At 39.2% G+C, this 108,675-nt stretch overlaps 2 protein-coding genes across 5 annotated transcripts; one reads left to right on the top strand and one right to left on the bottom strand.

Moving 5' to 3' along the window:
- Positions 1-1,040: 1,040 nt before the first annotated feature.
- Positions 1,041-9,678, top strand: PPIC (peptidylprolyl isomerase C). Its single transcript, XM_055698627.1, has 5 exons — positions 1,041-1,224; positions 5,135-5,248; positions 5,733-5,826; positions 7,526-7,710; positions 9,093-9,678. Exons 1-5 carry the CDS (start codon positions 1,057-1,059, stop codon positions 9,219-9,221), a joined length of 690 nt encoding a protein of 229 aa, XP_055554602.1. The 5' UTR covers positions 1,041-1,056; the 3' UTR covers positions 9,222-9,678.
- A 1,581-nt stretch (positions 9,679-11,259) lies between these two features.
- On the bottom strand, positions 11,260-103,146 carry SNX24 (sorting nexin 24). 4 transcript variants are annotated; one of them, XM_055698629.1, is made up of 8 exons: positions 102,985-103,114; positions 99,891-100,111; positions 58,118-58,201; positions 50,823-50,927; positions 19,344-19,438; positions 17,830-17,862; positions 16,892-16,956; positions 11,260-12,276 (listed from the first exon to the last, which is right to left on the bottom strand). In XM_055698629.1, exons 2-8 carry the CDS (start codon positions 99,948-99,950, stop codon positions 12,206-12,208), a joined length of 513 nt encoding a protein of 170 aa, XP_055554604.1. In that variant the 5' UTR covers positions 99,951-100,111; positions 102,985-103,114; the 3' UTR covers positions 11,260-12,205. The 4 variants fall into 4 exon arrangements, with proteins under 4 accessions (XP_055554604.1, XP_055554603.1, XP_055554605.1 ...); XM_055698628.1 differs by lacking the exon at positions 99,891-100,111 and having other exon boundaries at positions 102,985-103,144; XM_055698630.1 differs by lacking the exons at positions 58,118-58,201; positions 99,891-100,111 and having other exon boundaries at positions 102,985-103,146.
- Positions 103,147-108,675: the final 5,529 nt, after the last annotated feature.

The following is a 108,675-nucleotide window of genomic DNA, read 5'->3' on the forward strand; positions in this document are numbered from 1 at the left end:
TTGCAACAAACACCAAAGTCTCAGTGTAGGTGCTGCTATACATACCCAGAACCACAGGGCTGCTGTGTTTAATCCTGAGTGTTTACATAAACTACTGTCAGCATCCTGCTTGCAGTGTATCAGTATCTGCTAATTATTCCTCTTTCATATGCTGGCACTTGGGAATTCAGGAATCTCACTGTGTGTTAGAATTTGCAAATTTTCTATGCACTTTAGCAGCACCACCATTTGGGACAGGTCCTGAATGCAAATGTTGAGCACAGAAGGTAATAGGTCAGTGTCAAAGGTAAAGCAATTAGCTAGACTGGGATCTCTCCTCCCTGTCTTGGTAGGCAATGGCTGGGGAAAGACATCTGTGTTTGATGAATCAGTTTGATGCAGCTCCTTATCATTCAGAGCCCAGGGTGCTGACATGGGTGCCAAGCAATGCACCTGTACAGCTTACACAAAGGAAACTAGAATTATTGCAAGTGCCTTATAGCCTCGTGTTTCTAGCCAGCACATTAAATATGCCAAAGCTGAAAGACCAACAATCCACTTTCAGAACCCCCTGAACATCTACTGTTTCGGCTACTTCATTCACTTGTGGGATCTTCAAGGAACTCTGCCATGCACACGGACCGGGCTGAAGTCCTAAGCAGGCATACCGAGCCCCTCACAGGCAAGTCTAGCCCTTGTCTGGCGAGGCTGCGCCACTGGGGGGGCCACGCTGCTCCCCGCCCGCGCCCCTCCAAGAGGAACGGGCACCATGACCGCCGCCCCCCACCCCCCGGCATTTGTAACCACCCCAAACGTAGCCAGACGCCTAGGGCTCACCCTGGCAGCCCCCCGTACCCAAGAAGTCGAAAACCCGCTCGGAAGCAAGCCGCGGGGGCTGCAGGCAGGCGGCTGTCACCGCTCCCCTCAGCGCCCCGGCAGCGCGCCCGGTGCCCGCGCTCCCCACGGCCTCCGCGCGCCTCGGCCCTCCCATCCACCCGCCGAAGTTAAGCAGGGGCAGCGCCGGCCGCAGCTCGGATGGGTGACTCCGCCGCGGTCCCCCCGCAGCCCCCCCGCCACATGGCGCGGGAGGAGCCGCCCGGCGGCGGGCGCAGGCGCCGCAGCGCTCGCCTCAGCGCCATGGCCCGCGGCGCGCCGGCAGCGGTACTCGGAGCTGTTGCTTGCCTTTGCTTCCTGGCCCCGGCGGCTGAGGGCTTCAAGAAGAGGGGACCCAGCGTGACAGCAAAGGTGACACTCGCCCGCGGCCGTGGCAGCTGCCCCGGCCGGGAGAAGCCCGCCCGGCCGCCGGCCTGAGGCGAGTCGGGATCGGTCGGTCGTGAGGGGGCCGCGGCGTCTCCCCTGCGGGCTCCCGAAGGGGGTGTTCTTCCCGCCAGCTCCGCGCCCCGTTCTCCAGTCGGTGGCTGCCGAGGGGGTGGAGGCCGCTTGGCCGCGTTTTACCGCGGTTTTACCGCCTGAAGCTGTTCCGTCGCCGGCTTGCGCCTTCCCCGGGCCGCATTCCGGGCAGAAAGGCGGCCCCTCGGCGGCCGGGTTTGGGGAAGGCTCGGACAAATGTCTTAACTCGCCCCTTTTGTAACAGGGTTGGTTTTTTTTGTTGTTTTTGTTGTTGTTCCGTTTTGTTTGGGGTTTTTAACCCTGTGGGCATGCCCGCTCTCCGTAGGTGCTGGCACACCTCAGACTTCCAGCTGGCTAAGCCTGCCTCAGGCTGACAGGAACGGTAACCCCGCAGCCTCGCACTGCGCCCGGGGCCTGCGCCCGGCCCTGGCCACCGGCGGTGCGGAGCGGCGTGGCTTGTGACCACGCTGGGGCTCGCTTCTGCGGTATCTTTCCCCCCCTCCGATTTCTGCTGAAACTCCTGTGTTATGAGTTGTCATTTGGTTGTCCCCTTGTTTCCTGCTCCCTTGGCATTCCCAGCCATGACCAGAGGGTTAAATCCTGACGCTCACCGTGCGGTGCTTCACAGCGTGGTGTGCTTGGTGTTTCAGGCCTCCTTCACCGGCAGGACAGGGTTTGTGCCGAGGGGCATCCCATAATGACAGATGACGCTGCCGAAGAGACAAGATTTCAGGACCGTGCTGCCGTGCGAGGGGCATGGGGATGAACCCGGTGATCGCAGCCTGCCAGCATCTCTTTTCAAAAAGTTTTTGCTGGTGCAGGAGGCGGGATGCCTAGTCTGGCTTTGGATCATGTTGGGATTAGATTTTTTGCCCTCACATACCTTTCCACCTATGCTCAGGAGTGAGTGCAGTGTTCCTGGTGATAGATCCCTCCACTCATGAAAACGGGAAGGGAAGGGCAGGGGCAGAGCTGCTTCCTTGGTTTCTGAACTTCGTTGCCACCATTGTCTAAAACTGTCTACAGTTTCATTGCCATGGACTTCTAGTCCATGGTTTTTTGTTGGTTTTTTTTGGGGGTGGGGTAGGGCGTACATCTCGTATGCTTTGGTCTCCAGATGATCTTCTGGCAGTATATTCCAGTTTAATCATAAATTGCATAAAGTACTTTGCTGCTTCAGACCTTCTGCCTGGATTTCATTTTAAGCCCTTTTCTGATTCATATGTTGTGGGACATAGAAAATTGCACTGCCAATTTTCCTTGTCCAAGCCAGTTATAATTTTACACAGCTCATCAAATCACACCAGTTTTCTCTCTTCCAGCTTTCATAGTTTTATGTAGTCTTTCTTCATATAAAAGGTATTCCAGATCTTTGAGCATCTGTGGTGCCCTTTTCTCTACCTTTTATGGGTTGGTTTTATCATTCTGTGATAGAGAAGCCAGAATTACATGCACTCCTGAATGCACGGTACAGATGTATACCATGGCATAATTATGCCCATCTCTTGGCCTTACCAATTTTTAATTATTTCTAAAATTAATTTTCCTTCTCTGACCTTCACCATCCCAGAGCCAAATTTTTCATCAAACTGCTCAGGGTGAACTCAGATGTCTTTTCTGAGTGGTAGCTGGTTTAGGACCCCTTGTTGTGGCTGTATAGTCCACATGCAGCATTTTGCATTTATCTAGAGTTCATTTCTCATTATATTACCTGGTCTCTAGGAATCATAAGATTGTTCTTTCACAGCAACTTTTTTTTTTTTCTGAATTATTGCCTACTCTTAGCTGGCTTTTCATTTTGATATACACCGTCTTGTGTAAATTATGTATGAATATGTTAATGAGAACCAGCCACTCTTACTGGTGCCCTCTTTTTCATTTCAGTCTTGAAGTACTTACTGTGAGTTGTAAATAAGATTAAATATTTATATAAATATTAATAAGACTGAATATTTACAATATTTATTTTATTTAAGAGTTTTTGGTGAGGAATCTGGCCAGATGTTTTTTGAGATTTGAGACTGCTGTGTTGACTAGCTCACTGGTGTCTGCATGCTTTTTGACTTTCCAGAGAACTTTAGCAAATATGCTTAAGAGAACACGGCTTCTCTTTGCAAAAATGGCATCTAGGGCTACCAGATATTTGTGTATTTGATTTCCTGGCCAGAAATATGCACAGACATGATATGTGGTGCATAATTAAGAAGTGCAGAGCTTTCCAAAAATCACCAAGGTGTAGCACAGGTATGTGGAGTGCTAACAGGAAGCCAGGAACTTAGTGTTTGTTCACAAACACAGAATAAGCCGAAGCAATGCTTTTTGGAAGGGCTGGGTTTACTGCTTAGGCAAGCGGCTCTGCCATGAATGAAGCCTTCTGGTTGGGTTAGGTTTACAATATATGATGGACTTGTCTCCATGTGCTCTGTGAAAGTGTGTGATGTTACTGCTCTCTGAGGTTATTGTTTGGTGGCCTCGGTTGTGTTATTTGTATGTGGTTATGTATTTCAGGCAGTCCTGCTAGGACAACATTTCCAGGCAAAATAAGGTGTGTTTAGAAAACACAGGCAGGCAATACACCTTATGTAGATAACTCTGGCGGAAAAATTCAGAGGTATGTTTATAAAAATGTTAAGAAGTTAGTGAAAGTGTGCTGTTAATACTTTGGGAGCCACACATCTAAGAAGCATGTTTGGTGCCAAGTGCCAAGGAAATGAACGAGGTGTATCAAAAGGAATTTTATTTTCTTTATAGAGCTTTTATAGCATTAGCCAAAAGTTCAACAGCCAAAACCACATGGAAGATCAAGAAATGGTAGAAAATGTTTAGTAGGAGAGCGTGAAAGAGGCATTCACATTGGAGAGATTGTGGTCATTTATTATTATTGGACTAATTTCTTAGCACTGCAGACAAGTAATACTTGGTTGAGTGCCACAAGGAACAGCAAATACCACATCATAGGAGTACACGTTGCTGTTTCCTAGAAGTTGTAATAGTCTTTATGTAACCTTTTCAGAACTTCAAAATGCCTCATTTCCTGACAGCTGTTCCTATTTTCAGTAATTGTTGGAACATTTTTGCACGTTCGAATATGCATTCATATATTCTGAACTATATTAAAATGCTTTATAACTCATTTGCCTTTTTGAAGTTCCTTTTTAGCACCATCTACATTGAAGGTTTTAGGCAATCAGCTGAATAATGTAGCCTGATAATTTTTCTATCAGGTTTGAATTCATATTTAGGAAAGTGACTCCTTGCTTGAGCCATAGGATTTTCTTCCCACTGTTTGTCACTTTAATGAAATTTAGGCTTTCATCTACACTTAATCACATACATACTAATGCCTAGAACAGTGAAGATTGTGAGTGGATAGCAAACTATCACTTGTGAGAAATGTCAGTACTATTTATTATTCCTTGTTACTACTCACCATATTGGAATACCATCACTGTTCTTCCTTACTTTCATATTTCATCTTTTCAGTACAGCTTTAAAGACATGTATGTCTAGGAAAAATCTTCCTGAACACTAGCTTCAAACTTGTGATATAGCAGTCTCACTGACACCTTAAAAGCAGTAAGAATCAAAATGTGTTGTCACCAGTTTTCTGCATAATCTGATTTTGGTCGTTCTGAAAGGTTTTTTTCTTAAACAGCACACTTGGGAGTTGAAGGATACCATTAATATAGACCAGCCAGAAGCAGTTTCTTAACACCTTACACTTTCCAAAAGCTTACCAAAAGCTTGGCCTTCTTTTTGTGCTCATGTTTGTATCACTTTTGTTCTCTTCAAAAAAAATGTTCAGGTGTTCTTTGACGTGAAGATTGGAGACAAAGATGTTGGCAGAATTGTAATTGGATTGTTTGGAAAAGTTGTCCCAAAGACTGTGGAGAACTTCATTGCACTGGCAACAGGAGAAGTACGTTTGTGGTTTTCTTCCACTGTCTACTCAAGTTTGGATTGGGAAGTAAATACTTGTTTAATGCTGTTTCAGTTGTGGACTATCAATCTTAATTCAGTGGAGCCTGTGCAAGACTGCTGTCCCCAAGGCTGTGCAATGGTGTGTGTCTTCTCATGTCCCTGGGGCTTGATTCATAAGATGCAATTATGAGATGTTGGGTATCACTGCCTCAGTGTGTCCCTGACATGCAGATTTAGCATGCAGAGGCACTGTGGTCAGATACCAGTCAAATAAATGCTGACTTTGATCACCTGAGTAATACCTGGCTTGTGTCAGTGCAGGCCAGATGCATTCACTTGCATCTCAGTTTGTTTCTTGCTAGTATTTGTCTCTGGTGGTCGTATATTCTGGGAAATCTAGCCATTCACCATATGCGTATTTCCATATGACTTGTGTAGAACTGAATGTTTTATTCATTCAAAGAATTATTTCATTTTCTTAGAGAGGATATGGATATGCAGGAAGTAAATTTCATCGTGTGATCAAAGACTTCATGATTCAAGGAGGAGACTTTACAGCTGGAGATGGATCAGGAGGTAACATGCTTAGTATCTTCCAGGTTCCCTTCCCTTTCTTCGATTGCCTGCTGAAAAGATGGGCAAAACAGCATATTCCCTTATTCTTTCGGTTGACATAAATGAAAAAAAAGCACATTTGTTTTAGAGCATCTAATACTTTTCCAAGCATCTTGGAACATAAGCTGCAGTTACTTGGATTACCTGATTATAAGCAAGTGTAGAGCTTCCTTTGTCCTTGATTTGTACACATAGCTCTTTTCTGTCTGTGACTTGTCCCCATCCAAGAAGCATAGCTTTGCATGATGGGCTGGAGCCATGTGACCAGCTGAGCTGCTCCTACAACATACTGTCTCCAAAAAAAAGGATGTCTGCCCATCCCCTGCTCTGGCTTTGTGACAGTGCTCCTTCCTTGAGGCACTCATTGATTGCATGTATATGTAAATCAGTTCAAGCTATCCAGCAGAAAGTGAATCTGTGATGAAACAGTGAAAGCATGTAGAGAGAAGAAGGTAGGGAAGGAGTTGGCTGTCCTCTCTGTTCTCAGCTCAGCCAGTTCCGTGGAACCTTCTGAAATGTGCTATGGGAAGGAGTTTCAGAACACGGGTAGAGACATTAGAAAATGAGTGGCATGCCCTCTTGCATTTTTTCTTTTACTAGATTTAAACCCATAAACTTAATGGTGGCGTGAGTTCTAGCTGTGTATATCAGTTCTCCCTCCTCGGCCTCCAGAAGACCGGTTCAGTCCAGTAAGGAGGGCAGTCCCAGTGCAGCATCTCTTGCATTGCATGTGTTCTGGTTTCTGATTTCTTCTTCCTTTACACACATATTCTTCTTGTGCTAGCATGGGATCTGTCTGCAAACAATGTTAGTGATTTCCCTGCTGGGACAGAATGGAAAACACACATTCCTTTTCCTTGCAGCAAACAATGAGGAAGGCTAAAATACCAAAGATGCAGTTAGCAACTGAAAGGTAGGCAGTGTTGGTTTGCCTGCTAATAGTGTTTATTGTTATATAATTTATATATATATATATATATAAGTTATATAATATCTGGTGGTGTTTGGAGCAGTGTCCCCATTGTGCTAGGCACTGTACAAAGCAAGAATGAGAGAGACAGCCTTCTCAGTTCAAAGTGATGGTGGTTTAAACGTGACTCAAATGTTTTCTCTTCTGAATGATTTTATAATCAAAATCCTTGTGTAATGATTGTACAAATCCACATGAAGTCTTTTAGGCTAACTTCCATTTGGTCTTCATGTATTTCTAGACGTGTCTAAAGCAATTTCTTATTAGGAGGAAAAACTAAACGTAGAGACTAAAATTGTCACAGAACATGGCAACATTATTTGTAGTGGCCATAATTACGTAATTTAGATCTGTTAAACAGGGTGAAGTATACTATTGTTCAGTGGTATATGTCAGCAGGATCTTTGGAGGTGCTCAGCTTGCTTGTTAAATTCAAAGGATAAAGCATGATCAGCTTTAAATACTCTCTTTATATGTGGTGTTTTAGCTTACCTTTTTTCTTTACACATAAAGTGGTTTTAGTTATGGAATCACTGACGATGGAACAGTGATGTTGCTGTGCTTAGTCAGTGAATCTTCAAGTCCTGAATTTATACTTAATTTTTCCCATTTTTGAACAAAAAAGGTTTGGGTTTTTAAAATTTATTTATTTTTATTGTTTAAAGTTTTCTTTCTTATTGTGTGTCATAGGAAGAAGCATCTATGGAGAAAGGTTTCCAGATGAGAACTTCAAGCTCAGACACTATGGAATTGGATGGGTTAGCATGGCTAATTCTGGCCCAGACACCAACGGATCCCAGTTCTTCATCAGCGTGACAAAGCCGTCCTGGTTAGATGGAAAACATGTAGTATTTGGCAAAGTCCTTGATGGAATGGTAAGCTGAAAGTGGTGGCAAGATTAACCCAAGAAGATCTGGACAAATTCTGCTACTTTGTATCTGCTAGCATAACATACACCATTGTGTTTCAAAACCATTGAGTGCATCTAATATGTACATGGTAAAAAAAAATTGTGAAGAGCCCGGAGCTGGACAATTTACAACTGAAATAGCAAATGGAGACTGCAGAAATGGAAACTTAAATCATGCCTTTGGCTTTCACAGCTCTTGTTTCAGACCACTAACTGCTGAAATCAACACTGACACATTTGCAGATTACAAACGGAATAAGTTCAGGTCCCCCTTTCACTAACACTGTTAGCCATGAAATAATTGTGTTTCTACAAGCTAAAATCTAATTTTGTAGAATGTGCTAGTTACAGATAACACTTCCACTGCTAGGGTTTTTAGAAGCAGTGAATGTAAAGCGTACAGAAGCATGTACTCAGATCTGTTTAAAAAGAAAGCCTAGTTAATTCCCTCAAACTATACTGAGCTGCCAAACTGATCAAAGGGCAAATAGAATTTAAGTTTAAAAATGGTACTTCCAACCAATTATACTTTTAGTAGTCTGTTGTTTTTTTAAATTACTCCATTTAATCTGTGTTTTGAAATGAATGGGGAAAACATGAATTGCTGCACTTGCCAGTTCTGTGAGAAGTCTGAAAACCTTATCAGAATACTTGCCCTCCACGCCCACGTTCATATTGAATTGCATTCTCATGAGCTACAGTAGTAGCTGAAAATTTTTGAGGAGAGACTTGGACTAAGTTTTAGTTTTGTTAGATTAATGAACAAATACCCAAAGCCAGGTAGTCAATATTCTTAACTGAATTTTGTCCTTTAAAAATACTACTTTGATTAGTTGTGTAGTTGAGTCTGGTTGAGTCTGATAGCCTACCTGTATATATCTGACTGGAGGGCATGGTACCACGAAGTCTGTGTGTGTGTGTGTGTGTGTGTGCGTGCGCATGTTATCCTAAAGGTAGAAGTGGTCATCAGATTTCTTGAAGCACAGTTATGCTGTACAATTAGAAAAATAATTAATTCTCATCCGTTATGATCTCTCGATTCACTTTCTGCTCAAAGGCTACAGAGAGATGCCGCTGAAATGATATTCAGTTGCCCTTTGCAATATTTTTGTTGTCTGGAAGTTTTTGTAGAATGGCAAAGAGCCTTCCATGTGCTTCTGTCAACTGTGTGCAGATGTCAGAGACACAGCTGTTAATGTGGAAGGCAAGGGTGGGAACTGAACATGGTAGAGGTCTTTGTTCAGATGTTGCTTATTAAATAGTAATGGTAGGAGCATGTAGTTGGTTACTTCGTACCAGTTTCCTTGGCTAAACTGAACTTTTTTTTTTTTTTTTCTTTATTAACAGTCTGTGGTGCACTCGATAGAACTCCAGCAGACAGATGAACATGACCGGCCCCTTCAAGACTGCGTGATTGTGAACAGTGGCAAAATAGTGGTAAAAGAACCATTTGTAGTTGAAGTGGGTGACTGGTGAGACCAAGTGTCAGAATGGAAAGTAAATAAAACTTCATCAGTCTTCTTTAAGGCCTGTTTTTGACCAATCTCAATTGAGTTTTTTGACTCAGAAAAATGTCTATTGAGTTTTCTTCTCAAAAGAAATGAGGCTATATTTAGACAATACTTATTTGCCAGATACATGAAAGATACAACCATTTCTGTAACAACTTGATGGACCTGTCAGTCCTTGAAATTCAGGACATATCCCACTAGATCTTGCAGAAGAAGTTTTTAATGAAAAACTTTACAAGTACTTCTGCTTTTTCAGGGTTTGAAATAGTCACTTTTGTTCTCTTCGGAAATTTGTTTCTTCCTTTTCAACTGAAAATACTATTTTCTGTAACAGTATAAGCATTTTTTAAAATGGAAAAAAAATTAAAATACAGAAGTGTTTTGAGTAAATAAACTGATTTCAAATAAATACTTAATTATGAGCTTTTTTATGTCCTCCCTCCCTCCCCAGCCTTTCTTCTCACCTTAGCTAATTTTGCAAAATATGCAGCGGCTGCTGCTTTCCAGGAAATAAGGTTGTAATGTTAGAGCAGGATGGTAAATTTCTGTAATCTTAACATGGCAGTTGAAGTCCCTGCTGTCCTTCAAAAAAACTCATAGTATTTGGATACAATCCTGTAATCAAGAAAGAACAGCTCTGTCTCTTGTTAAGTAAGATTGTCGGTTAGAAAGTGATTAACATAGAAGAGTCCGTGTTTTACAGCGCAGTGAGTTTTATAACACCTAGCTAATGTTATTTATGATAAAGCTTAAATGTTTTTTCTTGCAGTTTTGCTCTATGTCAGAGATGTAACTTTAGGTTCATTGGTTTTGTAATGTTGCTTAAATAACTCTAAAGCTGACAACTGGTAGCTTTTAAACAAGATCAGCATGAAGTATTACTTGGAGACAGCTGTGTTTGTTAGGTTCTTTAACAAGTTACATAGCACTCCATGGGAAAGAGGTGGATTTTTTTCTTGAGTTTCCAGCGTTTTAGAACTCAAGATAGAAGAGCCAGCGCTGAGATCTGATGAAGGATTCATCCACCTGCACAAGCAGGCAGCACACCACTTACCTTTGTGATGACTAGTTTCCTGAAGGGTATCTTGGAGCCCCTGTGAGGTATCCAGATGCTAAATGCACAGGGGAAGAGAAAGCACTACAGCAGAGAGCTCGCAGGTCCTACTGGCACCCCCCTTGCAAGGAAACAGGAGAGCACTGTGGGTGGGATTGGCCTCGGGTCACCCCGACAAGATGTTTGTAGTTACAGGGGTGCTTCTGCTGGTTCACCATCCACAGCCCTGGGGCCTCTCATGAGGGTAAAAACTGACACTTTTTTTTCAGAGACCTGTGAAAGGATTACTGTCCTCTTTATAACAGAGCTAGAGAACTTGTCGAGGGCCTCTAAATTTGCCTAGTCCTAGGCAATCAGACTTCCATTTTACCTCTGTTCATTTTCCTTTCTACTGACTGCTTAAAGTAAAATTCTGAAAAGCAGCGCTGGGAAGCAGTGTTAGGAAGTAAGAGCAAGAATGCCTCACACTCCCTTGCCCAAATAGCTTTCTGCTAGTAGCTGAAAGCTTTTCCTGGGGGTTGATCCTGCAGACAGCATAGAGAGTTCTGGTACCTGAGTGAGTGCGCAGTCACAGGCCTACCTTTTATCCAAGTCTCAGCTCTTCACTGAGCTGAGCAGCTTTGAAACTGAATTAGTACTAGTCAGCAGGAGGCAACCCTTGTGTTTCCAGGACGAGACTTCTGCTCGTCAACAGCTTTGCTGTTGCTGCTTTTGTGCAACACTCCCTTCCTCTGCTGAGCCCAATGACTTACTGTTCAATTACATTTATTTTTTTCCCCAGCCTAGGATGTTCAGATAGCATGATGCTGAGAGTTTTGAATGAGCAGATTCCCAGGTATTTTCTCGTGCTTCACATGGAGGTATCTGTGAGACCCACTTCTGATGACACAAACTCAGAGAAATGTCTTGTCTGAATAGAAATGCACAAAAAATACACCGAAGCAGTACATTCATGTTCTAGTAATTTACTTCATAATGTCCAGTAGCACATATGCAAATTTCCAGTTAAATCTTAACAAATACATAAGTGTGTATATATTTGTATCAGCTTTAGTTTTATCATTTTACTACTTAATTGTATTCTTGCTTTAGCTTACGACAGAGCTGTATGGTCTGTGACTTACAAAATGTTAAGATGTGGAATACAGCCTGCAAGTTAATGTGAAGAGTAAACATACACACAGATTTGATGTCATAACTGAAGGGAGATGCACAGATGCTATGTAGAATCTCCTGGTAAATAAAAACATTTAAACTGAAATCTAGAAAATTTCCTGAGAGAGTGCTATGTGTTTCAGAATATGGAAGCATGTTTTACAACCATACACCTGCACTGGCTCTTTTCCAACCTGACATTAAGAAGCAGATTCAAAGTTAAGAAAAATGAATAAAATACTTGAAGTTGCTTCAGTTTCTTCTTGCCTTTAATTTTTTTTTTTTTTTGGCAATTTCTCACACACTCTCTTCAGTGCCAGCACTTTTAATCCATCCAATGTCAGCAATGGGCAATGTGCTGGGAAAAATTCTGGTGCAAAAAGGTTTAGTGTAATTTAAGATAGAAATTATAGAAATAATCAGTAAAGCTTTCCATTATTCTCAAAGGTTAGTGTAATTCAGTGTATGACTTTCAGCTTTTAGTGTTAAATAGTTAGAGCATGTCAATATACAGAAGTTATAAGTAACTTCAATGCTGTTGTTTCTGTGTCTTCTTTTATTAAAGGCAGCAATTGTAGTGACATGGATTTTATTTACAAAGACAAAATGCTTGAACTTAAAACCGAGGTTATGCCTCTTGCTTCTGAGCATCATTTTCACATCACAGAATTTTATTCCTGTTAATTCAATTACACATGACTCGGAGGCTTGCTTCAGCTTCTTCTAGCCACGCATCACTTCTACCTGGGCAGTAAATGAGGATAAAATATTCCATGTAGAATGCCTTCTATAACTACGTTTGGAAAGTCATCTGAAAAAAAAGGAAAAAACCTTGCTTTTGTATCTATGTCACTACAACATACACATTTTTGTGAAACTTAACCAGGTTGGGCCTCGTATAATTTGGGTTACTGCATCATGCAACTGTTACCCGTCTTGGGGATGTGTTATTAGTAATGCTGTTTCAGCACTGAAGCCACTTTAGAGTAGCACTGGGCATTGCATGAATGCGCTGCCAGATTTGTAGCTTATTGATTTAAAGGGATGTTCTAATACTTAATGCTGCTAGGCTCCAGCTCTTTATCTGAATCTTTTCTCACAAGGAAGATGGATTACACTGGCAATTCAATTTCTAACAAAATCTCAATATACTTGAAGAAATTCCAAGATTGCTACTGGGAATACTTCAAAGCTGTTTTTCCATTGTGGTTTACAGCAATGTTTAGAGTGAGAAGACTTGAGGATGCCTGTACAATCAGAGACAACTGTTTGAGGCAGGAAAATTTCAGGCTGTCTAATCAGCATAAAATGTCACATGTTACAGAAAGTCATCCTAAAGTATCTGAAGGAGAAAAACCCCACTATATTTTTACTACAGATGTAGAGGGAACAGGCACTTACTTTTTATGTTAAATTTGGCATGAAAGAATTACCTGATAGAATACAGTAATAGATGCATGCAGAGGAATGGCAGGATGTACCTTACTGAAGTGAAAGTATTTCTCAAATGCATGAATTCCTTCATTTTTACCGAAGGGTTTACTTAAATCACTGAACACATCTTAATGATCTTAAAATTGCTAGTACACTAGGAAACGGATTTGCGTAGAAGAACAGACTATTTCTGATACAGAACTTACCACATGAATCAAATCTTTCCTTCACCTGTCAGCCCACAGGATATTAAAAAAGTGGAGATGCAACTTTTTAAAAAATCATTAGATGCTTGACAAACTAGCTTACCTAATACGGGTGGGAATTAGGTTTTGCCCCCAGTTCTTTTGCTAAAATAATTTTGGAGGTAAAAAAAATGAACAAAAAGTAGATTTGGACTTGGTAAGAAAAAACCCCATCCTTATTAGCTTAAAGGTATTATCTCGTAGGAATTAATAAGGTGATTCCATTGTATTAAAGATGTCATGAATGTATTTTAGGATGTTTTAACAAACTGCAACCTCCACCATAACAATTCATGCATAATTCTTCCCAACTTCTCATAGTAAGTCATAATTATTAATTACTTGTTAATCTTTTGAATCCAATAATGATTCCTCAAGTCCTGCAAGCTCAGCTATCCCAAATAACCCTGGTAGAATAACCGTATGGTATTGTCATTAATGTTATTAAAATACACTTGTAAAAGCAATCTGATGGTTTTTTAATCTGAAGCTAAATTAAATGCTGCAGTTCCAGAAACCAGTTTTTACTGGTTCATCTATAACATACAGTATATATAGGAAAATGAGTATTGATTAAAAAAATGGTATAACTTTACAGCATCAGATTTACTGTAAGGCTTTCTTGCTTAAAAAAGTCAAACAATTTAAGTTACATGTATAAATATACCAAAGCACAGTCTTGCAGATCCGTGATACTTATATGTTTTAAAGAATTGTCAGAATAATTTTCCAGCAAGTGACAGTACATCTGGGGAATCTTTCAATTTGTGGCATTTTAGAGTTTTCCTTCATTTTTCTTCAAAATAGTATGTAATTTTTTTTCCCACCCCCTCAAAAAGAACTGGCCACCTTACACAAAAAGCGATGTGCTCATGCAGTCAGGCTGTGTTATATACATCATGAAAAAGCGAGTCTGAAAATCAATGAGGTATGTAACTGTGAATCTTATTTTTGGAAAGTTGTCTTGCAGCTCAGCAATGCTTGAAGTCCCATCATTAGAATAATGTCAAGACTATCTTTTATAAAGACAAGTAACAGTGAAATGAAGGGGGGAAAATACTGTTCTTCAAAGTATTATGTTCCAGAAACATCTACTTATTTCATTAAAATCCCACAGACACACGATTTCCCATTTTATGTTAACACAGGCGTTCCTGTATCCAGGAAAGGCTACCTCCACGGCTGAGCCAAACGGCTATCACAGTTCACCTTCTTCAAAGAATGTGTACAATGAATAGTTATTTGCTAATGGACACTTCTGGTCAGTTTGAACAACATTGGCTGCCTTTTATAAAGGGATCAGAGTCTATCAAAGTAATTTATCTGAGAGAGAATTTTTGAAAGCTCATCTATACTTTGTGCTGTAAACGGAAAACAAAGAATTAAAAGCAATGGTAGCTCTGTAAAAACTTTGTTTCTAACTAGACCCGAGTCAACTAGTAGAGCCTCCAGACTTGTGACTTGGTTTTCTTCTTTTTTAAACTATAACTCACATTCTAATTTGTGTTTTAATTCATTAAGTTGAAGAATAACTTATAAACAAATTTGATCGTTTTGGGTCTTCACATACAAAGAATATCCACCTGCCGTATGAAATTCTTACTGTTGTGTGTCAAATCCAGAAAATGACTTTGCAAAAGCATGAAAAGTCCTTTGTTTCAGATGTCATTAATGAGGCCTACTTAATATTTAAATGTCATGTATTAGAAAGGACCTTTATTTTAATCCAAGTAAAGCACTACTGAAAAGAGTAGTTACAAAATCCGTTATAAAGTTCCTAATGATTTCAAGAAAAGGAAGCTCAGCATTACTCATAGTACACATGAGGGAAGGAAGGTAAATACCATCACAGAACTGGAAAATCTTGAACAGAAGTCTTGGAGCAAAACCTTATATGTGGGCTGGAAACATTAAGCACTGTCTTCATTTTTGTTTTTTTTTACATGTACAAAAAAAACCATGTACATTTTTGAGGATAACTGTACATGGAATCCATTTTCTCTCTTAGGAATGGTATGGAATTAAATGATGTTCATAATTTACAACCTGCTCTTGAGGAATCCAAGTTTGCAGTTAAGAGGAGTATTAAACAGTAAGATTAAGACATGCAGTGTGGGTCACTAAATATTAGTATAGGCAGCATCTGAACCAACTGTTAGACAGAGGTAACTCTGCAGGTCCTTCTGCATTAGTTGTCACTTGGGTCAGGAGTGACCTTGTGAAGTGACCATCTGCCCCCTTACTGCGCTTCGGTTCATCGATTTTCTGATTTGCTCTCTAGCCTCAAATGGGCATTCAGTCCCAGTGACCTGACTAGAGCTAAATCAAAGTGAAAACTACACAACCCTGTAAGGTGTCTTCTAACATGGACTTCAGTCACACAGGACCTCTTCACTCACTGTTTCACTCTAGAACTACAAATTTAAGTTCAGTAAGACTCCATAGGGTCAATACTGCTGGGGCAGACTAGAGCAGACGCTGCCTGCAAGACAGGCTATTTACTCTCTCAAAACACATGAGACTAGTCCCTATGGTTTTAAAAAACAGGTTGAAAAAACAACAGAATCACAGAGTGGTTGCAGCTGGAAGAGACGACCTGCTCAAGCAGGGACACCTACAGCCCATTGCCCAGGACCACGTCCAGATGGCTTCTGAGTATCTCCAAGGATGGAGACTCCACCACCATTCTGGGCAACCTGTGCCAGTGCTCGGTCACCCTCACAGTGGAAAAGTGTTTCCTGATGTTCCTGATGTTCTTGTCCTGCCACTGGGCACCATGGAAAAAAAGCTGGACCTGTCTTCTTTACACCTTCCCTTCAGGTATTTATATACATCCTGAGAAAATCTCAAGGAAGTATACTGCATTGGCTAAGAAACTGCAAGCAAACAAGTGTTCTTTCCTAAATTTAATCTTAAAAATGTCATGATTTTCAAGACAGCTCAAAAACTTGACTGCTGATTTCAACACAGTATTTTTTAAAACCAAACAAAATGTCACACTGAAAATACAATCTTAATTTGCAGCTCTGGGAGAAAATTCCGTAACATTCAAACAAGTAAAATGACAAAACCAGGAGGAACACACTATTAAAAATGGTATTTTTTTTCCCTGCACGCATTTAATTTAAGACAGAGGGTAAGTTCTCTGAATTAATAATGCAAAGAAGTTTTTGTAAAGAAGAAAGGGTTTGTAACAAGGCATTTCAAACAGTCTCTTGAACAATGTATTACAAGATGAAGGCTAATGTAAATGTCCTGTGAAACACATAAATTATACTTAAAGTATACATTCTTCCTCGCCCCCCCCCAAGAGCTCTAGAGGTTATAAATGATTAAGAAATAGTAATAATCCAAATGGAAATGCAAATATGCTTGCAGCAGATCAACTGGTGTTTAGGGGAAAAGCACTTACAAAGGACTGGGCTTCTGAGTTCAAATCCTTCAGGCAGAACAGCCCAAGGGATCAACAACAAGAAAAGCAAAGCGATGTTCTTCATCTTTTGATTTGAGTTCTTAGTAGGTTTGTCTGAGAGAACAACTGGGGGGGGGAGAAAATTCCACGCTTTTATAAATCACCCACCCACTTAGTGTTTTAATAGTTTCTTACACAATCACTATTGTTTTATTGGCAGGTTATTAGATTTTGGGCCAGTGTCATTTGACTAGGCAGGTATTAATAATAATGTGGTTTATGTGGTGCAGGGTCAGATCAGTAAAGCGCTGTTAACAGATGACAGGTTTGATTACCGTTGGCTTTAGGCAAGACATATGGATCCCTCAGGAACAGCAGCACAGGCTGGTGGGACAGTTTGCTGGAAAGGTCAAGAACAGGGATGTCAGTATCAAGGGACAGCAAACAGAATATTCTACAAACTAGCGCTGATAAAGTGAGGCGGTTGAGCTGTGCAGGAGCTATGCTGGTGCGTTTCTGCATACCAGTGCTGCCCAGAAAGGGCCTGCAAAGCCTGCCCCTCCTCGGCCCCACAGCGAAACCGCTAATGTTTAGCTGGAGGTGAAGGGGCTGCATCCAGGAGTGCCAGCTTGCAGCTAGCTTGGAGAGCTCCTGGCCCTGCTCAGCTCCCTGGTACTTGGTACCATGCGGGCTACAAGATCACCTACAACCAGGCTTGCCTCCATAGTCTATGGGCTCTTCAGGCCACCACGTTCTTCCAGACCCCAAAGTGGCTGCTGTACACCTCACCCACAGAGAGAAGGTTCTTGGAAGTCCCTCAGATGGCTGTCTCCCACCCTGGTCATGCTACAGACATGCCTCCCTGGCCAGCACCAGCTCTTTCCGCTCTGCTCTGTACACTCACCTGCCAAGTGGTGCAACCAGATACATACAAAGCTCTATTAAACGCATAGGGGAAACCCCAAACCTCCAATTCCTTCTGCTAAATCTTCTTGTTATGAAGGTAAAGCATCCCCAGAAATATTTCAGAGCTAGGAGTATTAGGGTTTTGTAAAATATTTCTCAATACAAGCATAAGGATCCTCAATTCACACTATAAATGGATGGATCTAGTACAGTGGATGAAACTAGCCATAATATTTAACAAACACATCGAATTTTAATGCTAAACTACTGCTATTTTGTTAACTGCAAGGAACAAATACAGTAAACACCAATAGTTTCAAGTAGTTTATAAATCTGGTGTCCTAGAATGAGTAGGAATCAAGCTCACCTTGATTCTTCAGATTCTGTTTCATCAAAAGAGCTGCAAGTAAAGTGAGAGGAAACTTTGGTTACAACCACGTTAACTCTACAATTTAGAAAAAAACCCAACACCCAAATCCTTGACGAACCATCAAAAGCAGAAATGTTTTTGTGGTCAGTAGCTGCATAATGCAGTTTGATGAAATGAATGTGGGAGACTGAATCATTTTACAACCACCACTACTTGGAAATGACAGCATCTACTTTACTGTAACAGATTGACAAGCCCATCTATCTATCTATCTATCTGTCTATCTATCTATCTGTCTGTCTGTCTATCTATCTATCTATCTATCTATCTGTCTATCTATCTACCTATCTACCTATCTATCTATCTATCTGTCTATCTATCTATCTATCTATCTGTCTGTCTGTCTATCCATCTATCTATCTGTCTGTCTATCTGTCTATCTATCTATCTATCTGTCTGTCTGTCTGTCTATCTATCTATCTATCTATCTGTCTGTCTGTCTGTCTATCTGTCTATCTATCTGTCTGTCTGTCTATCTGTCTATCTATCTATCTATCTATCTATCTGTCTGTCTGTCTGTCTGTCTGTCTGTCTGTCTGTCTGTCTATCTGTCTATCTATCTATCTATGAAGTGTTGGGGTACAGTCCCACTGAGGGTATTGGCTGATATCAGTTAACTACAAGTGAAAACTACAAGTCTGTTGGCTTCTGAACCATTCTGGAGACTGCTCTGGGCCACAGACATCTCCGTGTAAGACAGCCTCAAAGTTATCTCCACTTTTTTCAGTTTGCCTTCTCTCCACTGCAGATCCACACAGCCTCCGCCAAAGTGGAAAAGGGCCATGTAGGTTTCTGGGGAGCAGCTCCTGGTAACGTGTCAACTACACCAGCTTGCATAGCAAAAAATTGTTCTCCCTACAAAGCTTACAGCTGCACATGGTTAACAGAGCTTCCAGTTACACTGTTTTGGGTATTTCTGTAGTCATTACACTCATCATACTAAGATTTCCTTCTCCGACCTTGATCAAGAACCTTTCCCAGGAGAAAGGCAATGGTGCTGTTGGGGTGGATGTCATCAGAAAGGTGGAAGACTCCGTTTTCAAACACACAGAGGGAAACCATAAAATTATCACAAAATGAACTGCTATTGTGTGCAGATACTATGACTGTAAAACACAAGCAAAGGCTTTCTATGCAACTTCAGTGTTTGTAAATATCTTACATTTTAGTAGCTACTTCAAGATCTGCAACAAAATCCTATTTTTCTCATCTAAACTCTCCTTTGCTTTCCAAGAATATAACATTAAACCTCACTTCTACCATTGAATAGGCTGGATTTATTTTACCACCTTTTGGGGATATATAAACATACTTAACATGAACCTAATACCCATTTATTTTACAATGTTAGAGTTGGCAGCAAGGCCATTTTAAGTCAACAGAATTGCATCAGCACTGAGTGGATATCGGCCTTTTGCCGTCCACATATTTTTCAGTAAATGAGAGCTTACCCACAGCTTTCTGCTTTTGGCAAGGTAGGTACATGGCGAACATTCAGGAAATCAAGAAATATTTTAGGGAGCTCTTCATTTTCTAAAATAACTGTCTGTAGAAAAAAGAAAGGCACAGTAGTAATCCAAGATTTTTTAATATTTCAGGTATCGCACTTTTATTCAAGCTACCAAAACATTTCCCACTTGCAACACTTCTCAATTCTTCTCCATTTTTTTTTACACCTATTTTGGAGTGCTTCATTTCAATAGAAAACCACAGATCTTAATGAATCACATATAATTACATTCAGCTTGTGCTACTACATTCTTTTTCACCTGCCATCACTGATGCCAAGCTAGATGTGTCTCAAGCAGAGATGTCAGATTCTGGAACTAAGTTACTGACACACTCATTTGTGAACAAAATTCTGTTTATTTAAAATATAAAATAAAGGAGATACAGCTCAGTTCTTTCACATTCGCCTCACAGAAGACTCCTGTCTGGCACATCAGTGGAAGAAGGAAGTCTCCACTTTGTGCAATTTTATTAATGCATGCCTTGGTAAACGCTAACAAGAAAAACTCTTTAACTGGCTCGACAGACCAGGTTATAATATACTGCTTATATCTGTGCTGTGACTCCTAATGACAAAGCTCTGACTCAAAGAGCTGCTGGGTAGACTGGCCATATCCTCCCACGGCAGTGACGTTATGGCCAGACTCCATCCTCCTTTGTTCTTCCACTGATGAGACAATTTACAATTTTCAGTTAATTAATTACAAGTACATTTAAAAATATGTAGCAAATAAATGAGATGCGTAGGTGCACATTTATCATGAAAGAATGACTTTTAAAGGAAACAACAGGTCTCTGACAGTTTCATAGAAGCAGGCCAAGAATAATTGCTGATCTTTAATTTCCATGAGGCAAACAAAACAGTTCATAAATTCAACCAATGTCTCACCTGAAAGATTAATCCCCTATTTATTTACTGTTCATACTGCCATGCATTCTGATAACACATGTGCTTCACATGCAAATGAAAGCCACAAGCTCTTCCCTAACAAGCTTTCCTTCATAAAGTCCTGATCCGGTGTGAATGTATGCGTGGAAGGAACTTCGCCAGATTTATAAATAAAACAACTTGTACAAGTAAAGCTATCCACATGCATCCTGTTCATTTTCACACTTCATGTTAGAAGAAACAAACCTAGAGAAGAAACAAGACTGGTGATGGGAAGAAACATTACTCTGCTTACATTCAGGAGGCAATGCTCCTGCATGTGTATTCTTCTACATTACAGTATTACTAGGGAAATGCAAGGGTATGTAAAGGATAACAGGATCACAAAAAAATTAGGAAATTAGGTTGGAAGAGACATCGAGAGGTCATGTAGGTTTTACAGCAAATGGGTTTGGTTATTTGTGTAATGAAAACCCCGTTAGTGTAAAATCTGATATGCATAGACTTACAACAGAGAAACACATTTGAAAACAAAGATATTTAAGAACTGGTTATTTTTTTACTTTACATTTGCAATTCAGAGTCTACATTACTTCAGGCCATCACTAACAAGTTTGAAAAAAAGAACAGGGAAAAATACAGCTTTTGAACTTTTCTGTTCCAGATTTTAATGGATGTAACAAACGGTGAGGTCTGAACTGTTGGCAAGTGTTAAGCCTTTCAGTTCACCTCTATATGAAGATGCTGCATTAAAAAAATACCACTTCATTTGCATTCTGCAAAATCAGCACTCTACTGTTGCAAAATTTATCCTGTTCTGCATTCAGGTTATACACAGAAGGAGGGGTTGAGGTGGACGCATATTCAAAGGGTGTGTGAATTGCATAACAATGAGTATGATTCGCTCAAATAACACCATCTTACTAATTATATGCAATGAAGAACCACAAAAAGTTGTATAGAGATGTTTAAGGGCATCCAGTGCTTACATGCAATCTCATACTACACCTCCTGACAGCTTTTTCCAAAAGTTGAGCTGCCTGCTGAGGCTGCTGAACAGAACAGTGATTGTCACACGGAAGAAGACAAGGATACATCACTGTATGACAGGAAAACTGGACAGCTCTTACAAACCTATTTGGTTTTACTTCCACTTACTCCAGATTAATATCTCCTTCTTTTAGTTTTTTTTCACAACATGCATCAAGTCAACCCAAGCCCTGCTAACCCTGTCCAGACCAAATATATTTCACAAAAAGATGTAAGTAAACAGCATCTGTTTTAGTGTGTTAATCCATATAGTTTGTTAACTGTCAATAACTCTGCTTTGGTGATCAATAAACTTGAAAACGTAGGATTTGCAGAGAAGCAAATGCAATTTTGCACTGCACTGTATTTTTGATGATGCCTCTGTTGATTAGGAATTTTGTAATTTCCAGAATGTTATGAAGGGAGGAATGACTGCATTGAACGAAGTAGGATCTTTCAACTAATATAATGTGATGTGACATGCATTTTAAGGAATTTAAAAATAAATGAAGGTACAAGTTAATTATACTATGGGGACAAATTATATTCTGGCTTGACTTCATTGGCTTCAACACAAAAAAAGGCCAGCAAATAATCAAGCCTTTTGATATACACAGTAGAAACCAAAGGAAAAGAGAAAAAAACTTGGGAACAACAGCAACAAAAAACCCCAGCCCAGCTACACTGGATTAGGTGTGTTTGTCTAGCTGCATTTCCCACCTCTGATGGTGGCCCAAAGTGGATGTCCAGAGAAAAATTGTAAGCATTCTCAGCTTTCTATTTAAGTTGTTTAAAAAAATACTTTTAAATCAGAAATAAATGTTACCTTAATTGGCTTAATTTACCTAGAAGAACCCATAACACAACAGATTTTTGACTTCCGACTGAAAACTTACAAGAAATATGTATCTTGCAAACTTGATCTTTAAATAATAGCTGAGCAGAAAAGGAGCCAGCAGGTACAGTCTCTAAATCACTATCTATAATTTGTGATGTAACATGCTCAACTGTAGCCTTTGTTCAAGTGAATATATTACATTGGCTTGTAAACGTGACTACTACCTTGTTTGCTCTGCAACACAAACTTAGATATACATTTTCAAAGAAATAAAACCTCACAATAGGTTTGTTAGTAATGTGAATTTCAAATATATCTGAATTCTACCAAGATCACAGCATTGGGTTTCAAATACGGGCCTCAGCACGCTGAGTAGACTAACTCAAGAAAAAAAACAGCATGTGTATTTCCTTCCTAAAATAAGTAAAAAAACCCAAAACTAAAACACCTAATACAACCTCTGGCAAGTGATTTGGGAAGCGACGTTTTTCAACTCATTGATTGCAGCTGAACTAAGTGTATAAGTGCCATATTTTCTTAGAAAATCGTAAAGGGTGTTTATCTGTTACTGTCACATTTTAATGAACTACTCCATGCCTCAGGAAAAAAAAAAAAAAACCACACAAAACCCCAAAACAAAACACAAGGGAAAGCCTGGTGTTTACATCAGCAGAAATGTCTTTTTTATTGAAAGGGCACAATTATTATTATGTAACACAAATCACAAAAATCCCAATTTTTCTACCTTATCAGTTTCATAAGATCATGTTCCCTAAGGATGTCATTGATTAGTTGCACATGTTCTTTCAGTGACATCTGAAATACTTAATTGTCAGCTATCTTTTCTCCTTCAGCAAGTAAAATATAGTCACAAAATTGCAAAGGGACTTGTTCTTCCTTAACCTTAGCTAGATGCCATCATGCAGTGGAAAACAGTGCTAAAATATCACAGGATAATGCTCTCCAACAAGGGAGACATATAAACAGCATAATGATTTCCCATGAGTTTCCTTTTTAGAAAATTGTCATGTTGGCCAGGTTAAATAGTGACATACCTTCACAGAGGACACTGCGAAATCGAACACTGGCATTCTAGTTAGGTCCAAACCTACTCATCAGCCAATTATAACAGTAACTGAACACCTTGCTGAAAACCTGAACAAGACTACTTTGCTAACCTTAGGAGATCATGCCACAGGAATGCATCATTTTCACAGATTGTTATTATTATTGTTGTTTTTAATGAAAAAACATTTTAAAATCAATTTCTTACAATCATCTATCATACTTGCTCAAGGTTGCTGGAAGAACTGTTGGAGGGTCAGAAATGAGAGAAGGGAGCTGCGTTACAAGGTTTTTAAGAGTCCTTACAGACTTTTCCATTCAATCGGGTTTAGTTTGAAATGCTATACTGTTAGGGTGAAAAAGTTCATGACAGTTTTTCCTCTCTTCACAGGGAAAGATGCTTCACAATACCTAATTCCGTGGTGCAGCTAAAATGGGGGAGAAGAAAATCAATACATTCCAGCTACAGTAAGTAGGCTGGAGTGTCAGTCTCCACTGGGACCAAAACCCACATCTTTTAGAACGCTTTAGAGTCTATATTCTTCTATTAACCTGCTTTCCCTGAACTGCTTTACACAGTCCCATGAAATGATAAAAAGGTTACCAAAAGAACACATTAACTAAAAGACAAGTAGACGAAGGAACCAGACTTCTAAAAGCAAGTACTTTTTTTAAAGTAATAGCAGATACAATAATGTTTTATATTACCCATTGTGAAGAACTATGAAGAAACTCCCTTTTTCAGTGAGAATGTCACTATACGTTATCAACAAGAATTACTTCTAAATAAGCTGCCACTTAAGCTGTCACTGAAGGACTCTCCACTCTTCATTACCACCAGAAACTGATGGGCAGTTTGGTAAGAACAGGAGGAGGTTCTCAAACATGGTTAGAACTCTGTGTAAAGATACAAGAAGCATGCAAACACACATACAACGACACAGAAGTGGTGCTCCATATGAAGTACCAGTTACCTAACTGTCCTAGGCTGCATATCAGAGGGAAGGCAACAGTAAGAGTGCCATCTGCACAGCGGAGCTTCAAAGGGCACAAGTTACTGACTGTAGGCATTATATGCCAAAATACTTCCAACAAAGATCTGTAAGTTACTATTTGAAAGTTAATATAAAGTCACAAAAGTAAAAAAAAACCCACAAAACCAAACAGAAGCACAGGGGGGAACTACACCTCTGAACCTCAAGACTGGAGAATAGTAGAAAAATTCTTGCATCAACTTTCAGATCAATTTGTTATACTTCCAGTGAATTTAAAACTCATCAGGTATCTCCTGAGTGACAAATCCACCTGTCACAGCATTCTCAAGCTACACAGAGGATAAATGAACTAATGGAAGGGAAGCCCAATAGGTTAAACAACTGCAGGACCATCACTGAAAAAAAATACATGCAGAAATTAATGGCAGTGTCTATGACCTATTAACATTTTTACTCAAGCCTTACCTAACCTAACTTTAAAGCACTTTACTCATTTTGATTAAAATACTACCAAGTAAGTTTTAAGGTAGTGAGTACTTTAGTTAGAAAGCTAGTTAATTACACATTTACAGTCCCAACTAATATTCAACTACCAAGTGCAGAGAAGATTGGCTTGAGGTTAAGTGTACCACTATAACTCATTCAGTGTGAAAAATACAATTATTGACTTCTTTTCGGAAAACTGGTAACATAATATAGTGGGAGTAAACAGCTGATCTCTCTGCAACAAAATAGAAGACTAGCCCTTGAAAGATTAGAAACAAAGTGCAACAGACTACAGTTCCTTTGAAAAACAAAAATGAAAGAAAGCAGTCAATATAATTTCCTGAGACACTGCTCAAAGGACTGGAGGTTAAGACAAAGCTGGATGAGAAATGGAGAAATCAACAGAGCAAAAGGAAAAGAAGCAGAAGGGCAGGATGAGATAATGATATTTTAAAAAGTTAGTAGGAACAAGAAAGGCTTTTAAAAATAACAGGAAAAAGTAGTACAAAGAGTAAGCAGATCCTTTATTGACAAAGACAGACACCAAAATAAGCGTTGATTTTAAAATGGCTGAAGTGTTTTTTAAAAGTCAATGGACCACTAAGACAATTGACAATTAACAAGTAATTAAGACCATGTCAATAATGCTGCTGATAACAAACAGATGCAGGAATACCTTAGACAATAATATATATATCTCAACCAGTAGTTCCAGAAAATACACATTCTAGGATGGTAAAGAAATTAGGTAGTTACGCTTGAAAAGTCTTCTCAAGAGTACAGGGGAAGAAGATTCGGAAAAAAGCAACCACATTTACAATCCACAATAAAACAATAGGTAAAACAGAAGAGATTTAAACTTGCAGTACTGTTTTCTGAAAGCTTTAAGGAACTCAATACAAATATGCTGCAATGATACCCCCTTCCCCCCACAACCCCCACAATGTTCAGGCTGCAAACTTTGACACCTGGCAAGTTTGGAAACCTGTAGGTTGTTGGTTTCTCGCATACTCAGATGCTGCCCTCCTATGCTGATCCTTGTGCAATGAGGAGGAGGTTGGATGTGGAAAAAGAAGCAAACCCCTGCAATGGTATCTGATCGGGTATTTAAAGACAATCATAAATACATACTCTAATCCAGGGGTCCTCAAACTACGGCCTGTGGGCTGGATACGGTCCCCCAGGGTCCTCAATCCGGCCCCCGGTATTTACAGACCCCCCCGCCGGGGGTTGGGTGGGAAACCAAGCAGCCGCAGATGGCTGCCTGCCGCTGCATCCGCGCCGGCCCCCTGGTTAAACAGTTTGAGGACCCCTGCTCTAAGGCAAATAAAGCTGGTACTGAAAATGTCAGTTCTAGATTGTCCAAAGTTGCAAGTGTTTCTTCAGTTCTAAGAATGTTCCTCTAAATATTGGCGTTTAGTGCATGTTCCTGTCTTCTTAGTATGTGATAACCCTTTGTTAGAGTCATAGAATCTTTTAGGTTGGAAAAGACCTTTAAGATCATTGAGACTAACTGTTACCCTAACACTGCTGAGTCCACCACTAAACCATGTCCCTAAGTGCCACGTTTACGTGTCTTATCAATACCTTCAGGGACAGTGACTCAACCACTTCCCTGGGCAGCCTGTTCCAATGCTTGACAACCCTTCCAGTGAAGAAATTTTCCTAATAACCAGCCTATACCTCCCCTGGTGCACTTTGAGGCCATTCCCTCTTGTCCTACTGCTTGTTAATTGGGAGAAGAGGCCAACAACGCACCTTGCTACAGCCTCTTTCAGGGAGCGATAAGGTCACCCCTCGGCCACCTTCTCTCCAGTCCCCCAGTCCCCTCAGCCGCTCCCCACAAGACCTGTGCCCCAGCCCCTTCCCCAGCCCCGCTGCCCGTCTCTGGACACGCTGCAGCCCCTCTACGTCCCCCTTGCAGAGAGGGGCCCAGACCTGAACACAGGGTTCGAGGGGCGGCCTCAGCAGTGCCCAGTGCAGGGGGACGGTCACTGGCCTGGTCCTGCTGGCCACACTGCTGGGGACACCAGCCAGGGTGCTGCAGGCCGCCTGGGCCCCCTGGGCACACTGCTGGCTCCTGCCCAGCCGGCCGTCACCCAGCACCCCCAGGCCCTTTCCCACCAGGCCCTTTCCAGCCGCTCTGCCCCAGCCTGTAGCGCTGCGTGGGGCTGGTGTGACCCAAGGGCAGGACCCGGCACTGAGCCCTGCTGAACCTCACACAACTGGCCTGGGCCCATCGCTCCAGCCTGCCCAGGTCCCCCTGCAGAGCCTCCTGCCCTCAGGCAGGTCAGCACTCCCCCGCACCTTGGTGTCATCTGCACACTCACTGAGGGTGCACTTGATCCCCTCATCCAGATCTTTAGTAAAGACATTAAACAGAACAGGTCCCAGCACCGAGTCCTGGGGAACACCACTTGTGATCAGCTGCAACTGGTTTTGACTCCATTCCCCACCACTCTTCGGGCTCAGCCACCCAGCCAATGTTTTACCCAGCAAAGAGTACGCCCATCCAAGCCATGGGCCGCCATCATCAAGCATCAGCAGTCAACACTGCTAGATTTAAATTCTGAACCCTCAGCATATACTTTTGGATTTCCTTTTACTGAATCCTCATCAAAGGATGTCTCTAATTGAGGTCATAAAATAAACATTAAAAAAAATCGCTTGTTACAATAACAGGCCAGCAAGATCACACAGTATTCCTGCACAGGGTATAATAAGGGAACTCACTGATGAATTTTCTGAATTAACATCAGTATATACCATACTGTTAATGGCTGCTTTAGAACCAGAGGAGTGAAAAAATGAGAAACACAATTTTAAAAATAAAATAAAATAAAAAAGAGCACCATGAGCGAACTGGGGATTTATAGACTAGTATACCTGTACCAGGGAAGTTAGTAACAAGTATAATAAGGAGCAGAAGTAGTGGGCACATGGATAAATCCATCTGGATGGAAAAGAACCAGAAGGCTGCTGTTAAGGGAGACCTTGTTTCATAAGTTACCACAAGCCCTGAAAGGATCAACAAGCACAGATAAATGTGGCCCTGTTGATAAAGCCTACTTTCATTTCCAAAAGGCTTTTGACAAAGACCCCTGCCACAAGCTTTAAGGCAAACTCTGAAGCCATGATCATTGCAAAGATGAGTAAGTAGTACAAGTTCTGAAAGAGATGTTAGGAGAACACAGCTCAGAGTGATGCATATTGGAAGAAAATAAACAATGATGGGCTTTAGACTGACCATCAGTGATCAGAGGAGTGAGATGCTGAGGGTTATAATATATCCCTCAAAAGACAAGCTCACTATCCAGCAGTAATTAAATAAAAAAAATCAGAAGTTTATTAGAAACTATTAGAAAAGGAATCAAGAAACCATTAGAAATTATTATATTATTACTATAAAAAAGGAAGGGCTTTAGACAGAAGGAGGGACTTCATGAAACAGGTAGTTGAACCACGGGCCACAGGACATTGCAGATGCTGAAAATTTATATTTGTTTAAGGAGAGACTGAATAGATTGATGGAAGAGGAATTCATTGAACTGAAAATGCATGGAAATGGAAAGTGTATTTAAGGAGGAATTATCAAAGCGTATTCTGTGTTCTCCCTCATGTACCTGCTTTTGAGCACTATCAGAGGCAGGCTATTCTCCCAGAGGAACTAATCTGCTCCAACTATTATTTTATGCTATGCCAGCTGAGTTACAGGGTTAATTGTACTAGTCTGCAGTAGCAGATGGCTCTCCCAGAGAAGAAAGATGGAACATGGCTAGGAGATGGCCAGCTCCCACTCTCCTCCCTCAGTTTCACTCATCCTTCATGCCAGGTGGTTGGAGGAGGCCGTTCCCACCTGTCAGTTCTCACCAGCAAAACCCCACAGTGAAATCTGTCAGCTTTTGTGCACCCACAGTCCCTCTTCCTCTCCCAGCATAAGTGAGGGTGTAGATGTGCTGAAGGGACATGGGAGCTCTGTTCTGCTTTGTGGATCCTATGTGAAGGACTGCCAGGGACAGATGACCAAGCTGGCGGCTGACCCAGTGACCCATCTGCAGGCAGTGAAGACAAAGGGGTGACACAGGGATGATAATCCAACACTTCTTTCTTGCTGTCAACTCTGAGAAGTTTTCTTTTAGCAATATGCACATTATTTAAAGATTTGCTAAAGTCAAATAATATTAGGAAAGAACAATGATAAACCAGAAACAAGTTAATGGAACACAAGAAATATTTTAAGAAAACTTAAAAAATTTCTTGGAACGAAATATAGTTTGGCTTGTTTTACCTGTATTGAATACAAATTATCTGAGAGAAAATATATTTCTGAATTTAAAATAGAAGTGAAATGACTAACTTCAATTGACTACAAGTTTTATCTTAGACAGGCTGTGAGATATATTGAAGTAATTCACACTTCATTAAAAATGCTCCTTGACAGAGAATACAGTTTTGGCTGCAGAGTTTGTATTGCATGTTTACTTTCTAGGCATACTAAAATACATAAAAAGTATTTTTTCTACTGTTATTATGTTTCATTTCAAACAGCAGTTTGAAAAAACCTGTCATTTATTTCTGCACAGAATATGTTTACTATTTTTTCCTGCAGTGCTGTATTTTCTATTGTATTTACCTTGCTTGTAAATAGTCTTTTATAAGGAGGAAAACTATAAGCAAGCCTGAAGAAAAGGTAGAGGCTAAAGAACTAAAGCTGTACTCCAGAGCTAGATGCAACAGAGTATTACCTCAGCAGTCAGAGAAACAGAGGAGTAGCTCTGCAGCATGACAAACTCTCTTGATCCCCCAAACCTCCCACTCTCTGGATAATGTCACAGACTATTCTGTTCAGACATGGATGTTGGACTGGATGTTGGATTTTTTGGTCAGAAAATGTGGTTTTGGTCAAATAATACAGCTTTAAGAGAACTGAAAAAGCTAAGAAAACCACTGAAACACTTAAGAATAGCCTTGAAATATCATTTCCACTTCCTTCTTGCTTCAGAAGAAATGTCTACAGCTCTCCCTCATTTTCCTGGTTTTGCTGGGAACAAGAAAAGAGTCAGGTGGTTGATGAAGACTGAGGAAGTTTGCTACGGAAACAAGTCTCACTATCCACAAGAATGACTATTACATGCAAATATCATATAAAAAAATCTAGAAATAATCTGAGGATGACTTCCTCATCTGCATTGTTTCCACAAGGTACTGCAACAAAAATGCTATTCAACTCTACAATAACTTCTCATTTTGTCTCCCTGATACTATCTTGTCAGAGGTTTTGGGTCAGAGTAAACTCTTGAGAAATGACTTGACATTCCCTTTGAAACTAATTAGGCTAAGCAGCAGGTACCCAATCCAAAGTCAACAAGAGAATGTAGAAAGCACAGGGAATTCACTGCACCTGGGGTTAATGAACTCATTGTGTCATTTTTGCAGAGGTAAAGAAAGGGTAACATAGCTGACCAAATATATTTAGATTTACATGGTGGAGGTTTTTTGGGGTTTTTTTTTTTTAGTTTTGAGTGTCGGTAGTCCTTTCAGCACAAAATGTGGCGTTGAATCCTTACCAGACTCTAGGCTATTATGTTGGAAGAGTAACTGCAAGTAAATCACTAAGCTTAATTCTAAAAACTCTGAAGCTTGTATTAAATTTTAATCAGCTTAGTAAGAAAATACATGTTGCATTTACAAGACATCTACCTACCTTTAGCAGCAAAAGCAAGGTAAAAATCTGGTTTGGTTTTTTTTCTGAATTAGTAGTTACTAACAATTTACTCTGATATCCTAATTCTGTAGTTAATGGGGCGGTTGCTTAGACAAGGGCAAGGAAGCACAAAGTAAGTTTTGACCACTAACGTGCTCAGAAATGAGAGGTACAGAGGGGCTGAAGGAAACTGGAGTCAGTCCTAACAGTATAAATAGATACCACAGGAATTGAACAATAACAATGTATTTGTTTTAATTTGTGAAAGCAACTGGTTTTCTCGTAGAATAACTGTAACAGAGAAAACTCTGTTTAAAAACATGTACTTTTCCAGGTCCCATTAAATTAACATCTGTTTGTAATAATTCTTATGTTTTAAACATTTCCCTAGCCCCACAGGAGAGCAAGACCCAATCACCTTAGAACAATGTGGTAAATGCTGTGCTGACAGCATTAGCCACTGATTCAAAAGCATCTGTTTTCTGAAAAAATCACTAAGGTTTGTTCTCTTTGAAAAATGTTCCTAAGAAATTTCTACCCTGGACTGAAACCAACAGGTTAAAGCCAGAGAGTCAGATTGTCTCTTCTTGCCTGCTTATGCTACAGAAGCAGCATAATAAATGGTCGAGATGTAGTGACAACTAACCATGTGGATATTAAAAAAGCTTAGACAGCATTTCATAAATTACACAAGCAAGTTGGAATCAATGTCAGAGAACTGAAGTTTGAACAGATGAGGTAGGACATTTTTTAACAGATGCTAATATGCACGTTTAAATTAAATTCTTGATAAATAACTACCCACCAACTATACTGTGAGAATATTTTGTCAGGGGTCATAATTCATGGATTATTTTCATTTAAAAGGAAGACAATATAAATGACATGGAAAATACCAGGGCAGTCATAACAGAATGAATTATTTTATTTTTTCAAACATCAGAGCAGGAAGACACTCAAGATGGTTCAAAAATCAACAGTAAGCACTTCCAGCAGTAAAAGTCACTGCAGAACAGTCAAGCGGGCAAGGAACACTTCAATATGTGTTGTCAAAATATTTAACTGGTCCAGTTTTGTTTTCAAGAGGCTTTTTTTGTTCGCTTTCATACTACCACACTTGTGAATCTTGACATACGGGTTATTTCTATGTTAAAACAGATTGATTTGAGGACCGCACCCCACTTCTCAGTACCACCTACCATACTACTCTTCCAGAAATATGACTTTAAATTATCTAAAATGTTTTGCCTTAGAGCAACCATTTCTATGCTCTATTTACTGAAATCCTCTTCTTATATCTACATTTCATAAAAATATGTCAAACAATTAAAGATCTTGTTCATGCCAAAATTCTGCACTAAATACCCTTTCAAATAAACTTCCAGAGAAACTTCTCTTTGTCTGTTGTCCCTCCTTGCCATTATAGGAAAGATCCAACAACACAAAACCAGTGAAATGAACTATTTGTAGAATCAAATCCAGCATATTGCAGTATGATTTTTTTCTTGCTAAGGCATAAGCAGCCTTTAAACAAGTAGGAAAAATCATGTATAAATAAAAAATACAGCAGCTAAGGAGTGTGGTGTACAGTCTGTGATGCTAAATTCTGGATGCTCTTAAGTACCTACTTGCTCACAGATACAATCTGCAGTGGAGATTAATGTTACCAGAAATGCTAGAACTAGACAAAGTAACTCCCGTTCTCTGCAAGCATGCAAACCATGCTTTTTGTTTGCATAGAGCTGCTAATAGAAGTTGCAAGGTTTTCCCTGCTTCTTCTTGTGAAAAAAACCGACCTCAAAACAATCCCCAAACCCCCTGTCCTTCCTTTTTCACTCCCACCACCCTGGCAGAAAACCTCACCTCTCTTTCAGAGAAATGAGCATGCCTTGTTACATGCTGCTCTGTAACTATAGGAGCAAATCAATAGCAGCTGAATGCCATCTGCTTCGGGCAGCAGAACAGCACCAAAAGTGTGAGCAATGCATCTTCCCTTATTGAAAGGTTATTTTATGCAAGTAAACAATTCATCGTCTTCTTGCACGCTTGATGCTCATTTACCACTTTTGATCAATAAAATATGCAAAACAACAAAAAAATTGAATCCTAAGAGTAGTTCTGATGCCAGTGTGATAGTTAATCAATATCAGGTCTCTGTTCAGTAAGGCAGGCAGTAGGGTAACTCCTTTATTGTATGAACCCAGGAAAAAGTGTGGAAATGTGTCTTGTTGCCTCTGAAATGCAGTAAGAGAGTAAGAAACACAACTTTCATCCTGCAAATTAAAAAAAGGGAGAACAAACCAGGAAGCCCTATTTTAACTGTAATTTTCCTCCCTCGCTAACTCACTCATATAAGAGTACTTCTGTCAGCTTGCCGGACCATTTGTTGCAAAGATCTGCTATTATGCTGTTGATAGAGCTATACTATCATTAACACAGATATTTGGTTAAATTGTAGCTGTTACAAGACACACTTTGGACAGCAACCCACTCTGTTCCCTTCTGAAGCTGCTCTACCTTATTAAGTCTTGGTTTTCAATGTATTTATGTTTCAGGTGAACTCAGTTTTTCTGTTAAAAACAAACTGCTATGGGAATTTCTTTTGCACAGTGTTTCTTTTAGTCAGACCACAAACTGCCTTATTACATTAAGCCTCCTGACAATTGATTCAAGTAGAATACTTCTCTCCCAACAAAGAAAACGACATCATTTTTATAGATATTGCAGAACAAGATCTCCAATTTAAACAGTTTCCTAAAATAACACAAAATACTTGAAATAACATTTGCTGCTTACAGAGCTCTACTTTAGTGAGCCATATATCCTAATATAAAAAAAATATAATTCAACTACCGTTTCATTTGAAGCGGTATTTTGCAGATTATATCACAAAGATACAGCCACAAATTTAGTTGCAGATGGTATGTTCTGATCTGCATTTAATACTGCATCTTCTTCATTGTTCATATTCATTCTATTTGTACATAGAAACACAATTATTCAGGTTTGTGGCCTTTACTCACTTTTGGTTATTTGAACTGAATAAAAGCTTGGTATGCTTCTGTAAAAGAGCACCTTTGGCAGGGCTTCCATTTAAGAGAACTGCGAAGTACAAGACTTAAAAAACCCAAACAACAACTGGTTTTCCTCTATATTTGCAATGCAAAGACACTTCCCGGTGTACTGGTCCCGGACTTCCAGAAAAGATTTATTAAAGTGACGGCAAGCAATACTGAATAAAAAATAATTTCACGATCAGATTAGAACTAAGCACTAACTTGCAGTCAAGCAGCAGCACTTTACACAGGAGAGACAGAAAATCTCTTGTTCGTTGTTCAATTCTCATAATTCTTACAAAAACAAGACAACTGGAAGAACATATCCATAAATCAACTTGCACAGAATTTTTAAGGTAATTACTGGTAATTAACAAAGCACATATTTGCACATATGAAAAAAATCCTTTTTACCAACCATTGAAACTTATTAAATGTAAGAAAGGTTTCAATTTTGGGTTTATTTAAATCTGTGACTTAGAGGCAGATTTGTAAGCAACAGTTCAAATTTTTTCTTTTATAACCTTGCAAGACCCCAAACATTTGTATTTCTAGCAGGCAGCTACCCCTTCTACATAACGAAGCTTGGATCAAGCTCCTTCTGCATGCCTCCTTCAAAAATGCTCATGAGTTTATGTGAACTCCAATATACGGTTTGATCAACATTTATAGAAGCCAAAACAATTTTGATCAAACTAATAATAAAGAACATAGCAGTGAAAGTGCAGTAGCTTTGAGTCAATGACCCAACTAGCAGCAAGGGTATAATTTAAAGTCAGAAATTTCCAGTGCATGCACCGTTAGCCACAGTGAACCTGTTACTGCTCTAAAGGGAATTGTTTGCCTCTTATTAGATTTTCTACAGCACAGCCATAAGTGATAAATGTACTGCTGTACTCACTGTCAAGTTAATCAATGCTGCCAAAGTTTTGTTGACCTAACAGTAATCCATAAAGTGAGCGGCATTTTCTCTATCCCTATGACATCTTGGTCCTCAGTGGGGATACAAATCTTACAACAGCTTCTTAAAAAAAATGAAAAAACAAAGCAAAGGGGGGCGGGGGAGGAGACATTTTCAAAATTCTGTCTTTAAATTAGCAAACTGTGAGAATTCCTTGCCTCTCTGACAAATTGCTTAAAAAAGAAAGCTACCCAATGTTTGATGGTTTGATGGTTAAAATACTAGCAAATGGATAACTTCACAGAGGATAAAGCCTTGCCTACTAAAAAGAAGGTAGAAACCAGTTTCAGGAGTCTTCCAAGGAAAAATAGCTGTGAACACAATTTACTTGTGACTATAGATTAGTGTACTGGTTCAAACTGAGCACGGTGCAGCGATTTTGAAGACAGTAATGTGAAAACAGTAATAAAAAATCACCACCGATAGAACTTGTCTACTGCTGTGTCTGGCTGTGATTCACCAGCCATGAGAGGCATCACCACTGAAAAGAAGAAAAAGTCAGGAAACAATCCCTGGTAGAACAAGCTGCTCTACAAACAAACTGCTGGCATGCTCTCACAAGCAATTATAGACATATGAAATATGAATTGCCATTGATTTTTCTTCTAGAGGTCACTCTGTTCCATGTTTTACGCACTCTAGGCATTTATTTGGGTGGCAAACTGACAAGTTTTTACAGAATTAACAGAGCAATGTAATCCTTGCTCAATCGCAGGTACTCCATTATGGTTCTGTTCCTTGACACTTGTCCCTCCCAAAACTCACTAGCGCGAGAGTCCTTGATAAAGGTGAGGAACAATGCAATTACTTGTGAAAAGAGACCATCCTAACTTGGTCAGCAAATGCTTATTTACTTCTGTGCTGATGGCAGACACACAGCGTCAGTTGTAGGACTGCATTTATCAAAGCATAGCAATTCTGCAGATAATGTTTTGATTTGGCTAAACCTCTCCACATTCTTGTTATTGAAAGATGGATGACTTCTCTGGAAAGGAGAAACAAGATTGCAAGTTATTATCCTAACAGAAGTAACATAGCTATCTGTTTAAAATTATCATAACATTAAAATAGTGCAAGAATGCCAAGCTGCTCTCTATAAATCTCATGGTTTTGATGTTATCTTCACACTTAGCAATTGCCTGATGTTCCTTAGTCAGCAACCAGAGAACTTAATTCTGGCCAGTAAAGTCCACAAATGAGGTTGAAACTGAGAATCATGAATTCATAAATCATACATTCTGGTATTTTTAGACAGCAATCTTCTTTACTTTGATGATTCATTTTTTGCACAAGTATTTGGTCTCTGTGTTTCCCAGGCAAGAAGAATTTGCAGAAAGGCTGTGTTGCACCCTTCCTTCTTAGTGGTTATTATATCCCTGAAGGCTCTGGTTTACCCTACAAGTAAGCCCTGGCATCTGAAACTAAGGCTGAATTGTTGTTTTAAATCACATTTCTTAGTGCCTTAATGAAAGGACAGAACAGTACTATAATACTGTGGTATAGAGAGCTTAATCAGACTCTAAGACTCCAGGATAAGCAAATGAAAGAGAGTATGCCATCGGTGCAAGTATGTCAGGGGAACTGGTGCCCTGAAATCAAAGCAGATGTGTACACAGTATAATGGTTCAGAAAGGATTTGTAGTAGAACTGAAGTCTAAAAAATAACTTGCATTCTCTGTTGACACAGAGATGACCTTCAACACATGCTCATCAGAAGACAATATTATGACTGATACGTAGATTGAAGAAACCTGTCAAGGAGACAAAATGAAATCTCAGGGGAAAAAACACCAAAATGAGAAAAGGTGGGAAGATGGGTAGTGACGTATGAAGTTGAAAGAATCTGCTATATATACAAAAATGGTAACATGGTGGTTGAGATAAAATATAGATACAAAAATGGCAACATGTTGGTTGTAACTGGTAAATATAAAACACTGAAAAAAGTTTGGATGTCTCCATCCAAACATTAACAAGCACAGCTTCTCCACCTGTTCCGTATCTCATCACCAATCAACGGTCCAGTGGTGGACTTCCCTCTGACTTCCTTGGTGAACATCACCACTTTGTAAAACTGAGCAAAAATAACTGACCAAACTAGAGCAATTCAGATTTTTTTTTTTCCCCCCCCCACATTCCAGGTTTTTTTTGAGCTGCCAAGCCTGGCTGCTAGACCTCTTCACTGAGATGCTGTCTGTACTTTTACGTTAATAAGACTGTTCCTGAATATCAGCATTGGACCAGTTATCAACAGTTTCCTGTACCATTAGAGCACCACTTCATCACATCACCCACTAACTTTTATTTCCAATACTATAAAAAGACCCCGATATCCTATGGTAACTCACTCTTGCAGTACATGCCCTCATCATTCCAGCATTTAAAGTTGGATAACTAATTAAGGTTGCATGATTAAACTTGCCTGAACTTGACTAATTATAAAAAAAATCTACCTGTAAAGCAGGTAAGCACTATTGCATGGCATATAAGCACAAAGTCATTACAAAAAAGCAAACTGCTTCCTAATCCTGAGGTTATACAGCTCCTGCTGTTCAAAACTGTTAGCATGTATCACTGTGTGACCTTGACTGAGTCCAACTACTCAGAGAAACATCCGATGGGGTAATGCACAGACAGCTACTGAAATGCTGGTGGCTGCAAGACTGTTGATTGTGAATCCTGTACATGGTCTTTGTTCCTGCATAATCTCCTGCTCCTTTACAAGTGCTTTTGAAATGTTACACTAAGAAACTTTCCCACTGAACTAGGTGTGAAAGCTGGATCCCATGCTGAAAAGTGCACTTGGAGATCTGGACGCTCTGACATACGGAGAAACTGGGAGAAGTTTCACTCATCTAGCTTCCTTATGATTTCTTGGGGACATTCTCAACATTTTTCAGAAGTCAACATTACAGGAAAGCTGCTCGGAAAACCAGTTACTCAGAATACAACTGTGATCTCCTAGTAACTTGCCAGCAAGGACATAAATAAAAATGTACCCTGTGTTACGTCTGTTGCAGCATGTCTGTTATCATCAGTTCATGAGCTGATATACACCATACTATCACAGCTATGAATGCTCTATTTCCCTACTGAAGATGATATTCTGGAAAAAAAAAATAAGATGCTCAAAAAATGGACGATGAACTCCCCCAGTCAGATACACATAGCTGGAATGACATTTTCTCAGAAGGTTTTATTGGGAAAGTTATCACTGACCTTTTCATTTTCCTAGAATAGACATACCCAGTGGGTTGCAACAGCATAAGAAATAAGATTTTTATCCAACCATTTAAACCCCGTAATTCTACAAAAGCAAGACTCCAGCCACCTTGCTGCTGTAAAGGCCAGGGATGCACCACGCAAACTGCTGTCCTAAGAGAGCAGTTTTAAAAGCTGTGGCAGCTGGTGTATTTGTACTGTCAGTTTACGCGAATAATGCCAACACACACAGCAGCAATGCAACTTACCCAGCCAAGGTAGTTCTGTAAAAACTGACTTGGAAATTAGTCTGGTTAGCGTGTAACACACTATGTGGATCCTCTCCTGCCTTCCTCTTGATGGAGCACATTACTCCAAAGCTTTATATGCACCACAAATATCAGCAACCGAACCAACATGTAATATTTTCTTTGAACAAACTAACACTCCAAGCCCATATATTTATTTCAATATCTAAAGTAACAGAGAGGTTTTCTCCTTATGATGATGCACCGTCAAAAAGCAAAAGGCTGGCACTTCAGTGGAGCATCCAGGTGGTTTTCCTACGCTTTGTCATTAAGGGAAATATCCAGAGTAACCATGTGCAGAATGATGCTTACACCATATGAGTCAATACCATTTGGCATGCACAGACAGCTGGAAAAAAGGAACACCAATCAAAAATGTCTAGATACGTATCATCAGTGACACCCACCTGTATTAAAGAGGAATCAAAACCCACTGTGCTCCACTTAAGTCTCTACCAAACAGAGGGGTTACTGGCTATGAACATAGGCAAATTACACTTAGAGATTACTGCGTCTACTAGAAAGCAACACACACACATCGTAGTATAAACAGGGCTTTCTTGAACTTCACATTCAATTGGAGTAAATCTGGTGACTGGCTGTGAATTGTAGGATCTGTGATCTTCCCATGGTTGTTATTTCCTGCAGCACATTGAAGGAGAAATGTAGGTAGCAAAGGTGTCAAATACAGTTTGACATTCCCATAACAGAGGTCTTGAAAAGAAATGGCTTTTAGTGCATTTGTTGCGAAGAGAAACAAACAAGACTAATTTCTGCATCACAAATAAAAATTTCCTTTGCGCTTAGTGGTTACTCTCAACTCTATTTTGTTGCATCAGGGCTTCATATTGCTTTATGTAAAATTTGCATTCATTGATAAGATTGGTTTACTCTGACTGTTATACTGAGCTTTGAACTAATTGCTCTCAATTAATCTGTTCCACTCTTTGATAGCTTATTTATCAGATTGGGAAAGATAGATTTAATGGTGTTTGCTGGAAACAAGTTCTTTAATTGGAAATACCAGAGTGTTTAGCTCACTTCGTGCTCTAGCAATTAAGGACAATTTGGAAAAGCGTTTTTCCCCCTACTATTGTCTCCTTGATTAGATATCCAAAGAAGCAGACAAAACAAATGACAATACCACCTAGCAATATTGGTTCAAATAAAAGCCCAGCAGCCAAATTACTTACTATGAGAAATGTGAACCATCCCCATCAATTCCAATGCTGTGTTACATTCATTTTGCTGTATCTTTGCCTCCCAAGTAGGTAAATGGCAAAATTTCTTTCAAAATGCATAGCTCTATGCCTGCCTCTATACAATTATCCCTTTCCACAAATAAGCCAAATCAACAGAAGAAATTATTTTTCTTGATTAAGCTCCCACATTTCTCTTGGGATGAAACAAAACAAACAATTAATCTTTCCTTATTTGTTCTCAGAAGAACCTGCATCCCTTAAACGTACGATAACCAAGGTACCTGTGGCAGGCAGTCGGCAGCAATTAGGCTTGTGTTGAAAATGAATGGACCAGAGTCAGAATGCCTAATCTGCTGAGAGTTTCTACAGGAGGGCAAGGTTAGACCAGGAAAATTCCCTTGCTGTGGAAATACTGTTAAAAATTACCACTTGACTTCAGCATAATTAACAAGGTTTGGGAATTTATATGAACTGAGTAATTGAAAAGAATTAGCAAGAGATATATACATTAATCTTCACCAGTTACAATGTGCCTAATGAAATTAAAGGTTCTACTTCTACTTCACGCTTTGTTTCTGCAAACTTTTTTCACCTACAGAGGAAAAAGTATATTAGATAAAGACAATGATAGTTATGAGAAATTAAAAAGAAGAAACTGCATCACAAAACTTATTTTTTATACCAATAGTTCTTGAAGATTTTCTTATATATAATTCATAGTATTTACCATAAGCAACTCTATGATTTTTTTTAATTCTAATGTCTGTGTTTTTAAAGTCAATGGGAAAAATCGGTATCAGAATTCTAAATTCAGGCATCATTCAGTAATGTATATTTGTAAATGTACCTGCACTTAAATTCAAGTTTGTCTCAGTCAAGACATTCTACTATCAACAGTTTCAGTAAAATGACCTCTTTTACACTTAACTAAATCTGTATTATATTTGGACTACAGAGACAATAAGCAGGTGAAAAGAAAAATAAGCGCAAGCAATGCTGACGTGTGCAGCGACTGTTAGCAGAAGATAACAAGCATTTGTTATTCTCCTAGTCTACCCATGAGCACAGGACCTTCTCCCCTTAGTTCACTCTGAAATCCTTCAATATATCTTTCAGAAAGGAGACATACAAGATTGCATAAAAGCCAAGAAAAGGGAACACACACAAGGGAATTATATCTAATGCAGGAGGTTCCAATTTACCAAAGGAGAAGACTCACCAACCACCTTCGCCCAATCTCTCTGAGGAAGACTAGTTGTCTCCTCCTCTGCTCACCTCTCTCAGCTACTGATGGACTAGCTCTTCTTGCTTAAGCAGCCTTCCTCCAAAGGATTTTTCTGTTCCTGTGCTCTGTCCTTGCAACATATCTAAAGCAGAAGCTCAAGAATTACTGCTTATTTAGTTCAGTATTTTTCCTGTAAACCCCTATGATTAGTTCCACAGTGGTTTGGTTTTTTTGGTTAGTGGTTTTTTTTTTTTTCTTGGGTGTGTGGGTGTTGTGGGTTTTTTTTTGTGTGTGTGGTTTTTTTGTTTTTTTTACCTTTGGAATGGTCTACCTTAGATGATACAAACAATGCTAGATAGAAACATTACAGTTGTTACGGCATACTTCAAAGTGAAGAATTGTTAGGTTAAGTTTAACAATCAAACCTTAATTCAGCTTCCTTATGTGTAAGGATTTATTTAAAGTCGCTCACATATGTAGTATGACCCCATGCTACTTTTTCCTCCCAGAATCAGTTCCTCATCCAAAGCCAGAATGGATGGCATTCAGTTATTCAGCATATATTTGGTATTTCATTTTCTTCCTCTCACCTCCAAATGTGGCTTATGTCTTATGTGCAAATTCAAATCCTGCTATAAAGACAGAATTATTCCCTTCTTAACAAACTTTTTTTCACCAGCCCTCATGTGCAGTTTATAAATGCATAAAGAATATTAATGACTGGTTTTCAGTCATGCAAAAAGTGTAGACAAAAGAGTACTCTCAATGTGCATAAAGGCAATGACTTGGCAGGCCTAGGTCAAAACTACGTGCTAATTTAGTGCTGTACACTACTGGACAACCATAACAGAACATAGTGCACTACACATGCATTAATAAAATACCCTTTCACTAGAAAATTTTTCCCTTCAATAGCAATTCATTAAGTAACTTTACAGATTGATTTTGAAGATAAAGCCGTTAAGACTTAACTACTTAACTTGCCTTGAATATCCAATTTAAAAAAGCAGTAGTCATTTGTACACCAAAAAATAAGAACGTAAAACAACACAGAGTAGGAATTGAAAAAGTGTTTGACTGCTGTACATTGATTAAAAAGATGGAGGAAACTGAGTCTTTATACCATACTTAAGTCATGATAATAAAGATTCTTCACAGGAATTACAGCTCCCTCCTTCCTGCCTTTACTATAATAGACAAAAATTGTTTGGGCTTTCCCCCTGCCCCGTCAAAGAAACTCAAGCAAATCTATTCAATATTTATTAAGGAAAATTTAATGCCTAAACATCAAATGTGGAGTTGCTTCAGGATAAGGAAGGTCACCATTTTTTCCTTCATCATGGCTAAATGAAACAGGTATCTCACACTTTGTATTGCTCTAGAAGGAGCTATGTCTATTAGAGCAATTGGCTGTCAGCAGACTACAGTGACTACAGCAGCGTGCCAACACTCAGGTTTTAATACCCCTAGTTCTGCTTTACCAGGCTGTGACATCTTAGGCAAAGACATTAATTTCTTTCTCCCTCTTAAAATATCTTACAGTTATTCTGAGCATATGCAGGTCATGACAGAGACCATTGCTCACTGTATAGAAACGCACAATTAGTACAGTATGATGTTCATCTTAACTTGGGTGAAAGTATGTGATACAGTAGAGTTATGATATGCAGTACAATGAAAAACGAACAAGCGCTTAGACATGGTTTCTAAACCTGTCGTGACTTCTAACATAAATTCTGCTTTTAACTGAGTAAAATTTACTTTGATCAGCACTAACATACAAGAGTGAAACAAGACAGAAGTTCATGCAGCACAATTCTATACAGCAAAATCAAACAGATTATTGAAGATAAAGGAAAAAATATGAATCATAAGCCACAATGCAGCATCACTTGAAAAGCAAAAAATGTAATTCCTAAAATATAAACCAGGTAATTTTCCTAAGCATCCTTGAAAAATGCTTGGGATATTTCTGCAGGAAACACCTCTTGCAAACCAACACTCTTAATAAATGGCTCTCCTTTAAATTATCTACAGTATTATTTTGCTTTCCTGTTTTCTCTTGCCTTCCTCCTCCTCTTAACAAATATGCAATCCTGCATGTGTCAAGCACACTTCTTTAAAATCCACAGCCATCTAAAATCAGCTATGTATCTGTACCACCAAAGAAACATGTATGCACAACAGAATCTTAAAAAAGCTGGTCACAGCAATGATGGATTTAAGTTATTAACTGATCAAAAAAAGATGGATGGTGGTCTGCTTTTCTTAATCTACATCATCATCTAGATCTATTTAAAGATATGTGGTACACTAACAAACTTAGTTAAGGTTTCGATAAAATCAGTAGAATAATCTGCCCTGTTACATTGAGACTGTATTGATCAATAAAATCACTTGTACTAGGAAAGTACTGTTAAGTACTGACAATCCCAGCCATTAATATTATTTAACACTCTGCTCACAATCTTTAATGAGGACAAAGAACATTTTGTCTTTTCATACTTATCATACCATTGCTTTTAGAACTCCCTACAGGTGCAGTTCAACCTTGATTACTGCAGACTAAAGGGAGTTAAGAGAAGGAAGACACTGAATAATTTTGGATAATGGATAGAATTTTCAATGTGATTAATAGATGTGGGTGATTAAACAGACTTTCCAGCAAAACATCAGTTAAATCTTATTTCACCGAATCCAACTTTTACTTGCAACTTTCTAATGCTAGACTCATTCTTCTCAATGTATTCGCCTGCATTTAAAACAAAACTGGTTTCCAGAAACAGTAATCAGGAAGATAAGCATCTGTTCTGGACTTGATTATTTTTTTTTTCCTGCAAATAAGCCAATTTGGTCTTAAATTAGTTAGAAATAGATCCAAACAGCAAATGTGTACATAGGACAAAGGGAAGGACTGCCACTGCAGAAATCTTTGTGGTGGTTAATGAATGACGCAAAGAAGTCAAAGTGATTTCTATCCAACTCCTGCTCTCAGAAGCCTAGTGGGAAAACCCCTACAGGTCAGGCATGCACAGAATAAGGTGGAGAAGAACAAATATAGGCTCACATTTTATACAAAAGTTTTATAGCTTAAATCTTGTTCCTCTGAGTTTGGCTTTTAAATACATAGCCAATTACCTCCCATGTGTAAAGCATTTGGTCTTAAAAGGCATTAGCCTTTACAAGCGGCTCTGCACAGTGGCATCTGACCTGCGCACCTCTTCATTATACCAGTATGATTCAACCATGTCTTCTCAGCCATATGATTCAATCTTTTTTCTTTTAAGGGTAGAGTTTGTGATACATAGAGGGGTCAGTTAATGAAAACACATTAGTATTTAATCAAATCTAATAACAAGCTGAAACACAAGTATGTGTTTAATTGCTTTAAGGGCCATGTAAGAAAGGTCATAATGGTTCAGACCAAAAGTCCATTTAGCACTGTAGCCTATCTCCAAAACCGGATATAAATGGATACCAAGGAAGAGTATAAATGAGCATGACTAACATACAAAACATTTTCCTTCAATACTGTAGCAGCCTTGAAAGTTATTTCCAGCTTGAGGACCTCCTATGCTCGATATACACTGCTCCTCCATGAACCTTTCCAATCTTCTCTTGAACCACTTTAACATTTTACATTCACAACACCCTTTGGCGAAAACACACAGGTATACAGGAATGCTTGATACAGAATGCATTTCTGAGAATATAAAAGAAGAACAATTGTAATGAATATTAACCATGACAGAATGGATAAATGTGATGAATGTGAACCACAAAGAAATAAAATTTGAATAGCTGAACAATCATTGAATAGTTCTAAGATCATTTTGCCACTACATTTCCAGAACTAAATAGTAACTGACTTGAATTTTTTTCTATTGGGCAAAAGCAAGTGAATGTCTTATAAAAGTACATACCAGACACAGAGGTGTCAGTATTTCTAAACAGCTCCAACAGCACTGGTTCAAAAACGTCTACCTCTACAGACATTACATTTTTTTCTTCTTTAATATTGATAATGTAGTGTCAAGAACTGTTAAGATTTAGAAAGCACTAACAGGTTGCTTCTGATCCTAGAGAACTGTCGGCTTCAACCAACCCACAAACCAAGATCTCCCTGTCTTTATATGAAATCTTACCTTTCATTCTGCCTAGCAGAGCTCAGGCTGACTTTTATGTACTACCATGGGACATTTTTTCCTCCACAAAGGGAAGAGAAAACAGTGAAAAATCCGGCACATCATCAAGGATTTGTTTTCCCCACTTTTTGATCCTACTCCAGCCAAGACAGCTCTGAGGCAGTATTTCAGCTACAGTTACAGAGGCGACATATTCGGCATCGAAAGGTAAAGCTCTAGCCAATGCACAATGTGGGGTACTTGCAGACTGGCATCAGGAGTCTAGAAGTTTTTTCTTAGAACAGAGACCCCTCCAGCCTTCTTGAGGATGGACAAGGCATAAATGGCTGAGTTTGCATTCCTGCTTGTTAGAATAGCAGGAGACCAACAGAAATGGAATCAGTTAAGCAGTGAAGAACTAATGAAACTTCCCACTAGGTGATGGAAAACTCTTTTTCTTCACCATTAGATAAAAAAATCTGAGAAATCAAATCATCTCAGTCCCCAGAATGATAGCAAAAAGGTGCTATGAGTGACAAAGAAAGCAGAAGATTCTTATCCTCTGTTGAAATATAAAATGCTGTCTTGGCTCTGAAATGCTCTGCAACAGAGTTTCCAAATCAACAAAAAGATCCTTTCGGTACTATAATTTTTTAAATTGAATCTAAAACTTCTATAAAGCAACAGCACACAAATAGATGAACTTAAAAGAAGACAGTTCAAAAGCTTTAGAATACAGTTTGGTTGGATAACTAAAACCAGAGGGCTTTTTTCAGGGGCTAGGAAAGGTGATTTAAACCTTCCACCCAGATTTATTAGTTTGTTCATACCTACTGTCCAGTCAGAAAAGGCTATTTATTTATTTAGTTAGTTAAACATTACCACAAGGAATCTACTATCAACACTTATTGAAGTAATTAAAGAAAATCATCATGGCCCATGAAGAAAGAAAGACACCTTGGGCCAAATTTTCTGTAAGATAAGTTTTCCTTTTGCAGCTACAAACTGCAGAAATAGTTCATTTGTCTTCATTTTTTTGTAGTTGCTCTTGAACTGCTCCCCAGAAAAGAGAAAAACATTGCAATATAATCATGGGTGATTTTCTCCTTTATATTTCTGACAAACTTACTCATAAAGCAACTCTACATTATTCATCACTTCATCCACTGTTTTCCGAACTCCACCCTGCTGGAAATGAAGACAGCTAAGGAGTATAAGATTGGATTCTACTTTCTTAAGAGCAAAATCATAATAGATATGGTTTTATTTGTCTTTTTCAGGAAGGATTGGTAGTTAAAGTATTTTAAAAGAGAACTGCATTTTGAAGAATACTGAAATATAGGTCAAAGTGCTTCTCGGATCTCCAGATTATTTCCTTAAATGGAAAACAAACCTCTAGTCCAGTTTCATAAACTCCATAACTCATTTTGAAGATTTGGATTCCTGAAACTACTGGAATGTTGAAGTTCATCAAGTCTTCAAGTCTCGCAGCCAAGCAGCACTTCAACCAATCTTATCTCCAGGAATCAGGACTGTTCTCTTTGTAAAAAGTTCAAGAGTAAATAAAAGGCAAGTATGTTTTCTTGACCTCAGCCAAGAGGGAAATATTAGCTCTACATACTAACTCTGGTTAGAGACATATGTACATACAGGCCCTACACGCATACACAACAGTTCTGAAGGTTTACAGCCCTCTGTTTTATATTAGAGTCTTGCCAGTCACAAGAAGAACTTCTTCAGGTCACTCAGGCCACAAGAAATCATAAAAAAAATGGGTCTCCTCCAAAATCTCTCTCCACCACCAAATCATTTCAGGGGAGACTAGAGGCAGCTACACAGTCTCATGTTGAGGTTTGTGTGCCACTTCACAGTGAATTCTGTTAACGATGCCTGTTATCTTGTTGGACTGATGATATCAGCAAATGATGAGATTTCTTCTGCCCAAGGGGGTTAGAAAATATCTATTCCATTGAACTTTAAAAGGCAGACCTGTCAAAGGGCAAGTCCCTGGGGCAGAGAGACTGGATGGCAATAACATCCAGTGTCAGCTTACTGGGACAAGGATATGACCTAACTCCAAATCAGTAGAGAGCAGGTGGCTAGATCAAATTCTTCCCCATTACGAATTCACTGGAAATAAGCTACATAAAAACTGCTCCTCCAAGAGTACATCATACAAAATCTATTTGTAACAAATACTGATCAGGTTGACAACAAGTTGCAGTTGGTTCAATAACCAATTAGATAAGGTCCCTCAGTGCTGCCCTTAGGAATCCCAACAATGTCTTCAATGTCCAAAATAAAACACCAACTACCTGTCCAGTTGGTCCATCCACAAGATGACTTACTGAACTCATACACAACAATAATTGTGCAAGAGGGAGCATTTCAAGTGATCTATATCTCCTTTAAATACACTTCCAAAGCAGACAATATTTCTGTATTGCTTTGTGATAAACGGTTAGTCCAAGATTATACAGTGGATTAAAAAAAACAACCAAACTGCCATGACCCAGAAGCTACAATGCTAATTAACAGTCTGTCCTATCATCTTCCACCCTTACCTTCACCTTTTGGTACTTTCAAGCAAACGTATTTCTCCCGGCTCACAAACACACTATCATGAGTCAGACTTTCAATGAAGGTCCAGTTGGCAGCTCTTCTCAAATTAGAGGCTCCCTATACAACTAGCTACCTCCAATCTGTATCTTCATCTTTTCTCAACACCAAACTTTTCATGAAACATATCAAGAGAAGATATTTTGTAACTGTAATCAAATAGCTAAGTCCAAATCTTGCTGCAATCTAATACTACTGTCAGAGAGCTTTTTGTCAGCAATAGTGTAATCCAATGATTTATTTTACAAATTCTAAATCAAAACCACCTGGATTCTTATCTCTGCTGTATTACAAGCTACAAGCTCAGACCAGACACACAAATAAGTAACTGTTAAGTCAGAATTTATATCACACACTAACTGATTTATGGTAACTCTTAGTTGATAGCTACCACAAGGTAATTAGAGCTGGTTTAGTCCTCTTCTGCTGTCCGTAACAGGCATTTTCTTCTTTAGCAAAGACTAAACCAGCTCAACTGAAGTCCTGTGTGCTGTAGGATAAGATCATGCGCAGAGACAGCTACCATGGATCAGCAGAGGAGCAATAGCTTATTGCTTCATACTAATTTGCTTGACTGTTTGAGGTCACCCTCTGTCATTCGCTTATCTTTACATCTGTTTCCTCATTAATAAATTAAACATAATCCTTCTTTCCTCTTGTCAGTCAGTTGATTGTTCTCAGTATTCACAAAGGCTCTGTATTATTAGTATACATGCAGTTAAATTAGTCTGCATACTAGTGCTTACTAGTCAATTATTCCATGGTATTAAACACAAAAGTTCTAAATTCTAGTCAAACTTGTAAAATATGAAAGTCACTTAATAACAGTATAGATAAATCATTCATTCAGTAAATTGGTGTACTATAAAAAAAAAAAATCCCCACTCAAGCTTTCAAAAACACGAGAAAAATAAGCCATTTGATGAATATTAGCTGACAGTGAATATGAATAAATTTAAGAAAATGACTATTTGTACCTCGCAATTTACTAATACTTGGTTTATTTGTAAGTTTGCTATTCTTCAGAAAGATATAATGAAATGTTTCTGAGCTCCTGTCTATTCACTCCAAGAAACAAACAAACTGTGCTGAAATGATTTAAGAGGGCATTTCATCATGAAAAGGTCACAAAGTAGTAACAAGGCACTGGCAACTGCAGCACGTTCCAGCTCAGACAGGGGAATTTCTTGCTTTCTTTACTACTTGATACAGACTGATTCCACTATTCTAATTTCATATAAATATTTTTATCTGCATTTAACTATAGTTAACTAGTTAATTAAAAATACGTTAAGAACTCGCTATGATTAGACCATGTCAGATACAGGTTTGTATTTGACTGCTATCTGCATGGCATCTTACTTCTTGCCTGTATAGGTTTTCAAGGTGTGAAGTACAGTAAGAAGAAATGAATAACCTTAAAACAAATTATTTGAATGTAACATCTCTGTAAATGCTTAGTCTCTACATGAGATTCTGGCTGGTTTCGAAAAAACAGTTAATGACTACCACAACTCCGTAACAGTTTACCGGCTGCACAAATGACCGATTACTAATACCACCACTGACTAGTGATGGTAGTTGCCAAACTACTCTTACAGATTAACTGCCATTAGTATCAGCTGAAAATATGTTTGCAATATTTTATATATACGGTGTTGCATTAAAAACTGATCATGTCTTCTGAAATTGTATCACATTCCTACAGTGCATATTGGAAAATGCCTGGCACTATTAAAAACCTTCTGATAACTGAGGTGTCTTAATATGAACTTTTAGTTGTCTAAAAATAGGGTCTCATTATTTTAAAAGTTACAATTTCACTGATGATTAGTTCTATTTTCTGTTAGCAGAAACAGACACTAATGACTGTGATAAGAATATTAATGACTTTTGTTCTTGTTTTAATTTAGTATGCACATTAGTAAGGATATAACTTAGAGGCTTGTCATGTTTTAATCAGATGATGTCCAGCAGCCCCTTCCAACATAAACCACTGCATGTTCCTATGATAGCCCATGGCGACAGAAGGGAGGAAAAGTTAATTAAATGTACAACACTGTACAAGAACAAGAGCTGACAAGCTCTTCCAGTAGGGGGAGATGTTCTTTTAAAGTTTATCAGCAATTAAAAAGGGCTAACCATTTTACCCCTGTATCTTTTTAACAAAATCAACCTCATATAAGAAATCAGTAAATATGCCTTAGTAGAAATATTGCCCAAAAGACAGTTGTATGAAAGTCAGGAGAAAAAAAAATTGACAGTAAATGGCTGTAAGAGAAAAACATACTGGAAAATGGAGCAAGCTGTGCTAACAGCTATCAGAACCAAAAAGGCCCTACTCCTTTTCAAAACTGAAGTCTCTCCAACAGCAATGTATTCTCACTCACGCAAAAAATCTAATTTTTAGATGCCAAAGATGCTATAAATATCACAGAGCAAGAAGGAAAAAAGGATTAAATTTTTAAATTTAACAATACTAACGAAATATTTTAAAATAAAAAACCAAAAAGAAACTACGTTGCCTGAAACACTCCCTATGTCTCAGAACAAAATCTGAGCTGTGTTTTATGCATTTCCAAATTAGTTTTTAAAAGTTTAACATCAGAATTAATACTGTCTCATGTCACACTGTAATTCCATTCTCTTCCTTAAGCATTTTTCTTTTTCAAACCTTCCTGAGAATCACAGAGGTTCCTGAGTGGTGCAGGTTACCATCTGTTTTCTATGAATGCAGCTCATTGTCCTTTATGTTGCAGTTCAACATTTTTCCCATTGTGCCACTACAACTGTGGATGATGACACAGATCAAATCTCTGAAATTTTTACTATTTTTAATACTCTGATCAGAAAATAAACAGAATACTCTCACTCTTTCCTTCATCCCAAAACAGTTATGTTTTGACTCAGATCATTTCTATGATCCTCTTCAATAAAACAGCACTTGCTTTAGTACAGCTGAAGGTGCAGTGAACGGGGAACATGTCCAGAGGAACACCAATCTGGCTTTGTCACCAGAGAAATTGCTGTGAAACTATACCACAGGGCATTTTTAAAGCAATCATGATGAGAGTAGAAATTCTGTTTATTAAAAAAGGCTGAGATTTATCACTGGTATATTTAGATGTCTATATGTCTGAGTCATTCCTGAAGACTCCTTTTACAGTCTGTAGCAAGAGCAGCACACAAATAGGTAGAATCTGGGACTTTAAATGCAATTTTGCAAACCAACTGAGATGTATATGGGATGACAGGTGCCTATTTCAACTGGATGAACAATTCAGATATAGGCATGTACAGTAGAGGGATATGAATTTGATGAGCTGATTCTTCCCTGGTCTGTCTAAATGGAGGTGAGTTAAATAAAGTCTCATTGTATCTCTTCTGCAACACTTTTGGTAGGTATGTTTAGAACAACTTTGAAAGAATAGCATGTTCCTGATTTTAAGCACAGGAAAATGAGGTACTAGTAGGTTCATCAGAGTCAGTCAGCAGCTTTTGCAAGAATCTTGAAAAAAATGCATAACAGTCTGGATTTCTAGCTGCTAATCTCGTTAAGTGAACAGAAATCATCACTGCTGGGAAGTATCCAGCTCACACCCCACCTCTAAAATTGCTTGTCAGTAAAACAGCCCACTTCATACCTTCAAATGTGGTGGGTACTACCACTCTGAAAATGGATGCTGCTTTTACTTTCACAATGCTGAGTGTAGACTCACCTGCAAGTACAACTCCAAGCCTTGCCGTCGCTGCTCCAGCACCTTGGGGACCCAGTTTCTCACATGCTTTGAAGGGATCTCTGGAGTCCTTATGAACTTCTTCAGCTGCAAACAAAAAAGACATGAAGTATAACAGCAACCTTTTAAAGTAAACATGTTTATGTTAGAGATGAGGCAGTACAGGTGAAATAACCACACATGGTTATTTCAAGGACAACAGCATGGCAATGAAGTTACCATCAGCTCATTGAAGTAACAGCAGACATCACATCTACGGGTTGCAGTTGAAAATCTCCACATCTGGCTGCCCTGGACAGTGAAAAGGAACCCTACTAACACTCTCTTGTGACTAACAGCCTTAAAACAAAATGGCAGCAACTACATGAGGGTACCTGAAATGCATTCCCTGTTAGTCAACTTGGAATGATACCTGACAATGTCAATGTGATGCACACAGGTATTACCTTGCTAAGTGCAGTGACAAAACAGTGCAACGATTTCTACCTCTAGATTTAGCCAACTATGAACAGGTGGGAGAAGTACAGGGAGGAGAGATAACCAGTTCTCTGGAGAGCTGGCAATCAAGGGAGCAAAATATTCACGCTCTCAAATTGCTCCAACAGACCAACAGTTGTGTGCAATATCTCATACAGAGAAATAGCAAGATTGCCACTGAATGTATTTCCAAGAGAGCTCCATAACAATTCCTCTAAAGATCCCCACAGGAAAGCATTTACAGATATATACAGAAATGTGTATATGCATACACGAGTGCATACAGACACAAATGTGCATTCTGAACACACTAAGAATCCTCTTGCTGGAGCAATGTATTTTTTCAAAAACAAAAAATATTAATATTTCCTCAAAACTACAGAGCAAAAATAACTGCAGTAGGCTCCATTGCATTTTAATAGAAGGTGACACTAGACATTCTTTCTGTTGGATATTGCCTCTGAGTAAATCTGAGGCAAAGAAGGCAAGGAAGGAAACTCAAAATTGACTTTGACATGCATACCCATGGGAGACCAAGAATTTACATGTCATCTTTGAGCTTGCTGAGATGTCACTATAGGAAAAAGCAGTGTCAACATATCAGCGTCTCTACAATCACAAGTAACAAAGCTGCAGCAAGAAAATCTCAATTGCTGTAGAAACATTTTGCAACTTCCTTACTTCTTAACAGTGCTAAATTACAAATAAATGTGAAGTGCAATGAACAACCCATCAAAACAAACCCCAAACCCATTTATTTTTACTGATTGTTCTTAAAGCCATAGTATAAAACCCCATCTTCCCCTCTAAATTGGTTGAGAATGTTGGAGAAGCTATGGTCACAGCTGTTGTGAACTATGACAGCATCCACAGATGAGTAACAAATGAGGAGAATGCTCCAGGTGAGGGCAGACAAATCTGAAACTATACAAGCATCCACCAAGGCCTAGCTCCTTACAAGATAAACACTCTGTGGCTGTTACCTCAGATGATGATTAACAATCCTTCCGTGCTCTGTGGCCCTGTTACATAAAGCATCCCAAAAAATATTGCTTAAACATGCAAGCACAGGTACTTTGTGTAGGTATAAAGCACATGCTATACAGATGTACAAAGAATAAATGATAAGCCCATTTTCTTATGCTTATAACAATCCACTTATATATTGCAAAAAAATAAAATATTACAATGTCAAAGAATATGATTAGCTATACTGCTTCAGATCTGTCCCTATACAAGAAATATTTGTCTGAGGACAATTACTGTCCGTAATACCTTCCTGTCCATAACTCTGACCTTATGCTGATTAGAATTACTATAGTCTTTGTTTCCTGCAAGACTACAAGTTGGCTCAAATTATCAAGAATTATCTGTCCAAATGTGAATTCAATACGATTTAGAGTGTACACTAATTATTCTAAAATTATAAATAACTTAGAAAACAAGATGTATAGAACTTAAGATTTTTGCAGATTTCACAGCAGTAGTTGTAATGCTGTCATAGTCTAGCATTCCAGTGCTTAAAAAGAACTACCAATATTTAAAAATGTAAAGGAAAAAAGTATAAAACAAACAGGGAGTGTGTACCAATAAATGGTTGTATATTTAACTACATTATACACATAGAATGTAATTCTTTCTAACAAACTGTCCATGTGAGAGTAATAAAACTTTTGTTCAGACTCGAACACAATACTGTAATGTGGACGGTGCGGAGCCTGAAAGAACTGGTTTGTCACTCATAGCCAGGGCAAAGTATGATGGCCTATGTAAACTATTTCAAAAAAGCCAACAGCAGTGGGTGGTTTCTGTCAAGGGAATAATTTGTATCCCTGGTGTAGCATGGCAGTCTTGAAAAGATATTAAACCTTTTCCACTACAGCCAGATTGCAGAGGAAGTGGGGCTCTACTTTTTTACACAGCTGGAATGTAGGAACGATTGAACCCATGAAGGAGACAAATCCAGCCCTGTTCTTGGAAATGGCTTTGTTTAAAAAACAAAACAAAACAAAATATCAAAATTAATCAAAACATTAATTGGCATTCTGATGAATGAATAATGTTTTCTATGAGCAGGGGAGTCCTCCTTCCTGCATACAACAGCAGTGGAGCATGCCCTCATCTAGAGAAGGGCAACCCCTCCCCTCCCTTCAGCCTCTATTCCCATTTACTACCACGGTTGTTCTCTGTAGAAGCTTTCTTTCTCCTGCTCACTACAGACTTTTCCAGCACTAAGGGCACCTTGAATATGCAGTAAGTCTAAAGGTACCTTTCCAATTGCTATGTAGTCACAGCAATTTAGAGTGAAACTTACATTTTAAATTAAAGGGGAAGAAAGGAACAAAAAATTAAATACCCTATTGGCATGCTGAAAGCAAACCGGTATCTGGACCCGAGTATAAATAGTGTCATGGGTTGTGAACAAATTGCTCACAAAGAACAACTGAGATGCAAGTTCAAAATACTCTTCTCCAGTAAAAAATGTTCAAATATACACCCTACTTTTCAAAGAGCACTGAGATTTTGTGCTCTAACACAAAACAGAGGAGAAGAAAGGCTGAAACAGCACACTTCATTACCAGAGAATGACTCCTCCAGGATTTCTCTAACACTGAAAGCACTAAGAAAGGTTTAGAGCATGAGATGTTCAACGATGTTTACTGAAATTTTACTACAATTCCAAAAAGTAAGATTTTAAAAAAGATATTGTTGCCAAAATATGCTGGGTGCTCTACATCTGTATAGCTAACAAGTAAGAAGCAGTCACTGTCAAGTTTGCAGAGTAATAAAAGCAGACAGCAAGCAGATGGAAGGTAAGATGAAACAAACTGAAGAGTGGTGCAAAGTATCTGTTTAGAATACCTGCTATGTCTGGAGAGAGAGAAAAGGACCATCAGTTTTTCTGGTGTTCTAAGGAGAAATCTCTGCAAAGCAAATTACTGTAGAGGAAGCAGCACACAAGGAGACAATCTCAGAGTGAGACTGCAGTCATTCATGACTTCTGTGTGGAGTAATTGTGCAACCCACAAATTACAGTGAAGACAACCACAAAAGGAAGAAGAAAGTGGAGGCATTCAATGCCTTTTTTGCTCAGCCTTTAATAATACTGAAAGACCTTGGGCTGCCTGGTCACCCAAGTTGGAGGACCATGAGCATGGGAACAGTGACTTTCCATTTGTGGACACTAAAATTGTAAGGGACTAGCTGTATCAGGAAATCCATGGGGCCTGATGCGATTCACTCCAGTAGTACTGAAGGAGCTAGCAGATGTCATGGCAGGATCCCTCTTGATCATCTATCAAAGGCCTTGGGAGTCTGGGGAGGTCCCCGCTGACTGGAAGCTAGCCAGTGTTACTCAAATGTACAAGAAGAGCATGACAGAAGACTCCAGGAACTACGGACAAGATTATACTGGGTACTATTGAAAGGCATTTAAAGAATAATGCAGTCATCAGACACAGGGAACATGGAACAAAGGGAAAGTCCTAGTTAAGTAATTTGATACCCTTCTACGATAGGGTCATTTGCCTAGTGGATGAAGGGAAGGTGGTAGATGTATTTTTTCTGGATCTTAGTAAGGCTTTTGATACTGTCCCTCACAGTATCCTTCTAGACAAGCTGTCCAAACACGGGACGGGCAGGTTCACCGTGCACTGGGTGAAGAACTGGCTGAAGGGCAGAGCTCAAAGGGCTGTAGTGAATGGGGCTACATCTGGCTGGTAACTGGTCAACAGTGGTGCTCCTCAGGGCTCAGTTCTAGGGACAGTTCTGTTCAATATTTTTATTAATGATCTAGAACTAGGAGTTGAATGCACCATTAGCAAGTCTACTGATAATATGAAGCTGGCCAATGCTGCTGACTCTCTTGAGGGACAAGAGGCCTTGCTGAGGGATCTAGATAGATTGGAGTATTGGGCAATGATTAATGGGATGAAATTTAACAAGTCCAAATGCCAGATTCTGCACCTAGGACAGAGTAATGCTGGGCACAAGTATAAACTGGGAGAGGAGTGGCTGGAGAGCAGTGCTGCAGAAACAGATCTGGGGGTGCTGGTGGGCAGCAGGCCCTACGTGAGTCAGCAGTGAGCCCTGGCAGCCAGGTGGGCAACCCACACCCTGGGGTACATCAAACACAGCATAGCCAGCCAGTCAAAAGAGGCAATTACACCGCTGTGCTGGTTTTGGCTGGGATAGAATTAATCGTCTTCAAAGTAGCTAGTATGGGGCTACGTTTTGGATTTGTGCTGGAAACAATGTTGGTAATTCAGGGATGTTTTAGTTACTGCTGAGCAGTGCTTGCACAGAGCTAAGGCCTTTTCTGCTTCTCACACCACCCCACCAAAGTGGGCTGCAGGGGCACAAGAAATTGGGAGAGGACACAGCTGGGGCAGTTGAGGGAACAAGAAGGAAAGGGGAGATGTTTGGTGTTACCTCATTTGTCTTCCCAAGTAACCATTAAGCATGATGGAACTCTGCTTTCCTGGAGATGGCTGAACACCGGCCTGCCCAAGGGAAGCGAAGGAGTTTTTTGGAATCTGCTTTTTTGCTTTGCTTGCACGTGCGTTTTTTACTCATTAAACTGTCTTTATCTCAACCCATGAGTCTTCTTGCTTTTACCCTTCCAGTTCTCTCCCCCATCCTACAGGGAGGTAGTGACCAAGTGGCTGTGTGGAGCTTAGTTGCTGGCTGGGGTTAAACCACAACACCCACTGTATTCAGTGCCGGTGCAGCCTTACCTTGAGTGTTGTGTGCAGTTCTGGGCACCACAATTTAAGAAGAATGGGATGGTACTCCAGTATGTCCAGAGGAAGACAACAGAGCTCATGGAAGGGCTGGAAGACATGTCCTATGAGGAGCAGCTAAGGACTCTGGGCTTGTTTAGTTTGGAGAAAAGGAGGCTGAAGGACAATGTCATTGCCCTCTACAGCTCCCTGCAGAGGGGCAAGGAGGTGCTGATCTCTTCTCCCTGGTATCCAGTGATAGGATGCGCAGGAACGGCTCAAAGCTTCACCAGGGGAAGTTTAGAGTGGACATTAGGAAGCATTTCTTTACCAAGAGGATGGTCAAACACTAGAACAGGCTTCCTAGAGAGGCAGTCAATGCCCCAGGGCTGCTAGCATTTAAGAGGCATTTGGACGATGCCCTTAACAACATGCTTTAACTTTTGATCAGCTCTAAATTGGTCAGGCAGTTGGACTAGAGGACCCATTGTAGATCCCTTGCAAATGAAAATATTCTATTCTATTTCAACTACAGGAGATGCTCTACTTGGGTAGGGTGAGTTTTAAACATATAAAGCTTGATTTTTCCTCTCTTAATGTTTCCTAACTTATTTAGTTGTTTAATCTCTACTCACCTGGTTTACTTTCAATTGCAGGATTATTCTCTTACATAAAATAAAGCACATACGTGTTCCAAAGCTTGGTGGTGGATGAGTGAGCTGTACTACTGATTCAGACACTGTTGCTCATGTGGTATCATATTGAATGTGGACACAAGAGGGAAAATATCTGAGACATAACTGAATTAAAACAATACACAAGGAAATGAGTATTAAAAAGCAGTAGCTGATACCACAACTGAGGCAAGAGGCAAAAAGGCAAGAAATATTAGCACATCTTAACTATGGTGCGGTAAAGCAAAATATGTTCTTTTCCTTTGTACTTTTGAGGGCAAACACACAGACGGGTCAATAGTTGCCTTTCATTGATCCAGGTTTGTTTATATTCATACACCATGTAAGGCCGGTAAAATCGTCCTCTCTGCCACCAGGATAAAGCTTCTTCCCTGAATGAGATGATTCCTGAGCTGATTCAGGACCACCAGCAAACATGCTGGTGGGGATAAGTTCCTCTGACACTGCAGTGACAAGAGCTGTAAATGCCTGTGCTCATCTCTGTCGTTTGGAGAAAAAGCTTTTCCACACTTAAGGCAAGCAGCACCCATGAAGCAACACCAGTGGAGTGTGCACACACCTCACTGCCACTGAGAGACACAAACGAACAAATGTTCAGTTGGCCCATGTCCTAGGAGTGAAGGACTGAAGCTCTTCCTTTCAGCTCTACCACTGGCAATGGGCTGCAATACTTTTCCAGAGATCTCCTTCACAATACTTGGCTTCCATAAGGCAGAAAAAATGTAAAATGTGCCTTTCAACTGCACAACTGTATAGCAGCATCCAGTTCAGCTTGGAGAGGAAAAATCATACTTCAACTGTGATCACAAACAATTAGTGGACAACCCATCTTGCAAGTACGGAGTTTCCTTCAATATATTAGTAAGATGATTCAGTAGACAAGCTTAGCAGATATTTTATTTCACATTCACTGTATGAAAAGCAGCAGAGTGAGATGGTCTACTTAAGTCTTTTTCATGTCTAGTTCCCTGGTGTATACAAGTTGTTTCCTTCAGCTTTTACATGTAGCAAGCTAGCAACACAGCTTATAGAAATAACAATTATGTGCCTAACTGGATAAAACCAAAAATCATATTTATTTGCTATAGGGATCTGTCTTATTTTGTCATTTTACAAGAAGGAAAAACATACTACAGACAGCATTTTAGCAATATAGCATGTAAACAATAATCAGAAAGAAAAGGAGAGTTAGTAACATGTGAGCAGTCATAATCTCCTTCCACAAAACAGAGAAGAAATTGAGTTAGTTGGGAACTCATTTCCAGAGACATGAATCACAAGATGTATTTAAGATGAAGCACGTATAGTAACAAGTTCAAGTGAGAGGAAAACATCACAACTAAGGTAAAACAAAGTTACACCTTATAAAGAAAAAGATCACTACCTTTTTATGAAGTGCATGGAATTCACTATACCTCTTCTCCACAAAATGTTTCCTTCCACTCATCAACACCTCTATTTTAAAGACCTGAAAATTATAAATAATAAAAACATATAAATAATAAAGAAGACATTAATGTTACTTGAAAAAACAGTTCCGTGACATGGCTGTGACTGCACATTTTACCACAGTCATTCCAGCAGGTAGTCCCAAAACAAACCACGACGACTCATGAGGCACTGAAGTACAACAATGATTAAGAGGAAGCATAGCTGAATATTCCATTAACAAGTTTGTCCAACAAACATACAAACACACTGGGTAAGCTTGGACTGTACACTGTGCATTAAAAAGCAAGCATTAAAATATTCTATTTCAGAAATGTTTAATACATTTTGAAGTAGTGAAAAGTAATTAAAAAAAGGATGGTAAAAAAAAAAAAGAGAGAAAAGGAAGAAAGATTCATTCTTTTTCCCTCTTACAGTACAGCATACTAACACACACATGTTCAGTAAGAACTTGGTAACAGATGCAGTACGTTATGCATGGAAAAGAATAAATACATGCAAACACTATATCATAGGTTAATTTCCTCCTAACCTACAAATTCATCTGTAGTCTCAGTTGAGCTTGTGCTACTATCTACACCCTAGGAAAAAAACCCAAACCACCCACCACAGCCAAACATGGCAAATGCTTGTTTTCTTTGTATGATACATGTGACAGCTTTTGTTGCTGCCTCTGGAAGGTTGAAAGGCCAGGAGAAGAAGCTCTCTGGATCCACTAATTAGTAGTCACTAACATGACATCTTCTTGATTCTCAGGTCACTGGGTCAGTTCTAAGGGCAAGTGATGAGAAATATTTTTAAGCAGTCAAGAAAACACGGTCTATTAAACGAAGTCAAAATCGGCAGAAAAGCAATACAGAAAAGGTGCCTGGTCTATCTAGGAGTTCTTTGTTTTCTGTTTTACTTGGAAAATGCTGGAAATAATTATTTCCAGGACAATGCAAGATGATGTTCAGGACAGATTATTACATCAAGACCCCAAGACTTCAGCCAAATAAAAAGTTATTTGAAATAAATTTGCAGTGATTATGCCTGAATGCAGAAAAAAGGGGTGTCTGTCACAACATGCCCAGCTAGCATTGATCACAGCAAACATACAGAAACCATGCTGGATAAACACTTTCTATTGTCCACTACAACTTGCCTTTCAAAGAGGTCAAAATGCTATGGTTTTCACCCGCTAGCCAAATCACATTAGAAACAGACAGCATTTTATTTAATCCAGACTGAAATGTGTCTACCTTTGTTTGAATGCAGTACGGATGGGACTGCAACCATTTCATACCAATGTTTACATTACCAAAATTAGTTCAGATTATTGTAGTATAACTTGTGCTACATTCTGTCTCTTTGAAAAGGACTGTTTCTGTGTCCTAACTGCTGTAAGCAGAAGACCTTGTTTGGGTGCACTGTCACGTCCATCTGCGCGCACCCCCTTCCCCCGCCCCCCAGCCCCCAAGTTTAGACTATTTTGGGAGAACAGGTATTGGCTATTGAACAATTTTCTTCTACATGTGAAAATACTCCAAGGCACCCTTAGGAATATGTTATAAGTTGAGAGCTGTAAAGAGAATCACATGCAAAGAAAAATCAATGCAGGCTTTTTTCTTTAGTTGAGACTTAATGTCCTAATTATATGAGAGAAAAACATTATTTACATCATATATTCTACACGCTGTATGAAAGAAATAGTTCTACAAGGACAAAAAACCTGCTTTGGATTGCACAGGAAAACTGCTGCATTGAAGAAGTTTCAAGGATAACTTGGTGGGAAAAATGGGTAACAATACAAAACTAGTTCAGTTAGAAGTGACCGTGAGTCACTTCTCATGACTCTTGCGAGTTGCAAGAGTTTTGAATTAACTTTATATTAAATCTCCAGGAATTATGAGCAACTCACAGCATCCACTTACATCTCAGTCAGCTAAGAGCCACCATGCTACTGTTAGTTTAGCACTTCTGTTGGCTATAGGGTTTGCCAAGCAATTTGGAGAAGTCTGAGGGGCTCCTGACTGAGTTGTAAGCACTCCCTTGACAGGTAACTTCCTTTGAATCACAGCTTGGCTTGTGTAGTCTCATTTCAGTTTTAGTCATATATGCACAACTTCAGAGTAACGTCTTTCCCTCTGAAGTCTATAAACCCATTATTTCATAAATAGTTGGAATACAGGGGGAAAAGGAAATACAAATCCCACTGTGGATCTTCTGTTCAAAGCACGTATCTATTTTGTTCTGTGTTTCATCAGTGGTTAAGGAATTACAGAAATGGCTTCAGAACACCAAAAAGTACACAGCATTTACTCATCCTCCTTTTTAATCTTAGTAAAGTTTTAATCACTGTTTCATAATTTTTGCTATCATGACACTAAAAAATACATTTGCTGGTCACTTTCACAGAAGACATGAGAAGAGAAAACCACAGCTTCCCGTACACGGTGATATAATTTCCAAACCCACAAATCTCCTACCTTTACACCTTCAACTGACTGTACCAGTATAGAGGCTTTAACTTTGCCTCCTACCATCCAGAGCCCTTGGTCCAGCTTTAGCAGCCATCTAAAATTTACAAAGCTGGACAACAGATCTGCTATGCATGAAGCTGAAAATTACTGTTGGAAAACAAAACCTTGCAAATGGCATTTCTAATCACTATGGCATCTGTACTTCAGAAATATAAAGCAATTTGTGATAAATAAGTGGACAATCTTTAAATGCTTTTGTTTAATGCAAATCTAAATATTAATTTGATTTACAAATTAACTTATAAAGCAGAAAGGCAAGTAAGTGAAATAACACATATTGTGCTTATGAACTTCATATTAATAAATAACTTCATTTAGACAGCATTAATTCCAGATTTGCCTCCTCACTCTTTTCAGATCACAATTCACAAGAGCAAACTAAATGCACAGAAGTTAGTTTCTATGCCACTATTTCATATAATGGCATGGCTTTAAGCGAAAGACAAAGAAACATCAGTTTACAGGAGAGAAAAGATCACTTCATGGATTCAAAATAGCTATAGACAAATCTCACACAAATTTAACTGAGCAGTTGCAGGCCCTGACACAAAAACAATGTAAGGAAACTGGTGAACATAGACTAAAGTGCCAAAATAAAGACGGAAGAACTATGGGGGAAAAAAGGCAACAGTGCAAGGAAATTACTTTTCTTGTAAAAATGTTCATGTTCTATGAACAGATAACTCTGAAAAGACATACAACTTTTTATAATTGACAGTTAGTTAAGTGAAAAATTCAACAATTAATCACTGAATTAGACAAGTAAAATGCTTTTCCCATAGTCATTGAAATACCAGAAATATGTCTGACTAGGATACAAGGGACCACAGATATGAAGACACCAATCAGAAAACTCTTTATGGAGTACTCTGAAACTAGAAATGTCTCACCTTTCCTGGTTACTACCACAAGAGCTATCAACAATGTTTGCACAAAGCCAGGAGATCATTATCCATTAAAAGCATTCTTCCAACAGAATATAACCCACATACATGATGTATGTACCAGACACCTTTGGACCAGCTATCAGTATGGATAGTGTTGATCTTTTGCATAGCAGAAGTGCAGATATTCCACTGCAATTCATAACCATCAAACCTGTGAAGGAAACTCTTCAAGAAGAATTCCTCAGGTTTTTGTTAGTAAGATAGTAAAAACTTTCAGGTCTGACTACAACACAGATTTACATATAGTTTGGGTTCCCCCCACCCCACCCCCGCAAAACCCCCATCTTTTGCTTCTTGTCTTTGCCTCTACTTTGTTCCAATGACATGGATTATATTCAGATCTTGGAAACCATTTTCTTCCTTTTCTATTGTTAGCAACTCTGCCTCATTTTGCCATTTTCCTGAATTTATCCATTTCTGATTGTTAGCAAACCTCTAACTGAATGATCCTTTTTTTCACAATTTTCAAAAAGAATATTTTTATTACTCTTGATGCAGAAATTAGGCAGTACTATGCAGTAACTAAATTGGATTATATATGGGCAAACCATTGGTACTGTCTGACTATGAATTTCCAAGACAGCATAAATGGAAGAAGACAGGAACCAGTAAGACATACAAGAACCACCCATGCCTTCCTGTAAGCCCACTGGTGTCGTAAGTGTACATCAAGAGCTGTGTGGTAAATAAAACCATCCCCCTTCAGTTCTTACCCAAGTCAAATGCTTCACTGGACAAAAGGACATCTTTTATTTGATAATTTAATGCTAAAACATGCAGCTCCGGTTAACTTTGTCTCAAAAACCCAGGAATGATCCATTTACCAAAAAACAAATACAAGAATGACAAACATGACCAGGAACAGGGAGGAAAACTAACCAGAATATTCAACTTCTCAGCTCAGTTTTCTATTACATGAGAAATACACAGATGGCACTTTTATATTCACTCATGGAAATTACATTAACTACACAGTTTATAATTATCAGAAATTAATACTATCACATTGTCCATATTTGTAGATTGAAAAATGAATTGCAAAGTATCAAAACTTCTGAAAAATTGTAGCTGAGAAAGTGATTTGGGGCAGACTTGCTTAGAATGAGGAGATACAAAAACCAGAAGCAGAAAAAAAGTTTACAGGAAACAGATATATGTGTCTTAACATTCACCAGCAAAGAAAACCCCACAAAATCCTACTATTGTGCTCTTCTCTCTGAACACCAAGCTTACAAACACTAATTCTGTTTAATATATTACTTACAGAAATAAATACATCCCTTCAGATGCTTCAGTATGCTTGACAGACTTTTGTCTGAGTAACAGCTAATGCTTTCAAAGTGTCAAGGAATTCAACCCTAAACCTTTGTTATATCCATATGGAAGGAATTCCAGAGTTAATGAAATGACAGCTATGGTCCATGAAACACTAATGGAATTTCTATGACTTTAGTGTTTCATTATTGTTTAGACAACAGCAGATTTTCTCTCTCAGTTGTGCTATGACTAGAACAAGACCGTGGCATTTAGTAGACAGCACAAGATTACTTTAAACCTATTCCTATCCAACTGACCTAGGGGAAAAAATATTCCACACAATCAGTAAGAGCACCTGGGTGGTGGTGGTAACCACAGCTGCATGTAGCTGCAGCAACAGTTTGGCATCGCAGGGGTGTAAGTGCCTTATGGCACTTCTCCATACTTCTGAATGCCCTTCACAGCAGAGGCGGAGACAAGGACAGCATTCAGAGCCAACTCAAACTTCAGAGCAGCCTTGATAAAACTGAATCTCGTTATCCCCCAAATGAAAACAAATTAACTTATTCTGACTTCATCCTTTGGAAGGTGGGGCAGCAGAATTCAGTGGGCACGGGGCAGCTCAAGGGTGCGGAGACAGGCTGACATCAGTCACAGAGGCATGAGGTGAGGGAAATCTCCCTTTTTCTCTCCTTTCCAAACACATTCCTCCCAGTTCTAGATTTCCCCTATCTTGCACCCACTTTACTCTGGGTTATCCCTACCACGTCCACTTGATGAGACTTCAGATCATCTGCCTCAAGATGCTTACAGTCACCTCTTTGCCTCTTCTCCGTAGCAATTGCTCTTCCCACACTACACAAGCAGCCCCTACACAAGTTCCTGCATGGTCTTCTCATTAGGAACATGCCCCCTTCCTTTGCAGAATTGGGAAACAAGTTAGGGCACAGTAAAGAAAGAAGCAGAGCAGCCCTGAAGATCCCAGTTTGCTCTGTTTGGTTTTGCTGGGGACCTAAGAAGGGATGAAAGTGGCTGTAGGAGACAGTAAAGGAAAAGAGGCACAAGATTAGGTATTAGAAACCGAGAGTAATCAGTGCTGGAGGGGAAGATGAACAAGGGGAGAGCTGAGCACCATCCATCCTTCCCAGTAGCAGTAATCACATGTGCTGAACATTTTTTCCTGATGGCCATGAGAGCAGGGAGAAAGCAGGAGATGCAGGTGGGCAGCTCAGCTTGCACGGACATTTGGAGCACTGTCCACAGGCAGGCAAAGGGCCCACAGCTACCTCCACCTCCCTGCTGACCCCGGCAGCTGCTTGTTGTGCCTGTGGTACCAACCTCCGGCAGTACAGCTCCACTCAACACAAGTGTTTCACTCTTCCTGGAGGGCCCCGAAGAGATTCAGATCCATTACGGTATCCGTTACAAGCTGTGCTTATCTTAAAGACAGCTCAAAAGTTGCACTGGCCCCATAAACCACCCCTGTCCCCCACCCCAAGCACTGCCATGTCTGTTATATAAAATCAGACTGTTTCACTTAGTCCCGATTACAATGTACAATATTGTTACAGCACAAGATAAAAAGTACACGGTTTTATTAACTATGGAATTCAAGGCTTGCCATTATGCAGTTATAACGCTGCTTTGTCCTCAGTCTGTGGAGGAGAAAGATCATGTCAGAGAAGTGAAACGTTCACTGCAGAATTTCCAAAGAAATTTCCCAACAGCTCCAGCCTGTGTGAATTAATTACTGGACCCCTCCTGGCCTGGAGAAGCAGCCTTACTGTTTATATAGCACAAAAGACTTTCTGCTGTGACATAAACCCACTGACAGGACAAATACATTGTTTCACTGACTCCTCCTGCCAAATCCCACGTTACTGCAGTCTAACTTGGACCTTTCATTACTAAAACCAGAGACCTGTACCTAAGAACAATCACAAGCATATGTTCTTGTAAATATGGTTTACTTCAAATGTCTCCTCACTAATTTTATGTAACTTTCAGCCATTCATTTACTGAAAAAAACTGTCTCTTCACTAACAATTACCAGTGTTACTGTTATTAGTACCTACCTAAACCAGACTACTGCCTCTCCAAGAACCTTTCAGCACACAGTTTGCCTTTCCCACAAACACTACAAAATAATTAAGGATATTCCCTCTCTGACGTTCTTTTGCAGTATGGGCCTCCTCCACTCAAAAAATGGCACAGTATTGGTAGGAATTACATAAAAAAGGTGTGCATAGGACTCAGGGGTATTCTTCCTGAAGATGGTCTTTGAGAAGGGTATGTCCTATTTCTTAGGGTTTAGAGGAAGAGGTAGTAAAACAATTGATACTGCATCCCCATCAGTTTTGCAATTCCTACAACATGGGAAGCTCGAGGGAGACTTCTACAGAGCTGTCACTGTTGAATGAAAGAGTAGCTGACATATAAGAGTAAGTAGTTTTCTGATTTTTTCAACTCTCTCTAAACCAATCTTTTCCAAACACATGGTTCATAAAATCCCATAGGAACTTCTCTGTCATTTCCTGAAAAATAACTTACTCGGCCTTCCAAGCTAAAAAGCCTCTCCCTTGCCAGCAAAACACTGACTGTGGAAATCCAATTTGTAATCAAACCAAGAAGCTACAAGATCTGACTTGCTTTTGATATTTTTCTTTATTAGCCCTGCAGAGCACAACTGTTACTCAGATGACACCCTTTTAAAATCTCGTTGTCACTGTGGTCATCTATTTGGCTAACTTTCTTAGAATCAAACTTGATGAAAAACGTGCTGATCTTTTACTGAAAAAGGAAAAAGTTCCTAACACATGCTAACGCCTACAGTTACAGAAAGAAAAAAATGCTGTGCTGTGTTTGTCCATCTGGATCAACTCAAGGTCTCTTATCAGAAGTGTTCTACTAATAGAACAACCATGAGCCTTTTTAAGGAAAAGATGAACTTTCCAATAGAAATCGTATAAAATTGGGATAAAATACTTGAATATTGCAAAAACTAACTGATGGCAAAAGTATATTTACATGAAACAGATGGATTCTAAGTTTGATGAAATATAAGGTCTCTTCTATTTTGTCACAAAATCCTTTGCTATTTTATCTGGAGAGTCTATATAGTCCTCTCACTTCCCAAGACAGGATGTAACTCCTAACCACAAGAAAAGTGCCCCCATATTGCAGCCAACTAACCGCAAGAAACTCCTTTTTTTGCAAGAGGCTAAACACAAGACTAAGTCGTTGGTTCTTTTTTCTAGAAGCTTTAAGTCTGTGCTACTTCACACTTGTATTTGCTGTCTGGAAAACACCTGGGTCACCTAAGACCAGACCTCCAAAGCATAGATGTTTTGTTTACAAAGAAAAAAGTCAACTGGTGTCAAAAAACACTTTTTAAAAAGTATATACACAGCAGGGTGATGAGCATTACTCTTCAAAGGAGCTGTCTTTGCACTGTCTCATATTCCATGGTATGTCTACCATGGTATGTGCATTTAGCCTTTTCCTCTGCTAGTGATTAATGAAACACATATGAACATGAAACACAACAGTATTTAGTCAAGTTACAGTATACACAAGCTATGAAAAATCAGCTCCAATTTCTTCATGGTAAGTAACGGGAAAGAAATACTGTATATCCACATTGCATCTTTTCTTATTAGAGTCCCTGCAGTAATCCATCTGAGACATCTCCGCTCCCCTTTACCTGTCAACATAAGTAGCCAACAATCATCTGAATCATTTTTCAAGAGCAATAGTCAAAGGAGTTTGCTTTTCTAAATGTCCGTGCAGCTTAGCAAAGATCCTTCATATATTACTTTTAAATAATGGGATCACCCTGTCTTCAGCCCCACAATGGAGGATTCAAACATTACTCTGTTAATAATGAAGATGAGCAGTGAGGATACATGTGTCATTTTCAGGCATTTCCATTTGAAGAGTTAATGCATCCAAACCTCCACTAAATTAGCATTGGTCTGCCTTCCAAAATGGAAACCTAATTACCTCTGCTATTGCCTGCCATCTGTGTTATTCTTACATGCAACTGACAGCACTATTTCAAACATCAGCACTCATTTCTGAACAGAATAGTCATCATATCAATTTATCTGAGAATGCCATCCTGCTCACCAAAGGTTTCCCTTGCCAGGTTAATCTCTTTTGAATGATAATTCAAACTAGGAAAAAGAAATAAGCTCAAATATCTGTAAGACATTTTCATTTCTTACTGGACTAAGCCTGCTGTGACTGAGACAAGACCTGAAACAGGTTACCAGGATGTGGTTATCAGTACAACCAACTGCAGAAAACCAGATGGTTCTTCACATGCAAGGAGGGTGGAGAGAATAGAAGTGACAAACTCAGCACAACTACTGAAGAAAATGCAAGAGCACCTACCACAAACAGTGCCTGAAATTACGAAAATATTATATCCAAAATAAAATTTAAGTTTTCAAGCTTCTGAATTTACATGCTGTGACTAACAGAGCATTTATGTTGTAGTTGGCTTGGTGGTCACAGTGAACGCACATATTCTTGAGCCAGATTTAAACTTGTTCAGATACTGCTGGCTGCATAACAATAGTAGTAGCATGAGCAGCACAAGCTGCAAAAACTGTGGCAGGGTCTGGACAAAGCTCGGTGCACCAAGGGGACAAGCCTGGCTCTATGCCAGCTACACCTGCAGGAGCTGCAATCAGCAAGATGCAGGCATCCCACAAAAGTGAGCAGGGTAAGTGTGAAGTTCAGAGGAATGCATGGTTCAGATTTGACTTGAACACAAGGGAAGAATGCAGGAAAGAGAGAAATTTATTTCCTATTTTGCTTTCCTTAGAGTTACAGTATAAAACACAGCAAGCAGTAGTGGAATTGCAGATACTTCAAGCAGAGCTGCTGGCATTAGTGGAGGAGGAGCTAAGGCAGCACAGAATTTGACTCAAACACCCCTATCTGAGAAAAGGTAAAAACTACACTGTTTATGGCGACTACATACAGTGCAATTATGTCAACATACTGCACAGGTTCAAAAGCAGTAGAAATACTAACACAAGCTGATATCCAGGATAATATATATAATTAAAATATCCTATTAGCAATTTTGTGATACAAGATTGAATAACCTATCAGAGAACACTGGCTGTACAATTAAATATTTATCATTTCAAAGACAATGAAAATTGATTCAGTGAGAATTATGTTAATTTCCAACTGGTCTCTCAATCACTTGAAAGATAGTGAGGCAAACATAAAGTAATTACATGCCTGCACATGTATTCTGCCAGATAAAGTATTATGTATCCACACTTCAGAAAGATTTTAAGTAAGTTATAAATTGAGTCTGATGCTGGAAACATGGAAATAAAAGCATGCATACTGCAAACAAAGTGAGAGGACATGGATGATTGAAAATTGTGCTAAATGTTTAATTGCTGGCTGTGCTTGAACTGAAGATAACACAATGCACCGATCTCTTAAAATGTTAAATGAAAGCATCAGAGTCAGAAAAATGTCATTCACAGGTTTAAAAAATCTGTGACTGCCTTTTCCTCAAAGAAAAAAATTAAAAGACACAGCCAACCACAGACTCCCAAAGAACCAGCTTGGCTTGAACTCTTTTCCTAAACACAGCGCTACGAGGAAACAATGCCCATATATTCATTTTTAGCTGAAATTTGAGAGTCACATTTCATGTCCTGGTTCTTGGGTCTAAAATAAACCTTCACTTATTGCACTAGAAAACCCTGGATGTTCATCACCTGAAGATGCCAACCAAGTCCCTTATTTAAATACATACAGACTTAAACCCCTAAATTCAGTTGGACAAATTCAAAAGTACTATCTAGAAAAAGATTACAGATACCAGTAAGAAAGATACTATGTGATACTGTCACAGATATCACGCCTCCTCTTATTCTGAGGCTTCAGACTTTCTTTTGGCCTTACTATGAACTTCGTGAAAACTTCACTCCCCTATACAAACCTCATCTATTCTTGGCATTTTCCTGGTTCTCACCTTTTGTACTAAACAGAAAAACTTTGCCATTTCTATTCACACAAAACACTGCCATAAATAACTTATTCAAGTATTTTTTTCTGTGGCAAAGGCTCTATTATTTTGAGTCTCCAGTGCCTGCCCGTAGAAGGAATGTAAACTTTGCTGAGTTTACCTAAGTTCTTGGTTGCAGTGAAAGTTGATTCTTCTATGTATTTACAGAAAGTGCAAGTTTTCTATTTACAGGGTGGAGAAGATGCAACTGACCTTATCCTTTATCTTACCTCCAACTGCCTCAGCAAGCAACTGCTTGTCTTTCTGTACAGCCTCTGTCCTACCTACCTTTTCTTTCACTCAGATATGTTTTTCACAGGTAAGAAATTTGAAGGGGTAACAAAGGGACATTCACCTGCATCTGCTGATTCCTCACCTTCCTGCTTCATGCTGCAGCTCACACACACTACTGATATTTTTAATTAACATCTCAACAACATTTGAAGAGGACCCAAGATGGAGAGAATTTCATAAAATATATCAGAAGAGTTAATAGCAGTGCTAGGAGTAACTAGAATAATCTAATATTTTCCACTACAAGACTGTTCTCACTTACACTTTTGCCAACCTTTAATTTTTGGGCTTAGATTTTCCATACCAGGTATGCAATTCAGATATAAAATACTTTTAGAAAGTTACTGCTGAGACAGTCCAAACAGTTAAAGAAAAATATATTTTACTTTACCTATGCCAAAAAACCCAATCAAAAACCCAAACGCAACCCAAAACAAAACCCATACCATTTCACACAAATTGCCTGAAGATGTGGACAATATGACCTGGGAGACAGCTGGGAGGCAAAATTTGGCCAACCCATAAACTTCTGAAAAAAAGCCCGACTCCTAACAAAACTCTGCACAGAACATGTGTGTAATGCAGGTTTTCCAATGGCACGAGCACTGCCAGTGCTATGTTATTTTTACAGTGTGTCCCTACCAACTAGAATGTTTATGGCATCTCCTAAAGTTAGGGTGAATTTCAGGCCTACAGAATACTTTTCTACAGTTCAGGAGCTGGTATGATGTTAGGGAGCAGAAAAAATACTGGAGGATGGTTTTAAGTTTTTGTAAAAACAGAGATGCTGGATAGGAATCTACACAATGGCACGGGAACACCTGAAAAGACAACACTGCACTACCACTAAAATAAGTAGGCTAAGAGCAGAAGGGGCTTTTCGTCTGAAGTACTCTGGCTCCTGTAACTTTGCATAATTTCATCATGTATGACTGAGAAACATACATCACTGCATCTGCTTGCTGTGAATAAGCATTGTTGACACATGACATCCCTCCCTCCCTCCCTCCACTGCTGATGGGGGCAGCTGGCTGATAAAAACTCAAGCACCTCTTAGTCTAGAGACCTGTACTAGGGACCTAAAAGCTCCTCCCACTGGTAGTATGTCTGGGGCAGTACCTATCCAAATGACTATTCCCTTCCCTTTATTCCCAATCACCTGCTCAGGGGTGAAAGGAAGGGGAAAACATTAAGAAACAATGGTTGTGAATTTAAGTGCTCCCAGTGTCATTTAACCTTTCCACACAATGCAGCCCAGCTCTTGCACACACTTGCAGCAGTCAGTGGCATGCTGCTTACTCCCACTAAGTTCTGCTTAGCTCAGCAGGCAGGACTGAGAGTGTCATGGGAACGAATGCGCAAAGGACGACATCCTTAGGGGCTCTTTCCATGTAAGAACTAGAACACATATAAAAAGGCAGGAAAACCGTATGGAAAGTACGGCTTCAAGATTAAGGCAAATGATAACATCACAATCACCTGGAAACTTTAGGTCTGAAATCCAAGTACTTCTGCAATGCTGAACAATTTATTTCATGCATTTTCCTAGGGAAACCTACTTGGGCATGATTCAGAGGTCTGAGATTTAAAGCCCAAGCTCTCAGAGACCCAGTGGATGTAGAGCAGAGATGTACAATGGGCTTACACCCATGTAGACAGCAAACACATCCCACCTCACAATACTGTTGTACAGGTCCCTATTTCAGAACATGAGAAACTAACCCTGGCACACACTTGCTTCTTCCTGATCTTGTCAGGAAGGCTTTTTAATAAGAATTGCACATAAAATGTAAGGACAAAAACCCCCAAAAAACCCACCACCAAGCCTGGCAAGTGCACACACAAGCCCAAATACTTCCTAAAGTCAGCTCCTCGATACACGGCCAGTACTGGCGCCTAGCTCATTTAACATGATAACATGAGAAGTTGTATTGCTACAGGGACAACTGTTGTTCTACACAAAGTTCCAACATTTCTCAACTCCTCCTTCAGCGTACATTAAAAAGGTGGAGGTGGAAACAGAACAGCTATTCCACAAAATGCAATATTGATTTTTCTACCTGAGGAAAGAGACTCTCAGTGAAAAAATATCTCTTTGCTCCTCTACCTCATGAGAGAAGAAAAGTCTCAAAACAGACGTTAACCTGCAAAACCATAAACTACTGCAGAATTTTACTCTAGCCAGTGTTTTTGGCCTACATCGACACTATGTAACTGAAAAATCATCAAATAGTATGCATACTTTAGGTATTCTTGAAATACATAAAAGGAAAAAAAAAGTTGTTTTTCTTCAAAGCTTCTTAATCACTGCATTTTCTAACAAATAATGAATGAAACAGTGGAGGATTTTTAAGTAGAACAAACTCTTCTAGTTATTCTTTAGCACCACAGAAAACAGAGCAAAAAAATCCATTAAAAGGTGTAGTAAAAAACTACTAGTTATGAAAGGATGATATAGTCTTACTCCTATATTACATGTTAGCTTTGTAGGATCTTGACAATTAATTCTACGTGAAATTGTAATGTCCTACTAAAACCATATATAATATCTGTGACAGTAAAGACTGATAGAATTTGTAATGGTTTTACAGGAAGATATAAAATATTAACACAATTTACAGTGACAAGATAACAGTTCTAAAATAATTTCAGAAAAAAACTAGGTCTTGAATGCTTTTGGACATTTGTTGTTTTATGTACATATCACCCAGCATGTTAAGTTTCAAAAAAGTCTTCCCTCAAGATATGTCACCATGTGAATCTGCAAAATAAATAGCTTGTTAGCTTGTAAAATTCTACCCACCAGAAATAGAAAAAAGTATCGTAAAATGTATAATCCTATTCCCAGATCTTTCTTTGCACTGAAAACATTTTCTATCATATTTTTTTTTAAAAAAAAGAACCAATGGAAAATTACTGCATGCAAAGTTCATTTTTTCTAGAAAAATATGACTATCACCAGACCTAGTGCCAAATGCGGCCTATTTAATAGTTTCATCAAAAAGCCTACATTAGATAAACACTGGAGCTGGGGCCCAGAGAGGCAGTAGAGAAAGCTGAAACATGGTAGGACAAGACTCTGCGCAAACGGACCTATGTTGGCCATGCTTTGGGCAGGAGTGGGGCTGGGGGGGTGCCTGGACCTCCATGGGTCCCTGTCAACCTAAATGATTCTGATCCTATGACAGCTCTTTCCAAGTCAGGATGAAAAATAGAACGACAAAAAGAATTAAATAAATTGCTTCCTTTTCTGTGCTTGTTTTTTGGAAGTGGCAGACAGGAGATACAGTTAAACATCCATGATTTTTCCTCTGCCACAAATTTGTACAGTTTTGTGTTATTAAGCAGCAAACTGCCCTTCAACTTTGCAGAGTAACTACCTTGAAAAGTTACATTTATTCTGATTTATCAAATGATATCCTGAACCTGCTGTTTCTGTGAAGATCCTATTGCAATATTTTGAAGGTGGGTAGTATGGGAGATGATAGGAATTCCCACTATCTTCACACACTGTTTATCTTCTTAAAAGTCATTAATCTTTCCCACCAGGTACAGGAAAAAAGAAGGTCAAAAGTCACTATTCAAACAGTAATTTATTCTCAATTGACAAAATCCTTCATAAATTACAAATAATGGTGGTTTGCTCAAACAGCCATTCCAGAGAGCCAAGACAGAATCTCAAGCATGCCTCACCTTTCTGGTTCTCTCCATTTCCAATTTGTGACTCCAGTAGAGCTTTCTTATACATTCATTATTTCCATTCCAAACAACTCAAAGCAAACTATTATTAAATGTGTAGCATGTAAGTGGGACTGTACTGTGGGGTAGAAAAAAGGGTCTCCGAAAAGGGTGAGGATATTAAAATAACTTTGTTAGACACAGTGCCTATTCAGCAGACAACTGAAGCAAAGCTCAAGCTCAAAACACGACAGAGGATGAGAAGATAACTGAATGATCTTTACCAATAGAACAGCTCAGTTACTGCATGAAAAATGAAATCATGTGGAGACAGAACAGTAAATAAACCTGGTTTAAAATACAGATTTTGTAAGCACAAGCTTTTATATCAAAGTAACAATACCTACTTGCAAGATGACCTATTGTATACTGCAAGACCTGTATACATTTTACAGTTGTTCAGTTTGTTTTCTTTTTAAATTTTAAGGTACCACAAAGCATCCATTTATTAATGAACACACTGTACTTAATAAAAAAATAAATTAATAAATACATACATTGCCTGCTTGTAATAAAAGGCATATAAAATATTCAACATATCAGGAATGGAAGTCTGAAAATAGTTTTCATGGTTTTGCTTATTCTTACAATGGGAATACAAATTACTTAAATTTTAGGGAAAAGTCCCAGTAATGACTAAACAATGACACAACACCTCATCTCCTCTACCCCCTTCATACAAGCTGGCTCACAGTGCTGTCATGCCAACCTCAACAAACATTCTTCTGCAGACTATGGTCCAGTTTAAAGTAAGAACTTAAAACATGTTTCTTCTTCCTCTCACCTCCCACTTCAAGGTATTTTAAACAGTGAAAAGTTGTACTTTCTAGACTTTTTGTTAATGCAAAGAAAAAAAAGAGGTTCTCTGACTGAAAAAAACCTCAAGTGACTTGCTTCCAAATCAGATTTGTACTGTCCCCTCTCAAGACACCTATTTACATGAAATCTCTTATAGTTTCTCTGCCTGTATAAAATGCAGATGCCACTGCACATCAGGCCTGTGTTTGCCTCTTTGCACAGACAGTCCAAAACAGTTTTCCTGATCTGTTTCAACTTGAAATGTTGTCAATATATGGATTGTCTTGCTTTCTAATTCAGTGAAAAATCTAGTTTTCCATTAGTCTCTGCCTTTCTAATTTTCGATACAGCTTTACTAAATGTAATTATTAAAGGCAGATTCAAGAAAGCAATTACTGAGCTACTGGTTTGTATCTCTGAAGTCTTAATAAGGAACAAGAAGTTGAAGTGACAGAAACACTGCAAAATCTGTAAATAAAAAACCTCCAAACATGGCTATGTGTTTACTTTCATATATAAAATACACAGAGAGAAAAACCAGAATGGTATGGAAAATTGCTATGACCTGTATACTTCTGAGGTGACCACACAACTCCCTGTCATCACGGATGAGTTTTAATTTTTATATCACTGTGCAGTGTATTAAGACTGCAAATATATTTCAGAACTGTTGCAGAAACAGCCCTAGGAAGAATTTTTAAAATACCATATCAGAAGTGGGATTGTTAACAATAGGAAAGCAGCATTCTACCCTCTTTATTTGGGCTTTTCCAATATGTTCCAGAAATTACAATATTTGGGACTGGACTATGAGATATCTACTTTCACTGGCCAGTATTAACAACCAAGTATTCAAAGTAAAATAAATGTGATTTTGGAAAAAAAATAATTAATAGGTAGAAAATACGGTAGATTGTTTTAAACCTAAAAAGTACCCTAAAGCACAGGAAAGCACTAAGTTGCAGCAGAGTCCTCTTGCTAGCTTCTAGAGAATTTCAATAACTATTCTCAAGATATCTTAGTCCAGACACACAACACCACAGCTAGAACATTTGCCCTCTGTGTAATGATTTCTTCCACCCTGTAAGTCGATCATCTCCCTTTGCCCCCAACCAAAAAACCCCCGGGTAATATCCTGGCTGCAATTAAGTCAGTAACAAAAGGTCCACTTAACAGCTGCACCTTGACCCCATTCTGGTTTTGTGACAATTGTTCTACTATACACATTGACACTGTTGTGAAATCTTTTTGGTCATTTTACGTATCAGAAAGAGTGACATTTCTCATTTGCAAGGTAACAATTCTGGCTCCGAGTGAGTTCATAAGCCAAATTAGCAATCAACTCAAAACAATTTTCTGATTTAAAATAAATATCAGCCTACACAAGGCTTTCCAGCAGCCTCCCTTTCAGCACAATAGTTCATCATATGCAGTAAATTAATTCAAGTATGCTAGCAGAGTAGCAATTAATGACTTAGTGTCACCTACTTCACTTTCCATTGTATCCATTTGTAATCACTACAAATATCTAATTGCAGATGAGCACCTAGCCACTCCTTATATACACAAAGGTAAGTCACACCAAATACTTAACCATATAAAGGAAAGGTAGAGGTAAGACCCGACCGATGTCTGGGGAAATAGGGAATACAGTTAATTTAGAGTATTTTTGCTTGGCTATTCTTAACCAAGATTCATGCCTTTCTCAAGAAATCTGGTCTAAGTTTTCCAGCTGAGGACAACTACTGTTTGAAAGCCCTGTAGAAAACCCCTTAGAGATGCAGAGGTGATGGTAACCTGACAGCACAAACTGAGGACTCCAGAAGTCAACAGGAATCACGACTCCTGCTCTGAGACCAGGCCTTTCAGCTGAGACATCCTGGTGCACACAGGCAGTATGGTGAGTGACGGGTGAAGACCAAGTATCTGGTACATAAGCACTTGGCCACATGGCACATGCCCAAAGCCTGCCACAGTGGAAGCACAGTACCAAATCTGAGGGCTCTTGAGCTTTTCTTCATATAAATCAGGCCTTGGTGTAACAGATTAGAACACTAAAGCACAATAACATTATTAAGGTAGCAAAACCTCAACTGGATATGATAGGTAGCTTCCCCACACACCTGCATACACGCAACATCATTACACCATCACCCCCCTATCTTCTCAGCAGTTTTGCCAGCAGTCAAGACAGCAGGGTAGAGGGCAAGCTGGTATCAGTGAGATCGCCGTTACATGTAGACTAGAGCGCAGATCTCTCGGCCAGCACACCAACAGGTGTTACTTTAGATCGCTAGAGCCATGGATTTTTTAGAAACAGATTTAATTTTACTAATATATTCACTTCCTCTTGAAAATCATGGCATCCATGCTTTCCTTCTTATGCAGTAGCAAATATAATAAAGATGTCTATGCTGCATAGGAAAGATCAAACTAACCCTCCAGACAAGAAGTCAAATACCATGCTCCTGTTCAAACAGCTTAGATGTTTATCTAGCCCCAACCCTCTATCACAAAACTTCCTCTCCTCCCAGAAAACTGTGGCCCAGAACTTGTGTTGTAAACTCATTGTAAAATTGGAGTAAGAATCTGTTTCATAGTGTAAGACCCATAATACAGCAACTATAAACTGAATAGTACTAAACTTTCTACTCTTTGTACTAACTGCTATGGCAGTTGATCCTCATTGGAATCATGAGGTATAACCAAAAAAATTCAAAGGAGGAAAATACCATACATTTCAGCTACAACTCCCCACTATGGAATATAAGTACTTTCTTCTTTACTCCCCTATTGCTAATTTTGAAAGTTTTTTAAAGTTTCTTCAGAACTGAAAAAAACCCCACCCACTCAATCACCCAGTCCCCTCCATTTTCTGATTCTGTGGTGAAATATTGAAGAATTGAATTCTCTGATGCTTTGAAAGAGTATGCTAGCATAAACAGACACTTTACCTACTGCATGCTGCCCAGGGGAACATTTTCAATATCTGTTTAAACTTCTTTCATTTTAACAGCAAGTAGGACCCAAGACTTAGTATCAAAAGACAAGAATAAAATAAGAGGCAACTTGTAAGTGGGTCATTTAAAATACAGTGTTCAGTGCTGTCCTGTAATACAAAAAGCCTTTTTTTTCTCTTCAGTCTTTTTGAATGATTTGACTTGTACGAGCCACAGTCGTTTTGTTGCATGCTTACAGAAAATGAAAACTCTCATCTGTAGCAATATCAAATCATTTATACACAGCAGACATCAGCTGTCATTTCTGTCTATCCCAGCAGTACACCCCCTCCCACACTTCTCTCTTTAGTCTAGGTGAGCTGTCAAGTTTCTAGTTTCTGACGTGTATTTACATCATTCAATGACATCTGACAGTAGTGAAAGGCCACAGAAAACTGCTTATTGATCAGAGCAAAACTAGTTGACGGAACAGATGAGGTTGTATCACAGAAATGCAGCCACACTCAGGTGATGACATTTTGCTCCCTTGTATACAAGTGCTTAATGGAATACAACTTCATTATATCATGCCACTAGTGCTTAAAGAATTGCACAGTTCTCGTGAGTGTTTTGTCTACGTGGTGATGAGGACAATCTATTTGTACTGGTACCAATGTATTACTAACCTATTTTGCTCATGAACACTTGCAAACTACCAGCCAGTGTGTCCTGATGAATATACTAAAAGACACTGAAGACTCAATCTTGCCAAAATCTAATTGAGCTGACCTTTTAAAAAAAAGATGGAATTACCATTTAGGGAGCCAGATCTACTTGAGATTTAGTTCTGCAGAATTCTGTGCTGCTTAGTAAAGACATTTTAAATGACCACTTTTATGCTTGGGACTGGTACAGTTTCCCAATGGAAGTAATAACTGATCATTAGTATTTCAGAGGTTATTATATCAACTTGCATGAGAGTCTTTCAAATTGTATTGATTTAAATGCTGAAGAGTTCTTAGGCAGAGGCTCTCCACACAAACTGTCCTGCATTCAAAATATTTATTTTCTTATTTTTATTATTTTCTTCTTTTTGCTGTCTTGAGTAGAAAATCACATCACTGTAGTCATTTTCCACAGAGTAGCCTGTAAGGGTACAATCACAGTATACAACCATTCCTTACAGAATCTATGTTTGCATTAGCAGTCTTAATTGGAAAACTCAAAGCAGTTTTAGCACAAAGTAAACTACAGTGATTCAAACAAGCCAGCATTACCTGAATAACTTGAAATCATGAAAATTTTGGTACACTGTTCACACCAGACCTCAGAATAATTTGCTTTCCAGTCATATCTTACAGTAGCCAGGAAAAGTAGGTCTGTTGTATGAAGAAAAAAAATCCAGAGGGGGAAAAGATGCTGATGGTCCAAAGCTGCTCTTCACAAGACCTAGGTGTTACTCAGCCTAAGTTAAACAGTTTTCAGGTTCAAAACAAAACTACTGGCCACCAAATTCTTGTCATTTCAAGGGGAAAGAGATAAAAAGACCCAGTTCTGAGATAAGGCATTTCCTATTCCTTGATTTAGGCAAGCAGCATGAGACCAGAGGCTGACTAAATCCAAGTCCTGCCCAACTAGAGAAATTCAAGCTTTAAAAATAACACAGAAATGCATTTGAATAAACAAGCAGAGTACATCATTTGCTCCTTCTCAGTAGAAACAACGTGGACTATCCTACATGTGACTTATTAACAATGAAGGAAAAAGATGACAGCAGTCTTGCTCTTTTCAGTTTGGTTGTATCACTGAAACTTCTGTCAGACAAAAAGAATGACTGTTAGAAGTGTCTTGTTCTTTTCTTTGTGTTCTTGTGATGCACCTACTGCAGAAAATTCTAGACTTTTACTTTCAGACCAAAAAAAACCTTAGGGGTAAACCGAGATTTTCAGAGGTCATCTGGCTAAGTTTGGATCAAGTTTCAGGTACAGAGCAATTACTTTTTCCCTAACAAAATCCCACTCTAACAGAACTTCCAAATTTCTACTCCAGAGGAGAAGAGGAAAAAGAGGAAAAAAAAAAATATCAGCACCACAGACAAGACTGAATTTATTAACCCTGGAAAGACAATTTTTCCCTTTTATTTTTTTCTCAGAAGCAGATGAATTAATCTCACTGAAACTTAAGAAGAATTTCAGCATGCACTAATTAGTTGTGATGGTAAAATTCAGCCCTGTAGCCAATATTTACAACGATTCAGGAAAACAAAACCAAGTATTTAATCTTACCAAACGGCTTTCAAACATACCTTCAACATTTTTCCACGGCTAGCTTGGTATACATCTAACAGAAACTTTGTCATCTCAGATACTATGATTAGCTGTCAGCATTCATTTGCACATACACAAAAACATGTATATGTACAGATCTAAGGGGACAACAGAAGGCAAAGAAACAGTCACACATTCAATATATGTGATGTCAAGTGTCTGAAAAGCGAACTCTCTGTAATCTTCTTCAAGTTAGTGGGAAGGGAAGTACTCCAGACAACGGACAGTATAGATAGGATGCTATTTTATGTATATTTAAGAAACTTATTGTAGCACTAACTATTTTTTAAACAAAGAAAACAAAGACAAATAAGTGTTCTGCATTCTGCCATAAAATCCTTTACCACATAAGCTTTTATTCATAAGAACTCAAAATTATCAAGAAGAATATCTTTAGACAAGAAGTTGCAGACAGATTACATTTTGTCCTTTCCAAGTCTGGTTCTTGTACTTTGTGCTTATACAGAAAACAGGAAATTCTCTTCATCTCCATTGTCTGACATGCATAAATATCTGGGCTCAGAGCCTTGTCACTGATACCGATGTCAGCAGCAATTCATAACCAATTACGAAAAAACCAAAAACCCCAAGTGAATCTACTTTTAAATTAGGCCTGGATTGAGAATAGTTTGCTTTGTTTGAAGTGCAAAGTATCTACCCCCAGCACAAGAAACAGCTCTCTTCATTCAGTGAAGTTAATCTATTTTGAGTCACCCTGAAAATCAAGGATACACTACTCAGTATTAATCATTCCCAAATTTTGCTAGACATACTTTGGAGTGAGTTCTTGCAGGAAAAGCAAGTAGCCATACATTTCCACTGTAATAGAATAGGAGCTAAAAGGATTGGAAACACAAACTGTACAACAGGCTGCTGACATATGGCTGCATAAAGGATGTGCAGAATTTGCAAGTAAATTATAATAAACACACTTTGGTCTTTCAATCTTTAGATAACATAAAACAACTTTCACATCTGATAATGTTACTGCTTAATTCCTTTTTGATTCAGCTTCTATTTTCCTAAAGCAGATCTTAACTGTAGCATAATCTAAAGACTTGCTTGTATTTAGGGCATTATTCTAATATTCATTTATTTCATTACAGGAAAACATACATCACAGACACTTCTTTCCGTTTTAGAAGAGAGAGAAGACTTTCTTCCCTGTAAATAATTCACGGAAGGCCTACATCACTGCATCTGACTTCAAAAGAACAGAAACTGACTCTTTATGACAGGGATATATGAACTGGGTAAATGCCCGAGCCATTGCTCAAAGCATGCCTGTAGCAGTATCATTGCTTTTTTCTAGACAGGCAAACTAAGCTGAAGCAGTGACTTTTCTGTTTTCCTAGTTAAACTCAATGGAGTTAAAGTCAAAGTAAAAAGAAAAACTAATATTTGGATTCATTATGCATTCAAGGCACCTTTCTTTGTTAGTGGCTAAGTATAGATTTTAGTGCCATAGACTGTTGTCTTATAAAAGGTTTACAATAAACCAAGAACCTAACTTTTTTATAGGAATCCTGAAAGACTAAGAAAAGCAAATGCATGCAGTCATAAACATAATGTTTACTAATTTGCAGTAATTTCCAGTTCTCTCTCCACTATCTTGAATCCCAAAGCATGAGACACTGCAACCTGTATCACATAACCACATCTTTACACTGTAAAACACACCACTTAAGACAGCTCCTTTGAGCATGCGTTCATCTTTGCACCGAAGGCACATCTTTCAAAAGGGTCCCACACTGAATATCTGTGACAACTTCTGCAGTGTACTTCCATGTAATTTTTTGCTCCCTCCTCCAGCTTCCAACTTCTTACTCTGCTCCTTGGCAAAATGATGAATTTGTATTCTGTACAAAGTTCAGTGCACAAGCAGTAACTTCCAAAACCTGTATGTCATTTACTACTGTATGATGTAAAAAGTCTTTTCACCCTGCCTAGGTGGTTTGACTGTTATCAACTTTCAGTTATATTACTAACTGTTTGGGCCAGTGAACTGTTTTCCTTTTTTATTTTTTCTCTAATTTTTTTTTTTAAGTTGAGTCTTTTTATATTAAATACCAGTACACCTGACAAATGAGACTGAGTTTAAAAAAGGTAAATCGCTACACCTGTGATTTAAATAAATGTACAGAAAAGTGGTACATAAAGAAAAAAAGAATCCCATGTTCATTTAAAACCACAGAAACATTGTTTCAGTCAACAAAGTGATAAAATATTTTTATCTTCTCAGATCCTGGAACCTATTCCTTTTATTTGGTCTGAACACAGAAATTTGGTGACCATATCAACGTACTTTAAAAAACACTCTTTGGACAGATTTTGAAAAGAGACAAGCATATGTTTTTTTACATAGATGAAGAAACAAAAGGATTTCTTTTTTGTTTTGTTTTTGTTTTCTATCTGGTACCTTGTTCACCAAGTTGCTGTTTGAAACTGTAGTTCAATATGCTGACATTTTGTGATATTCCTAAGTCATATCAAACCTCTGAACTCTCCCGGAAAGCCTTATTTCAATCTACCTCAAAATGGATAGCTTTTTTTTTTTTTTAAGAAAGAAATTCTAAAAATTAATATAGGTAATCACTGAATAATACAACAACTATTTGCCCTAACCAAATACTGCCTTTAAAAAAACCCCCACATACTGTCATCTCCCAGTTATCAGTACTCATTTATCATTAACACATATCATTACTAGAATAAAAAATATGTAGTTACATTAAGTAGTATGTGTTACGGTGACTGTTAGAATTACCTAACTGAAACTGATATCGCTTGCTACATTGCTAGCAACATACCATTAACTTGAGCTACTACAGGATTTTGCTACATACTCATCAACTGAAGAGGTGTAAATATTCACATGTTCAATATTTTAAATTTTTATCAGCATAATAGAAGATAATAATGCATTTGAAATTAAAAGGACAGCAAGCTTTTGTTTCAAAGATCAGTTTTGAAGAAGTAAAGGCTACATGTAAAGGTGTTAAAAATACGTTAGGCTTAGATGACCAGAACAACTAGTACACCTAGGGGCAGAGAGAGTCAAGAAAACCCTGATTCACTTAAGCTACAAAAGCTTTGCTGGAGATGCAGAGGTTAAACGTTAAAAGCAGGAAACCCAAGTAATCTCATGCTACACTAATACTTACACTGAAACTGAAGTAATTTTGTTAATGCATTTGCTGAAAAGATGCTCATAGCTTTTTGTCACAGGATAACTAAATTTGTTATTCTATTCCAATCAAAAATATATAATTGCCATTTGAAGACATTTCTCTGCTTGTAAGGTATCACTTTCTAGACTACTTAAGCAAAATATTAATTCTATAAAGTAAGAATGCAAGGAAAAGATTGATACTCTTTCCCACCACTTGTTTCTCCACCATTCCCTCTCTCTCCATGCTACACAACTCTTAGGAAATAAAGGACAGTTAAGGAATGGAAGAAACAAAGATATTCTTTATCATAATGCACAAATTACCAAAATAACTAGAATTTCAACCAATTCACTGAAAAAAGGGAGAAACACACACATTTGTGCAGAGCTTTTGTTCTCTTGTCAGTGAAATGTGTGCAAGAGTTATCAGCACAAGTTTTCAGATAATGGTCATCAATCAAATTAAGCAAATCTCAGCAGGCACAGAAAACCAAGCAGTGCTGCTGCCTACTATCTGCTATTACCTCTTTCTACTCCCATCTCCTGTTGTACCAGTATTACAGAAATTAATTACTTCAGCCTTACGGGCAGCCTCTCAAGCAAAGACTACGAGTACTACAAATATGCTCTTACTTGCTATCTTGGTTTCACTTGACTCCACACAGTTCTCCTTGCTTTTCTGAAGTAAACTACCAACCCACTGTGACTTGCCTGAATCAGAAACTGAACTCTCACATCCTGGACATCAGCTAGGGCACCAAACTGGGGTGGTTTTTTTCCTGGAAAATGGGGCTTCCCCCACAGACCACTAACACTGAAGTTTCTCAACAGCTTAAAAATATTTTCAAATAAGGCTCCAGATCCATATGTGAGTTCCTGAAGGCACAACTGGCACAGAATAACACATGTACAGAAATTACTGCAGTAAGTGTGGAAGAGGAGATCATGGGAAAGATATGAAAATAAACAGCATAGCCAGTTCCACCTAATTATGTGCAATGCATCCCTAATTAAGAAATCTCAGTACTGAAAGTATTACAAAGAGGAAATCTCAGTCTTCATATTCAATTTAAACTGGATAAAAGCCCCATTTACGAAGGATTAAGATATAGCTTTAGGGAAGGGCAGGAGGGAGATATATTTCACAACACTGCCAGTACAGAAAAACTGGAAACAGATAGACCTTATATATTGGTTTGAAGTGACCACACTGATTAACGACTAGTTGCACAATTAACCATCTAACTTAGAAGAGCACAGTATTATCAGTCATCTATTTCACTTACTGGATGCACATTTTAAAAGGAAAAATATGCTTGGTAACTTTCTGCTATACTTGATAAAATGACCTTAAAGTTTGTTTTTTTGAGTGAAATGGAAGAAAACATTACTGAATCATTTATGTGGCCCATCAACCTGCCTTACCAGACTTTTCAGCCTCTTTTATTGTGTCAGTGCATGGAAATATGGCAGCTCCAACCAGAACTACTTTCTTTTCAGCACATGCCATTTTTCAGCAAACTTTGAAGAAGACTCTCTCAAAGTCACACCCTCCTGAAGCTGTACCATTAGACATTCAGTCTCTGACATATCCACACTTTGCAGTTAGCTTAGGTTTTCTACAGATACTCCCAACTCAAAGACAACAGAATAATATAATAAATAATGAGTACAATTCTTCTCTAGGATGTATTGTTTTCAAGTGTGTTAGCACGCACAATTAAAAGAGTAATTAATACGACTTACCTATTTCCTAAATTCAATGCATAGAGTGACCCCTACTGGTCTGCTAGGCACCCCAGCAAAGGTACCAACCGACAAAAACCATCACTCCAAGGAGGGTGCCCGAGTTAACTTACATGGACAATCCCCAGATAAAGTGCATGCACACCTTATTCAAGCTACAAAATGACTAATACTAGTAAGTCAGTAGAGGGAAAAACCTGCCGTGCTTTCTTGTTATTATAAATAAACAAATAATCAAGTGAATGGCTTGTAAAGAATGCCTACCATATACTAGTGTGTACAGCTGAGAGCCATATTATTATGAAGATTTTCAATTTTTTCAAAAGATTTTCTTAAAACACACTCAGGAGAAATGAACTTCAGTTTGCTAGAGATTTTAAATGAGAAAAATATATACTTTCTGTACTTTCCCTGTACATTCCCAATTAAACATAAATAACAATTACAACAATAAGCCCCCATGAATCTGACTGTGCTTGCTACGCTTTTATTGTATACATAAAAAGCAAGGTCACAGAAGTATCTAATTATTTGACTAAATACTCTCTGCTGTAATACACAACTAAGTAATAAGCCAAGTAACCAATAGTGTGCTCTGTAATACACACACTTTATCAGCTAATACACTGTTTTATTAACTTAAACAATTAATGTTGTAGGACAATCAGCTCAAAATCTTAACACTAACGTAAGTACACTCAGATTAATAGGAGGACGTCTGTTTATTTTAAGTACTGAATGTTCTCTTATTTTTTATAAATATATATATATTAAATATACATACACACACTTATGTCAAGTCTGTAGTCAAATAGGCTCAACAACAACTAGAAAACAGCAAAGCTTATGCTAAGTGTGAATTCTAAATGCATTTCTTTGACCATTGGGCTTTTTAATAACACACATCATTACAACACAAAGTGTGTGTGACTGACCAAAGAACGCAAACATTTGCCTCTGACTTCATTTTGGGCAGGATTAATTCCAAGAATCTAGCAAGAGAAAGTACTGCTAATTCCACTCCTGAAGGAAACCTTAGAAAGATTAAGCAATAGAAAAAGACATCCACTCTTCTCTCTGCTTCAAAATCCCTGTAAATTAAAAGGAATTTTCTATAGCGACTGCAAGTTTCCACTGTGTCTAAACCAAGTTAGTCCAGGGTTGCTCACTATGTGCTCATACTCAGAGTTTACAAAACGTATCCCTCATCCCAGCTTCTTAGGGGTAGCTGGAACATGGAAGCAGAACCTGGACCTTGGAGCTTTGCAGTAGGTCACCAGTAGGCTGGCCTGCACCCTGCCTCTTACTTCTGACCAGCAGTCAAAGTTGTTGAAGCTAACAATTACAGCCAAAAGTAATTTTTAAAATGCATTCAACCAGTTCTAACTTAGTACAACCAAATCCCTAGAGCCTTCAACAGGAGCTCAACATTTATAGAGCTTTTATTTTTGGGAGCCATATTTAAATATTTACAATGTTACACAAAGGAGAACAAAAGGAAAAAAAAACAAAACAGTGACATGCTATAAAACATTTAAGAAGTCTGTTACTTGGTTTTTTTTTAAAAAAAACCTACATAGTGAACTTTGGTATTGTTTTCATTGAAATACTGAGTACTGCAACATCCACTGTAAACGTGTAAATTTAGGTATTATTACATAAAAATAAACCCCCAAACCCAACAGAACACTGAAGTTAAAAGACAAGGACTCCAAAGTCAGGGTGTTTTAAGAAATAATGCTGTCCATATACAATTTAATCAAAACCTTTGAGCTTAATGCCTCAAGAGATAATTAAAAACTTATTTCTCAAGATCTTGGCATTACTCAGTGAGTAAGCATTCTAGCATTGTTGTGGTCAGTCTTGCTCATGTTTGATCCCAGGTCTTGTAAGTGCCATTTAAACACAGAACTGAACCAAACACCAAGCTGAGTGGTGCCGTTGACTCTCTTGAGGGAAGGCACACCATCCAGAGGGACCTGGACAGGCTTGAGGAGTGTGCCCATGTGAATCTCATGAGGTTCAACAAGGCCCACATGCAAGGTCTTGCACCTGGGTTGGGGCAACCCCCAGTATCAATACAGGTTATGGGATGAAAGGATTGACAGCTGCCCTGCAGAGAAGGACTTGGGGATACTGGTGGATTAAAAGCTGGACATGACCCCACAATGTGCTCTAGCAGCTCAGAAAGCCAGCTGTATCCTGGGCCTGGGCTGCATCAAAAGAAGCATGGTCAGCAGGTGAGAGGAGGCGATTCTCCCCCTCTACTCTGCTCTCATAAGACCCCACCTGATGTACTGCATCCAGCTCTGGGGCCCCCAGTGCAAGAAAGACACAAACTTGTTGGAGCAGGTCTAGAGGAGCGCCATAAAAATTATCAGAGGGTTGGAACACCTGTTCTGTGAGGAACAGGTGAGTTAGGTTGTTCAGCCTTGAGAACAAGAGGCTCCAGGAAGACCTTCTTGTGCCATTTCAATATACAAAGGGGGCCTATAAGAAGGAAGGAGAGACACTTTACCAGGGCCTGTAGTGACAGAACAAGGGGCAACAGTTTTAAACTAAAAGGGGAGATGTCGATTGGACATAAGAAAGAATCTTTTTATGATGAGGCTGATGAAACACTGGCACAGGTCGTCCATGGAACTTGTGGATGTCCCATCACTAAAAGTGCTAAAGGTCAGGTTAGCCCTAATCATCAATCTGATCTAGTGAGATGTCCCTGCTCATGGGCAAGGGGTTGGACTAGATGATTTTTGAAAGTCCCTTCCAACCCAACCCAAACTGTTCTATGATTCTATAAAAGGGGATTTTTCACAGTTCCAAGATGTCTACACCAACAGAAGGGCCCTAATAACTTCTATTAGAAACCCCAATTCCCTCTCTGTGGTAGCAGAAAGTTACGCAATGCCAAAGCTATGGCCAAGCCATCTTCAGTACCAGACATACTACTACATCAGTAGGCTGCTCTGATAAAACTACAGCTTTTCATCTGTATTAGTGCCAAAGCCCTGCTCTCTGTACAGCAGTGCAAAGACACGCTGTGACTGCATGGGTGTAAGAGCCTATCTGGCTGTCTTGGAGATTTCCACACCCAGCTCCTTCTCAGATTATGCTCTCATGGCACCTTCTCTCTTCTGCCCCCCAGCAGCACCCAGCAGTCTGTGCACACACTGAGCTCAGCTTAAAACCACCCATGAGGACGCTAGTCGGTAACCGAAGTTATATCTTTGGTCTCCAGTGCTTGGGTGATCCCGCACTGAGGTCTCCAAAAGGCTGACCGTCAATGTATGTCAGCCATCAGACAGGTTACCTGGTGACTAACTTGCGTTCCCTGGGGAATGATAAATTAGTCTCCAATGCTTTTCTGCAAGTCTGCTAATAACTTGTTTATGGAATCATGTTTTACATAAGAACTGTTGTAAAACAGGAGGTAAAAATAGGTGTGTAACTGGAGACTGAGTAAATTGTGACTCACATCACCAACCTATCACTAACTCACCCTGCTGCCTCAAAAAATACAGAAATTGTCTGCCTGCGCAATAGAAATTTTCCCCTGTAATCATACTTCTTGTTAGTGACCATAACTCTTGCATACAAAGGATTTTTAAATCATGTTAGCATCAAACATCTTGCTAATGTGAAGACAGCAGTGAAACAGCATTCAGGCACATCACCATGCTGCTGTACACCCAGTATCTTGCACTAAGCCTTCTGCTTTAACTTACTGCCCTTGCAGAAGTTGCAGAAGATTCTTTGATCACTTCCTTGGTCTTAAGGGCAAAAAACTCCATCTAAACATCAACAATGAATGAATCACATACCTCAAGAATTAAGCGAAATCAAACATATTTATGGATGTCTGGCTAAGAAGAGCATGAGAGGACTACAGCAGCAGGTGGCAGAGCACTATTGTATGCCTTGCTCTGTCTGCAGCTTCTGGTGAAGTACACAGTCTGCAACACAATGGAGCACATCAGTGGCCAATAGGAAGCCCATGGGAACAGGCACACAAGAACTTTACTGAGATTTACCACATAATGCCTCCTGCACCAGGTCAGGGACAAGGTCTGCACTACCAGCGAACATGCAAGAAACATCTGGAAAAGGGGATGACACTAATCTTTGAGCACTGAAGCACACACTGACAAGCAGCAGCTCATCCCACAAAGTTAAAAATACATGTTTGACTAATTCATTAGCCAAAAGCAAGATTAGGTGATACCTACAGTAAGTTCTGCAGATAAAGGTATGTAAGATAAACCTGACAACAACGGTTGCCCTACCAATCCCCCTAAAATTCTCTTTCAAGAAATAAAATTCTTGGATCAGATTCTAAAAATATCTGGGAGTAAGTGGCACAAACTGCTTGGCCTTTTTTCTATTATCTCTGTCATTAGTAAATATCAAGAGCCTTCTAACTTTCTAAACTTGTACAGTCCACCTTCATGCCTCTTCAGATAAGACAGGATTGAGGTGGAACACATCTATGCTCTTCAGGTGTTAACTCTGCGAATGGCTCTTACATGGCTTTCCCCTCCTACAAAAAATGTCTGTCTCCTTTTCTGACAGATAACAGCAAAGGGCTGGACTGTGGTTGGAGACCTAGAGCTCTGATCAGGACTCCTGTCCCTGTGCTGCTTTCTGCTTCACAGCTAAAGCCACCAATTTACCCACCTAATAATAATAAGCTACCCGCCTAACAATTTAAACATTTAGAAAGCTTTCATTTTATTGCAAATATTCACACAGGAAGAGGTGTACTGAGGTAAGAATGACACTAAGTTTTGTAGTTTCTTGACTAGCTTACAGAGGGAGAAGTTTTCCCTAATCTTCTGTACCTCCCTTCATTGCTATGTACATTTACAGTTATGGAAACAGATACAGATGGTCCAATTCTGAAGTATTAAACACAATACATACTGAACAAATGCTTTACTGAATATTAGCAATTTAAAAAAGGGAAAAATAAATATGTTATGTGACAAGTCCACTGCAAGCACTGTCATCACCCCGAAATTTACAGTTGGGAGCCAAAAAAGACAGATTACCTCCTAAGAAGATCTTGCAAAAGGCTCTCTTGAGCAAACTTAAACAAAAAATGTTTCTTCTGCATGCAGAGACAGAGATGGAGAAGCTCACAATTGTTTCAGCAACTGTTCCACTATGAGATGCCCCTACAGTTCCCAGGAGAGGAGAACAGAGGTACTTGGGGTGAACACTCAAAGAGTTTTAGAAAGCCACAGAATCTATAAGTGCTAAGAGGTTAGGGAATGGATATAGGTAACATTTTTGAAATAATGCAAAGGATGATTGCCAGGTACCAAGGGAGGCTCACAAAAAGAAGCTTGAGGAAGGCTTTGCTGGGAGATGGCCAGCCAGGCTTCAGAACATCCAGACAATTTGCTTACATATGTTTTTTGCGTATTATCTCCCAGCACTGAAAGACCTCAGGTCTACTGTGTCTCTGTATTTCTCAGAGTTACTTGGCTCACGCTGCTGCCTCCAGGCAGGACCAATTATACTTCTTACTCTTGACAGAAACATCTAAGTCTCATACAGACGAAGTTTCCGTAGCCTACTCCTGAAGGGTGTTCTGGTGCTGCAGTATCTGTATTATTCAGCACCATTTCATAATTAGTCTTTCTTACTTCTGGTAGATAGGAGAGTAAATTGCACAGCATAGGACCAAAGCATCTCCAATCCACAGGCTGACTGCCTTCTGTTTTTTCAACAGTCTTTTATGTTTCTGAGGACTGTTATGAAGTTCCTGCTCAGTGTTTTCTTTTTGATCTAAACAGCCCTTGGTGTATTTCACTCTTCACACCTATCAGAGATCCAGAAAGCAGTGTAACACATCATATTTCCTCTTATATTGCCTTCTCCTGTGGAAGCTCATTCCTATACATTCACATATTTCTTAGAATGCAGTACCTAAAACTGGACATGGTATTCCATGTTTAGTACACACTCCTCATCACTGACCTCTTTTTTATATTGATCTTTCAAAACCCCAACATGCATTTGCCTTTTCTGCAACAGCATGACACCAGTGACATGGCCATCTTGCAATGCATGATAAGCCCCAGATCTTTTCAGGAATATCTGTTACCTAATCTGTTGGATCTTACTCCATGCTACTGATTATTTTTTATATATACAGCACTTGGCACCAGTTTGTATTGAATTAGCACTCCAACGCCTTGGTGTTGATGGCAAATAAGGACATTCTTACTTTATCATCCAGGACATTAAAACATCAGCTCACACAGGACTTCAAACAGACCCCTCTGCAATACAACCCCATAAATCCATCCATTGATGATATAGGCACATGCTACTGTGTACTTGCACCCACGTAGGGGCATGCATGTCAACATTCTGCTCCTATTCGAAGTACTGACTACAGTACTTTGTTAGTTTTGACATTTGCTTAGTGGTAATTGATTTAGACTGCCTTCAGTACAAACAAAACTTGTGTTAACAGCACGCTCACTGGATTTAGCTGACTTGTACTTTCCACAACCAGCTACATTTTTTTAGCTAGGAAATATGGCACAGCTGTTTTACTGATGCACAAATAACAAACATAAGTAAGCACATCACGAAAATCTGTATTTCTTTAAGAAGTCACCCTACAAAAAAAATCCACCAAGAGATAAAAGCAAAACATACTTTCAAAAGTTGGTCTATGTCAAGCTTAAAAAGAAGCTTTTTTTATTTCTTTCTCTGTGCAATACTGAAAAGTGACCCAGAATTTCTCTGAGGAACTGTATAACACAACAGTATTTTTCTGAATATATTTAGAACAGAAAAGGAAAAAATGCAGGCTCATTGTAAAATTTTGCTTAGCTATGCAAAACTGCTAAGCAAATGTGGAGGCTACAGTGGAAAAGTAAGTGGCAGACTTGCACAGAGTTGCTAGCGGGGTGCTCAGAGTTACACAGATGTCAGAAATTCCCTAGGTAAAACTAAAGAGAAATAGTTCATGCTCAAGCATTTTTATAAATTCCTGAGAGATACCATAAATATTAATAAGAACATATTTTAAAAGTCTGTTAAATATTAAGGCATGTGCATGTATACTATATGAATGTAAAACGATTGAATAAAAATCTGCTCTTCCCACGGGATTCACTAAAATTTTTCTCTTGTCTGCTCTCCTTATTAACCCAAACATGTTCAAAATAAGAAGATTCAATGATCTGCCAGGTTTTAAGAACAGATTACTGACATGATTTTGAATGTTTCTTAGATGAAATCACTAGCATTAACACCTTCACATTAATTGATTGGTGTCAGCAGAATTCTGGAGAGCTATGCTGCAGGCTCCAACACCGAAGTAGTAATCAATTCAGGAAGTCAGCTGAAAAAAATGATGAAAAAAAAGATCAGACTTGTCAATGTCAAAATAATCTCATCTCAGTGGTGTTGAAGGAAGAGTAAAAAAAATGCCACATACCTACTTCATAAAGCAAAACGCTAAGATTTAGTAATAGTCAAGTAACTATTGCAAGTCAAATCTGTGAAGGAAGTTTCCAGGAATCTATATTCTAGACCGTATTTGTATGATTTTATACAAGATACACTTCCATATAAACTCTCCAAGTTTTGGGGATTTTTTGTATTTAAGAACATACTTGCTAAAACATCCAGTGATTTTATTTAGAGTACTAAAGCTCCATACAATTAATACACAGTTAAACACCAAGCAAAAAATATATATGGTTTTGTCCCTAGAAATTAATTAACACTTTTACACATCTTACACACTTTTCTTTTTGAATAGGTAGAAATAAAGCCACTGATTTTTGGCTGCATGTTCGATCTGTAAACAATTCTTAAGTGCAAATAACACTGCTTTGTTCAGCTAAGTTCTTGAACCTGCTGAGTTAGCAAGGATGTCCACAGCAGGGTGTTGAGAAGGGGAGCATTAAATACCACTCAAAATAGGGTTCTTATTTCTCCATACTCTTTGGCTATCACCATCATGAGGGCCTCTGCCATGCTACATGCCATAGAAAGCTACCTGACACAATCTGTAGTGCATTCTTTACCTTCCACAAGCAAACCATCAGAATCTATTAAAATTACTTTACGCCGATAGCACTAGAGACATGACAAATCACAGGCCAAGAGTCAGATACCAAAGAATGTGTCTCAGGGCGTTGGGGCCAGGCCCATTTGCAAGCAAATGATATTGTGTGAAGCTGGCATGCTCAGTGCATGACAAACTGATGCAATTTCAGTACTGTCGGAGAAGCTGGGTGAGATTTCTCTGATGCTGGCTACAGTTAGTGTACAGAATTGTGCAGAGTTCCCAGATTTGAATCACTTGGGGCCTGAGAGGGCTTCACTTGACAAGCCACAAATAATTACACTACACTCTTTCTATTGTACTCTATTATTTTGCCTCTTATCTCTAGGCTTTGAACACTCATGAACAAGCAAGGTCGCTTCTATTTTGACCGTGATGCAACAAAACATTGTTCTTTTGTGATATGATAAATAAAACACAGCTCTGCAGACTAAACATTTTTATCAGGTCCATTTCCACTTTTATAAGCAACAACAACTTTGCGAGCTTGTTAGAAGAGTAGAGGTTGGAAATAACCATGCAGGCAAGTTCATGAGCTTTTCACTTAAGAGTGTGATACAGCTATCTCGTTATTGTAAAAACTCATTTGAGAAATGGGGCATTAAGTTCTCAGCCTGTAACAGATAACAGTTGTATCTGTGATTACTTTAAGCAGGTTTTTACCCCCTTTCAAATCAACAATTTTTGACAATTTAGTTGGTGAGTAGCAAAAAATAGCTTTGAATGTGCAGCATGTTGCCAATTCTTTCCCAGACACCAACTACACTTCAAAACTAAAGTAAATGCATTTTCTGTATCAGTTCACAAAATGTATTATTTAAAAGACCTAGGCTGTTCAGAAAGTTAATTTAGGAGAAAAAAAAAAAAAAGAACAAAAGGAAAAAAAAAAGAAAAAAAGTGGCTTTCACGTTTTAAGGAATGAACTTCTGGTCATCTTTTCTTAGTTTACCAAACAATTTCTTCTTTCCTAAGAAATTCCTGTGTTTCTCCCATGGTCTAGGCAAAAATCAGGCTTTTAATTTAGATTTCCATACTACAAACCAGATGGTACCAGTTTTTTTCAGCCTTAAAACTATGCTTAGAGATTTTTTAAAGCTGCAATTAAATACAAACAATCTAGTAGTAGTAAAGGAAAAATTCAAACATGAAGACTAAATGCATGTACAGAAAAAATTATTCTACCAAGAACCTTAAAACTATTTCTGAGTCCCATTAATGTATTCTCCTTACATTTACTTTCCTGATATATTATAGTAGCAAGTAGGCACCAAAAAGGTAGAGAAAATATCAAAAGAACTTCTTAGCTGCAGGAGCTGAACTTAAAAAGTATATTCTCCTACTTTCTCTCTAATTCAGGCCAACATAAAGATTGTCTGAGAGAAGACAATTACTATCTTCAATAACACTCCTAACAAATTTTTACCAAGTTTTTTAAAACACATCTAAAAATATTCTTTCCCTCTTCCCAACTGGTACTAAGAATTTATGGCAAACTTGGAAGTCTGACATCAATACATTTCTGCCAAGGGAAGGAAAAACTTAAACCACCCACAGGAACAGATTTTGATATAGAGGACAAATATGGAAAGGAAACTAAAAAAAAAAAACCCACATACTCAGCCATGCCTCAAAATCTGCTTGAGCTTTGTAATCTGTGTCAAACAGGAAGTTTTAAATCATGCAAAGGAAATACTGCGAAGATTGCACTCCCACCAACCACACATCCACATTCTGAGCACTCAGCAAAAGGAAAGGTCTCTGACATTTCCTGTTCAATACCAAAAATAGATGTTATCAAAATTTTGACTTTTTATGCTCCCTCACTACAATGTAACACACAGAAGCTAGGTCTTTTGCTTTTAAAGGAAGAATGGATCTTTAATTAAAACCTAGCTTTTAAATGTTCTTTAACTTGCTTTTAAGAATGGAGTGATTTGAAGTTTCATGTAGCATATATCATCACGATACATAATTTTTTGTGGAATTCCAAAGAAATCAGAAAAACAATAGGCTAATATATTTTTTGATTCTATGATGGCATAGCATTCCATTCTAATTTGGTTTGCATTTTTTTCCTGAGTATCACTTTGTTCACATCCCTCAAGCAAAGTAAGTATTTTTATAACATTCCCTGACACTATTATAAATCCGTTAGTCCATTAATTTATGATTAAACTGGAGACACATTCCCCATGTTTCCACATCTCAAAAAACCAAGGAAGTTAGATTGCAATTACCATCACAGCTTGACTGCAAGGAAGATGCATAACCAGGAAGGCCTATTCCTGGAAACAGCCCGACTACTAGGTAAAGAGCAAAGAAAAGAATCTATATGCAAAGAAACAGTCTCCTGTGTAAGACCAGAAGTAAAGGCAGTTAGCTGAAGTACATATGGTCACTTTTCATAAAAGCACTTCGTTGTAATCAATACAAACTTGCTGCTGAACAATTGATTGTTTCACCACATAATCAAGATTCTTTGTTTGTCCTTATGTAAAAGATGATAGGAGAACTATGGATTTCATTATTTTCCAATTTGGAGGTACTGCAGCACATGAATACCTTCATGCCCTGGCATAAAAAGAGAATCCATTTTTAAAAAGTAAATCAATTACAGGAGAGACAAGGAATATAAAAAATAAAATAATGAAGAGGGGTTATTCTTATCTCACAGTTTTCAATGCAGACTAGTGGAGAACAGTCTTTCACAGAAGTTTTATACCGTTTTCACGATATTAAAGAATTAAGTAGTCAAACAATAATAATACGGTTTTGGATTGACATTACTTTTCACAGCACCTCACCAGACAAACAATTTCTATCAAATGTAGGCAGCCTCATTCAAGAGTGATTTTTGAAACTCTTGTGCACCATATACACAATTCAACAACTGTCAACCAGAGCCCCTGGTCTTAACTGGGATCCACAAACACTGTGATGTACAAATGATTAATATACTACATGCAAGATGCAGTCGAGGTTCGGCTGTCATTTCTTCTAAATTACTTACTGTAACTAACACTGGTGGCAGCTCCAACACCAAAAAGCATTTATGTTTTTAGAACTGAAGGTTGTTTTGAACAGGAGGTGGAGCTCTCACTGCACCGACAGATGAGGAATGAGCGGAAACATATTTTGTTTAGAACCTAGAATGGAGGTGGTGCTCCTTTCTCACGGTATGCTCTTTCTGTCCCATCTTACTTTGATGCCTAAAACTATCTAAGCATTACTGTTACGACCCAAACACTTTTATTTTTTACAGAAACTCAACAACCACACAGTATTTAAGTATTTATTGGATTATGAAATGCGAAATGTTTATAACATGATATATAGGTTGAACTAGTAAGGAGAAGGGGGGGGGGGGGGAAGACTGTTCCCAGAAAGAGAGTACACTTCTTCTTTCGCTTCCCAACAAAAATACAATGCCACTTTCAAAGGGAATGATGTCACTTCTGCTTTATCATCAAAATCCCCTCCCAGAATGCTCTCAAAATGCTATTTAAGCCTTCCCCAAGCCACAGAAAGTTCAGACTTACAGAACACTGAAAAGAAAAAGTTGATACAAGTCCTCACGTAATTCTTGTAAACAGGAGAAATAATGGTTGCTTACAATAAGAGTATTCAAAATATGCTAGCTGGAAAGCCTCCATTAGCACACTTCCACGGTGCATACTTAATGTTAAGTACTTCCACTGCATCCAAACCTAGTGCTGAAATTCTACCACACAAGCCTGTCTTCTCAATGTTCTCCTCACTGCCAGGGTGCCAGGAAGACCCTACTCCACCTTGTCAGGGCTGGAGTCAACACTGAGTAAACTTTGCCCTCAGTGGCCTATTGAGTACAAAACACAATTAGGTCACTAAGCTGCAGTATAAAGTACCATTGATTTCTTTCCTATTTCTTGTGAATCCAAAGATAATCATTACAAGAACCTCTAAGACTTACACATATTCAGTCTCCATACAAGCAATCATTTAAATTCCTCGATATAAAAAAATTCACAAAAGAACATAAAAAAAGAGAGTGAACTAAGGCCAAGAAAATGTGTTCATGTACAGTAGCAGCACAGACAACATTCTTCACAAAGATTGCAAAAATTAAAATCTATAAGTAGGTGGATATCTGATGTTCCAACGGAAAATTTTGGATTGTAATTGGCTGAAGAATTGTCATTTAAAGTTTCCAGTTATTCTAAAAATAAATGTATATTATTAAAAAGACAGCTTTCTAAACCTGCTCTTGCCATACTAACTTAATTAATTTAACAACCTAGTCACTGCTGTAGATGAAAAACATCTTCAGGACTTACAAGTCACCTAATACAAAAATGGTATCATATACTGAAATTCCAAGATAAATTCATAAATGCCATGACAATGATGACTAATTATCAATTAAACCTGGAATGAATTACATCAGGCATTAAAAACTTTAAAGACCAATTAAAATGTGTATTACAGTAATAAAAAAAGGGAGAGATCTATTACATCTTCCCTCATGTTGTGTTTCAAAGCCTGGAGTGTTCTCACTCCTGGGAAGTAAAGAATGTGCATACGCTTAGCATTATCTCTGTTGACAAGATTTTACAAGTATCATGACTTGATGCTATACAGACAGAAAACACCAGCAGGAGCTGTTAAGCGTGAATCCTCTGATGAACTAATTCTATTGGTAGCATTGTATTACTAACAAAGTTTTACCATGTTACCTCTCAAAGATTCAATGGAATTCAAATATATCTTTATTGTGATGCATGACTGAATGCTCTGCTACCCCCTATCTTTCTGAAAATGTAACTTCCTCTTCAAAACCACAAATCAGTAGATCTTGGGAGAGAATTGGGTAATAGATGTTTTGCAGTTACGGTTTACTGACAGAATGTGTCAACTTTTGGTCTTTCAGATGGTACATTCATATGGGCAATCATGCTGCTGCTTCTTTATCCTACTGCTGACATCCCCTCAGGCATACAGCAGAAGTGATTTCTTGCTCAAAGAAATCTTAGACGGCCCTTTCCATGAGGATTTCATGACTCTGAATCGGGGGGGTTGAGCAATTGCACAATTAGAGATCGCCAGAGCTGTATGTCTCGGTCTAATCTGTCTACACCTTGAAGCAGATTAAACCCACAAAAAAGGCAGCAGCTTAACTGATTATGCACACATTCAGTCATGTTTTTCACTTTAGTTTTACCTTTTTCAAGTTTCTGCCTTAAGTGCCTTCATGTGCACTGCAAAATTTACTATGTCATACTTTATACTCTTTAAGTCCCCACTGCGTATCAAGTAGTCAGTTACAGTAAAGAAAGTCGAAATACCTAAGCTATGCCAAACTGTAAGTCCTTGTAGTTTTATACTACTATAAACAAGAGTATAGCCTAGTAATTAAACTGCTTCTTCTACAGAAGTCAAGTCTATGGACTTTTATTTTAGGATCTTACATATCTTACTTCCACAACATTTGCAACTCCAGGAGCAATTTGGGAAGTAGTATTGGAAGTGCTAATTAAAAACACAGTAAGCACATATGTCAGTCAAGTATGCCCTCTGCTCTACAACACATTTAAATGTATGTCACCTTGACCTGCAATATACCACTGTATAATATTTTTGGTCAATATAAATCAAATGTACACTAATTTATTCAGTAAGTTTCCTAGCATCCGAATCAACATTAGAAATCTAACTAGTATTTATTATTCTGTTATTGACAAAGGGAGCATATTTAAATGATAACAAGAACACATGGGTGTCATTTTGAAGTTGAATTGTTCCCTAGGGACACCCTTAGTAAGCGTCTACATTTAAAGGTCATTCACTGCCAAATTATGAACAACTGTTGCATTTATTAACACAGGCTCAATAGTTTGGAAGCTAGTATCATCAATTTAAACTGACAATGAAATCTAATTGTCCACAAGGAAAACAGACATTTTCCTTATCCTGTGTTTCATCATTTTATCTATACCCCAAAAAGAACTGGAACAAGAGCAAGTTTACTCTGTTCTTTTGGTGGGTTTTTTTTTTTTTTTTTGAGGGGGGTATAGTGTGGAAAAAAAGGCTTTCAAGGTTTTATGTCAGAGGAATAGTGCTTTAGTAAAGCTGAGCTCCTGAAAAAGACTGAAAGGAGCATGTTTCCCATTTACTTTGTTGACAGGGCCCTACCTCAAGTGTTGCATAATAGACTTTTCCCTCATTTTTCTTTCTAATCTTTTCTTTTACTAACCCAATCTTTCACTGGTCAAGACCCCACCCTTTCTATTTTTTAATTTCTCTGTAGTTTTCCCTTTAAAGCTAGGGAGAAGTTTCCAGTTTCTCTGGCTTCTACCCTCTCCCTAGAACTGCATTCTGTTTCTACAGCTAACCAGTGGTCGATGGGTCTCTGCTCATTCCACTTTCCCAGTGCTGTCTAGCTGTATCAAGGAGAAAAAGAAAATCATCTGAAACAATATGTTTCAGGGAAAGCAAGCTGAAAACAAACCAGTAAGTTGGTAATGAGCTTCCTTAAAGGACAAACACTTCTTTTATGTCTTTCCACACACCGAGAATACACAGTGCCAGGCTGAATCCAAGAGGAACTGGATTCTGTTCTGCGAAAGATAGGGAACCAGAAACCCAGAAAGGTCAGGAAAGTGTGTTTTGGAAGCCATGCAGACGAAGGAGTCATCTTCCAGTCTCTCATTTCATGCAGGAAGTCACCACTGTCACTGTTCCTAACAAAGAAACTACGACTATCATCACCATATTTCTCAACCACTCCTGCCCTGCAATGAGCAGGGACATCTTTCACTAGGTCAGGTTGCTCAGAGCCCCATCCAACCTGACCTTGAATGCTTCCAGGGATGAGGTTCTACAACATTACTGGGCAACCTGTTTTAGTGTTTCACCACCCTCACTGTAAAAAATTTCTTCCTTATAAGTACTCTGAATCGACACTCTTTTCGTTTAAAAACCATTGTCCCTTGCCCTATTGCTACAGGCCCTACTAAAAAGTCTGTCCCCACCTTTCTTACAAGCCCCCTTTAAGTACTGAAAGGTCATGATAAGGTCTCTCTGGAGCCTTCTCCAGGCTGAACAACCCCAATTCTCTCAGCCTTTCCTTTTAGGAGAGGTATTCCAGCCCTCTGATCATTTTAGTGGCCCTCCTCTCGACGTGCTCCAACAGGTCTACATCCTTCTTGCACTGGGGGCCCCAGAGCTGGATGCAGTACATCAGAGTATGAGAGCAGAGTAGAGGGGGAGAACTGCCTCGCCCTACTGCTGACCACGCTTCTTTTGATGCAGCTCAGACCCAAATACAGTTGCCTTTCTGGGTTGCTAGAACACATTGCCAGGTCATGTTCAGCTTTTCATCCACCAGTACCCCCAGGTCCTTCTCTGCAGGGCAGCTCTCAATCCCACAGCATGTAGTGATACCAGGGATTGTCCCAACCCAGGTGCATGACCTTGCATGTGGGCCTTGTTGAACCTCATGAGGTTCACATGGGCACACTTCTCAAGCCTGTCTGTCCAGGTCCCTCTGGATGGCATGCCTTCCCTCAGGTATGTCAACTGCACCACTCAGCTTGGTGTTGTCTGCAAACTTGCTGGGGGTGCACTTGATCCCGCTGTATGTCATTGATGAAGATATCAAGCAACACTGGTCCTAGCATGGACCCCTGGGGGACACCACTCAGCTCAATGTCCAAATGCAAACCAGTGATATTGACTACTACCCTCTGGTTGCGACTATCCAACCAATTCTTCACCCACCAGTCCACCCATCAAATCCATCTCTCTCCAAATTACACAGAAAGACCTCGTGGGAGACAGTGTCAAAGGCCTTACAGAAGTCCAGATAGATGACATCTGTAGCTCTTCCCTTGCCCACTGATGTAGTCCCTCCATCACAGAAGGCCACTATGCTGGACAGGCAAGACTTGCTCTTGCTGAAGCCATGCTGGCTGTCTCAAATCATCTCCAGCTTCTAGGAGGATCTGTTCCATGATCTTCCCAGGCATATAGGTGAGGTTGACAAGTCAGCAGCTCCCAGGGTCTTCCTTTCTACCCTGTTTAAAAAAAGGGTGCAGTGTTTCCCTTTTTCCAGTCACCAAGGCCTTTATCTGATTACTGTGACTTTTCAAATACCACGGAGAATGGCTTGGCAACTACATCAACCAATTCCCTTATGACTTTGGGATGCATCTCATCTGGTCCCACAGACTTAGGTATATTCAAGTTCCTCAGGTGGTCACAAACCTGATCTTCTCTTACAGTGAGAGTGACTTTGCTCCCCAAGTCCCTGTCTTGTAGCACATCCACTCAGGATGTGTAGGAAGACAGGTTGCCAGTGAAGACTGAAGCAAAAATGTTAAGTACCTCAGCCTTCTCCCTGCCCATTCTTACGACTTTAGCAGTCATGTTCATCGGGCTGGGGGTACATTTTCTTTGACCTTTATCACCATACTGTTTTAAATGTTAATACTATACATAAGCCTGATGATGCAAAATAACTAGAACTGAATTACATATATAATTTCATAGAAAAAAACCATACTTCACTCAGATATACTGCACTAGTCCAGGACTGCAGCCATCCCCTTTAATTTGAAGGTTACATTTCAAAGAGATTCAATACTTCACAGTGTCACTTCCTCCACTTATCTCAACTTTTCTAATTCATCAGATTCAGGTAGCACAGAACGGGTGAAACATCCACTTAATCACAAAGACTTCAACACCCTGCAATCCCCATATTTTATAGCATTATCTACCAAACCCACAGCTTCGGACTGTTAACCCCCACATAATTATGTTCAAAAGAATGAGAGCTGATGTGGTCTGGACACAGAAACATTCACAAGCTCCAACCGTCCAAGTGAAATCACCTTTTTGCTCAATGCAAAATATTTCCTATGTTACTGTTTTTTCTTGGGTAAATACCTCTGCCTATACAACATTTTCCTAGCTAGTACAGAGTAATGGTAAGCTCTCATTAACCTCAGTTTTGCTGGAGGGAGGGCTTACAGCGTACTCATCTGCAGCGGCCATGAATTTCTGTGCTTGAAACAATACTTATGCAAATTATTTAGCAATGTAACAAATTGACAGTTACGCTAGAATAAGCCTTGCTCATGCATATTCCATAAGCTCTTTAAAACATAAACGAAATACACACTATTATTATCAGAACAGACTTCCATATCCTCTCTCACAAGCATGCCTGCTGACCCAGAGGAACTTTAGCTATGCCTTCTAGTACAATTTCATGGTCAGGGAAATCCTTGAACTGACTCATCTTATAGTGTAAAGCCTAGTAATTTTTGCATGGGAAACTCCCCTCACCTGATTGAAGAGGAAAAGTAATCATGAGGAACAGCAATCAAACTATACTGAGCTACAGTAAGTTTCAGATCCATGAGTTTGACTCATTACCAGTGACCTGAGAGAAACACTGTTGTAATAATCAAACATCTTCACTTTCAAGATCATTTGCTTAAAAGACTTCTAGAGAGACAGTTTCATTTCTGATTTCATTGAAGCTTATACAGTTTAACAAAACATCCTCTAGATAGCAGGACTCAGTGACAGAATTACTATTGAAGAAATAACACACCAAAACAGATTCTAAAAACATATAGCTATGAAAAATCCTATTTGTGTGATATGCACATCTTAGAAATCACTCGTGTCACATCAACTAACCTGCTCAACTGAGACATGCTGGGATCAGTCTGTGCTATTGTAACCACACTCAACTGGAATGTTTTAAAGCCAGTTTCATTCCCCAAAATCATGCAGACATGTTGTAGGGAACCACCTGCACTGAAGTTCAACTGAGAGGCAGAAATATTAATGCAGTTACACTGCCACATTAAGGCATCTGAAGCGGCAAGGCTTCTAAATGCTTGCCAGCACTGAGGACCAATGAATACACAGCATTAGCATCAGGTAGACGCACTTGCTTCACGTAACTGTGCCTATACGGATTAATCTTCTGGCAACTCTACAGGATTAGATTTTTCCTGGTATTTCTCAACAGCTCAGAACTACCGATTTAATAGAAAAATTAGCTTTGAATATCCACCTTCAGTAAATGCCTTGGGCTTTGGTCGAGAGCATTGCCTGTCTCTACCCTGCATCATGTGGAAATGTGTTAGAGCCCAACAGCTCCATGGGATGAAAAAAACATTTGAGGTTGAAAAAGTTGAGGTTGAAAATTGCGTAGACTAACACCTCTGCTCAGGCAGGGCCAGCTAGAGCAGGCTGGCCAGGACCGTGTCCAGTCAGGTTTTGAGAACCTCCGAGCACGGAGACTTCACAGTCCTGTCTGTGGGCGCCCTGTGCCACTGCTTGACCACTCTTGTGGCAACAAATCAGTTTTATGTTTAAATGGTATTCCCTGTACTTTGACATGTGCCTATCACCACTTGTCCTGTTACTGGGTACCAAACAAGAAGACCGTGGCTCCCTCTTCCCGATTCCCTCCACTCAGATTATTTGTATGCCATGATGAGATCCCTCGAGCTTCTCGTCTCCAGGCTGAATAGTCTCAGGTCTCCCAGCCTTTCCTCATGCAAGAAATGCTCCAGCTCCTTCATCTGGTTTGGCCCTGCGCTGGCCTCGATCGAAACTGGGGAGCCCGGACCAGGGCCCAGCGTCCACAGGGGCCTCTCCGCGGCGCCGAGGCCGCGCCACCTCTCCCCACCCGCTGGCTGCGCTGTGCCAGCCGCCGTCGCCACCGCTCCACAGCGAGCAGCTCCGTGGGACAGGGACGCCGCCAGGCCGAGGACGCGCCGCGCCCGGGCAGGGCACGGCACACCAGGGCGGCCCCGCCCCGCCCCGCCCCGCCGGCCCCTCAGGCCTGGCCCCCGCCGCCGCTGCCGCCGCCGCCACACCGGCTCCCCGAGGCGCGAGGGCCTCCCGCCCCGCCGCCTCTCACCGTGTAGCCCCGCTCCAGCTCGCTCTCCTCATAGCGGAAGGAGGGGATGTACACCTCCATGGCGAGCCGGGCCGGGGGCGCCCGCCTGCCCCCTCAGGGCCGCCGCCTCCCGCCGACCGGCGCCGCCGCCATCTGCACGCAGCACGTGACGCCGCGCACGTGACGCCGGGCGGGGCGGGGCGCTGCGGCCCGCCCCCATCCGCACCGGGCCGGGAGCGCGGGGCTGGCGGCTGGCGGGGCGGGGGGGGGCAGCCCCCGGTAAAGGCGTGCGAGGACACGGTGCGGGCCGGGCGACGGAGGGGTTGGCCCTTCCCGCCGCCTTTCCCCGCGGTGGGTACGGGGCTGAGCAGCGCCGCTGTGCTGGCGGGGCGGGGGCGCCTGGCGCCGGTGGGTGCGGGGCGAGGCGAGGCGAAAGGAGCGTAGGTTCCCCTGGAAGCGCTGCGTTTTTGAAAGCAAAGTTGAAGAGCACCTGCTTGAATACGCCGGTGCAGCAGTGTTGGTTTGGAGCACGGGAAAACGGGCAGGAAAACGAAAAAATAACTTCCAAAGGGATGAAACAATCCAGTCCTGAATTGGCACCGCGACTCCAGCTACCTCCTGTGCCGGCTGGGCCAGCAAACTCCCGACAGCTGTGCTGATGCAGTGCCTTCCACAAGGCCTCCTGTAAACTGCAACATGAAATTCAGGAAGAAAACGGTTCAGTGTGGAGGAAAACCACCCGCTCTGTGGCTTTCTGAGGAGCTGCCTCTTCGTTACTGAGCAAAGCACACCATTTCACAGAGGTGCAGATGATTTCTAGTCATTGGGGAAATCAAATAAAACTTCTTACTCCCCCAAATAAGCACCTGTGTTGGCAACATAAACGGTAATGGAGGCAGAAAAAGAAGGTGGAATAACAGATGCGTTTAGTAGGCAATGCTGTCGCACAGCAGAACACTCCCACCTCACACAAGTTTGCTAACCTCAAGCTTCAAACCATTTGGAAGCAACTGTATTAGATGGCAGGACCTTAAAACTCACCTTGTAAGGCTTCACGAATGCTGTAATCTCAGAGGTTTAACAGTTGAGATGTGCAACTTCACCATCTCTCACTATCTTTAAAACAGTAGCTACCCTTATAAATTCATGTAAATGCAGGGTCTGATTTACCATAAGCAAGAGTCAAGTACAAAAACCTACCTCAAAAATGGACAGAAACCAAATGACTACTGTTATTTGACATCCATGGTTACACTATCTCAGAGTTTCCAAGATCATCTTTTTGAGCTGTTTTCCGAAAACTGATCTGCTTCCTTAGAGACTAGTAACATCAGGGGAAAAAACGTTTACAAGCTCTTTTCACCTCCATTTCTCTTTGTTTTACTGCCAGCTAAATTGAATTATGTTTTGCTCTAAACAAAGACCTATATAACCTGAAGAATTCAATACAAAATGGAAAGCTTCTGACTAAACCCAAGAGAACTAAAACAAACTAACACTAGTTCACTATGCTAATAATGACCACACATAATAAAAAATGAGCTGAAATCAAAGGAAAATAGTCCTTAGTCATTTGTTTCTGCACAACACTGCTCCTCTGCTACTGTCCTCAACTGCTGTTGACCAGCAGGATAGTCCCAGCACTGCCGTGTGGTAGTGGTGACAAGAGCAAACAGGTTTACAGCTCCTGTGTGCTCTCGCTGTAGGGACCACGGCCTCTGAACACAGTGATGACTAAAGGGAGTCAGTAAGGTATCCCATTTGCTCCTGAAGCATGCTCTGATAAATACATTATAGCCATCCCAATGGTCATATAAGGATAGTCTAATCAGTCTGGTAAATGTGGGCATGCTAGGGAAGAATTATGCTATCATTACTGTTAGTTGCTGGTTAAGACTCTAGTCTTTAAGCTTAGTTTCTGTTCCTCCCCTAACACAAAATGGATGAACAGTCTAATGACACCATTTATGCCATAATGCATTTATGCTGATGAGAAGCCAGCAGAAGAATTTGATAGGGGCACTATTTGTGGTTGTTTGCAATCTAATAACTAATTATTTCAAAAAGCTACTTTTCTCCCTAATATCATATAACTTATTAACAAAGAAAAGTTTGAGACATTAATCTGGTTTCAGATTCAATAGTATATAATGGAACTTTTGACTGTGCATCAGCCAAGAGGAACAAGGAAGATTACATGGTGAGCTGCATTCAAATACATCAGTATGTTTTGGAATGTTAAATACTTAATTTGAACAATATATCATCATTAGTTGGCTAATCTGTAAAGTTACATCTAAAGAAAAAATAGGATTTCTCACATGGCTGACTGGCCAAGGATTGTCTTTCTGTCTCATACATTGAGGATCAAAAATTTAAGAAACATTGATTCATAAGATGCTATCAACATGTGTTGAAAACCATCCAGGATTGTTTTTGAAAGCTAATTGCACAAATGATACAATGATTCCCACAAAGCAAGATTACATTTTAAGTGTAGCTTGATTTGAACTGCTGTAACGTGTATTAAAATCAAGTTAGTAATCTTAAAAGCAAAACTATGAAAGGGTTGAGGTCTGCTGATAACAATTACATAGGCTGCCTTCAAATTCATGCGTTGAGCAGCCCCAAGAGGTCCTCTTGGAACTGTGGGTGTTGGTCTTCAATTCTGGTGTTTGTTAAAAGTATCCATATCTTGGGTTGTATTAAGTTAACTTGATCCAGGATGCAAAATAGATCAATATATATATAGTCCAGTTTTAATTGATACTTGTTATTAGACTCTAGCTTAACCTTCCACGATTAAAGACACTAAGAATCATCAGTTTCGAATCAGGTCTAACCAGTGAAGTATACAACACTTCAATAGGAATGTGGCATTTTCAGTCAAACTTCCAGACTATCTAAAAATGAAATATATTTTTGAAAATGTCCATCTGTGTCCCATCCCTGTGTCCCATCCCTGTCCATGTCATCGTCCCCTGTTGTCCCCCCGTGTCCCCGTCCCCCCCGCCAGCTTTGTTGGCCACTTCTGTTTTAATTTTTTCCCAAAGTTATCACTGTACAATATCCAGGGGGTGGGAGGATTCAGCATTCGTCATGCTACAGTGATTCACAGCAGAGAAAAAGGAATGAACACAGGCAACTCTGAAAGATCAGTTTCCACTAATCCTCATGATTCAAGGACTTCCTGAATGGCTAGCTTCCAGAATACAAGTAGGCAAAGAAATGCATATAAAAATTCTAATCAAAGCGATAAGTAATGTACACATCAAAACAAGAGACCAGATTAAAAAAAGATAGTCCTTAATACCACAACCTGTTTGCCAATTTTTCAGTTGCTACCAGAAAGACCAGAAAGGTTTTAAGCAAACTTGCATGTCACCGTACTCCTACAGATACTTGATAACAGCATTTGCTTTTTAAGATGTTCGCGTCTTCTTCGCTCAAGATTCAGCTGCACATTTTTTGAAAGTGCTGTAGTTGTTTCTAAAACATCACCAAAGCACTTCCATCAGTCGGTAAGTACACACAAGACCACTTGGAAAAAAAGACAGGAATCATAACTGGGTAGATCAGTTGTTTTCTATGTGAGTTCACAGAATAATATAAAAACCTCAGTACTTCTAACAGTCACTAAGCTGGAGCTCCGAAGCACTTAAGTTTTCTGAACAGCTGGAATGTCTGTGCACATGGGTGGGTGGGGCAAGAGGGGAAAATCAATGCATTAGAATGACGTAAGATAACTGCAGGTTTTCATATGGTGCAGCACTCCTCTGCCCTGCTGGAGTTCCTGCCTTCCCTGGAACTTCCACATCAGACTTGAGGCTGAGATAAAGCACTTCCTTTCTCATGATTTGTGCTATCTTCTTTCTTGTGCTTTTCTTATCTTGATCTCTTGAAATCACAGATATACATGGTTTAACTCAAGTGTTTTCTCACCTTTCCATTTTCATTGCATATTTCTTTTACTTTAATTTCAATACAAAAAACCTTCTAGAAGCATTTTGCTTAAGCTGTGTTGCATACTCTTCTGAGACCTCTTTCTTAATGACAGAAAACAGATTTTGATTATTTTATATCCCTTCCCTATGTTAGCTATTTCATTACTGATCTGGAAAAAAAGCAAGCAGTGTTTTAGCAGGGAAGTAAGAAGTTATTTTACTTATTAGCAAGTTCACCCCCCATTCAACAATGGAACACAAGAATTTTAAAAAAGGGAAGACCCTTAGCAGATAACAAGTAACACTTTGAACAACATGGAACTTCAGCTCCTTACATCTTTGAATTTTCAATTTTTTTTTTCCTCACATGGTTGTAATGGACTCATGTTTTGCAAGAAATTCAAATTATTACACAGCCTTCTATTCTAAGGTGGAAGTTTTTTCTGAAGACAATCATTTCACTGTCCATCTAATTTTAGTGGATGTTGGCTGTTCACTTAAATGCACAGAATATACTAGTCAGCAGCTCATCTCCATCAAAATTTGAAACTGACATATCTGGGGCATGAACTCCAGAGATGCCAAAACACAAACTCTCATATGAGGCCTTCAGAGGGAAATAAAGAAGGAATAATTGATAGGGAAGCAGAATATTCCATTTGAAAAGGGACAGTGACTAAAGAATCAAAGACTTACTATAGACTGAACATCAGTTTAAGAAAGAGGTAATAAAGTCTTCAGTTTGAGCCACACCACATGATATATTTTTAATTCAAAAAGCACCATGGACATGATGGATACAAGAATGGGGATGATTTAAAATTGTTGTAAACATATACAGATTATTTTAACCTAAAATGTAAACTAAACTTCACTAGCACTTTGTCTTTTGTACACTATTCCTGATGTAGTTCACCATTTTGCAAACTTTCATCTTGTTTATGCTAGTGATTCTTCAGTGGTACACTGGCTTGGGAGTTTCAGGGAAACACCACTTAAAGTTAGTACAAGATTCTGTAGTGAGCTCCACAGAGGAAATAGTTCAGCAACACCTCCATTCACTTGGTTTGAGAAACATCTGCCAATACAGACATTCATTGTATTAGGAAAGACGACAAGCAATTCTGCAATCTCCATAATGTTGGGGAATATATGCAAAATAAATTAAACAAATTTTTGAAACAAGAGTTTTATGCTAGCCAAGTGTGACAGCTGATCTGGGTCTTCTGTTCAAATTAACCTTGTAATGCAAAAAAACCACCACAAATTTTTTGTATGAGCAAACCTCTCTAACACCGAACTCCAGAAATGCTATTTGTTCTCCAACAGGCTTCTTGTTTTAAGACACCCACCTACACAACGCTTGTTTTCAATTGTCTAGCATAGACAAAATTGCACTAATCCTTGCTAGGAGACTAATGTGAAAGCTATTTCTTATTCTCTCATCACAGAGAGAAGAAATGTGATCCATAATTCAACTGAATTCTAATCCTGAACAGAAGCAAAAAAGAAAAAAATAATCGAGAGCTAAGAAAGTTGGATAAATCACTGAAAGAAAAAAAAAAAAAAAAGATCATGAAAGTATGTGTTTGCCCATTTTCAGCTCTGCATGTCCACATTGAGTCTTAAATTCTGGAAGTACCCACTATCTCCCTCACTGGAACAAACCTGAAATTTAACATTGAGCTGTTGGTCAATTCTCATTAGCACTGAGCGAGCCGAAGTCAAGTATACCATAACACTTACTCAAGTGTTATGCCTAGATCAA

This window comes from Falco cherrug, chromosome Z (assembly GCF_023634085.1).
Source record: "Falco cherrug isolate bFalChe1 chromosome Z, bFalChe1.pri, whole genome shotgun sequence".
Lineage (NCBI taxonomy): Eukaryota > Metazoa > Chordata > Aves > Falconiformes > Falconidae > Falco > Falco cherrug.

What these genes read in the sequence shown, in the direction of transcription:
- PPIC (XM_055698627.1), top strand. Translation starts at nt 1,057, where the DNA reads ATGGCGCGGGAGGAGCCGCCCGGCGGCGGGCGCAGGCGCCGCAGCGCT. An exon ending in GACCCAGCGTGACAGCAAAG is followed by an intron (nt 1,225 to 5,134) that starts GTGACACTCGCC and finishes AAAAATGTTCAG; the next exon opens with GTGTTCTTTGACGTGAAGAT. An exon ending in GCAAAGTCCTTGATGGAATG is followed by an intron (nt 7,711 to 9,092) that starts GTAAGCTGAAAG and finishes CTTTATTAACAG; the next exon opens with TCTGTGGTGCACTCGATAGA.
- SNX24 (XM_055698628.1), bottom strand. Translation starts at nt 103,044, where the DNA reads ATGGAGGTGTACATCCCCTCCTTCCGCTATGAGGAGAGCGAGCTGGAG. An exon ending in AGCTGGAGCGGGGCTACACG is followed by an intron (nt 58,202 to 102,984) that starts GTGAGAGGCGGC and finishes TATAATTTTCAG; the next exon opens with GTCTTTAAAATAGAGGTGTT. An exon ending in ACAGAATCTGAAGAATCAAG is followed by an intron (nt 16,957 to 17,829) that starts GTGAGCTTGATT and finishes TGACCTTTCCAG; the next exon opens with CAAACTGTCCCACCAGCCTG.